General features: G+C 41.1%; 4 protein-coding genes across 7 annotated transcripts in view; 3 read left to right on the top strand and 1 right to left on the bottom strand.

The window, feature by feature from the left end:
• nav1b (neuron navigator 1b) overlaps window positions 1-19,943 on the bottom strand; it is a 152,527-nt gene extending 132,584 nt beyond the window's left edge. The window contains exons 1-3 of the mRNA XM_061885320.1: window positions 19,824-19,943; window positions 426-1,096; window positions 264-349 (exon numbers count right to left, since the gene is read on the bottom strand). Of these exons, the coding sequence (XP_061741304.1) occupies window positions 264-349; window positions 426-1,033 (694 nt within the window). The 5' untranslated portion in view covers window positions 1,034-1,096; window positions 19,824-19,943. The remainder of the gene's footprint in view (window positions 1-263; window positions 350-425; window positions 1,097-19,823) is intronic.
• Window positions 19,944-40,037: 20,094 nt separating this feature from the next.
• LOC133541743 (cysteine and glycine-rich protein 1-like) lies at window positions 40,038-53,738 on the top strand. The gene is made up of 6 exons (XM_061885313.1): window positions 40,038-40,187; window positions 40,424-40,533; window positions 43,244-43,412; window positions 47,889-48,018; window positions 48,095-48,188; window positions 52,948-53,738. The coding sequence occupies exons 2-6, from the start codon at window positions 40,425-40,427 to the stop codon at window positions 53,022-53,024; spliced, it is 579 nt and encodes a 192-aa protein (XP_061741297.1). The 5' UTR covers window positions 40,038-40,187; window position 40,424; the 3' UTR covers window positions 53,025-53,738.
• A 9,793-nt stretch (window positions 53,739-63,531) lies between these two features.
• LOC133541725 (troponin I, slow skeletal muscle-like) lies at window positions 63,532-111,113 on the top strand. Of its 3 annotated transcripts, none has more exons than XM_061885288.1 (7): window positions 63,532-63,789; window positions 96,999-97,031; window positions 105,039-105,080; window positions 105,144-105,275; window positions 105,345-105,434; window positions 110,593-110,769; window positions 110,828-111,113. In XM_061885288.1, the coding sequence occupies exons 1-7, from the start codon at window positions 63,634-63,636 to the stop codon at window positions 110,930-110,932; spliced, it is 735 nt and encodes a 244-aa protein (XP_061741272.1). In that variant the 5' UTR covers window positions 63,532-63,633; the 3' UTR covers window positions 110,933-111,113. The 3 variants fall into 3 exon arrangements, with proteins under 3 accessions (XP_061741272.1, XP_061741279.1, XP_061741283.1); XM_061885295.1 differs by lacking the exon at window positions 63,532-63,789 and adding an exon at window positions 94,019-94,129; XM_061885299.1 differs by lacking the exons at window positions 63,532-63,789; window positions 96,999-97,031 and adding an exon at window positions 100,954-101,003 and having other exon boundaries at window positions 105,040-105,080.
• Window positions 111,114-120,072: 8,959 nt separating this feature from the next.
• tnnt2b (troponin T type 2b (cardiac)) lies at window positions 120,073-141,484 on the top strand. Of its 2 annotated transcripts, XM_061885272.1 has the most exons (12): window positions 120,073-120,116; window positions 120,191-120,198; window positions 127,112-127,135; window positions 127,219-127,240; window positions 127,303-127,366; window positions 127,592-127,708; window positions 127,783-127,860; window positions 132,320-132,421; window positions 133,042-133,151; window positions 133,984-134,074; window positions 137,645-137,685; window positions 141,296-141,484. In XM_061885272.1, exons 1-12 carry the CDS (start codon window positions 120,088-120,090, stop codon window positions 141,333-141,335), a joined length of 726 nt encoding a protein of 241 aa, XP_061741256.1. In that variant the 5' UTR covers window positions 120,073-120,087; the 3' UTR covers window positions 141,336-141,484. The 2 variants fall into 2 exon arrangements, with proteins under 2 accessions (XP_061741256.1, XP_061741261.1); XM_061885277.1 differs by lacking the exons at window positions 120,073-120,116; window positions 120,191-120,198 and adding an exon at window positions 124,412-124,430.
• Window positions 141,485-144,179: the final 2,695 nt, after the last annotated feature.

Genomic DNA, 144,179 nt, shown 5'->3' with positions numbered 1-144,179 from the left:
CTATTATGTTAGATCCACTATGGACTGGACTTTCACACTTTTATGTTAGATCCACTATGGACTGGACTCTCACAGTATTATGTTAGATGCACTATGGACTTGACTCTCGCGCTATTATGTTAGATCCACTATGGACTCGACTCCCACACTATTATATTAGATACACTATGGACTGGATCCACTTTGAGACACATGATTTAGGGCTATATAATTAAATATTGATTTATTGATTCCAATTTGTGCGTTACATGCTAAGGACTCACCGAGATCATCGCAGCAGACCTCCATGGAGTCTGAGGAACAGTCGCTAAGATCTTCTAAGGTCTCTTGGTCCCCCTGAGTCTTACAGCTGGAATCAAACAGCAGAGGAAGAAAGGTATGATTCAATACTCAGTGAGTCGTAGCTTACCTTACCTGGTCCTTACCTGAACCCAAAGAGAGCGACCACTGCCATGTCCACCCTTTCTGACTTGCTAACATTTGTTTTGGAAGCACCACGGTCCTGGTTGGAGATGCTCCTCACTCTCATTCCATCCAAAGACACCACATTCCTGTTCGGCCCTCGGGTGAAATCATGTCCTCTTCCCGACTGTTGTCGGGACAGGGCTGCTTTTTCAGAGCTGTCAGGGTTATCCACATTCCTCTGGCGATATTTCCCGAAGGTCCAGTTCTTGTTGGTGTTTCTTCTTAGCTGGAGATCCCGAAGGGCCCGCTGGGTCAGAGAGTCTGTGCGCAGATCCAGCGTATCTTTGGAGCGGGGGGCTTCTCTCTTGGGAATACGAGGACTGCTGTACGTCGAACTGGTCCCATCGGTCCGTCCCGTCACCGCCGGGCCCCTATGGGAATACGCGCTGGAACTTTGGTGGAGAAGGTTCTTCAGGGCTGGCCCTCCCAGGAGCAACTCTGCAGTACCTGATGACCCGGAGGTTGAGGAACAGGAAGGAAGTCGTCTGGTGGAATGCTGGTACCGCACACTGGGATTCGTGAGGCTGTTGTATTGCAGTTTGGGGTCGGTTTTGGAGAGGGGCATCATGCTTTGGTGGAGATGCTAAGGACGAGCCACCCTTGGTGTGGCGTGTCACGCATCATCTCTTGACTGCAGAGAGGAAACATGGACAATATTATCACTTAGTGACGCCGAGAAGCCAAAGGATGTTGAAGTATATCTCAACCAGGACGCTTCAAAGACCTCCACACCTGGTTAGACGTTAACAGTCCACCAGTTTAAGGTCAAATCTTGGACTTTTCTCAGGAAATCTTGTACCAGTTAATATAGCTGCAGTAGTAGTGAATATAATGTAGGGCTGGACGATATATCGATATAGTCGATATATCGCAGGTTTGTCTATGTGCGATATAGAAGATGACTATATCATAATATTCGATTATATGTTCTCCCACAGTTACTTTTAGCTGCAGGTATTACATTACTGGCGTTTCTCACTCCTTCTCGTCTCTCCTTCTCACAGAGACGTAATACAAGCCCGCCTTCTTACATACGTCACATACTGTCGCGCGTCTAGCGTCACACGCTCTCGCCGAGCAGAGAGGTAGCAGCATGGCTAGCGTTAGCTGAGGCAGGTCGAGCGGAGGGGAGCTTGTGACATTACAAGAGAGAGATGGTGTGAAACTGATCACAAATGAAGGAAGAACAATAAATGCCCGAAATAAAGAGCAGGGGGTCCATCATCTGGCGGTGGTTTGACAAGCATTCCGCAACTTTCTCACTCTTTTTTGCCACTTGTGCCAGCTTTTTTGGAAACATGTCGCAGGCATCAAATTCCGAATGAGCTAATATTTGCAAAAAAACAACAACAAATTTTTCCAGTGCGAACATGAAATATCTTGTCTTTGCAGTCTATTCAATTGAATATAAGTTGAAAAGGATTTAAAAATCATCATATTCTCTTTTTATTTACCATTTACACAATGTGACAACTTCACTGCTTTTGGGGTTTGTATTATTATTATTATTATTACAGAAATGACGTGTCCAATAATGGCAGCTGTGGCGTCTGAGCCACAGGCTGAATGCTTCTGACCGCAGACTTGCTGACTGAAGGACAATAAAAAAAAGACGGGGAAGTGGAAGAGACAGTTTGGAGTCCCCACGATGTCTGCAGTCCAGACTGTTCCAGCTCATGTCAGTGATCAGAGAAGCTGAGGAAAGTTCCTCAAATTGAGGTGTGAGATGTGATAGACGGACACCTGGGCCGGATTTAACCAAGCTTTGCGTGTACTAAAAGACATGCAAACTTGACAGCACACAACGCTGATCCATTAAGCGTGTGCAAAGTGCATTGTGTCTGTGAAGTGAGCAGAATAAGGAGTGCATGAATATGCAAAATGTATGCTGATTGTCAAAACACAGTACTGGGAGGAAAAAACATAAAAAATATAAAATATCTACCTATTTAGCGTACTTACCAAACTAGAGAGTAACTGCAGCACTTCAGTTAGCGCGTCACAAAAGTAGGTGCAAACGGACGACAAGATCAATGAGTGTGTGTGTGTGACATATTTGGGCTGGCATAGACAATATTGCACATAATGTCTATGCCAGTGTTTGTCAACCACTGAACCGCAGCACACTAGTGTGCTGTGAGATACAGTCTGGTGTGCCGTGGGAGATTATCTAATTTCACCTATTAGGGGTAAAAATATTTTTTGCAAACCAGTAATTATAGTCTGCAAATGATGTGTTGTTGTTGAGTGTCGGTGCTGTCTAGAGCACCATGTAATACTCTTCCATATCAGTAGGTGGCAGCAGGTAGCTAATTGATTTGTAGATGTCGGAAACAGCGGGAGGCAGGGTGCAGGTAAAAAGGTATCTAATGCTTAAACCAAAAATACACAAAAGGTGACTGCCCCTAAGAAAAGGCATTGAAGCTTAGGGAATGCGATGCAGAACCAAACTAAAACTGAACTGGCTACAAAGTAATCAAAAACAGAATGCTGGACGACAGCAAAGATTTACTGTAGAGCAAAGACGACATCCACAAAGTACATCCGGACATGACATGACAATCGACTATGTCCACACAAAGGACAAAAACAACTGACATATTCTCAATGGCTAAAACAAAGTACATGCGGGAAATAATGCATGAAACTGCAACAGGAAAATACCAAAAAAAAAGAGAAAAAGCCACCAAAATAGGAGCGCAAGACAAGAAGTAAAAGACTACACACAGGAAAACAGCAAAAAAGTCCAAATAAGTCAGGGTGTGATGTGACAGGTGGTGACAGTACACCTACTTTGAGACAAGAACTATAGTCATGCATGCTTGGTTATGCATTAAAGTCATATCCAACAATTGCGACAACAACTTTTTAACATCAACTGAGTTTCGTTTTTTTATTTTATTTCTGCTGGTGGTGTACCACCGCATTTTTTTAACGCAAAACATGTGCTTCAGCTCAAAAAAGGTTGCAAAACACTAATCTGTTCAGCAACATCTTTTTATAATTGTATACTGTAAGCAGGGGGACTTAAGGGGCTGAACAGTTTTTTTCCCCCTCGGCCATCAGGCACATGAACAATAACAAGATCCAGCCCACGTTATTACCTATTCTGTGTTCTGTATTCTGATAAATTCCAAACAATAAGCCTCTACTTTTTTTGCTAAACTTCAAATGTTTGGATTTTTTTTTGTTAACAGCACTAATAAAACTAATTTTAAAACAACCATCTGACAGTATAATGCATATTTTCTTCCTTTGAGTTTACATGTACTGTAAATGTATGATGTGTTTCTATTATTCACATGTGAATAATGCTGTATAATAGACCGCATTTATGTTATTCACATGTGAATAATGCTGTATAATAGACTATATTCATGTTATTCACATGTGAATAATGCTGTATAATAGACTGCATTTATGTTATTCACATGTGAATAATGCTGTATAATAGACTATATTCATGTTATTCACATGTGAATAATGCTGTATAATAGACTGTATTTATGTTATTCACATGTGAATAATGCTGTATAATAGACTGTATTTATGTTATTCACAAGTGAATAACACTGTATAATAGACTGTAATTGTTATTCACGAGTGAATAATGCTGTATAAAACACTGTATTTATGTTATTCACAAGTGAATAATGCTGTATAATAGACTGTATTTATGTTATTCACAAGTGAATAATGCTGTATAATAGACTGTATTTATATTATTCACATGTGAATAATGCTGTATAATAGACCGTATTTATATTATTTACATGTATATAATACTGTACAATAGACTGTATTTATATTATTTACATGTGAATAATGCTGTATAATAGACTGTATTTATATTATTCACATGTGAATAATGCTGTACAATAGACTGTATTTATATTATTTACATGTGAATAATGCTGTATAATAGACTGTATTTATATAATTCACATGTGAATAATGATGTATAGTAGACTGTTTTTATATTATTCACATGTGAATAATGCTCTATAATAGATTGTATTTATGTTATTCACATGTGAATAATGCTGTATAAAAGACTGTATTTATGTTATTCACATGTGAATAATGCTGTATAATAAACTGTATTTATATTATTCACATGTAAAAAAATACTTAAGTGTTTATTGTTTATTGTGAGCAAACTGTGGTGCTGAATTTCCCCCAGTGATCAATAAAATACTTTCTATTGTATTCTAAAAATAGAAAACACAGAGGGTGCTTGATTGTTTGTAGTTAGGCGCCATCATTTGGATGAATTCGCTCAGTGCAGCTCCTTCCATTTGGAGGGAGTGTTTGTTTTTTTCTCAACTGGCATGCCATCTAGTCTTAGCCGTCCATAGCGTTTTTACTTCTACATTCATCATTGATGTCTGCAGGAGTGTCTTCATGCATATTTGTATGTGCCATCGTACTGCTAGCGTTGTTAGCATTAGCTGACATGCTAACACAATTACGAGTGTCTGTGTTAGTATTACTAACTTACAACTAAATTATTTTTGTGTTGTTTCACTTTCACAGATTCCTCAGTAAATTCACAGAAACATCAGCGTGGAGTTATTGAGTCTGTTTAGCTGATTGGAGAGCTAGCTTGTGCAGCTCATGGGTCCATGACCATGACTTCTGTTTTGTTTGATCAGCTGTTTTACTGCCCTGTTACAGACACCATTTGGAAACAATTAAGGTTTGGAAATAAACATCACATTTGTGAATGTATGGAGGTGTATTAGTGGCCAAGGCATGGGTAACTTACACATCTGTGAAGGCACCATTTATGCCGAAAGGTAAATACAGCTTTTGGAGCAACATATGTTGTTATCATGGACGCCCCTGCTTATTTCGGCAAGACAATGCCAAGCCAGGTGTTACAACAGCGTGGCTTCATATTAAAAGAGTGCGGGTACTAGACTGGCCTGCCTGCAGTCCAAACATTGAAAAAGTGTGAAGGCTAAAATATGAGAAGGGAGACTGTTGAACAACTTAACCTGTGCATCAAGCAAGAATGGGAAAGAATTCTACTTCAAAAATGTGTCTCCTCAGTTCCCAAACCTTTACTGAGTGTTGTTAAAAGGAAAGGCCATGTAACACACTGGTAAAAATGCCTTTTTTGCAATGTGTTGCTGCCATGACCATCTAAGTTCATGATTATTTACCCAAAAAAATAATAAATATCTTGTCTTAGCAGTCTATGCAATTGAATATAAGTTGAAAAGGATTTGCAAGTCATTGTTGTGACGGTTGGCTGGCATCGAGGTGCGGGTTTGTTCTCTCAAGGATGCAGTGGGATATGGACACAGCGTGAAGGTAGGAAATGAAGATTTATTTACACTAACAAAACAAACTAAGAACAGAAACACTTGCACAAGGCACTAAAGACAAAACAAACAGAACTAGCATGGGAGCTAGAAGGAACTAAAGGCGCTAGCATGTGAGCTAGGGAATAAACAAAGGAATAGCGTGGAAGCTAACTAGTACAAAAATAGTCTTTTACTACTATCTGGAATCAGCGTCGTCACCCGTTGCATGGAACAGAAACTAGAATGCGAGACCGAGTAAACGAAAAAGGCAGGTTTGAATACGGACAGTATTTAGGAGGCAGGTGGGCGTCAAAAACAAAAGGCAGGTGACACAAATGTGTAGTTATGACAACAGAACAAAACAGGAAGTGCCACCAGGAACTACGGAAGACAAACGCTGACAAGATGTGATATAAAACAGAACCAAAACCAGAATAAGACATGATCCGAGCAGCGGATCATGACAATTGTATTCTCTTTTATTTTACCATTTACACAGCGTGATAACTTCACTGCTTTTGTAGTTTGAAGGACTTCAAAGAGTGTTATTCTCCTTTTAGAGGAGTGTGTGGCCAACACTGAAGTAAAATGTCCTCCTATGAAATGTGGATGATGTCCTGCTGCTCCACTTAGAGAGAAGACTTTCATTTAAACACGATCCCATCTTCTCAGGACTTGATCCACTTTTTATATTTAGCAGCTCACTTTGCTCATTTCCTTCCCCGCTGGCATTAAGCTTTGTGGCACAGGAAGTCTGCAACACACGTGGAGGGTCTGACACACACACACACACACACACACACGCACACACACACACACACACACACACACACACATACACACACACTCACGCACACACTCACGCACACACACACTCACACGCGTGCACACACACACGTATGCACACACACACACACACATATATATATGTATATTAGGGCTGGGCAACGATTAAAAATTTTAATCGAAGTTAATCACACTTTTTCTCTGATTAATCGCGATTAACTGCATTGTATACGCAAAGCCCAATAATGAATTCAAAAGTAGTGTGTAGTGCACCTTTATTGGAATATTCTCCCACATAAACAAAAGCGCCAAAACATCTGTGTGCAAACACAATTAAAATCAGTACTTGTTAAACAGTAGCAGTTAAATAGTATATTTTATGAAAATCAACTCAAAAAATGTAAATACAAACATTTAAGCTTATTTCCACTGCGAGGGTATTTAAGTTATCCTGTTTGTTATGGAAAATAAATATAATCTACATACAAATCTCTGAGCCACAATCATAACATCCGAACAGGCAATTTCTGAGGTAACAGCAGGAACATTTTTTTTATCAGGGATCTTATGTTTAAAAAACCTATATTATAGGTAGTGGGCTGTTTTAGGGAATTTTTGATCTAATTATCCGTAGTAGCAGTATTAATAATGTTGTGTTTATTTTGCGTAGTGCACTTAAAATAATTATGACCATATCTAGAAATTGATATGTTGGGAATTTTCCGATTGTTTGCTTGGTGCTTTGATAAACTGAACGCATACACATGGTACTATATTGTGATGTTATGAGCCAGGGAAAAAAATAACTACCCTACCCAGCATGCAACAGGAGTGACGAGCATGCGCGGTAGCCCGGTAAAGGTTGTGAGTCGCCATGACGGCATCTTGTATGTTGTGATATGCACGCTCTGAAAGTAAACGTTAAGAACTCAGCCAACATTCCTCGTCTGCATTATTCATGAATAGACAGACAACACATATACTCCGCTGCTTCACAGGCCGCTGGATGTAGCCGGCAAAGTATTCCCATGCTAGCTAGCCGGTCTAGCAAGCACGCATCATTCAGTCCAAAACGGCCCGATCTATCCACAACCAGAATTGTCTGGCGTCGTAAGTGATCCCGGAGTGACCACGCTGCAAGCCAGCCATGAAATTTTCAGAATTGTCCGGTATTTTTTCCAAATGTTCCATCTTTACCAAGAGCCCCTCCACGCCGAAGCCCGTCCGGGCGCCGCCATCTTTATAAGAAAAGGCGTTAACAAAATAAAAGCATGTAAACAACATAAACAAATGCGGGATAAAATAATTGTCGGCGTTAATAGATTGATGAGTTAACTCGTAATTAACGCATTAATTTGCCCACCCCTAATGTATATATATACATTTATATATATATATATATATATGTACACACACATCCACACACACACAAACAGACAACACACGCACTCACTTATACACACACTTATACACACACACATATATCCACACACACGCACTTATACACACAAATATATATATATACACACACACTTATAAACATTCATACACACACGCGCACTTATACACAATTATACACACACTTATACATAATATACACACACACACGTTTATATATATATACATAAACACATACACACACACACACTTATACACGTTATTACACACGCTAACACACTTTTATACATATATATATATATATATATATATATACACACACACACATATTAATACATATTATTACACACACTTATATACAAACACACTTATACACACACACTCACACACACTTTTATGTATATACACACTTATACACATTATTATACACACACTTATACACACAGCACTTATACATGTTATTACACACACACACACATATACACTCACTCACACACACTTATACACTCACTCACACACACATACGCACACATACACACACACTTCTACACATTATTACACACACGCACTTATACACACACACACTTTTATATACATACACACACACTTTCACTTATACACACTATTACACTCACACACACACTTATACACACACACACACTTTTATATACATACACACACATTTGCACTTATACACATTATTACACTAACACACACACTTATACACACACATACTTTTATATCTATACATACACACGCACTTATACACATTATTACACACACACACACACACACACACACACTTATACACACAGTTCAGTTCACTTAGTTCAGTGGAGAACCACTGAACTTAGGTGACCACATGATAGCAGGCTGAGTGTGTCGCGTCTCGCTCCTTCATGCCTAATTAACCTTAAATCTGTCGATTTAACATGCTGGCGGAAGTCTTCAGCAACATCCTGGACTCCCCACCAGAATGCGAGCGCGCCCACAGGTCCCTCGCCCCCAAACCTCCAGCAGGCCGGCGATCAAGACCGGTTATCATCAAGCTCCTCAGGTTCCAGGAAAAGGACGTGATTATCCGGTAAGCCCGGTCCAAGAGAGGAAAGCTGAAGTTCCGTGGTCACTCTATCTTGGTCTTTGAGGATTATCCACTCGAAGTTGTCGACCAGCGAAAGCAGTACAGCGATGTCATGTCGAAGCTCTTCAAGCTAGGTCTCAGACCTGCTCTGCGCTACCCGGCCAAACTTTCTATCATGGTGGAGACAGGCAGGAGATTCCTGTCCTTGGTTGACGAGGCCAAGGCATTCATCGCAACCCGGGCCGCGAGCTACAACTTGGGTGTTGAGCCAGCTACTGAGGCGGCAAACGGCTAACGTAACTTGCTACATGGAAAGGCTAATGTTAGCTAGCTAGCTAACAAACCTTAACTTTCTTGGAGCAGAGTAAATTTACATACATCTCTCCTAACTGATCTACCAGCCCACCCCTTCACGTTGCGCTTTAAAGTTATTATGTACAATCGCATGCGTTGATGTTCCTCATATTGTTTACAGTGTTTGTTGCTGTTTTGGTTTTCTCTGAAGTGAGATTAGCGCATGCTACACCTGGCTCTGATACCCACTGTCACACCTATGGATCATGTTTTGTTTTGGTCATGTTCGGTTTGATTTTTTGGACATTTGTTTCTGTCTTGGCACTGGTTTGTTTTCGTCTCCATGCTAACTCATTAGTTTTCACCTGTCATGTCACGTCCCTGTTCTCAGCCTCACACCTGTCTTCACTAATGATCACGGCTACTTAAGTCACTCTTTTTCTTGTCTTCTTTCTGGGATCTGCACACACGCACACACGCTACCCATGCTGCACTTCCTTCATGCTCTCGTCCATAGTTCCATGCCGTGTAAGTTTTTGTATTTATGCCGTTGTGCTAGTTCTGTTTATAGTTCATTATTATCATGCCAATCGAGCAAGTGTTTTTGTTTCATGTTTGTAGTTTGCAGCATTTATGCTAGTCTTTTGTTTGTTCATGGCCAAGTGTCTGTACTTCCTTGTGAGCGCCCTTAGTTTGTTTATTTTTTATTATAGTGCTTAAATAAACAACGATGTACTCACAGTCACGTCTCGCCCGTGCAAATCATTCTCTGCATCGAAGAAACGACTTTAATCCAAGCCAAATTGTGAAAGAAGATCCCAGCAGAAGTTTCTTCGCAGGAGATCTGCACGAGGAATCTCTCCAGTCACGAGAAACAGGAGATGTTCCTTCGGCTCGTCGCGGACGGTCAGCCATGGGCATATGAGGACGACGATGAAGTAGAGTTGAGTGACGAGGATCTTCCTACCGGCGCGGTGATAGCATGTAGTCAACTTCTGGCGAAAGTGGCGGATGCAGAGGACCGCTTCCGCCCCCACTCGCCGGCCACCCGGATGTCCTCCCCAGCACCTGGCTCATCGCGGTGACGACACACCACCTGGGACGCGAGCGCCCCGACAGGGGCCCGGAGCAGCGCACAAGCACGCGCAGAAGAAAGGCAGGACTTGCCCCGCAACGCTGACGGACAGGCTCGTCCCGTGCGACTTTTTCTCCCCTCCCAAGGCACAATTTTTTTTTTCTGCAGATAATCAAAATAAATCCAAAGTTCATGCCACGCCCCCCAGGACTCAAACCCCCCCAAGCCACAAGAATTTTTTAAAAAAAATCAAACCAAGACAAATACAAAGAAAATACAAAATGGACAATTTGGAGGGGAGTATTCTGCCCTCCTCCTCACCGCCCTCCGCCCAACCCAAGAGACTGTTCCATGTCACGGTGGGAGTGTCTGGGAGCCACTCCTTAAGGGGGGGGGCTGGGGATGGGAGCTTGTGGGTTGGTTCTGCCATGTGCGGTTCCAAGCCACAGCGACGAGCCCGTCCCCCACCTCCAGTTTTTCGGCCGGTTAAGCAACAGCTTCCAGCAAGGCCACCTCGTCCAGCTCCAAGATTAAGTCCACGTCAAAGTCCACGTCCAGCTCCAAGATCAAGTCCACGTCCAGCTCCAAGATCAAGTCCACGTCAAAGTCCACGTCCAGCTCCAAGTCAAAGTTCACGTCCAGCTCCAGCTCCAAGTTAAAGTCAACGTCCAGCTCCAAGTCAAATTCCACGTCCAGCTCCAAGTCAAAGTCCACGTCCAGCTCCAGGTCAAAGTCCACGTCCAGCTCCAGGTCAAAGTCCACGTCCAGCTCCATGATCAAATCCACGTCCAGCTCCACAATGCCAGTGGCAGCTCCATGACGCCAAGCGCCGCCAGTGCCAGCTCCACGACCGCCATACAATGAAAGTGTATCGGAACAACCAACAGTAATGATCAAAAAGGGACCCAAAAGAAATGACCACGACAACAACATCAGTTGCACCCTGCTGCATGTCAAGGTTATTCAGCATTACTAGGTCGGGAGACATCCAAATCTCCAAAGACCACACCAAAAGACAAAGAAAATGATCAGAGTGATCATAAGGACATACTAAGTTATGAGAACTTAAGTAAACAAACAGCAAGTAAACCAGAAATAATTATAAAGGACAAAGAAATCAAATTTCTGTGTGAAACTGGAGCATGTAGAATTACATGTAGAGAATAACTAAATTGAAACTAAATTTCTTCAAGATCAGCAGTCTATCCAGTACATTTACAAGGACGAGACGTGATGACATGTGCTATGATTAGCGATAGCATCAGATTATGAAAGAGGAATGACTGCTAAAAGATAAAGAAAGACGCATGACATATGGTTTAAGCTAAGTTCTTTAAAAGTCAAATAACACTGAAACATCAAGGCCCAAATCTAGTGTTAACCATATCACTCCCTGATGGACAAAATAGAGCGCCCAGTGCCACACTTGTCAACACATCCAGATGGGGTTTCCAATTATGGGCATGGTCAAGTGGACTACACCCATATTTCCCGGTGATTGTTTGCATAAATCAAACCATGCGCAACACCGAACAACCCAGAGTGAACACCTATGCTAAACGTGCTGGAGTCACGTTTGTAAGCGTACCATTTGATGATGTGTATAAATGGTTCAAAGTTACAATTGGTGTGTAATAATTGGTTCCTTCTTTGGCTGTTAATTGGTTACTCATGACAAAAAAGTTAATTTGAAGTAATCAGCAAAACAACTCCTGAATGGGATTGCACTACATGGGACAAAATCTACCCTGTAACCAAAGAAACAAAGCAGAAAGCAATATTTGATAAACATGTGACAAAAGCAAATTACACCTGCATAAACATGCTAGGCTCTGGACAACAGTTAGGAAACTTATCACCAGACAGCTGCTTACACATACCAAATGTATCAATATTTGTACCAGGTGATGTGTGGTGGTGGGGAGGTGAGGAAAGAACCTATGACCAATTACCGAAAAAAGGTCACAGGACTTTGTGCTCTGATCGCACTCCTCATGCCTACTTCCATATACCCCATAACGGCACGAGAATTGTTAACACGCCTGAACAGTTTGATACCTGAACATTGGAAAAGAAGCAGACGTCATGTAACATGGCAAAGTGTTGGAGATCCAACTTATATCGATGTGATAGGTGTCCCCAGAGGTGTACCTGACGAGTACAAAATGGTAAATCAAGTTGCAGCTGGATTCGAATTATCCCTCTGCTGGTGGTGTACAATTAAAAAGAATGTTGACAGAATAAACTACGTCCACTACAGGAAATTGGACAAAGGCCGGACTTGAAGTCATCGCTGATCAACTCGCCGCAACCTCCCTTATGGCCTTTCAAAACCGTATGGCGCCAGACATGTGGTTAGCGGAAAAAGGAGATGTGTCCGCAATATAGGGTGAACAGTGTTGCACGTCATACCAAACTACATTGATGCGGAAGATAGCCAGACCAGAGCACTGGAAGGCCTTCGCACCAGACCAGAGCACTGGAAGGCCTTCGCACCTTCAAACGGTAAAAATGATAGAGCACTCATCTATGTGGGATCGATGGTTGGATGTATTCGGCAAATACAAGTCGTTGGTATCATCAATTCTAGCATTTATGGCTGTATTTGCAGCAATACTGACGTTGTGTGGATGTTGTTGTATTCCCTGTCTGCGTTCTCTGCTTAACCGTCTGATCACCACAGCGATTGGCCCAGCAGATGATAGAATTGTTCGGATGCACCTTCTGGCGGACGACAAAAAAGATGAATCTGATGACGAGGATACATACCTGGACGGTGTTGTTGATCTGTTTCCAGACCCTGTTGGAGAAAATGATGTTGAACTCTGAGTCTAAACATAACTTGGCCCTAGGGACATTAACTAAAAACTGAAAAACGCAAGAAGAACTTATTAGGGATAAGAAGAATCTGGGGAAGTTATATGATAAACAGGAGAGAAATGTTAGAATAATTATCTATATATTATCACACTAACTTTAGAATGCTTAAAGTCTGTTGCTTTAGTTATTAGCTATTGTGCTCAAGTTAGACTTTTTTCTAATCTATGCAAGGACAAAACTTCTTGTCTGACGGGTGGCCTTAGCCACATGATGTTATCATATTGATCTGTTTAGACTGGATGGATACAATTTACATGTAAAAAATAGTTCCTGTGGAAGAGGTGAACAATCTTCATGCCAAAATATGCAACATTACCCTAGAATATGATCTCTGTGAATCCTTGTACATGGAGATCAACGACAAAGGGAAATAGTTAATTGTTGGAGTACTCTATCGTCCTCCTGACTCACCTCTTGACACTTTTCTTTCCAAATTGGATGAACTATTACTCAGTCTAAATAAACTAAACAAAAACTGCAACTTTCTTGGATACTTTAATATTGATATCGCCAAGGACGATGGAGCAAAACTGAACTTTATCAACACGTTACATTCCTCTTCCTTCTTCCCCACCTTTAATAGGTTCACTCGAGTCACAGATGCCTCAAAAACAATAATGGATAACATTATTACTAACATCCGGAATACAAAGCTCGTGACAGGGGTAGTGCAATCTGATATCACAGACCACTTTCCCATAATACTCTTCTTTGACTTTGGCAAAACTCCTCCACCCCCACCTCCGAAAGGTAAAACCAAAATACTCAACAATACAACTCTACAACACCTAAATAATAATCTGCTTGCCAGGCAATGGGACTCTGTGTTTAATTTCACCTGTCCCGATGCTGCATATGAAAATCTGATTAAAATAATTCAGGATGCTACTCAGGAAACAATCCCTTAAAAAACTATCAAAAATCATACTCAGAAAAAAATCCCTGGATTAAAGGGGGATCTTAAAGTCCATCAGACAAAAGAATAAACTCTACAAATGTTATATCTCGAACCATACCACTGTCAACAAAGAAACATACACAAATTAGAGAAATAAATTAACTCATATCAGGAAAAGTAAGCTCAACTATTATTCTGAACTATTACAAGCATCGCAGAGGGATTGTAGGAGAACATGGAACGTGTTGAATACTGTTCTCAACAAGGGATATAAGGCCACTGTTGTTCCAGATACAGGGTCAATTAGGGCTGATCTTGCCTTCTTTGCTTCTATTGGGGAAAACCTATCTAGTAAAATAAGTCAACCTCCAGGGTCTTCCTTTAAATAATTTTTATCCGGCAGCCACCCTAGCTCCTTTTTCATGCAGCCAACCGACAACCATTAGCTTGATACGATCATTATGGACCTAAAGTCGTCACATAAATGTGATCACAAATCCTCTTCGTCACTGTATAAACCTATCACTTAGTGCTGGCATTGTACCCAAAATGTCCAAAGTGGCAAAAGTAATCCCAATTTTTAAATCAGGTGATAAAAATAATATGAACAATTATAGGCCAATTTCAATTTTACCAACATTTTCAAAAATGTTTGAGAAAGTGGTCTATAACCGACTGAATGGCTTTCTAGAAAGCCACAAAATTGCTGGGGGTCATCATTGACGAATATCTCAATTTCAAATGTCACATTAGCCATCTGTTAAACAAATTATCCAAATATGTTGGCCTGTTCTTTCACCTTCGTCATTATATTCCTCTTTATTATCTACTTATCAATCAATCAATCAATGTTTATTTATATAGCCCTAAATCACAAATGTCTCAAAGGACTGTACAAACCATTACGACTACGACATCCTCGGAAGAACCCACATAAGGGCAAGGAAAACTCACACCCAGTGGGCTGGGAGAAATCACACCCAGTGAGACGCCAGTGACAATGATGACTATGAGAAACCTTGGAGAGGACCTCAAATGTGGGCAACCCCCCCCCCCCTCTAGGGGACCGAAAGCAATGGATGTCGAGCGGGTCTAACAAGATACTGTGAAAGTTCAATCCATAGTGGCTTACCCTATATAAAACTCTCTTTGAACCATATCTAAACTATCAATCAATGTTTACTTATATAGCCCTAAATCACTAGTGTCTCAAAGGGCTGCACAAACCACTACGACATCCTCGGTAGGCCCACATAAGGGCAAGGAAAACTCACACCCAGTGGGACGTCGGTGACAATGACCCAGTGGGACGTCGGTGACAATGATGACTATGAGAACCTTGGAGAGGAGGAAAGCAATGGATGTCGAGCGGGTCTAACATGATACTGTGAGAGTTCAATCCATAATGGATCCAACACAGTCGCGAGAGTCCAGTCCAAAGCGGATCTAACACAGCAGCGAAAGTCCCGTTCACAGCGGAGCCAGCAGGAAACCATCCCAAGCGGAGGCGGATCAGCAGCGCAGAGATGTCCCCAGCCGATACACAGGCAAGCAGTACATGGCCACCGGATCGGACCGGACCCCCTCCACAAGGGAGAGTGGGATATAGGAGAAAAAGAAAAGAAACGGCAGATCAACTGGTCTAAAAAGGGAGTCTATTTAAATGCTAGAGTATACAAATGAGTTTTAAGGTGAGACTTAAATGCTTCTACTGTGGTGGCATCTCAAACTTTTACCGGGAGGGCATTCCAGAGTACTGGAGCCCAAAATGAAAAAGCTCTATAGCCCGCAGACTTTTTTTGGGCTTTGGGAATCAAACTACTGTAATATCATCTGGTGTAACAGCTTCCCTAGCTACCTTCACAAATTAGAATCCAGGCAAGAAAAAAAATCATACGGGCCCTGTGATGGTCCAAATATAATGCCCCTACTCGACATCTATTCCATAAATATCATCTCTTAAGACTGACAGAGATCAATACTTATCAAAATGCTTGTTTAACCTATCAAGTCATTTACAGGCTGAATCTTAGGCTCTGTAGCTTGATCTACCATCCCCAGCATGCCCACAACACTCGTAACTTAGATCTGATAACAGGTAAACGTGGCGCAGGGACGGCGTGGCGCAGTGGCAGAGTGGCCGTGCCCAACCCGAGGGTCCCTGGTTCAATACCCACCTAGTATCAACATCGTCACGTCCGTTGTGTCCTGAGCAAGACACTTCACCCTTGCTCCTGATGTGTGCTGGTTGGCGCCTTGCATGGCAGCTCCCTCTATCAGTGTGTGAATGGGTAAATGTGGAAGTAGTGTCAAAGCGCTTTGAGTACCTTGAAGGTAGAAAAGCGTCATACAAGTACAACCCATTTATCATTTAAACACTGTCTACTGGCTTATTCCGCTCGAAGTGTTGTATGCAGGGGACCAAAGATTTGGAACCAGCTTAATGAGAGCTCAAGATGCTGTATCCATTCTCCAACTTCAAAAAGAAACTGACAATTTATCAATTAACCACCTATTTTTAATGCCTCATGTGGGGTAGACTACAGTTGGGTTTTGCATGGTTGAATGAATGTATGTATGTATGTGTATGCTTGCTTTAGTACTATTATCTTGTGTTTATCACATAGCGTTGTTGTTGTTTTGTTTTTTGTTTTTGTTGTTGTTGTGCTTGCTACCATGTTTCATCATTCCATGTATATACTGTCCTCTGGACCCCCTGTCAAAAGCTTCTTCTAGCTTATTTGGGGGACCCTTTCACGTACCAACATCTTCAATTGATGATATTCACTACTATCGAAATAGTTATATTGTATTGTGAATAAAACTTGAACACACTTTTATATCTGTACACACAAACACGCACGCACGCATGCACGCAAACACACACACACACACACACACACACACACACACACACACACACACACACACACACACACACACACACACACACACATGACCTCTGCTGACCCACAAATATAACTGCATTCCCAACATGTCCAGCACAACCACTCTGTATTCTTTAAAAATAAAATACATTTTATTTATTTATGTATTAGAAAATAGCAAAGACAATAAAAAAAGTGTTGGCCCTGCGATGAGGTGGCGACTTGTCCAGGGTGTACCCCGCCTTCCGCCCAATTGTAGCTGAGATAGGCGCCAGCGCCCCCCGCGACCCCGAAAGGGAATAAGCGGTAGAAAATGGATGGATGGATGTTATTGTCTGTGCTATGGCGCCATCTGTTGGACGAGTTTATTCACTGCAGGTGCTGCAGTGTTTAGTTCCTTCAACCATAAATACAAGTGCTGGTTTGTCCTCTAGCCGTCCAGCGTTTCGAAGCGTATGTATTCTTCATACATCACTCTAAGCAATGTTTGTAAGTATATAACTAAAACTATTCTTACTTACTAAAGTGTCCCAAGTGTGATGTCTGTAGAAGTGTTTTCAGGCATATTTGTACTTGCTAGCGTAATGTAATAAAGCTAGCCTTTTTAGCATTAGCTAATATGCTAATACATTTACAAGTGTCTGTGTTAGTATTATTAACTTACATTCTTTTTGTATTGTTTCGCTTTCACAAAGTCCTCAATATATTCGCCAAAACGTTAGCGTGGAGTTATTGGGTCTGTTTAGCTTATTGGAGAGCTAGCTTGCGCAGCTAGTGGGTCCATGACCATGACTTCTGTTTTGGTTCATCAGCCATTTTACTGCCTTGTTTGGAAACAATAAAGTTACGTTAATAAACATTTACCGAATATTTATATGTAAATAATGAATTTTACAACGTATATATGCCACTTATTGTTTGGTGTGAAAAATATATATAGATTTTTGTTTTATTTAGTGGGTGTGGCTAATATATTGGTGCGCTTTATAGTGCGGAAAATCTGGTAAAATAATGCCAAATATAAACAAACTGTATCACAAGATGGTAGAAAAAGTGCATAACAATTAAAGACTATAAACCGGTACTTTTTTCCTACGCTCTGAACCCTGTGGCCTATAAAATGGAGCGGCTAATTAATGGATTTTTCTTTGCTCAGGGCTATTATGAAAAATGTTTAAGAACAAACAACCAAGCAAAGACACTAAAAAGGTGTGTTATTATTAGTTCTATGGCGCAATCTTTTTGCTAACTGCACATGTTGCATTGCCTTTTGGTTCAGACTTAGCTTTCAACCATAAGAATCAAGTGATGCTCCATCTTTTAGCCATCCGTAACGGTTCTACCCGTATGTATTCTTCATTCATCACTCCAGTTTTACAATTTATCTAAAACTATTCTTACTTACTAAAGCGTCCCATGTGTGATGTCTGTAGGAGTGTTTTCATGCCTATTTGTACCTGTTATTGCGCCGTTGGCTTTAGCTAATATGCTAACAACGGCATTCTTTTTGTGTTGTTTCTCTTTCCGAAATTCTTCAGTAAATTCACCAAAACGTCAGCGTGGAGTTATTGAGTCTGTTTAGCTGATTGGAGAGCTAGCTTGCGCAGCAAGCGGGTCCATAACCATGACTTTCGTTATGTTTGACCAGCTGTTTTACTGCCCTGTTACAGACACCGTTTGGAAACAATTAAGGTACGTAAATAAAGATTTACAGAATATTTCGGTGCAAATAATTCATTTCACAACATATATATCTGCCACTTATAGTCCGGTGCGGCTAATTTATGGGAAAAATATTTTTAGTGGGTGCGGCTTATATATATATATATATATATATATATATATATATATATATATATATATATATATATGTAGATGTATATATATATATATATATATACATATATATATATACATATATATGTATATATATATATATATATATATATATATATATATACATATATATATATATATATATATATGTATATGTATATATATATATATATATATATATATATATATATATATATATAAATATATATATATGTGTGTGTGCTTGGGGGAAAAAACATCTTATTTTGTAGACTAACAGATATCTATGGCTATATAAATAAACATTGATTGATTGACTACATTGCTTCATTTGAAAACAATTAGGTACGTAAATAACCATTTACAAAATATTTGCATATAAATACATAATTTCACAACCTATATATCTGACACTTATAGTCCGGTGTGACTAATTTTGTGAGGATATATATATATATATATATATATATATATATATATATATATATATATATATATATATATATATATATATATATATATATATATATATATATATATATTGTAGACAAACAGATACTACACTGCTTCATTTGAAAACAATTAAGGTACGTAAATAAACATTTAGAGAATACTTATGTGTAAATAACTCATTTCACAACTTATATATATCTGCCACTTATGGGTTGTTATTTTTTCTAGAATGTAGTGGGTGTGGCTTACACAGCAATGCATCTACAGTCTACAAATAGAGTTGATATTGCAAGAAAAAGAGGGAGTCAGTGCAGCAAAGCACCATGCGTACATCAGATGCCAAGCTGAATCATTGCAGCCTTCAAGAAGACATTTAGCTCTTAAACCGGTAAAGATTTCCAAAGTCTACGGAGACCATGTGACCAGATCCACTACAAACATGCTGATGTCACTGAGCTAACAGTCACAAGACACTCACCTCCTGACACACCTGCAGGGATCTGGCAGACCATCTTCCTGCCATAGATGAAGCCTGTCCTGGTTCTCCCGGTCAGCAGCCCTGACGCTCGGTCCACAGGAGAGGGCGGGTGGTGTTGGCTATAAATAGACCTGTCCAGTCCATCCTGGTCCTCCGCGTGATGCTGCAAGACTACATCTCTCCTGCACACTCTGCTGGAGGAAGCACACGCATCTATCCTCAGATTCTCAGCCACCACACGCATCTGTCCTCAGACTCTACACGCATCTGTCCTCAGACTCTACACGCATCTGTCCTCAGACTCTCAGCCAGCGCACCCTTTTTTTCTTCAGTTGGAGACTTCTCATACAACTACACTAGTATAAGTACAACATGTAGTATAAGTACAACATGTAGTATAAAGTACAACATATAGTATAAATACAGCAAGTAGTATAGGTACAACATATAGTATAAGTACAACATGTAGTATAAAGTACAACATATAGTATAAGTACAACAAGTAGTATAGGTACAACATGTAGTATAAAGTACAACATATAGTATAAATACAGCAAGTAGTATAGGTACAACATATAGTATAAGTACAACATGTAGTATAAGTACAACATGTAGTATAAAGTACAACATATAGTATAAATACAGCAAGTAGTATAGGTACAACATATAGTATAAGTACAACATGTAGTATAAAGTACAACATATAGTATAAATACAGCAAGTAGTATAGGTACAACATGTAGTATAAGTACAACATGTAGTATAAAGTACAACATATAGTATAAGTACAACAAGTAGTATAGGTACAACATGTAGCATAGGTACAACATGTAGTGTAAGTACAACATGTAGTATAAACTACAACATGTAGTATAAAGTACAACATATAGTATAAGTACAACAAGTAGTACAAGTACAACTTGTAGTATAAGTACAACATGTAATATAAATAAAATATGTAGTATAGTACAAAGTGTAGTATAAGTACAACATGTAGTATAAAGTACAACATGTAGTATAAAGTACAACATATAGTATAAGTACAACAAGTAGTACAAGTACAACTTGTAGTATAAGTACAACATGAAATATAAATAAAATATGTAGTATAGTACAAAGTGTAGTATAAGTACAACATGTATTATAAGTACAACATTTAGTATAATGTACAACATGTAGTATAAGTACAACATGTAATATGAATAAAATATGTAGTATAAGTACAAAGTGTAGTATAAGTACAACATGTATTATAAGTACAACATTTAGTATAAAGTACAACATGTAGTATAAAGTACAACATGTAGTATAAGTACAACATGTAGTATAAATGCTACATGTAGTATAGGTACAACATGTAGTATAAAGTACAACATGTATTATAAGTACAATATGTAGTATAAGTACAACATGTAGTATAAATTACAACATGTAGTATAAAGTACAACATGTAGTATAAGTACAACATGTAGTATAAAGTCCAACATGTAGTATAAGTACAATATGTACTATAAGTACAACATGTAATATAAGTAAAATATGTAGTATAAGTACAACATGTAGTATAAGAACAACATGTATTATAAGTACAACATGTAGTATAAAGTACAACATGTAGTATAAAGTACAACATGTAGTATAAAGTACAACATGTAGTATAAGTACAACATGTAGTATAAAGTACAACATGTAGTATAAAGTACAACATGTAGTATAATTACAATATGTACTATAAGTACAACATGTAATATAAGTAAAATATGTAGTATAAGTACAACATGTACTATAAGAACAACATGTATTATAAGTACAACATGTAGTATAAGTACAACATGTAGTATAAAGTACAACATGTAGTATAAAGTACAACATGTAGTATAAGTACAACATGTAGTATAAAGTACAACATGTAGTATAAGTACATGTAGTATAAGTACAACATGTAATATAAGTAAAATATGTAGTATAAGTACAACGTGTAGTATAAGTACAACATGTGTTATAAGTACAACATGTAGTATAAAGTACAACATGTAGTATTAAGTACAACATGTAGTATAAAGTACAACATGTAGTATTAAGTACAACATGTAGTATAAAGTACAACATATAGTATTAAGTACAACATGTAGTATAAAGTACAACATATAGTATAAGTACAACATGTAGTATTAATTACAACATATAGTATAAGTACAATATGTAGTATGAGTACAACATGTAGTATAAAGTACAATATATAGTATAAGTACAAGTAGTATAAGTACAACATGTACTATAAGTACAAGTAGTAAAAGTACAACATGTAGTATAAGTACATGTAGTATAAATACAAGTAATATAAGTACAATATGTAGTATAAGTGCAATATGTAATATAATTACAACATGTAGTATAGGTACAAGAAGTAGTATAAGTATAATAAGGAATATAAGTACAATATGTTGTATAGGTACAATATTGATTGATTGATTGATTGAAACTTGTATTAGTAGATTGCACAGTACAGTACATATTCCGTACAATAAGTACAATATGTAGTATAGGTACAATATTGATTGATTGATTGATTGATTGATTGATTAATTGATTGAAACTTGTATTAGTAGTTTGCACAGTACAGTACATATTCCGTACAATTGACCACTAAATGGTAACACCCGAATACGTTTTTTAACTTGTTCAAATCGTGGTCCACGTTAGACAATTCATGGTACAACATGTAGTATACGTATGATATGTACAAACCCTGTTTCCATATGAGTTGGGAAATTGGGTTAGATGTAAATATAAACGGAATACAATGATTTGCAAATCCTTTTCAACCTACATTCAGTTGAATATGCTACAAAGACAACATATTTGATGTTCAAACTCATAAACTTTATATTTTTTTTGCAAATAATAATTATCAATCAATCAATGTTTACTTATATAGCTCTAAATCACTAGTGTCTCAAAGGGCTGCACAAACCACCACGACATCCTCGGTAGGCCCACATAAGGGCAAGGAAAACTCACACCCAGTGGGACGTCGGTGACAATGATGACTATGAGAACCTTAGAGAGGAGGAAAGCAATGGATGTCGAGCGGGTCTAACATGATACTGTGAAAGTTCAATCCACAATGGATCCAACACAGTCGCGAGAGTCCAGTCCAAAGCGGATCCAACACAGCAGCGAGAGTCCCGTTCACAGCGGAGCCAGCAGGAAACCATCCCAAGCGGAGGCGGATCAGCAGCGCAGAGATGTCCCCAGCCGATACACAGGCGAGCAGTACATGGCCACCGGATCGGACCGGACCCCCTCCACAAGGGAGAGTGGGACATAGAAGAAAAAGAAAAGAAACGGCAGATCAACTGGTCTAAAAAGGGAGTCTATTTAAAGGCTAGAGTATACAAATGAGTTTTAAGGTGAGACTTAAATGCTTCTACTGAGGTGGCATCTCGAACTGTTACCGGGAAGGCATTCCAGAGTACTGGAGCCCGAACGGAAAACGCTCTATAGCCCGCAGACTTTTTTTGGGCTTTGGGAATCACTAACAAGCCGGAGTCCTTTGAACGCAGATTTCTTGCCGGGACATATGGTACAATACAATCGGCAAGATAGGATGGAGCTAGACCGTGTAGTATTTTATACGTAAGTAGTAAAACCTTAAAGTCACATCTTAAGTGCACAGGAAGCCAGTGCAGGTGAGCCAGTACAGGCGTAATGTGATCAAACTTTCTTGTTCTTGTCAAAAGTCTAGCAGCCGCATTTTGTACCAACTGTAATCTTTTAATGCTAGACATGGGGAGACCCGAAAATAATACGTTACAGTAATCGAGGCGAGACGTAACAAACGCATGGATAATGATCTCAGCGTCTTTAGTGGACAGAATGGAGCGAATTTTAGCGATATTACGGAGATGAAAGAAGGCCGTTTTAGTAACGCTTTTAATGTGTGCCTCAAAGGAGAGAGTTGGGTCAAAGATAATACCCAGATTCTTTACCGTGTCGCCTTGTTTAATTGTTTGGTTGTCAAATGTTAGAGTTGTATTATGAAATAGAGTTCGGTGTCTAGCAGGACCGATAATGAGCATTTCCGTTTTTTTGGCGTTGAGTTGCAAAAAGTTAGCGGACATCCATTGTTTAATTTCATTAAGACACGCCTCCAGCTGACTACAATCCGGCGTGTTGGTCAGCTTTAGGGGCATGTAGAGTTGGGTGTCATCAGCATAACAGTGAAAGCTAACACCGTATTTGCGTATGATGTCACCTAGCGGCAGCATGTAGATGCTGAAGAGTGCAGGGCCAAGGACCGAACCCTGGGGAACTCCACACGTTACCTTAACGTAGTCCGAGGTCATACTGTTATGGGAGACGCACTGCACCCTGTCAGTAAGATAAGAGTTAAACCAAGACAGGGCTAAGTCTGACATACCAATTCGTGTTTTGATACGTTCTAATAAAATATTATGATCGACAGTATCGAAAGCAGCGCTAAGATCGAGGAGCAGCAACATAGATGACGCATCAGAATCCATCGTTAGCAATAGATCATTAATCATTTTTGCGAGGGCTGTCTCCGTGGAGTGATTTGCCCTGAAACCGGATTGAAAGGTTTCACATAGATTGTTAGACGCTAAGTGTTCATTTAACTGCTCCGCAACAATTTTTTCGAGGATTTTTGAAATAAAGGGAAGGTGAGACACCGGTCGGTAGTTTACCATGAGGTCAGGATCGAGGTTAGGTCTTTTAAGAAGAGGATGAATAACCGCTTTTTTGAATGCTAGGGGAACAATGCCCGAGGAAAGTGATACGTTTATAATATTTAGCACTGATGGACCTAATAATACAAAGAGCTACATGTTTCACTTATACTACGTATACTTATACTACATGTTGTACTTATCCTACATATTGTACTTATAGTACTTGTTGTACTTATACTACATGTTGTATTTATACCAAATATCATACTTATACTACATATTGTACTTATACTACATATGATTTGCAATATAATATGCAACCCATATTCAGTTGAATATGCTACAAAGACAAAATATTTGATGTTCAAACTGATAAACATTTTTTTTTTTTTTTTTTGCAAATAATCATAACTTTAAAATTTGATGCCAGCAACACGTGACAAAGAAGTTGGGAATGGTGGCAATAAATACTGATGAAGTTGAGGAATGATCATCAAACACATATTTCGAACATCCCACAGGTGTGCAGGCTAATTGGGAACAGTTGGGTGCCATGATTGGGTATAAAAACAGCTTCCATGAAATGCTAAGTAATTCACAAACAAGTATGGAGCGAGGGTCACCAATTTGTAAGCATATTGTCGAACAGTTTTAGAACAAAATTTCTCAACAAAGTATTGAAAGGAATTTAGGGATTTTACCATCTGTGGTCCGTAAAATCATCAAAAGGTTCAGAGAATCTGGAGAAATCACTGCACGTAAGCGATGATATTCTGGACTTTTGATCCCTCAGGCGGTACTGCATCAAAAACGGACATCAGTGTGTAAAGGAAATCACCTCATGGGCTCAGGAACACTTCATAAAACCACTGTCAGTAACTACAGTTGGTCGCTACATCTGTAAGTGCAAGTTAAAACTCTACTATGCAAAGCCAAACCCATTTACCAACAACACCCTGAAACGCCACCGGCTTGGCTGGGCCCGTGCTCATCTAAGATGGACTGATGCAAAGTGGAAAAGTGTTCTGTGGTCTGACGAGTCCACATTTCAAATTATATTTGGAAACAGAGGACGTGGTGCCCTCCACAAAAAAGAGGAAAATAACCATTTGGATTGTTATAGGCGCAAAGTTCAAAAGCCAGCATCTGTGATAGTATGAGGGTGCATTAGTGCCCAAAGCATGGGTAACTTACACATCTCTGAAGGCACCATTAATGCTGAAAGGTCCATACAGGTTTTGGAGCAACATATGTTGTCATCCAAGCAACGTTGTAATGGACGCCCCTGCTTATTTCAGCAAAACAATGCTAAGCCACATGTTACAATAGCGTAGCTCAGTAGTAAAAGAGTGCGGGTACTTTCATGGTCCGCCTGCAGTCCAGACCTGTCTCCTATCAAAAATGTGTGGAGCATTATGAAGCGTAAAATTCGACAGCGGACACCCCGGACTGTTGAACGACTGAAGCTCTACATAAAACAAGAATGAGAAAGAATTCCACTTTCAAAGCTTCAACAATTAGTTTCCTCAGTTCCCAAACGTTTATTAAGTGTTGTTAATAGAAAAGGTGATGTAACACAGTAGTGAACATGCCCTTTCCCAACTACTCTGGCACGTGTTGCAGCCATGAAATTCTAAGTTAATTTCTAATTCTAAGTTAATTCTAAGTTAACCTTCTTCCAAGATGGCGGCGCCCGTACGGGCTGCAACATTGCGGAGCTGCTGCTAAAGATGGAACATTTGGCAGAAATACCGGACAATTCTACAAACTTTATGGCTGGCTCACATCGTGGTCACTCCGTGATCACGTACGACCGCCAGACACTTCTGGATGTGGACATATCGGGCCGTTTTGGACTGATAGACGCTTGCGTGCTAGACTTGCTAACTAGCATGGGAATACGTCGGCGGCTACATCCAGCGGCCTGTGAAACAGGGGAGTCTAGTAGCAGCGGGGGCCGTCTACGGAGCAGACGCCAGCGGTGTGATCGGAAACGCGGATGCCGAGCGGGGCTAAAAACAAAGCAGAAGGCTAATCCCCACATAACACCACTTCCCTCCATCCTGAAGACGGATTTAAATGAAAGATGCGAGACTACTGGTCTGGGTAAGGAGTCAGTTAAATTAGAAAACGTTTTTTCTGCTTTGAGTGTTTCAGAGTTGGACATGTGTTTTACCGAGGTGGCTAACTATGATGCGTGCAGTTTATCAAAGCAACAAACAAACAATCGGAAAATCCCCGTTACTGAGGTGGCTAACCATGATGCGTGCAGTTTATCAAAGCAACAAACAAGCAATCGGAAAATCCCCGTTACTGAGGTGGCTAACCATGATGCGTGCAGTTTATCAAAACAACAATCAAACAATCGGAAAATTCCTGTCGTATCAATTCCTAGATATGGTCGTAACTATACTAAATGCACTGGGCATAATAAACACAACATTATTAATATTGCTACTACGGATAATTTGATCAAAAATTCCCTGAAACAGCCCACTACCTATAATATAGGTTTTTTAAACATAAGATCATTGTCTCCCAAAACGTTGTTAGTTAATGATATTATCAGAGACAACAATCTTAACGTCATCGGTCTCAGCGAAACCTGGCTTAAACCAAATGACTTTTTTGCGCTAAATGAGGCATGTCCTCCTAACTTTACACATGCGCATATTGCCCGTCCGCTTAAAAGGGGTGGGGGGGTCGCACTAATATACAACGAAAACTTTAACCTTAGTCCTAACATAAATAATAAATATTAATCGTTTGAGGTGCTTACTATGAGGTCTGTCACACCGCTGCCTCTACACCTGGCTGTTATCTACCGCCCCCCAGGGCCCTATTCGGACTTTATCAATGAATTCTCAGAGTTCGTTGCTGATCTAGTGACACACGCCGATAATATAATCATAATGGGGGACTTTAATATCCATATGAATACCCCATTGGACCCACCGTGCGTAGCGCTCCAGACTGTAATTGATAGCTGTGGTCTCACACAAATAATAAATTAACCCACGCATCGCAACGGTAATACGATAGACCTAGTGCTTGTCAGGGGTATCACCGTTTCCAAAGTTACGATACTCCCGTATTCTAAAGTATTGTACGATCATTACCTTATAAAATTCGAGGTTCAGACGCATGTTCGTCAAACTAATAATAACAATAACTGCTATAGCAGCCGTAACATTAATACAGCCACAACGACAACTCTTGCTGACCTACTGCCCTCGGTAATGGCACCATTCCCAAAGTATGTGGGCTCTATTGATAACCTCACTAACAACTTTAACGACACCCTGCGCGAAACCATTGATAACATAGCACCGCTAAAGTTAAAAAAGGCTCCAAAAAAGCGCACCCCGTGGTTTACAGAAGAAACTAGAGCTCAGAAATGATTATGTAGAAAGCTGGAACGCAAATGGCGCACGACTAAACTTGAGGTGCACCATCAAGCATGGAGTGATGGTTTAATAACTTATAAACGCATGCTTACCTTAGCTAAAGCTAAATATTACTCAAATCTCATCCACCGTAATAAAAACGATCCTAAATTTTTGTTTAGTACGGTAGCATCGCTAACCCAACAAGGGACCCCTTCCAGTAGCTCAAGCCACTCAGCTGATGACTTTATGCAATTCTTTAGTAAGAAAATTGAAGTCATTAGAAAGGAGATTAAAGACAATGCGTCCCAACTACAACGGGGTTCTATTAACACTGATACGATGGTATATACGGCGGATACTGCCCTCCAAAATGGTTTCTCTCGTTTTGAGCAAATAACATTAGAGGAATTGTTACAACGTGTAAATGGAATAAAACAGACAACATGTTTACTTGACCCTCTTCCTGGGAAACTGATCAAGGAGCTCTTTGTATTATTAGGTCCATCAGTGCTAAATATTATAAACTTATCACTCTCCTCGGGCACTGTTCCCCTAGCATTCAAAAAAGCGGTTATTCATCCTCTTCTTAAAAGACCTAACCTCGATCCTGACCTCATGGTAAACTACCGACCGGTGTCTCACCTTCCCTTTATTTCAAAAATCCTTGAAAAAATTGTTGCGGAGCAGTTAAATGAACACTTAGCGTCTAACAATCTATGTGAAACCTTTCAATCCGGTTTCAGGGCAAATCACTCCACGGAGACAGCCCTCGCAAAAATGACTAATGATCTATTGCTAACGATGGATTCTGATGCGTCATCTATGTTGCTGCTCCTCGATCTTAGCGCTGCTTTCGATACCGTCGATCATAATATTTTATTAGAACGTATCAAAACACGAATTGGTATGTCAGACTTAGCCCTGTCTTGGTTTAACTCTTATCTTACTGATAGGATGCAGTGTGTCTCCCATAACAATGTGACCTCGGACTACGTTAAGGTAACGTGTGGAGTTCCCCAGGGTTCGGTCCTTGGCCCTGCACTCTTCAGCATCTACATGCTGCCGCTAGGTGACATCATACGCAAATACGGTGTTAGCTTTCACTGTTATGCTGATGACACCCAACTCTACATGCCCCTAAAGCTGACCAACACGCCGGATTGTAGTCAGCTGGAGGCGTGTCTTAATGAAATCAAACAATGGATGTCCGCTAACTTTTTGCAACTCAACGCCAAAAAAACGGAAATGCTGATTATCGGTCCTGCTAGACACCGAACTCTATTTAATAATACAACTCTAACATTTGACAACCAAACAATTAAACAAGGCGACACGGTAAAGAATCTGGGTATTATCTTCGACCCAACTCTCTCCTTTGAGGCACACATTAAAAGCGTTACTAAAACGGCCTTCTTTCATCTCCGTAATATCGCTAAAATTCGCTCCATTCTGTCCACTAAAGACGCTGAGATCATTATCCATGCGTTTGTTACGTCTCGCCTCGATTACTGTAACGTATTATTTTCGGGTCTCCCCATGTCTAGCATTAAAAGATTACAGTTGGTACAAAATGCGGCTGCTAGACTTTTGACAAGAACAAGAAAGTTTGATCACATTACGCCTGTACTGGCTCACCTGCACTGGCTTCCTGTGCACTTAAGATGTGACTTTAAGGTTTTACTACTTACGTATAAAATACTACACGGTCTAGCTCCATCCTATCTTGCCGATTGTATTGTACCATATGTCCCGGCAAGAAATCTGCGTTCAAAGGACTCCGGCTTATTAGTGATTCCCAAAGCCCAAAAAAAGTCTGCGGGCTGTAGAGCTTTTTCATTTCGGGCTCCAGTACTCTGGAATGCCCTCCCGGTAACAGTTCGAGATGCCACCTCAGTAGAAGCATTTAAGTCTCACCTTAAAACTCATTTGTATACTCTAGCCTTTAAATAGACTCCCTTTTTAGACCAGTTGATCTACCGTTTCTTTTCTTTTTCTTCTATGTCCCACTCTCCTTTGTGGAGGGAGTCCGGTCCGATCCGGTGGCCATGTACTGCTCGCCTGTGTATCGGCTGGGGACATCTCTGCGCTGCTGATCCGCCTCTGCTTGGGATGGTTTCCTGCTGGCTCCGCTGTGAACAGGACTCTCGCTGCTGTGTTGGATCCGCTTTGGACTGGATTCTCGCGACTGTGTTGGATCCATTATGGATTGAACTTTCACAGTATCATGTTAGACCCGCTCGACATCCATTGCTTTCCTCCTCTCCAAGGTTCTCATAGTCATCATTGTCACCGACGTCCCACTGGGTCATTATTGTCACCGATGTCCCACTGGGTGTGAGTTTTCCTTGCCCTTAAGTGGGCCTACCGAGGATGTCGTGGTGGTTTGTGCAGCCCTTTGAGACACTAGTGATTTAGGGCTATATAAGTAAACATTGATTGATGATTGATTGATTGAATTACAATATGTAGTATAAGTACACTATGTAATATACGTACAACATGTAGTATAGGTACAATATGTAGTATAAGTATGATATGTAGGATTAGTACATGTAATATAAGTACAACATGTAGTATAAGTACATGTAATATAAGTACAACATGTAGTATAAGTAAAATAATTAGTGTAAGTACAACATGTAGTATAAGTAAAATATGTACTATAAGTACAATATGTAGTATAAGTACAACATGTAGCATAAGTACAACATGAAGTATAAGTACAAAGTGTAGTATAAGTACAATATGTAGTATTATCAATCAATCAATCAATGTTTACTTCTATAGCCCTAAATCACTAGTGTCTCAAAGGGCTGCACAAACCACAACACAAACCACTACGACATCCTCGGTAGGCCCACAAAAGGGCAAGGAAAACTCACACACAGTGGGATGTCGGTGACAATTATGACTATAAGAACCTTGGAGAGGACGAAAGCAATGGATGTCGAGCGGGTCTAACATGATACTGTGAAAGTTCAATCCATAGTGGATCCAACACAGCAGCGAGAGTCCCGTCCACAGTGGAGCCAGCAGGAAACCATCCCAAGCGGAGGCGGATCTGCAGCGCCGGGATGTCCCCAGCCGATACACAGGCAAGCGGTCCATCCTGAGTCCCGACTCTGGACGAGCGGTCCATCCTGGGTCCCGACTCTGGACAGCCAGTACGTCATCCATGGCCATCGGACCGGACCCCCTCCACAAGGGAGAGTCGGACATAGGAGAAAAAGAAAAGAAACGGCAGATCAACTGGTCTAAAAAGGGAGTCTATTTAAAGGCTAGAGTATACAAATGAGTTTTAAGGTGAGACTTAAATGCTTCTACTGAGGTGGCATCTCGAACTGTTACCGGGAGGGCATTCCAGAGTACTGGGGTAGAACATGTAGTATAAGTACAACATGTAGTATAAAGTACAACATGTAGTATGAATACATGTAGTATATGCACAACATGTAGTGTAAGTAAAAGATGTAGTATAAGTACAACATGTAGTAAAATATGTAATATAAGTGCAACATGTAATATGAGTACAATATGTAGTATGAGTACAACATGTAGTATGAGTACAACATGTAGTATGAGTACAATATGTTGGATAAGTACAGCAGGTGATATACGTACAGCATGTAATATAAGTACAACATTTAGTATGAGAACATGTAGTTTAAGTAAAACGTAGTATAAAGTACAATTTGTAGTATAAGTACAACATGTGGTATAAGTACAACATGTGGTATAAGTACAACATGTAGTATAAAGTACAACATGTAGTATAAGTACAACATATAGTAGTATAAGTGAAACATGTAGTATAAGTACAGCATGTAGTAAAAGTACAACATGTAGTGTAAGTACAACATGTAGTGTAAGTACAGCATGTAATTTAAGTGCAATATGTAGTAAAAGTACAACATGTAGTATAAGTATAATATGTAGTATAAGTACAACATGTAGTATAACTACAACATTTAATATACTACATATACTTATACTAAATATTATAATTATAAGTACAACATGTAGTATAAGTATAATATGGAGTGTAAGTACAACATGTAATATAAATACAATATGTAGTATAAGTACAACATGTCATATAAGTACAACATGTAGTATAAGTACAACATATAGTAGTATAAGTGAAACATGTAGTATAAGTACAGCATGTAGTAAAAGTACAACATGTAGTGTAAGTACAGCATGTAATTTAAGTGCAATATGTAGTAAAAGTACAACATGTAGCATAAGTATAATATGTAGTATAAATACAACATGTAGTATAAGTACAACATGTAGTATAATTACAATATGTAGTATAAAGTACAACATGTAGTATAAGTACAACATGTAGTATAAGTACAACATGTAGAATAAGTACAGCATGTAGTAAAAGTACAACATGTAGTGTAAGTACAACATGTAGTGTAAGTACAGCATGTAGTATAAGTGCAATATGCAGTAAAAGTACAACATGTAGTATAAGTATAATATGTAGTATAAGTACAACACGTAGTATAACTACAACATGTAATATAATTATAATATTTAGTATAAGTATATGTAGTATAGGTACAACATGTAGTTTATGTACAACATGGAGTGTAAGTACAACATGTAATATAAATACAAAATGTAGTATAAGTACAACATGTCATATAAGTACATCATGTAGTATAATCAATATGTAGCATAAGTATAATATGTAGTATAAGTACAACATGTAGTATAAGTACAACATGTAGTATAAGTACAATATGTAGTATAAAGTACAACATGTAGTATAAGTACAAAATGTAGTATAAGTACAATATGTAGTATAAGTGAAACATGTAGTATTAGTATAATATATAGTATAAGTGAAAAATGTACTATAAGTACATCATGTAGTATAAGTATAATATGTAATATAAGTATAAGATGGAGTATAAGTGAAACATGTAGTATAAGTATAATATGTAGAATAAGTGAAACATGTAGTATAAGTACAACATGTGGTATAAGTATAATATGTGGTATCAGTGAAACATGTAGTATAAGTACAACATGTAGTATAAGTACAACATGTAGTATAAGTACAATATGTAGTAGAAGTACAACATGTAGTATAAGTATAATATGTAGTATAAGTATAAGATGGAGTATAAGTGAAACATGTAGTATAAGTATAATAAGTAGTTTACGTGAAACATGTAGTATAAGTACAACATGTAGTATAAGTATAATATGTGGTATCAGTGAAACATGTAGTATAATAAGTATAATATGTAGTATAAGTATAATATAAAGTATAAGTACAATATTTAGTATAAGTACAACATGTATTATAAGTTAATTATATACTATAAGTACAATATGTATTATAAGTACAACATGTAGTATAAGTACAAGATGTAGTGTAAGTACAATATGTAATATAAGTACAACATGTTGTATAAGAACAATGTGTAGTATAAGTACAAATTGTAGTATATATATGAAGTATGTGTAATTTTGGCGCTGGATCGTCGGCTGCATTGCTCCAGCCTCATCTGACCAAGGTGCGCCGATTGCATATTGCCCGCAGCCATGTAGGCGCATGGCCCCGGTCTGAGCGGGGCGCGCAGGGGCCAAGACCTGTCGTCTGGTCCATACCCCTCCAAATCGACCAGGTTTACCAGTCCCCTACCCTGCCGATGGACCCTGACGATCTCCTTCATGGATCACACCGGGTCTCCGTTATCCAGGATTCTAGGAGGGGCAGGGGAAGAGAGGGCGCTGACAGAGACTGGTTTGATTTGTGACACATGGACCACAGGCTGTCGCTTCATGGAATTGGGAAGAGACAGTTTCACTGCAGAAGGGTGCCACTTTACGACAGGGTATCTGCAGGCGAAGGTCTTTGGCCCGTAACCAGACTTGTTGACCGGGAGTGTATGATAGTGCGGGGATGCGCCGCCGGTTGGCACTACGGCGCATTCTTTCCGAAGCTCTTGAAAGGACAGCACGGGCAGTCCTCGAAACTTGGTGACAGTGTCTGATGTGTTTGCGGGAGGCTGGGACTGCTGCTCTTGTCTCCTGATGGGGAAACATAGGGGATTGATACCCGAGAGACCACTCGAAAGGAGAGATACCAGTAGCTGAGCTCTTCATTGAGTTGTAGGCGTATTCGATCCAGGGTAGAAACTTGCTCCAAGATGTGGGCTGGTGGGCAGCAACACAGCGCAACATGGTCTCCAAACCTTGGTTAGCTCTCTCTGCCTGCCCGTTAGTCTGGGGATGGTAACCCGACGTAAGGCTGACTGTGTCCCCAATCCCTCTGCAGAAGGTCTGCCACACCCGGGAAGGCAACTGGGGACCGCGGTCAGAGACGATGTCCATCGGGATCCCATGCTGCTTGACAACATGTGCTGTAAGTAGGTCAGTGGTCTCCGAAGAAGATGAGAGTTTAGGAAATGGAACTAAATGTGCGGTTTTGGAGAAGCAGTCAATAACAGTAAGAATTGTGGTGTTACCTCGGGACAAGGGGATCCAATGATGAGGTCTAATGCGATGTGAGACCAGGGGCAACCAGGGACATGTAGGGGGCACAAGAAGCCCGCCAGCGGACTGTGGGAAGACTTGTTGCGTGAGCAAGTAGTGCAAGCAGCGATAAACTCACGTTTGTCCACTGCCATTGACGGCCACCAGAACCGCCGACGGATGAAGGAGAGTGTGCGGTGGAATCCTGGATGGCAGGAAAAAATTCTGGAGTTCCCCCAGTCCTACATTCTAGGTCATAGCTCCTGGGGCACAAATAGATTGTTGGGTGTTCTCCCCCTAGTCCAGGGTTGGAGCACAGGGGGATCCGAATCTGGTCCTCCACTTCCCAGGTGACCATGCCAATTATCCTGGCTGGAGGAAGGATGGGTTCTGCTGTGGAGGTGCAGGCGGGCTCCTCAATGAACTACCGGGATAGGGCATCAGCCTTAGTGTTGTGGGAGCTCGGCCTGAAAAAGAGGGTAAAATCAAAAACGGCAGAAACATTTTGCCCAATGAGCCTGCCAGCAGTGCAGTAGGTTATGGTGATCCGTGAGGAACTGGAACTGGTGCTTGGCTCCCTCTAGCCAGTGTCTCCATTCTGATAGGGCATCATGGACCTCCAGGAGCTCCCTATTTCCGGCATCATAATTCTGTTTTGCCGGTGAGAGTCGTCTGGAAGAAGTATGCGCAATGGTGGATACAGTTATCTACCTTGGTGCGCTGGGACAGTACAGCGCCAATCCCAGCATCTGAAGCGTCTACTTCGACGATAAAAGAACATTTAGGCTCCGGTTGAATGAGGACCGGAGCGGAAACAAAACTCTTCTTGAGGCTCTTGAAAGTCATACCGGCCTCTCTGGTCCACTGGAAATGAATATTGGTAGACATAAGAGTGGGGCATCCTAGATGAAGGGTCGGTAGAAGCCCGCGAATCCCAAGAAGCGTCTCAAGGGCTGGGGCCACACTAACACCGCCTACACCTTCTTGGGGTCTGCCTTGATGGGCACCTTCCCGATAATGAAGCCCAAAAAATCCACGGATGGTGCGTGAAACCCACATTTCTCGGCTTTGACAAAGAAGCGGTTTTCCAGGAGTCGTTGAAGAAAGAGACGGACATGTTTCTGGTGTTCCTGCAGCGTTTGGGAAAAAATAAGAATGTCATCCAAGTATACGACAACAAAGCGGTCAAGCATTTCCCACAGGACGTCATTGACAAGGCCCTGGAAGACGGCTGGGGCCTTTGAAGGCTGTTTTCCACTCATCCACCTCAGTGATGCACACCAGGGGGTAGACTTTGCATAGGTCCAACTTGGTGAAAATGGTGTCTGGGGAAAGGGGCTCAAAGGAGGAGTTCAGAAGATTGTAGCAGACACTTGTTCTTAATAGTTATGCAGTTTAGTTGTCGGCTTCAACGATCCGTCCTTCTTGCCCACAAAAAAATCCCCGCTGCAACCGGGGACTTAGAAGGAATGATGATTCCAAAGGCGAGAGATTCCGAGATGTAATCCCTCATGGCTTGTTTTTCTGGAAGGGACAGGTTATATAGCCGGCTGGAGGGAAAGACCACGTTGGGGAGCAGGTCGATCGCGCAGTCGTAGGGTCTGTGCAGTGGAAGAGAAAGAGCATGTTCTTCATGGAAAACGGCCGCAAGGTCATGATAAGCCACGGGAACTTGAAAGAGATCGGAGGAAGGTGAGGTGTAGCAGATAATGTCCATGCAAGGTCCTTGCCAGTGGACCAAGAGATGTGGGGATATTGTTGGTGGAGCAACGAGTGCCCAAGGACAAGTGGGGCGACTGGAGCGTCCAGCACCCAGAGGCTGAAGGTCTCCGTATGGGTCCCCGTTAGCAACAGGGGTACCTTACGATGCATGATTGGACCCAAAGAGTGTCCGTCCATGGCTTGTGCAGGAAGAAATGTGTCGAGGGGAACTAGGGAAATCCCGGATTGTTGGGCAAACTCACAATTAATGAAACGCTTGTCGGCTCCGGATTACAAGTAAGCCCCCACTGTCAGCGTCCTAGAGTTTCAGGCCTGGGTCACTGTAAAGAGTATTCCTTGATCCCTCTTCATAGCGGGGACAGCGGTATGGCTCACCAGGATCTCCCTTGCTGGTGAGTCTTATCTTTTGGCTTCGACGGACAGCTACAGATTGTGTGACCTACGATGCCGCAGTCGAGGCAGAGGCCCTGCCTGAATCTCTTCTCCCGCTCCTCGGCTGCCATGCGGGACCTGCCCAGCTGCACAGGCTCCACGACTGATACTGTCGATGTAGGCGGGGGAAATGCCTGTACTGTGGCACCTCTGCCGGCAGCTTGGGGCTGTGGTGCCAGAGAGATGGTGGCGGAGGTTGGAGCTCTCTTCGCTGCGCATTCCGAAAGTATTTTATCAAACAGCAGTGCCAGTTCAATGATCACGCGGCAAGAAAAGGATCGGTCCTGGAGCAAGCCATCCTTAATGGCCTCGCTTTAGCCTCTCTTGTGGGCGCTCTAAAAGCGCTTTGTCTCCCCATTTGCTGTCAGCTGCCAGACTGCAGAACTCAGGGGTGCAGGCGTCCGCGAAACGGACGCACTGCCGGATGGTGTGCCGTCCTGCAGAGGCGTCCCCTCCGTTGGTTGGGTGATCGAAGACTGCTCGAAACTCAGCTCGAAAAGCAGTATAATTGGAGTCTAGCCCAAACGTCTTATCCACGGGTGTAATGGCCCATCTCAAAGCCAGAAAAAATGAATGCTATCTTGGCCCCATCCGCTGTATAATAAGAAAGTTGTCAAAAAATCAGCTCGAACTGCATCAGGAAGCCTCGGCAAAGTTCAAAATCTCCCTCATAGGGTTTGGGGCTGGCGATCTTGGGTTCCAGGAGGTGAGACAGACCCCGAATGGAGGATGCTGCTGGGATTATTACAGTGGATGTCAGGTGTAGATCCACCCATGGCATTTGTTTACATTGTGACAGCGGTGAGCTATTGTATCCTCCTATGGTGTGTAGTGAAGTAATGTTTAGATATTCCTCGTCCTGCAGTGATAAGGGTACTTGTAAGAAACTTACTTTATTTGTCACCATGGAGGCCAGGATTAGTGGTTTAGAAGTGGCTAAATCACTGTGGATGGATGTTAGCCGCTAGCTAGCTAGCCATGTCTTAAAGCAGCTCTTCCTGAGGGTGTTTCAGTGTTCTAACTTCATCTATATCTTTACTTTTTACACCAAAATGCGTCCATTCTCCGTTTTCTGTCTACACACTGTGTCTGCTTGTAAGTACTATGTGTGTGTGCACTGCCCAAGATGCTCCACTGCAAACCAGCGATGTTACCACGTGACGACACCCCGTCATGCCCGTTAAAAAATCCAAGAAACTGTTCTTTTCGGAGGCGGTATAGTACAGAATATTATTCATTATCACTATGGTACTATATTTGTACCGGTATACTGTACAATCCTAATTAGTAGAGACATATACGGGGAGAGGAAAAACATTCGACACAATTGTGAAATGACAAAAATAAACATTTGTTGTTCCTTTTTCTAGAAAAGTCTACTTCAGATATTATACAATGTATTCAACCTTAAACTTATTTCCAACCTCACCTTGAACTAATTAGGTAGAAAGTAGGAGCGCTGCAGCATAAAGTGAGATAATAAACAAAAGTGTGATAACAAGCAAGGCGGGAAGTCACGTTATGGCCGGGTCCATGTGACCTTTGACCTTTTCCTTTGCACGTAATTGAACTGTGCAGCGACACGCATCACTGGTGGAAATGTCAGAGTGGGCGTGTCCTGCAGTTAAATGTCAGAGTGGGCGTGTCCAGCAGTTAAATGCCAGCACTGGTGGACATTCAAGTGATTGTACTCCTACTTGCAAATATCACACACAGTGGATTTTATCATTTACTAACTCAAATATTTAAGTATACACTATACACACTGCAAGTATATATATAATGTAGTAACAGACACTTTCATAACAATATGTAATATGTACAATATACACACTGCAACTATATATATATATATATATATATGGGTACAGTTCTGTAGAGATGAAGTAGTCTTGTGATTTTTCCCACAATTATATATTGCGCTCTACCACGGTATCGAGCACTATTCTCTGGATAATCGAATCAAGACATATATATATATATATATATATATATATATATATATATATATATATACATATATATATATATATATATATATATATATAATGTAGTAACAGACACTTTCATAACAATATGTATGCAATAAGTACAATATACACACAGCAAGTATATATATATATATATATATATATATATATGTATATATAATGTAGTAACAGACACCTTCATAACAATATTTAATATGTACAATATAAACACTGCAAGTATATATATAATGTGGTAAATAAGAATAGTTTTAGTTATATTGTAAAACATACACACGTTGCTTAGCGTGATGAATGAAGGATACATACGAGTAGAAACGCTATGGACATATGCTTTTCAGTTCAAGACATTAAAACAGGAAGTACATGGGACACTTTAGTAAGTAAGAATAGTTTTAGTTATATTGTAAAACTTACAAACGTTCGGAGCAACAAATGAAGAATACATACAAATAGAAAACACGCTATGGACGGCTATACTTTTCAGTTCAAAGCATTAAAACGGAAAGTACATAGGATGCTTTAGTAAGTAAGAATTGTTTTAGTTACATTATATTTAAAACATATAAACGTTGCTTGTAGTGATGAATGAAAAATACATACGAGTAGAAACATTATGGACGGTTATACTTTTCAGTTCAAGGCATTATAACAGGAAGTACAAGAGATGCTTTAGTAAGTAAGAATAGTTTTAGTTATATTGTAAAACTTACAAACATTGTTTGGAGTGATAAATGAAGCACAAACCACAACTCAACATTTAAGTGTCCTTGCTTAATTTTAATAAAAACTATTGAACACAATATATCATGAATCAATGAATTAGCCGCGCTATTTTTTAAGCTGCAGGGTTCAAAGCGTATGAAAAAAGCAGGAAATGAAGGTACTTAAATATGACATTTAATTATCATGACATAAACAGTTACAGCGTGTATTTCAAAGGTTTTTGGATGTTTTCCAAACAGGTTATAGGCGTAATAGAGTGCCTCCATCCATCCATTTTCTACTGTTTGTCCATTTTAGGGGTTGTCTTCATTTTATTCAGGAGCTAGTGTGCATTAAAAGAAGAAAACCTGTCTTCTTGCCTTGCAACAGGATTGTGAATAATAGGCACAACTCCAAATAAAATAATGCTGGCGGTATAACTCGGTTGGTAGAGTGGCCGTGCCAGCAACTCGAAGGTTCCAGGTTCGATCCCCGCTTCCGCCATCCTAGTCGGTGCTGTTGTGTCCTTGGGCAAGACACTTTATCCACCTGTTCCCAGTGCCACCCACACTGCTTTAAATGGAACTTATTGGCTTTCACTATGTAAAGAGCTTTGAGTCACTAGAGAAAAGCGCTATATAATACTCATATTATATGTTACTTATACTATTTAATACTTTTCAAAGCTCCCGGCCGTCCTTTGAGGAGACATCATCAGCATGTCACAGGGTTGTGTTCCATGATGTGGCCTTTTTGTGGAAAACAAGCCCAGTCATAGGGGAAAAAAAACAAAAACGCCAAACCCTCAATGTCACGTGACCCTGCCTGACTCCTCCCACTCATCAGCTCCGGGTCCTTCAAGCCTCCCTCGGTCTTGGCTGCTGCCAGTGGACGTCTCTCCTGCGAACTGACCAGCAGACCTCAGCATCAGTACAGGTAGGAGCTTGCTTTGTTCCTTAGACTTTGAAGGGAATCCCTTTCAAAGTATCTCATGTTAGAAACCTGTTGTGGTTTTTGGTCTTGGACTTAATATTGACCTGAGATCAGAGCCCAGGAACGTCCTGTTTGTGGAGATTACAACATTCCAAGTATATTATGGCTCAGTGTTCAGGTCTAGACGGGCCAAGTCTGCTTTGAAAGGACTAAGGTGTGCCTCCATCCTGTGCCCACAGAATGCCACTCGGCGGAGGCAACAAGTGCGGCTGCTGCCAGAAAACGGTCTACTTTGCAGAGGAAGTGCAGTGTGAAGGGCAGAGCTGGCACAAGTCCTGCTTTCGCTGCAGTAAGTCTGTCTTCTCCACTCCCAAAAAGCCAGGGAGGTTCTGGCACTGAAGCCGGGAGGGAGGGCCGGGTCCACAAACACCAGTCTTCACACGTCTGTGACCTTATATGGGCATGGTGACGAAGGCTCCCACTTCCTTTTATGGGGAAGGAAGGCGCGCTGGCTAACCCTCCAGCCCAGTATTTATCTAAACAAGTCATTGGTTCTCCGGTAAATGTCACACATACTTTGTGGGGACTCAGCCAGCTTCTGTGGAAAATAACTGTCTTCCTCCACCGGGGGTGTCCTAACTTTATCCACTGAGGGCCGCACTGACACATCAAAGCATGCGAGGCCATTTTGATACTTTTCATTTTCAAAACAAATACACACACACACATATATATATATATATATATATATATATATATATATATATATGCATACATATATATATATATATATATATATACGCATATATATATATATATATATATATATATATATACATATACATATAGTGAAGCACGGGGTTAGTGTGTCTGCCTCACAATACGAAGGTCCTGAGTAGTCCTGGGTTCAATCCCGGGCTCGGGATCTTTCAGTGTGGAGTTTGCATGTCCTACCCGTGACTGCATGGGTTCCCTCCAGGTACTCCGGCTTCCTCCCACCTCCAAAGACATGCACCTGGGGACAGGTTGATTGGCAACACTAAATGGTCCCTAGTGTGTGAATGTGAGTGTGAATGTTGTCTTTCTATCTGTGTTGGCCCTGCGATGAGATGGCGACTTGTCTAGGGTGTACACCGCCTTCCGCCCGATTGTAGCAGGTTAAATCCCTTTTGGGTTTACTTTGATTTCTGCATAAATTGGTGATAAAATGTCTTCTGCTCGTCATCATGTATGTATATATATATATATATATATATATATATATATATATATATATATATATATATATATATATGTTTACCGGTTGGCCTGGGAACGCCTCGGGATACCTCGGTAAGAGCTGGACGAAGTAGCTGGGGAGAGGAAAGTCTGGGCTTCCCTGCTTAGGCTGCTGCCCCCGCGACCCGACCTCGGATAAGCGGAAGTAGATGGATGTATGTATATATATATATATATATATATATATATATATATATATATATATATATATATGTATATATATATATATATATATATATGTATATATATATATATATATATATATATGTATATATATATATATATATATATATGTATATATATATATATATATATATATATATATATATATATGTATATATATATATATATATATGTATATATGTATATATATATATATATATATGTATATATATATATATATATATGTATATATATATATATATATATGTATATATATATATATATATATATATATATATATATGTATATATATATATATATATATATATATATATATATATATATATATATATATATATATATGTATATATATATATATATATATATATATATATATATATATATATAGGGGTATCCAAAATTTATATATAGGGGTATTCAAACTTTTCCTGCAGGGTGAAAAATGAAAAGATGCAAGCTGGGCTATTTTGATATTTGACAAAACTAATATAATATTTACTGTAACCCCTCTGGCTTCCCTCGATGTTGGTGAGTGTTATAGGTCCCAAAAGGGTCTCAGTCATTAAAGTGTTAAGAATAAGTCACATATTAATATTTTTAGTTTCAATGCTTAAATATCCGTGGATGAACTTCGGATCTATCCGTTCACATACTTTTTTTTTCATGTTTTATGCCTCTTTTACAGAAGATAATCTTTTTTTTTATGGCAAAAACACAAAACAAGCAAAGTTCTCCCCCCAAAAATGTTCAAAATAAAATATTTGACGTGAAATAAGAGGTGCCTCGACGTTTTTGTCAAAGAAAACCTTGTTTTAGATATATTGCAAACCCACAAAATGTGTGACATTTTCCCCATAAAAGTATAATTTTTGATGCAAAATATTCAAAACATTGAATAGGTAAATACCGTATTTTCCGGATCATAGGGTGCACCGGATTATAAGGCGCACTATCGATGAGCGGGTCTATTTTCGTAAAAATGGCGCACCGCACCATAAGGCGCATTAAGGGGGTCATATCATGATATTTTTCTCCATGTAAAACACTTCCTTGTGGTCTACATAACATGTAATGGTCGTAACTCTCTAATAACTAAAGTTCCTTGGGTGAATTATGTAAACTCACCACACCGGTAGTTTTTAGTGCTTCCATAGAGAGATATAAGTTAGAAGTTCACGCTACTTTATATTAGAAATGGCAACAGTGGGGGATTTATGTCCCATAACAAGAAGATAGCTTGCAACTACGTCGGCATGGACTACAATACTAAATTTTAGGACTTATGGAGATCCCAAATACACATCAGCAGGTACCAGAAAAGTAGTTTTTTCATAATATTGCGAAACAAAACGCCAGATTATATGTCTGCTAATAGAAAGGGTCTCTATACACATACCATACTAATAACATATGTGGAAGCACAGTACGCCTGACTATGGTAGCCGTAATGCTCCCACAATCCATCAAGTTTCATAATTTACAACATTAATTTTGATTCATTATTATTTTTTTGAGCAATGTTGGTCTTAAAGAAAAAAAGGTTTGTGTTACCGGAGTCACTTGTCACCGGGAATTGTTTTCAATGTGTGCTTGTTCAGTGGTGTGCAAGAAGAACCTGGACAGCACCACAGTGGCCGTGCACGTGGACCAAATCTACTGCAAGTCCTGCTACGGCAAGAAGTACGGGCCCAAAGGCTACGGCTACGGAGGTGGAGCAGGAACCCTCAACATGGACACGGGAGAGAGACTGGGTATCCAGCATGAAGCGTAAGACAACATTTGACAGGAAATAGATACTTTGTATCATGTACGACAAAAAAGAGACCATTTTTTTGAAAATAACTACGAAAAGTAAAATTTGACAAGGTTAAATGAATGTCTTTAATTACTTAAATGTGTCATTATTCAATTTGAATTACAATTAAAAACATGCGTTATTTATTTTTAATGTAAAATTATATAATAATCCATTATTGAATTAATTATAACAGGATTTAATTATTTGAACATTTCATGATGTATTTACTTAATGGATAACATTCAATTCATATTGAAATGATTACCTAAATATGTCAATAATGCTAACTGGAATTAAATACATAAATGTGTTATATTTAATAATTGTAATAAATGTTTTATTTTTATATTTTAATACTTATTTTATTATTGAATAACATGATTAATAAAACATTAATTAATTAACTGGAATTAAACACACAAATGTGTTATATTTCATATTTTATTACATTTTTTTATTTTAAAATTTTAATACTTGCTTTCATTATTGAATTACATAATTAAACATTTAAGTCATTACCTAATTAGAATTAAATACATAAATGTGTTATATTTAATAATTTTAATAAATATTTTATATTTTAATACATATTTTATTATTGAATGACATGATTAGTGAAAGATGAATTCATTCATTAATTGGAATCAAACACACAAATGTGTTATATTTAATATTACATTTTAGAATTTATTATTTTAATACTTGCTTTTATTATTGAATGACAAGATTAATCAAACATTTAAGTCATTACTTAATTGGAATTAAATACATAAATGTGCTGCATTTAATAATGAAATACATTTTAAAACAGGGTACAATTTGATAAATAATTTTTTGGTAACTAGAATGAAATACATGCATGAATTACATTTAATCATTTATGATTTTAATGCTGATTGTATTATTTAATGACATGATTAATTACACATTTAGGTCATTATTTAATTGGAATTAAATACAGAAATGCGTTACATTTAGATAATTAATACATGTTGGTGGGCAGCACGGTGGTAGAGGGGATAGTGCGTCTGCCTCACAATACGAAGGTCCTGAGTCGTCCTGGGTTCAATCCCGGGCTCGGGATCTTTCTGTGTGGAGTTTGCATGTCCTGCTGGGGTTCCCTCCGGGTACTCCGGCTTCCTCCCACCTCCAAAGACATGCACTTGGGGATAGGTTGATTGGCAACACTAAATTGGCCCTAGTGTGTGAATGTGGGTGTGAATGTTGTCGGTCTATCTGTGTTGGCCCTGCGATGAGGTTGCGACTTGTCCAGGGTGTACACCGCCTCCCGCCCGATTGTAGCTGAGATAGGCATCAGCGCCCCCGCGACCCCAAAGGGAATAAGCGGTAGGAAATGGATGGATGGATGGAAATACATCCATCCATCCATCCATTTTTTACCGCATACTCCCTTTTGGGGTCACGGGGGCCGCTGGTGCCTATCTCAGCTGAATGTTGGTTATTAGTTCACAATTGAAATATTTAACCATTTAAATAAAGATTTTAATATTTCATGATTAATTATTTAATGACACATTTAAGTCATTATTTAAAGATGTGTTCATTTATTGTGTTTGTCAGCGTGTCATGAATGTTTGTATCTGTCAAACTCATCAAAGTCAGTGGGCGGAGCCCAAAACCTGATTGGTTCCCGGGGCACTTCCGCTCTGGAGGGGTTGAACTAACTACTGTTAGGACCGCCCACTGACTTTGATGGATACTTTCATTATACACTAACGAGGCCAAATGGCACAAAAGTATACTTCATCAGTTCATGACCATAGACTTAGATTGGTCACATCTAGTCTTAGACTTAGACTGGTCACATCTAGTCTTAGACTTAGACTGGTCACATCAAGTTTTAGTCTTAGATAGGTTTTGAAACTTCCCTCAAATGCCTATGCTCTTTGTCTTTGGCCTGTGGGCTTGTAGGAACGTCATCAGCTCTGTGTTGTAGGGTACTGATAACGCCCAGTTTGTGTTCCAGTGGGTGGTGTGAGTCAAAAAGTAGGTATTGATTGGTATGTGTGGGTTTTCAGTAAACCCCAACATGGAGGCCCACGTTTTCTCCAACGTGGACAATACAATCCAAAAAAAGGCAACTTCCTGTCGTTGACATCCTCACGTGTGAAGTTGATGTTTTTGTCCACTGAGTCCAGAACATCCACATCACCAACAAGGACCTGTATGGGCAACTGCCGAGGCTCAGCAAAAAGGTAACAGCTAGGAGGATGAGGCTGGTCGGCCACTGCCACACAACGGGAGCTCCCGGCCAGCAGACTGGTCCTATGGGAACCAACGCACAGGCATCGATCACGAGAATGTCCCGCGCTAACGTACGTTGACATCCTGAAGAAAGATCCTGGAGCTGAAATCTCTACGGAGCTGGCCGGGTGTGTGGAAAAATGGAATGATTGGAGAATCCGATGTACCGATCCGTTGTGGTGAAGAAGGAGCTGAGCCGGAAGGCAAAGCTCTCAATTTACCGGTAGATCTACGTTCCCATCCTCACCTATGGTCATGAGCTTTGGGTCATGACCGAAAGGATAAGATCACGGGTACAAGCGGCCGAAATGAGTTTCCTCCGCCGTGTGGCGGGGCTCTCCCTTAGAGATAGGGTGAGAAGCTCTGTCATCCGGGAGGAGCTCAAAGTAAAGCCGCTGCTCCTCCACATCGAGAGGAGCCAGATGAGGTGGTTCGGGCATCTGGTCAGGATGCCACCCGAACGCCTCCCTAGGGAGGTGTTTATGGCACGTCCAACCGGTAGGAGGCCACGGGGAAGACCCAGGACACGTTGGGAAGACTATGTCTCTCGGCTGGCCTGGGAACGCCACGGGATCCCCCGGGAAGAGCTAGGCGAAGTGGCTGGGGAAAGGGAAGTCTGGGTTTCCCTGCTTGGGCTGTTGCCCCCACGACCCGACCTCGGATAAGCGGAAGAAGATGGATGGATGGAGAATCCGATGGAAGCTCGTCTTAGGACAACAGAGAGAGAGAGACTGAGTCCATGTGCTCGGTGAAGTCTTGCAGTTTTTGGTTTCTGATTTTCACCCATTTGTCATCCACATATCTGTACAAAGGATTTGGTGCTGTTTCCTTAATAAAGCTCACAGCTCTCTTTTCCATGTCCTCCATGTAAAGGGTAGCTACTATTGGGGATACAGGTGAACCCATGGCACAACCATGTTTTTGTGGGTAAAAGGTTGCCATGGATTGAAAGTATGTAGTGTTAAGGCAAAGTTCCAGCAAAAGCCAAATCTGTTCTGGGTTTAGTGTGGATCTATCCTGTAAAGTGTGATCACATAGTAGATGTCGCCTCACTGTCTCTACTGCATCTTGGGTTGGACTATAGGTGAACAGGAAGGTGACGTCGAATGAAAGTAGTTTAATTTTTGTCCAGTTTTAGATCTTTGAGTTTCGCTACAAAGTCCATATAGAGTTTTGGATATGATGTGGAGTTTTGCCAAATAGAGGTGCGAAGATGTTGGCCACATACTTAGCAATATTGTATGTGACAGAGTTAAAGACAATGGGTCTGAGGGGAGCCCCATCTTTGTGTATTTTTGGAAGGCCTTAAATATCAGGGATGGTTTCTTGTGGGAATAAGCTGTAATACAATGTTTGGAAGATGGCTTCTGACTTTCGTAAAGTTTGTAAGCACACAATGATTCTTCTCATGGACCCACTTGTGGGGTCCCTTTTGAGTATTTCATGTGTTGGAGTCTTTGAGGAGTGTAAGCAACTGGTTTTGGTAGTCACTTGTGTTGAGGATGTCTGTGCAGCTCCTGTTGTCGACTGGCAGGATCGTAATGTTTTCATCCTTGCTCAGTGATCTTACTGCCTTCCTCTCCTCCAAGGAGAGGTTGTGGGCTTGGCATTAGAAAGAGCTGCTGTCACTTTCAGCTGTATTTGCTCACCTTCGGTTTCTGTTAGGTTGTTTTTCCTAATGGCTGATTCTGTCGCTGTAAACAAATCAACCGTAGGAACCTGATGTGGCGGCATGGCAAAGTTCAACCCTTTAGCCAATACATCTTTTTCTGGTTGGGTAAGATTTCTATCTATTGTGTGATTAATTATCCATTGAGTTCTCAGTTATTTGCCTTCAAATGAGGGCTTGCAGTGTAGAGGTGTTCTAACTAAGTTATACTTTTTGAAACTTGTTTTTTTGTCTTGCTTTGGTTCTGTTGTGCTGTCCAAGTAAGGCTTTGATTGTGATATGTGTCACCATTTCCCAGACCTCTTCAGGCAAGACGTTTTGCAATTGGAAGATTAACTGATCAAGTTTTACTCTGAGGCTCCGCTGGACTTGATCCGACCCATCTAAGTCTATGAGCCCGAACTGATAAAGTTTACTCTGACGAGCGGCGAAACGTCTTCCAAGACAAACCAAACAGTCCAGTTGCCAACGAATGAACACCCTGAAATGACAACCTGGATGTTTTTGACAGAGAATCTCCACACCGTCCTACCAATAACCCCAACACCTCCAAGTTCGCCATGAAAGCCAGCAGCTCTGACGCGTGCCCACGATGCGAAAAAAACGTGTATGCGGCTGAGAAGGTCATTGGCGCCGGCAAAGTAAGGAAGATTAGTACGATTCTTAATGTGAACACGAAAATTTGCACGAATATGTTCTTTTGCTTCCTCTTTATAGTCATGGCACAAAGGTTGCTTCCGTTGTGCCAACTGCGGAAAAGGACTGGAGTCTACCACGCTGGCTGACAGGGATGGTGACATCTACTGTAAAGGTACGTATTGTACTAAACTGTACTACCACAAATACACTACCAAATATCTTCACATTCAACTTAAGGTCAACTTGTTCACTTCCCGTACCACACCGGTGTTGGGGCCTGGAGTATGTGTCCATTAACTTGATGAATCTTACTTTATGTTGGAGAGTGGAATGTTACAATTTTAAGCCAAGTACTCAGAGAATATTGATAGGTATGAAAATTACTCTCACCACACATTTGTGTTTTTTTGTACAAGCTGATAGCTTTTTTTGTTATTGTTGATATCTCCTTTCTGAGCCGCAACCTTATCGTAGTGGAGGAATGTGAGCGTCCCAATTATCCGAGGCTTCTATACCCCCTGGTAGGGAATTCCAAGACAAAAGGGTCCTAGATAAGGGATCAAACAAAGAGCAGCTTGAAAACCATTATGGAAATGAAAAAACAAGGACATAGATTTCCCTCGCCCGGATGCATGTCACCGATGCCCCCCTTCTGGAGGCAGGCCCGGAGGTGGGGCAAGATGGCGAGCGGCTGGTGTCCAGGCCTGTCCCCAAGGATCCTGGCCGGCTCAGCCCAAAGAGGCAACGTGGGCTCACCACTCATAGGTGGGGCCATAAAGGTCGGGTGCTATGTGAGCTGAGCGGAAGCCAAAGGCTGGGCACTTGGCGGTCAAATCCTTGGCTACATAAGTTAGCTCTCGGGACGTGGAACGACACCTCGCTAAGGGGAAGGAGCTTGAGCTGGCGTGCGAGGTGGAGAAGTTACGGCTAAATCGGACTCACTTTGACGCACAGCAAGGGCTCTGGAACCAGTTCTCTAGAGGAAGGTGGGGGAGCAATTTCTGTTGCCCTCCGGCTCAAAGCCTGCACATTGGAGTTTAATCCAGTAGACGACAGGGCAGCTTCCCTCCGCCTTCGGGGGACTGTTGTTTGTGTTTACGCACAAAAAGCAGCTCAGAGTACTCACTCTTTTTGGATTCCCTCGAAGGAATACTAGATAGTGCTCGCTCAGGTGATTTTCTTTATCTGCTGGGTGACTTTATATTGCTCATAATGGCAATGACAGTGAAACCTGGAGAAGCGTGATTGGGAACAATGGCCGACCGGATTTTAAACCGAGTGATGTTTTGTTTCTGGACTTTTGTGCTCGTCACAGACTGTCCATACTAAACAAAATGTTCAAAAATAAGGGTGTTCATATGTGCACTTGGCACCAGGACACCCTAGCTAGCAGTTCCATGATGGACTTAATAGTTGTGTCATCGGATTTGCATTCTCATGTCTTGGACACACGGGTGAAGAAAGGGGCGGAGCTTTTTACCCACCACCACCAAGAGGTGAGTTGGCTCCGATGGTGGGGGAGGATGCCGGACAGACCCGGAAGGCCAAAACGCATTTTGAGAGTCTGCTTGGAACGGCTAGCAGTCTCCTGTCAGAGAGAGTTTCAATTCCAGCCTCTGGAAGCACAAACCTGTTTCCATATGAGTTGGGGAATTGTATTTGCTGTAAATATAAACGGAATACAATGATTTGCAAATCCTTTTCAACCCATATTCAATTGAATGCACTACAAAGACAAGATATGTGATGTTCAAACTCATAAACTTTCTTTTTTGCAAATAATAATTAACTTAAAATTCAATGGCTGCAACATGTGCCAAATTAGTTGGGAAGGGCATGTGCACCACTGTGTTACATCACCTTTTCTTTTAACAACACTCAATAAATGTTTAGGAACTGAGGAAACTAATTGTTGAAGCTTTAAAGGTGTAATTCTTTTCCATTCTTGTTTTATGTAGAGCTTAAGTCGTTCAACAGTCCAGGGTCTCCGCTGGCGTATTTTAGGCTTCATAATGGACCACACATTTTCGATGGGAGACAGGTCTGGACTGCAGGCGGGCCAGGAAAGTACCTGCACTTTTTTTTACGAAGCCACGCTGTTGTAACACGAGCTGAATGTGGCTTGGCATTGTCTTGGTGAAATAAACAGGAGCGTCCATGAAAAAGACGGTGCTTAGATGGCAGTATATGTTGTTCCAAAACCTGTATACCTTTCAGCATTAATGGTGCCTTCACAGATGTGTAAGTTACCCATGCCTTGGGCACTAATGCACCCCCATACCATCACAAATGCTGGCTTTTGAACTTTGCGTCGATAACAGTCTGGATGGTTCATTTCCCCTTTGGTCCGGATGACACAATGTCGAATATTTCCAAAAACAATTTGAAATGTGGACTCGTCAGACCACAGAACACTTTTCCACTTTGCATTAGTCCATCTTAGATGATCTCGGGCTCAGAGAAGCCGGCGGCGTTTCTGAATGTTGTTGATAAATGGCTTTTGCTTTGCACAGTAGAGCTTTAACTTGCACTTACAGATGTAGCGACGAACTGTATTTAGTGACAGTGGTTTTCTGAAGTGTTCCTGAGCCCATGTGGTGACATCCTTTAGAGATTGATGTCGGTTTCTGATACAGTACTGTCTGAGGGATCGAAGGTCACGGTCATTCAATGTTGGTTTACGGCTATGTCGCTTACGTGGAGTGATTTCTCCAGATTCTCTGAATCTTTTGATAATATTATGGATAAATTTCTTGCAATTGCACTTTGAGAAACGTTGTTCTTAAACTCTTTGACTATTTGCTCACGCCGTTGTGGACAAAGGGGTGTACCTCGCTCCATCCTTTCTTGTGAAAAACTGAGCATTTTTTGGGAAGCTGTTTTTATACCCAATCTTGGCACCCACCTGTTCCAAAATATCCTGCACACCTGTGGGATGTTCCAAATAAGTGTTTGATGAGCATTCCTCAACTTCATCAGTATTTATTGCCACCTTTACCAACTTCTTTGTCACGTGTCGCTGGCATCAAATTATATAGTTAATGATTATTTGCACGAAAAAAGTAAAGTTTATCAGTTTGAACATCAAATATGTCTTTGTAGCATATTCAACTGAATATGGGTTGAAAATTATTTGCAAATCATTGTATTCCATTTATATTTACATCCATCACAATTTCCCAATCCATATGGAAACGGGGTTTGTACTTTGAACATGTTTGAGTGGACCATGTTCCGTGCCTCTATTGTTAAGGAGGCCCAATGGAGCTGTGGCCGCAAGGTGGTTGGTGCCTGTCGTGGCGGTAATCCTAGAACCCACTGGTGGATACAAGTGGTGAGGGATGCCGTCAAGCTGAAGAAAGAGTCCTATCGGGTCCTTTTGGTTCCTGGGACTGACAGACCAAGTGGTGTGAGGCGTTTGTGGAGGCAAAAACTCAGACATAGGAGGAGTGTGGGGAAGCCATGGAAAATGACTTCCGGACGGTTTCGAAGTGATTCCGGACCACCATCCGCCGCCTCAGGAAGGGGAAGCAGTGCACTGTCAACACCGTGTATGGTGAGGAGGGTGTGCTGCTGACCTGGACTGCGGATGTTGTGGATCGGTGGAGGGAATACTTTGAAGATCTCCTCAATGCCACCTAAACATCTTCCTATGAGGAAGCAGCGCCTGTAGAATCTGTGGTGGGCTCTCCTATTTCTGTGGCTGGGGTTGCCGAGGTATTTAAAATCGGTGGCAAGGCCCCCGGAGATGGATGAGATCTGGCCGGAGTTTCTTAAGGCTCAGGATGCTTTGGGGCTGTCTTGGTTAACAAGACTCTGCAACATTGCGTAGATATCTGGGGCGGTACCTCTGGATTGACAGACCGGGGTGGTGGTTACGCTCTTTAAGAAGGGGAACCGGAGGGTGTGTTCCAACTATCGTGGGGATCACACTCCTCAGCCTTTCTGGTAAGGTCTATTCAGGTGTTCTAGAGAGGAGACTACGCCGGATAGTCGAACCTCGGATACAGGAGGAGCAGTGTGGGTTTTCGTCCTGGTGGTGGAACTGTGGGTCTTTGAGGGAGCATGGGAGTTTGCCCAACCACTTTACATGTGCTTTGTGAAATTGGAAAAGGCATTTGACCGTGTCCCTCGGGAATTCCTCTGGGGAGTGCTCAGAGAGTATGAGTGGTTAACGGAATGTCTGATTATGGCGGTCCGCTCCTTGTATGATCAGTACGGATTAGTGTGGTTTCTTCAGTAATGCGGACTTGATGAACAGAAATACATTTACCGGTCGATCTACGTTTCCATCCTCACCGATGGTCATGAGCTTTAGGTTATGATCACGGGTACCAGCGGCCGAAATTAGTTTCCTCCATCGGGTGGCGGGTCTCTCCCTTAGAGATAGGGTGAGAAGCGCTGCCATCCCGTAGCTGCTCAAAGTAAAGCCGCTGTTCCTACGCATCGAAAGGAGCCAGATGAGGCTGGTCAGGATGCCACCCGGACGCCTCCCCGGGGAGGTGTTTAGGGCAAGTCTGACCGTTAGGAGGCCACAGGGAAGACCCAGGACCCATTGGGAAGACTGTTTCCCGGCTGGCCTGGAAACATCTCGGGATCCTCGGATAAGCGGAAGAAAAATTGATGGATGGATGGATGGATATCGGACTAATACTCAATACCAATATCAGAAGAGACATAAATTCACTGTAGCAGAGTCAAGTCCAGCCATCTGAAGTCTTAGAGTAACATATCAATATAGTCTAAAGATGTTCCTAGGTTTGGAAAGACACACACAAGCTAACCTTGCTAGCCTTAAGAATCTTACTCTATGCAGCTCCTGCTTGTCGTATAGTTACATTAGGCCAACTTTCATAATCCTGCTTCAAACTTGACTTATGTTTGTATTTTATGTCAGCCCGTTTTGTTATTGACTGTGTGTGGATTTGCAGGTTGCTATGCCAAGAACTTTGGTCCCAAAGGGTTTGGTTTTGGTCAAGGTGCTGGAGCCCTGGCTCACTCCCAGTAAAGCCAGGACCCACTCCACGTCTCCGGGTTGTTGGACTGAGCTTCTTCTCCTCCACGTGCGAAACGTCCTACTTGTGTGTATCCATGTTCACTTCCATTGCACCTTCTCTCAGACCACTTTCCTCGGCACTAGACGATAAAAAGTATTAACATTACACTGATTCTACTCTTGGTATCATTAGTGTCGATTGATACTGTTTAGACTCAAAAGCTTAGTGGTTAGCGATGCTTCTTGGTATCCTACTGTGGTGTGTAGTGTAGCATGTTTAACTACTCTCTGTCCTGATAATGTTACGTACAAAAAGTGTTAATTTCCCCCATGGAGACGAGGATTAGTTACTTAGAAGCTGCACTGTTGAAATGTATTCATGAGCTCGCTCGCAAGATGCTACTTTGCTATTTGCAGGACTAGAATGTGTCGTCAACTTGCATGATAAGCAATATTACATGATATTATATTTTATTACACAACCCTTCTGTAAAGTTCAAATGTAGTTCTAGAAATATTCCTTAAAAACTCAATTGATTTTTTAATCACATCGGAAGAGAACGTCAGCGTGTTTGTAAGGTTTAGTCCGGACCACCGCTTCACTGATCCCGACATTCCTGCCTCGTCGTCTTCATCTGGAAGCTGCTCTGCTTTAGTGCGTCACATGTCAGATGACATCTTGGTGACACTAAATAAATATCCTGTGTCAGCACTCTTTCATTCCAAGGTTTTGTCCCTTTGTGCTCTTTGGTCTTCCTGTGTGAAATGATGCAGCAGATGGAAAATACACCACATGAAACCCGGGGCAGAACGATGTTCCTTTACGGCAGGGGTTGGCAACCTTTACCACTCAAAGAGCCATTTTGACCCGTTTCACAAATTAAAGAAGACAAAGGTAGTCGCATTCATTCTCGCGAATATCTGCTGGTGGTCACCCATATAACAGCAATAAGGGCGCGCCATGAAGCCATTGCATTTCACGCCTTCTACAACATGTACAAACAGCTTGCCAGTACAGCAACATGTTCTATTTTGCTTCCGCAGATACACGTACACGACTGCAAGGCATACTGGGTGACACAGAGTACACGGAAGGTTGTGATATAAACAATTTTAACACTCTTACTTATATGCACCACACTGTGAACCCACACCAAACAAGAATGACAAATACATTTCTGGAGAACATCCGCACTGTAACACATTATAAACGCAAAATAACAATTACCCAGAATGCTATGCATGACTTTTTCAGGCTATATTATACAACACGTTAGCACCAAAACCCGCTCCCGCCCCCCCTTCCGTGCGTTGGTTGAGGTGGCCGGGGGGAGTATAATTTAGTCAGGAATAGTCTTGGATGCAAAGGATTCTGGGTATTTGTTGTGTTGTGTTTGTTGTGTTACTGTGAGGATGTTCTCCCGAAATGTGTTTGTCGTTCTTCTTTGGTGTGGGTTCACAGTGTGGTGCATATTAGTAAGAGTGTTAAAGTTATTTATATCACAACTTTTAGTGTACTCTGTGTCACCCAGTATGCCTTGCAGTCGTGTACGTGTATCTGCGGAAGCCACATACAACATGTTACTGGACTGGCAAGATGTATGTTCATGTTGTAGAAGGTGTTAAAGGCAATGGCCTCATGGCACGCCCTTATTACTGTTATCTGGGTGACCACCAGCGGTTATTTGCGAGAATGGTTGCGGCTCCCTTTGTCTTATTATTATTGTGAAACGTGTCAAAATGCAGCGGGCGCTAAAAGTAAAGCCATCACGGCATGCCCTCAATATTTTTGTCCGAGTGAAAATCGAAGAATGTTGACCCCAGGTGATGTCCAGAAGAGGCTCCGAGAACCAGAATCCCCCCCTGACAATCGGGGGGGTCGGCGATTGTGCAGCTGAGCCACATCAGAGTGGCCAAAGAGCCGCGAGTTGCCGACCCCTGCTTTACGGCAAATTATGTTCCTTTATGTCATGTTCCTTGACGTCAAATAGACTGAGACTAACTTTATTGATCTACGAGGGAAATTGTATCACAAAACAGCTCAGGTACAAAGGATGGAAAGGATAATGCACACAAGGGCACGGGAAGAGGGCGAAAACAAAACGTATAAAGTCGACTAAAGCTGTACAATAGTAGCAATATAAAATATAACATATATGTAATATTTACATGAATTTTATATTTTTATCTCCAGGTTGGGGAGGAGATCTTGCCCCAAGTGGAGGAGTTCAAGTACCTAAGAGTCTTGATCACGAGTGAGGGAAGAGTGGATTGTGAGGTCGACATGCAGATCGGTCATCAGGACGCTGTATCGATCCGTTTTGGTGAAGAAGGAGCTGAGCCGGAAGGCAAAGCTCTCAATTTACCGCAGGGGCGCCGCTAAGGATTTTGGGCCCCATAAAAAAAATATTTACGGGACCCTCAACACATAATTTCATCATTAGGGGCCTCTCTGGGCCCCCCTCCATCATGGGCCCCTAGAATCCGTCTCCTTTACCCCCCCCCTTTTCGGCGCCCCTGATTTACCGGTCGATCTACGTTCCCATCCAAACCTATGGTCATGAGCTTTGGGTTATGACCAAAAAGACAAGATCACGGGTGCAAGCGGCCGAAATGAGCTTCCTCCACCGGGTGGCGGGTCTCTCCCTTAGAGATAGGGTGAGAAGCTCTGTCATCCGGGAGGAATTCAGAGTAAAATAGCTGCTCCTCCACATTGAGAGGAGCCAGATGCGGTGGTTTGGGCATCTGGTCAGGATGCCACCCGAACGCCTCCAACTGGCAGAAGGCCATGGGGAACACCCAAGACATGTTGGGAAGACTGTCTACCGGCTGACCTGGGAAGGCCCTGGGATTCCCAGGGAGGAGCTGGACGAAGTGGCTGGGGAGAGGAAAGTCTGGGCTTCTGTGCTTAAGCTGCTGCCCCCGTGACCCGACCTTGGGTAAGCAGAAGAAAATGGATGGATGGATGTAACATTTACATATTTATACATAGTATATTAAAATATACTGTATATTATATTTGGATATAATATACACAATATATGACTAATCCCAATTACCATATACAATATTAAAATATATTAGACTTAGACTTCCTTTTATTGTCATTCAAATTTTAAATTTACGGTACAGATAAGAATGAAATTTTGTTGCATCATAGTGCAGGATAGAAGATCAATAAGGTGCAGATATAAATAAATACATTACTTTACAGATAACTATGCATATGCACTTTTGCATATGCATCCACATTTATGGAAGTAGGTTATGTTGTCTTTATATTCCAGCCACTTAATCCGTTTTTGGGGGTGGGGGGGATTGAGGGGATTATTATGATCCGTTTAAGCGTCTGAGTGGTAAAGAACCTAGAGGTTCTGCTACGGAGGCTGCGGAACCTCTTTCTAGAGTCCAGCAGTGAAAACTGCTGGACTCATGACTTGTTGATGACTCATGACTGCTGCGAGAGAATAGTAAAAACTTTTGATCGATGAGGTCAAAGGTCAAGGGGCGGGACTTAAATCGGAAGTGGGCAGGACTTAACCCGGAAGAGGGCAGAGTTAAACCCAGAAGGGGTGTGGTTAAGACCTGAAAAGGGAGTGGTTAAGACCGGATGAGGGCGTGGTTAAGACCTGAAGAGGGTGTGGTTAAGACCGGAAGTGGGTGGAGCTTTAAACAGACAGAGGGAGTGGTTAAGACCGGAAGTGGGTGGGGTTTAACCAGGAAGTGGGTGGGGTTTAACCAGGACCTAAGACTGGAAGAGGGAGTGGTTAAGAGGGAACAAAGGAGGGTTTAGTGTGACAGCCATCCGATTGACCTGGGGTAAATTTCGTGGAATGGTGTATTTATTGATGGATGGGAATGATACGTGTGGTAAAATGTGGGAAAAATGCGGAGGGGGCTATGATGAAGGGTGTGAGTTACAAAGTGAGTCGGGATTTGGAAAATGAATATGCCATCTGAGCGCCATCGGTCCTTTGAGTCAACCAACGCACACGCAGGCACCCACACACGCACACACACACGCGCACACACACACGCATGCGTACACATGGCTTACAAAGGGAGGTTTAAGGGTTAGTCATTATTTGTAACTTTATACGTTAGAGTAAAGACTTTGTTTGATTCGGCTATGATTAGCGAAACGCCTGTTTCCATCTATAAAAATCTGGGGGTCGGGATATCTGATTTTCAGGTACAAAAAAACTTCACAATCACACAAAATAAACACAACAGTTAAACCTCACACTAAAAACAAGTCATTTACTTGTACATTCAAAAGACAGAATAGAACAAGACAAGAAATGCAATGTCATCTATGAAATTCCATGTAAATGTTAGTCATTACACATGTGGCTATGGTTATGATTTATTTGTTACAGACATGTTTACGTCAAGTAACATCACATGGTTTCATTTGCACCTTTCAACAAATGTGAATAGCAATATTAAGAAGTAAAACTTATATTTAATCCTACCTCTTCTCCGAGCACATGGTGACTAAATATACTGTACATACTGGTCAAAAAATGTTGACCTAATTGTACACGTCACACTTCAAATGGCAAACTGATAATATAAATGCTTTTCCCTGGACACTGATAACATGATGACGCAGCTTGAAAGTACAATATTGTATTGAAAATCTTAAAAGTCTTGTACATGATCATGTTCTGGCGGTTCATTTGCAAAATAAACCAGAGAGCACCACTCAGCTTTGATACAAAATGAAAGTAAAAAGTCATTTTGGAATATTTAAAAAAACTCACCTCAGATTAATTGTTGTTCTCTTGGGAGTGGAGAGGGGGTGGGGGTAAAGGCAAAGGTGGTCTCTGATCCATCTTTGACACGGCAGAGAAAGGGCTGGGAGAGGTTAGCGACCAAGGAAGCGTGGTTATTTTTTTTCGCTACAGCGCAACGAGGCGCATATGTTTTTCATATTAGCCTGTGTCGTATTTTTGAAGAATCAAACAAACATTACAAAGCGGATTTAGGGCCAGACAATCCATAGGATTTCATATGATTAGCTTATTCTGGAATTACATTTTATTTTGAAAAAGTTATCAGTAATCTGGAAATACGTGTTTATTTATAGGAATTGTTGATTGAAAAATAAATAATCAAAAGCCATACATCATGAAACAGTCAACAGAAGTACAACAAATCACAGTTGAAAGAAATATTACATACGTAGAGGCAGTTAAAGTAAGACATCAAGAAAGTGCAGAACAGGACAGAAGTGAGAATAGTTCAAGAAATAAAAAAAACAAGAGGCAACAGATACAGGAATTTCCATGGACAAACTAGTTGTATTCCTGGCTTATGTAATAAACTGTAGAGAACAGGTTAGAAATAAGACTGAGAAGATCAAAATAATTGTCAAAGCAGCAGCAAAGTTGTTAAATTTAAAAGAATTATCCTGGGAACAGGTGCAAGGTGAGCTACAGAGAGCAGACGAGACGGAGTCATGTTCCCACAATCCAACGCCATGTTAATTGTTCAGTGGAATGCCAGACGTTTGATAAGAACCGGACAGGAATTAAAGAGATATATTAATAATATGAAAACTAAACCACATATAATTTGGATTCAAGAAACATGGCTGAAGCCTAAATTAAACTTTATAATAAAAGGATATATATCGATATGTAAAGATAGGAATGATGGGCAAGGAGGAGGATGTGCCATATTTATTAAAGAAGACATGCATTATACAATATTAAATGTAAAACAGGAACGTGAAATAATAGGAGTAGAAGGATGGAATAATAAAGAAAGATACAAAGTGATAAACTTCTATAATCCCTGCAAGAAATGTAAAATGCATCAACTAGAAATAATCGAGCACTAGAGTGGCAATATTATTTGGTGTGGTGACTTTAGTGCACATAGCACAATGTGGGGTGAAAGGGATGACTGGAATGGGGAACATTGGAAGCATTTTTGGAGGAAAAAGAAGTGGTGTGTGTGAATGATGGGTGGGGAACAAAGTTAGATGTAGTCACAGGTAAAGAAACAGCAATAGATTTAACACTAGTGTCACAAGGGTTAGCAGGAAAGGTGGAGTGGGAAGTAAATAAATACAGCACTATTGGAAGTGATCACTAGCCAATCTTCATTCTCATAAACATAAATCAAAGAACAGAAAGCACCAGGATAGAAGGAAGATGGAAGTATAGTCATGGTGACTGGGGACAATTTAGGGAAATTACTGACATAACATTAAAAGAAGTGGATATAAATCAAGATATTGAACAATTAAATACAGATATTACAAAGTGCATTATGGAAATAGCCGAACAGAGCATACCAAGGCGTAGAATAGGGAGAAGAAGGAAGATACAAGCGTGCACGGATGCAATACAAGAACAGAATAGAGCATTTAGAATATTGAGAAGAACACATAATTTCCAAGATATGATACAATATAAAAGGCACCAAGCTAGAGTAAGGTATGTTTTTAGATGAAAATAGCACTTTAGATCCATTTCAGTCTGGATACAAAGCTTTGCACAGTACTGAATCTGCACTTTTAAAGGTTTTTAATGACTTGCTTTTAATGTCTGATTCTGGCAGCTCTGCCATTTTAGTGCTTTTAGATCTTACAGCTGCCTTTGACACAGTCGACCACACAATTCTTTTAGACCGCCTGAGAGACTGTGTGGGTGTCAGGGGGACTGCGTTAGAGTGGTTCAGATCTTACCTGTCTGAGAGGTCTTTCTCTGTCAGGCTGGGGGACGCCACCTCCTCTTCTGCCCCGCTTTACTGTGGTGTCCCCCAAGGATCTATTTTAGGCCCCATCCTGTTCGCTCTTTGTCTCCTCCCTCTTGGAGATATTTTTAAGAAACATGGAGTGTTTTATCACTTTTATGCAGATGACTGCCAAATTTATATGCCGATTTCAAAAAGCCACGGCCCCCTTACACCCTTTCTTAACTGTCTATGTGACGTCAAGGCTTGGTTAGCCCAGAATTTTTTAATAATGAATGGGGGAAAAACGGAAATTTTAGTTTTTGGTCCGGCCCTTACTGACTTGGGACCATTGCAAAATTATGTGCGTCCCAAAGTCACCAGCCTTGGCGTCACAATAGACAGCGATTTTAAACTAGACAAACAAGTCAATGGCGTTTTAAAATCGTGTTTTTATCACCTTCGTCTTTTAGTAAAGGTTAAACCGTTTTTATCTTTTAACCTTTTTGAACGAGTCGTGCATGCTTTTATTTCAAGTCGCCTGGACTACTGCAATGCACTTTATGCTGGCATTAGCCAAAAAGCTCTCTCCCGGTTGCAGTTAGTCCAGAACGCGGCAGCACGACTTTTAACAGGGGCCAGGAAACGCCAGCATATAACCCCAATTCTTCAGTTTGCACTGGCTCCCTGTTCATTTTAGAATTGAATTTAAAACATTGCTGTTTGTTTTTAAATCTTTACATGGACTGGCACCTCAATATATCTCGGACCTCATCCAAATTTACATCCCTGCGCGCGCGCTGAGGTCCAAAAGCCAGCTCCAGCTCGTGGTGCCCAAGACCAGACTTAAGACCAGGGGAGACAGGGCCTTCTCTGTGGTCGGCCCTAAGCTCTGGAACACTCTTCCGCTCCATGTTCAAACTGCTTCCACAGTGGAGTGTTTTAAGTCTCGTCTTAAGACCCACTTTTATTCTTTGGCTTTCAACACTACGTGAGTTGTGTGGTCCTCTGTCCTCTGTTGTCCTCTGTGTTTTTTATACACTTTGATTTTTATTTTACTGTTTTAATTGATTTTACCCTTTAAAATAGTTTTTAATCATATTTGTTTTTATATTGTTTTTATTGGTTTTATTTTTATTAATTTTTTATTTTATTCAGTCATTGGTGGAGCATAATATTGTTTTTAACATGGCTGTGCAGCACTTTGGAAACGTTATTGTTGTTTAAATGTGCTATATAAATAAAGTGGATTGGATTGGATTGGATTGGATTGGATTGGATTAAAAAACAAGAAAACACTATTGGAAAACTTTTTGTGAAACACTAGAACTACTCCTTTAGGTCAAGTGTGGGGAATGATCAAGAGAATGTCAGGGGTCAGAAAAGAACATAAAAATCATGTGATGCAAGATGGAACATGGTGTGTGGTAGAAAATAAAGAAAAAGCAGAATCTTTAGCAAAAACATTTGATAAAGTGCACAGTATTGATAACTTGAGAAATGTAGAAAAACAAAAGAGAGAAGAAACAATTAGTTTAAATATTGGGGAAATGATGAAGACCACAATAATAGCTTTACCAACACTATGGTTATGACATTTTCTTTGGAAGAAATGGTTCGAATTTTGAAAAAGGTTAAAAATACGACGCCAGGGAAAGACCTTGTGAGTTATTAAATGATCAAAAACTTGGGTAGCATCGGCAAAAAAGTGGTCTTGAAATGATAAAAAAGGATATATGAAGAAGGAAAATTACCAGCCGAGTGGAAAACAGCTGTAATAATTCCAATATGCAAGTCAGGGTAAGACCCGGAAGAGGCAGGAAATTATAGGCCGATAACATTGACCTCAAATTTGGGAAATGTAATGGAAAAAATTATTAATGAAAGACTAGTATATTATTTAGAGTCAGAATAAATAATAAAAAACTACCAAAGTGGTAAATAATGTTCCAGACAGGGGAAAGGCTTGGGGTTTAAGATTCTCTGTTGGAAAGACAAAAGTCATACATTTTACAAAGAGGAAAGTACAAAACAAGCTCTAAATAAAAACTCTATGGAGAAAATATAGAAGAGGTACAAGTATTTCAATATTTAGGAATATGGATTGATAAAAACATTAACTGGTCAACCCACATCAGCAAAATAGATTAGATTAGATTAGATTAGATTAGATTAGATTAGATTAGATCAGATTAGATTAGATTAGATAGTACTTTATTTATTCCTTCAGGAGAGTTCCTTCAGGAAAATTAAAAATAGTGGAGAAAAGTAAAAGGGTTTTAAATATAATGAAGGTTTTGAGGGGTAAAGATTGGGGGGCTGATAGGTTGACGTTGAAAACAATATATATCATTTTAATTCCATCTGTTATTGATTACGGATGCATTATTTACCAATCTTCTTCAAAAACATGACTTACGAAAATAGACAGAATCCAGTCACAGGCTTTAAGGTTATGTTGTGGAACTACTACATCAATCCCAGTGGCAGCATTACAAATAGAAATGAGCGAAAAACCTTTGGACATGAGGAAAGATTAACTCTCAGCACTTTATTGGGCAAACTTAAAAGGATCCAAGCAAGGACATCCAACTTGTCAAGTGCTATTAAACTGCCAAGAAAAAGAGAAGAAGAAAAAATGAATAGTTTTGGGTGGATTATAGGCGACATATGCAAAAAGGTTCAAATTGACAATATTAAAGTTAGCCCTACAGTACCAATTCCTGCAATACCACCATGGATGTATGACAACCCAAAGGTAAACATGCAATTACAAAAGAATAGAAATTTAAATAGTTACCAGATTAAAAAACGGATTGAGATTTGATATATACGGATGCATAAAAAACTATAAAAAGTAAGGTAGGAGCTGCAGCAGTTATCCCACAATGAAACATAGTATTAAATAAAATAATCAGTGATAAACTGTTTTTACGGGGGAATTGGTAGCAATTTATACGGCAGTTAACTGGATAGAGGAAAACAAAGCAAGGAAAGTAGTTGTGTGCTCGGACTCCAGCAACACATTGATGAGCATAAAAAACATAGCAACAGAAACAAAGACAAGATTTAGTTTATGAAATAGTTCAGGCAATCTACAGAATAAATAAAGCGGGAGGTGTGGTAACATTCTTTGGGGTTCCTGCTCATGTAGGAGTTGTGGGGGAATGTATTAGCTAATAGATATGCAAAACAAGCAACCACTAAAACAAAAGTAAACATGGAGTTTAAGCACAGTAAAGAAGAATTAAAGAACATAATTAAGATAGAACACAATAAAAAGTGGCAGGATAATTGGAATAAGGAAACAAAAGGTAGAGAGTGTTACAAAGTCCAGAGGAGAGTAGGTGTATTGAGTGGAGGGGGTAGAAATAGGAAGGAAGAAGACAATATTACTAGAATGAGATTAGGACATACATCTCTAAATAGTTCATTGAAATTGATAGGGAAACATACTACGGGACTGTGTGATTTTTGCCATCGGATAGAAAGTGTTGGCCATGTTTTAATGAATTGTAGGAAATACAATAGAGAAAGGGAAATACTGGAAAGTAAGTTGGCGAAAGAAAATATTAGTTTTGGTAGTGGAAGATATATTAGGATTGAATTCAGAACACATAGGATATAAAGCAATATACACATATTTAAAAAAACACTGGGTTAAATAAAAGAATATAGAGTTGGGATCCATCTCGGTCCACACTCCATTACAGTAGGTGGCGGTAATGCACACCAGAAGGTTGCTTGCCGGAAACAACCCCCCACCTCCGGAATCAGTCCCTGCCTACTCCCCTTGAGTTGAGCGCGAAATTCATTTGAGCGGAAGACATACAAGTGAGAGGAGCTCTCCAAAGCCCCGGAGAATCTTAAAAAGCTTACGTAAAACAAGAAAAACTTACAGCAGGTGCATGTTGGACATTCGCCGTCGTTTTCGATGATATTGTCCCGGACCAAGGATTCAATGTCTGGACTCTTTGGCGGAAGCAAACCTTCCGCTTCAGACCGGAATGGAAGACTCTCTCCGGCTGCAGTTGACGGCGCCGGCTCGGTTAGGGGACTCCAGCGAGCCGGAGGTGTAAAGGGAAAATCTGTAAGTAAATATATATATACATATATATATATATATATTGTATATCGCATGTTTTTTTTCTTGTAAAATGAGAATGACTTAACTCACCGAACCGCAATTGTGATAAAGCGATCGCTTTAGGATATTCCAACATTCCCTCTATAAAACAAAATAATTAATACACATAATATGAAACAATTCAATAGTTTAAACTCACCCCGAGAGTCATTTTCCAACATTGTAAGATCAATCAGGCGTAGTTCTTCATCTCTTACTACAGCGTCAGTTAGTTAAAAAAAAAGCATTACATCGGCTTACACATGTGCAAAGATTTTAACGTTTTAATGCTTAAAGGCCTACTAAAATGAGATTTTCTTATTTAAACGGGGATAGCAGGTCCATTCTATGTGTCATACTTGATCATTTTGCAATATTGCCATATTTTTGCTGAAAGGATTTAGTAGAGAACATCGACGATAAGGTTTGCAACTTTTGGTCGCTAATAAAGCCTTGCCTGTACCGGAAGTAGCAGACGATGTGCGCGTGACGTCACGGGTTGTGGAGCTCCTCACATCCTCACATTGTTTACAATCATGGCCACCAGCAGCGAGAGCGATTCGGACCGAGAAAGTGACGATTTCCCCATTAATTTGAGCGAGGATGAAATATTCCTAGTTGAGGAAAGTGAGAGTGAAGGACTAGAAAAAAAAAAGATGAGGGCAGTGGGAGCGATTCAGATGTTATTAGACACATTTACTAGGATAATTATGGAAAATCCCTTATCTGCTTATTATGTTACTTGTGTTTTAGTGAGATTATATGGTCGTACCTGAAAGTCGGAGGGGGGTGGCCACGGGTGTGGTGACCGCCAGTGTCTCTGAGGGAAGCCAGAGTTTCTCGATGAGGCGAAGCGAAGGCAACCGTTAGGGACCGGGCTGAGATTCAGCAACACAGATGTCCAGAATACTTTGTAATTATGCGATTAAAGCAGATGATTTATAGCTGGGATCGGGGCTGGACCAAAATGTCCTCTACAATCCGTGATGTCACACGCACGCGTCATCATACCACGACGTTTTCAACAGGATACTGTGAGCGAAATTTAAAATTGCAATTTAGTAAACTAAATTGGCATCTGTTGCAATGTTATGATTTGAAGGTAGAAAATCGCTATACAAGTACAACCCATTTATCATTTATTTCATCATTGATATATAATCTATATTATATATAACTACATCGATATATAAACTATCAGACTGCGTGGTTGGTAGTAGTGGGTTTCAGTAGGCCTTTAAATGGGGTGAAGCCATCATCTAACAACATATACCAATAACGTAAAACGGAGGTAATGTGTGTGTGTGTGTGTGTGTGTGTGTGTGTGTGTGTATGTGTGTTTGTGTGTGTGTGTGTGTGTGTGTGTGTGTTTGTGTGTGTGTGTGTCGTGGGGGGAGCCGGTGCTCAGGGAAATGGCACTAGAGGAGTTGTCGCAGAAATAACGACTAACCCTTAAACCTCACTTTGTAACCCATGTGTGTGTGTGTGTGTGTGTGTGTGTGTGTGTGCGTGTGCGCGTTGTTTGACTCAAAGGACCGATGGCGCTCAGATGGCATATTCATTTTTCAAATCCCGACTCACTTTGTAACTCACACCCCTCATCATAGCCCCCTCTGCCTTTTTCCCACATTTTATAGCACGCATCATTCCCATCCATCAATATACCATTGAACCCAGGTCAAACAGATGGCTGACCTCATCCATTCAATCCACATTTTTCCACATTTTACCACACGTATCATTCGCATCCATCAATACACAATTCCATGAAATTAAGATAAAAAATTTAAATTAAGTTCCCTCTTAACCATTCCCTCTTCCGGTCTTAAGTCCTTACTGGTTAAACTGCACCCACTTCCTGGTTAAACTCCACCCACTTACTGGCTTAACCACTCCCTCTTCTCGTTTAAATCCCGACCCACTTCCTGGCTAAACCCCACCAACTTCCGGTTTTAACCGCTCCCTATTCCGGTCTTAACCACACCCCTTCCGGGTTAAACCCAGCCCATTTCCGGGCTAAACCTTGTCCACTGCCGGTTTAAGCGCCACTCTCTTCCGGTTTAAGCCACGCCCACTTACGAGTTAAGCCCCACTCCTTGACCTTTGACCTCATCAATCAAACATTTTGACAGGAGCTATCCCCTTCTATTCTCTGCTGCACCATGTCCTCTTCTAACCACATTGTGAAGTATGCGGACGACACGACAGTGGTGGGCCTCATCCGTGGCAACAATGACATGGACTACAGGGAGGAGGTGAAACAAGGGGTTGACTGGTGCAGAACCAACAACCTGGTCCTGAATGTCAACAAGACCAAGGAGATCATCGTGGAATTCAGGAAGCACCAGTCCAGCCACGCTCCACTCTACATCAACGGCACAGCGGTGGAGATGGTAAGAAACACCAAGTTCCTGGGGGTGCAGATAACCGACAATATAACCTGGTCCCTACACACCGGTGCTCTTGTAAAAAGAGCTCAGCAGCACATGCACTTTTTGCGTCGGATGAAAAGAGCACAGCTCCCTACCCCCATTGTCACCACATTCTACAGAGGCACTATAGAGAGCCTGCTGACCAAAAGCATCTCTGTCTGGACTGGACCCTGCAATGCCTCAGACTGGAAATCTCTCCAGAGAGTGGTGAGGACGGCGGAAAAGATCATCAGGACTCCTCTTCCTCCTATCCAGGAGATCCCAAAAAGCCGCTCCCTGACCAGGGCACAGAAAATCTGCAAAGACTCCTCTCACCCCAACCAAGGACTGTTTTCACTGCTGGACTCTAGAAAGAGGTTCTGCAGCATCCAAAGCAGAACCTCCAGGTTCTGTAACAGCTTCTTCCCTCAGGCCGTAAGACTCTTGAACGAATCATAATTAAATTATCCCCTCAACTCCCCCCAAAATGGATTAACTCGCTGGAATAAAAAAGAGAATATATCTTACATCCATAACATAGACGCATGTGAAAAGTGCAATATATTTATCTGTACAGTAATCTATTTATTTATTTATATATATTTATATATATTTATTTATTTTATATATTTATATATATATACATATATATATATTTATTTATTTATAAATGCACCTTATTGCTTTTTTTTATCCTGCACTACCATGAGCTTATGTAATGAAATTTCGTTCTTATCTGTGCTGTAAAGTTCAAATTTGAATGACAATAAAAAGGAAGTCTAAGTCTAAGTCTATAAGTCTAAAACAGTTCTTGGTGGGGTTGGGAGGAGCATATACAGATTTTATGAGCCCTGGTCAGACAGCGGCTTTTTGTGATTTCCCGGATGGGAGGGAGAGGAGTCCTGATATTTTCCACTGTCCTCACCACTCTCTGCAGAGACTTCCAGTCTGAGGCACTGCAGGCTCCAGTCCAGACAGTGGACTGGATGCTGTTGGTCAGCAGGCTTTCTATAGTGCCTCTGTAGAATGTGCTAAGAATGGTGGGGTGGGGGCTGTGCTCTTTATATCCCACGGAAAACGTGCATGTGCTGCTGAGCTCTTTTTACAACAGCTCCGGTGTGTGGGGACTAGGTCGTACTGTCAATGATCTGCACCCCCAGGATTTTTGTGCTTCTTACCATCTTACTGCTGTGCCGTTGGTGAAGAGTGAAGCGTGGCTGAACTGGTGCCTCCTGAAGTTGACGATGATCTCCTTGGTCTTGTTCACGTTCAGGACCAGGTTGTTGATTCTGCACCAGTCAACCAGATTTTTCACCTCCTTGTAGTTCATGTCATTGTCACGGATGAGGCCCACTACTGTTGTGTTGTGCGCATAGTGGACCTAGCGCAGCACTCATGGGTCATCAACGTGAACAGCAGCGGACTCAGGACAAAGGCCTGGGGGGAGCCGGTGCTCAGGGAGATGGCACTGGAGGAGTTGTCGCCCAATCTCACAGACCGGGGTCTGTCTGTGAGGAAGTCAAGCAGCCAGTTGCATAGGGGGGTACTGAATCCAAGGGGGGCCAGTATGCTCACCAAAGGCTGCGGGATGATGGTGTTGAACGCCGAGCTGAAGTCCAGAAACAACATCCACACGTGTGTTTCCTTCCCTTCCAGATGTTCTAAGCCCAGGTGGAGTGCAAAGGAGATGGCGTCCTCTGTCGAGCGGTTAGGGCGATAAGCAAACTGGTATGGGTCGAATGTGGGGAGAAGTCTAGAGTCAATGTGTTCCTTTAACAGCCTCTCGAAGCACTTCATTATGATGGGGGTGAGTGTCACGGGGCGTTAATCATTGAGGGAGGAGCTGGTGGGTTTTATATATGTGACAGCTGCAGCAAAAAAAGGCAGCCTAAAAAAAGTAGATCCAGCAGAAAATATACATCATGAACAAAGAGGTAGCTAACATAGAAGCGGTCAGGCAATAGACATATATCATCTATTGCTGTATGGCGAGTAGTTATACAAGTGGATGGAGTGCAGAATGAATTTCTTGAATCAAACACTGTGGGAACGAATCTGAAGGAGCCTGTTGGAGTATCAGCTACGCTGTCCCTCAATTGTCTGCTTGAGTGAGCGGGCAGGATTGTCCATGATGGCCAGCAGTTTGTCCACTGTCCTCCTGTCCATCACTGACAAAAACGCCTCCAACTGCATGCCAATAGTTTGGCCGGCTTTCTGGATCAGTTTGTCAATCTAGTTTAAGTCTCTTTTGCTGGTCCTGCTGCCCCAACAAGCCACTGCAAAGTACAGGGCACTGGTCACAACAGACTGATACAAGATCTCCAACATTGTTCCTTTATGTCAAATGATGTTCCTTTATGTTAAAATGATGTCCCTTTATGTTCCTGAATGTCAAATGGTGTTCCTTTATTTTCCTTTATGTCCAATGATATCTCTTCATGTTAAATACATGGTGTTCCTTTATGTCAAATAGTGTTCCTCTATGTCAAATGATGTTCCTTTTCGTCAAATGATGTTCCTTTACGTCAAAAGGTGTTACTTTATGTCAAATCATGTTCCTTTATGTCAAATGGTGTTCCTTTATATAAAATGATGTTCCTTTATGTCAAATGATGTTTCTTTATGTCAAATGATGTCCTTTTTTATCAAAATGGTGTTCCTTTATGTCAAATGGGGTTGCTTTCTGTCAAATGGTGTTATTTTATGTTCGTTTTATGTCAAAGGATGTTCCTTTATGTCAAATGGTGTTCCTTTATGTTCCTTTTACATCAAATTATGTTCCTTTACGTCAACGTTTGTTCCTTTATGTCAAATCATGTTCTTTTTATGTGAAAGGGTGTTCTTTTACATCAAATGATGTTCCTTTATGTCAAATGGTGTTCCTTTATACACTGAGTGCACGCATGTGTAGTAATGAAGGTAAACTAACAATGTTTGGTTAAAACTAACAAATCAACATTACAAGCCTACAGGACAAAAGTCCACTAGCATAATGCTAACATACAATGGACAAACCCATTGACACGATAACGAAAATTAGCATTGTGATGGTTTCATACTTGTACAAACAATTACAAAGGAGATTTTAAGGGATCTAAACAGGAATAAAACAAATTCATTTCTACGTAAAGGCACATAGACTCTTTGGGAAGGAATATTGAGGACTGGAATAGAATATTGAGGACTGGAATAGAATATTGAGGAGTGACTTTGTGCTGCTGGGCCAGTGGGCTGCTCTCTGTGTGTGTGTGAGTGTGTGTGTGTGTGTGTGTGTGTGCGTGTGTGTGTGTGTTGCCTAGCAACAAAGCATGTTGCCGAAATGTCACTCTGATTTTAAAACATAAGACAGTTTCTGTAACATGATTAGCATTAACAATGTTTTATTTCACTAAATTATACTTTCTAAATGTTTCACACATGGCAGGCTTCCACAAGTACATAGTAGGATATAATAGTAATATTTGATTAAGTAGATAGAATAATTATTATCAAATAAAAGTATGTATGAGCAGCATCAATATTTTGTGTTTTTGTTTTCATACTTGTTGTTTAATAATAAGAGACAGTCAGGAACACCTCAGCCTTCTGGAGGTTTTTATCTCATGTTTTGGAACCATTGTACTTACTATTGTGTTTCGACTGAAGAACCCAATTAGATCTTTGTTATTTCTTCTATATCCACTAGAGGGCAGCTTTCCTTTAAGTAACAGCACTAGCTAATAATTATAAAATCATGCAATAGTACAGAAAATCATGCAATAGTACAGTTCGCTTTAGTTTTATTTTTTCCATTTGTCGCACTCTTTATTGCTATGATTTTTATTTAGCAAATGTTCGACGCCTTTTACCGTATTGCTTTTTGCACTATTTTGTTCAGCTCATTCTTTGTTTATGTGCTTTGTTTGTTTTCTGTTTCTGTTGCTCTATGCTTTTTTTTAACCTGTTAAGCACTTTGATTCAATTTAAAAGTTGTTGTAAATGTGCTATATAAATAAAATTGACTTGACTATATATTAATTTTTTTTTTAATAACATAATATTGTTGATGTAGATGATCCATATCTGCTGTACAGATTTACTTTAAAAAAGAAAAGTGTAAGGTGTTTGGTGCAGCCGGACCGGATTATCCAGAGAATAGTGCTCGATACCGTGGTAGAGCGCAATTTGTAAGTGTGGGAAAAAATGTGATTGTGATTTTCCCCACTGGAAAATCATATATATATATATATATATATGTAGGTGTGGGAAAAAATCACAAGACTACTTCATCTCTACAGATCTGTTTCATGAGGGGTTCCCTCAATCATCAGGAGATTTTAATGGAAGCATTCACATACAATGGTTTATATAGAGCACAGAGTGGGTGGGTACAAGCAGGCGTAGGGTGTGGTGATTGGCTCATGTGTTACCTAGGAGGTGTTTCCGCCTGTGGCGGCATGTTGAAATGATTTCACTGCGCTTGTTGAGGGATGATAGCTCTGGATGATATATAATAAACAGTTTCTCTTTCAAGCATAAGTTGCATCTTTTATTACCACTGTTGTAAGGTGTGCTGGATGCAAGAATTTGCCATGTTATTGAATATTCAACATTATTGTCTTTGAGGTTCCAAATGTGTTTGCTGAGTTCGGTAGAATTCTGCAAAGTCTGGTTTCTAAAGGAGGCGTTGTGATTATTCCATCTTGTTTTGAACGCTCCTTCGGTTAATCCTACATACGTGTCGGATGTGTTAATGTCCTTGCGTATTACCTTTGCTTGGTAAACGACTGATGTCTGTAGGCACCTTCCGTTGAGAGGGCAATCAGGTTTCTTGCGACAGTTACATTCATTATTGGTTTCAGAGTCGTTTAGTCTGGGGGTAGGCAGTCCTTTTGCAATTGCTTTGTTGTGGTTTGAAATGATTTGTTGCATGTTATTCATACAGCTGTAGCTCAATTTAATGTTGTTCTTGTTGAATATTTTTCTTAGGGTGTTGCCTTTGGGGAAGTGTTTGTCGATCAGAGTGAGGAACTTGCGGCCGATGTTGGTTGAGACGTCTTTGCTGAATGGCGGATTGTACCAGATGATGTTGTTTCGTTTTCTGCTCTTTTTTGGTTGGTTTCCTGGGGTGGGTTCATAGGTGAGGGTGAAGTTGTATCCGCTTTCATCAAGTGCTTTCTGGTACGGGGGGGTTGCTTGGTCGAATTCAGCTTTGCTGGATGACAGCATCGATAGCCTTTTATTAATTCCGGTAGGTATTCTTTTCGTGGTGGTGGGTGGGTGGTTGCTGTCGTGGTGCACGTATTGGAGTGTTGTGTTGGGTTTCGTGAATGGTTGGTAGCTGTTATTTCTCAGGTTGAAAGTGACGTCGAGGAAGTTGACGGTTTGCTTGTTGGCTTCAATCGTGATCCGTAGGCCGTTTTCTTTGAAGATTTGGCATATGCGCTTCTTGGTGTTCTCGCTGCTCCTTGGCGAGGCGCGGCACACTGCCAGTCCATCATCACGGTAAATACCAAGGTTCAGGTTGAGGCTAGCAAGCTGGGAGAGGAGGAAACTCTCAACGAGTTCGCACGTTTCTGCTCCGTCAAAACTCCCCATAGTAACGTCAAATGTTGAATTGTTCTTTTTTTGCCATGGTGTACTGTTGTGGATGAGTATGGAGTTCTTTGCGTGGATGATGATGTTTCTTTCGTTGCCTGTGATTGAGTCGTAGTCCGAGGCGAAGTTTAGTGCTTGGGTCAGTAGGTCTTGCGTGATGGAAGGGTAAAATTCTTCGATGTCGAAGGAGATAAAGTTGTGTTGTTGTTTGTCTTGGATGTTGTTGAATCATTTGATTACTGCTGCTGTATTTCTCCATTGGTTGAGTGGTGTTTTGTCCTTGATTTTTGCGTTGATTCTGTCCAGGATTATTTTGCTGATTTTTCCTATTTCGGATTTAGTTGGGTTTATTAGTCGGCATGTTGGGTTATTTGCGAAGTTGGGTTTGTGGTCCTTCAGTGTGATGAAGGCTTCTTTGTTGGCTGTGGCGTCCAACTTCACCCTCACCTATGAACCCACCCCAGGAAACCAACCAAAAAAGAGCAGAAAACGAAACAACATCATCTGGTACAATCCGCCATTCAGCAAAGACGTCTCAACCAACATCGGCCGCAAGTTCCTCACTCTGATCGACAAACACTTCCCCAAAGGCAACACCCTAAGAAAAATATTCAACAAGAACAACATTAAATTGAGCTACAGCTGTATGAATAACATGCAACAAATCATTTCAAACCACAACAAAGCAATTGCAAAAGGACTGCCTACCCCCAGACTAAACGACTCTGAAACCAATAATGAATGTAACTATCGCAAGAAACCTGATTGCCCTCTCAACGGAAGGTGCCTACAGACATCAGTCGTTTACCAAGCAAAGGTAATACGCAAGGACATTAACACATCCGACACGTACGTAGGATTAACCGAAGGAGCGTTCAAAACAAGATGGAATAATCACAACGCCTCCTTTAGAAACCAGACTTTGCAGAATTCTACCGAACTCAGCAAACACATTTGGAACCTCAAAGACAATAATGTTGAATATTCAATAACATGGCAAATTCTTGCATCCAGCACACCTTACAACAGTGGTAATAAAAGATGCAACTTATGCTTAAAAGAGAAACTGTTTGTTATATATCATCCAGAGCTATCATCCCTCAACAAGCGCAGTGAAATCATTTCAACATGCCGCCACAGGCGGAAACACCTCCTAGGTAACACATGAGCCAATCACCACACCCTACGCCTGCTTGTACCCACCCACTCTGTGCTCTATATAAACCATTGTATGTGAATGCTTCCATTAAAATCTCCTGATGATTGAGGGAACCCCTCATGAAACAGATCTGTAGAGATGAAGTAGTCTTGTGATTTTTTCCCACACCTACATATTGCGCTCTACCACGGTATCGAGCACTATTCTCCGGATAATCCAATCAAGATATATATATATATATATATATATATATATATATATATATATATATATGTCGTGGTGGTCTGTGCAGCCCTTTGAGACACTAGTGATTTAGGGCTATATAAGTAAACATTGATTGATATACATATATATATATATATATATATATATATATGTATATATATATATATATGTGTATATATATATATATATATATATATGTGTATATATATATATATATATATATATATACATATACTGTATATATATATATATATATATATATATATATATATATATATATATATATATATATATATATATATATATATATATATATATATATATATAGGCTCGGGATCTTTCTGTGTGGAGTTTGCATGTTCTCCCCGTGAATGCGTGGGTTCCCTCCGGGTACTCCGGCTTCCTCCCACTTCCAGACATGCACCTGGGGATAGGTTGATTGCCAACACTAAATTGGCCCTAGTGTGTGAATGTGAGTGTGAATGTTGTCTGTCTATCTGTGTTGGCCCTACGATGAGGTGGCGACTTGTCCAGGGTGTACCCTGCCTTCCGCCCGATTGTAGCTGAGATAGGCACCAGCGCCCCCCGCGACCCCGAAAGGGAATAAGCGGTAGAAAATGGATGGATGGATGGATATATGTATATATATATATATATATGTATATATATGTATATATATATATGTATATATATAAATATATATATATGTATATATATATATGTATATATATATATATATATGTATATATATGTATGTATATATATATATATATATATATATACATATATATATATATATATATATATATATATATATATATATATATATATATATATATATATATATATATATATATATATATATATATATATATATTAGGCGTGTAACGGTACGTGTATTTGTATTGAACCGTTTTGGTACGGGGCTTTCGGTCCGGTTTAGAGGTGTATCGAACGAGTTTGTAAGCTAAAGTCTTAACAAGCTGCTCTGCTTTCTGCCTCTGTCTGAGCACCCAGATTTGTCTCACCCACACGACCATCTGATTGGTTACATACAAAGCCAATCACCAGTGCATTTTCAGAGTGATGTAACAGCCAATCAGCAGTGCGTAGTCAGAGTGATGTAACAGCCAATCAGCAGTGCGTATTCAGAGCGCATGTAGTCAATGCTTCAGCGTAGAGCGGATATGTGTTTAGCATGTGAGCAGCGGACAGCGTACTCTCCCCAAATTATAAAAATCACCTCCCAGTCACAACTACTACTAGCATCACTATGAGCCCGTTGACCTTCTAAAAAGTTAAACTGCTCACTCGCAGTTCTGGCTTGAGGTGAAGGCCAATTAGCTTTTAACATAACGTTAACTCATTTTGCTAAGTGTGTGCATGGGTGAGTGTGCGTGTGTTAGGGGCAGCCTGTATGTCTGTTATTTCAAATTAACTCCATGGTGTGCAGGGATGAATAGTCTCTCCTATTGCTATTGTACTATTTTTTCAGCTATAGTTACATTAATAATTTAGCAGCCTAGTTTGAATGGCAGGGTCCCTGCTATCACATGTTGACAAAAATAAAACATTTACATAATAAAAGTCAACTGCAGGCTTCCCAAATGCTTTAATAAATTAAGCATGATGAGTTGATTTAAAACTGTTTAATGTTGCACTTTTTATATGTAGTAGAAATGTTTTGCCATTTTAATTAATCAAAGCAACAACTTGAGGCTGTTTAATGTGGATTAACGTGGGTAGAATTATTATAGTGTTCCCAATGTTAAAAGGATAAAGCCATTGTTTACAAATTTGGTAAATAAAAAACCAAAAAATGGATATTTTGTTGTTTTCTTACTGTACCGAAAATGAACCAAGCCATGACCTCTAAACCGAAGTACGTACGGAACGAAATGTGTGTGTACCGTTACACCCTATATATACATATATATATATATATATATATATATATATATATATATATATACATATATATAAAATTAGCCAAAGAAAATACCCCAATATGTAGATAGTATTTAGATTTATCTCATTTTTTGAAACTGTAGTCCTTACTAATGTATTTGGGCTGCTGAAACCAATTATACCTTTGTTATTCCTCATATATCCACTGGAGGGCAGCAGAAGAGACCTTTTCTTTGAATAACACCACTAGCAAAGAAAATGTTCTATATATATATATATATATATATATATATATATATATATATATATATATATATATATATATATATATATATATATATATATATACACACATACATATATATATATATATATATATATATATATATATTAGGGCTGGGCAACGATTACAAATTTTAATTGAAGTTAATCGCACTATTTCTCCGATTAATCGCGATTAACTGCATTGTATACGCAAAGCCCAATAATGAATTCAAAAGTAGTGTGTAGTGCACCTTTATTGGAATATTCTCCCACATGAACAAAAGCGCCAAAACATTTGTTGTGCAAACACAATTTAAATCAGTCCTTGTTAAACAGAAGCAGTTAAATAGCATATTTTATGAAAATCAACTCAAAAAATGTAAATACAAACATTTATGCTTATTGCCACTGCCAGGGTATTTAAGTTATCCTGTTTGTTATGGAAAATAATCTACATACAAATCTCTGAACCACAATCATAACATCTGAACAGGCAATTTCTGAGGTAACAGCAGAAACATTTTTTTTTATCAGGGTCTTATGTTTAAAAAACCTATATTATAGGTAGTGGGCTGTTTTAGGGAATTTTTGAACAAATTATCCGTAGTAGCAATATTAATAATGTTGTGTTTATTCTGCGTAGTGCACTTAAAATAATAATGACCATATCTAGGAATTGATATGATGGGAATTTTCCGATTGTTTGCTTGGTGCTTTGATAAACTGAACGCATATACATGGTACTATTTGTGATGTTATGAGCCAGGGAAAAAAAGAACTACCCTACCCAGCATGCAACAGGAGTGACGAGCATGCGCGGTAGCCCGGTATAGGTTGTGTGTCGCCATGACTGCATCTTGTATGTTGTGATATGCACGCTCTGAAAGCAAACGTTAAGAACTCAGCCAACACTCCTCGTCTGCATTATTCAGAAATAGACAGACAACACATATACTCCGCTGCTTCACAGGCCGCTGGATGTAGCCGGCAAAGTATTCCCATGCTAGCTAGCCGGTTTAGCAAGCACGCGTCATTCAGTCCAAAACGGCCCGATCTATCCACATCCAGAATTTTCTGGCGGTCGTAAGTGATCACGGAGTGACCACGCTGTAAGCCAGCCATGAAATTTGCAGAATTGTCCGGTACTTTTGCTAAATGTTCCATCTTTACCAAGAGCCCCTCGAAGTCGAAGCACGTCCGGGCGTCGCCATCTTGCTAAGAAAAAGCGTTAACAAAATAAAAGCATGTAAACAACATACGCAAATGTGCGATAAAATAATTGTCGGCGTTAATAGATTGATGAGTTAACGCGTAATTAACGCATTAATTTTCCCACCCCTAATATATATATATATATATATATACACATATATGTGCTTCGCGGTGGAAAAGGGGTTAGTGCGTCTGCCTCACAATACGAAAGTCCTGAGTAGTCTGGGGTTCAATCCCGGGCTCTAGATTTTTCTGTGTGGAGTTTGCATGTCCTCCCCGTGAATGCGTGAGTTCCCTCCGGGTACTCCGGCTTCCTCCCACTTCCAAAGACATGCACCTGGGGATAGGTTGAACGGCAACACTAAATTGGCCCTAGTGTGTGAATGTGAGTGTGAATGTTGTCCGTCTATCTGTGTTGGCCCTGTGATGAGGTGGCAATTTGTCCAGGGTGTGTGTATATATATATATATATATATATATATATATATATATATATATATATATATATATATATATATATATATATATATATATATATATATATATATTAATATATATGTATATATATATATATATATATATATATATATATATATATATATATATATATATATTAGATTAGATTAGATAGTACTTTATTCATTCCGTCAGGAGAGTTCCTTCAGGAAAATTACAATTTTCAGCACAATCCCATTCAAGATCAGACAAACATTACAGGGAGACAGAACAGGATCGCTGACGGGTCTGCCGGCTTGCAGCGCCCCTTACAAAAAAAGATGAGATACAGGTAAACAAGGGGGCGTGGGGAAAAATAGAAGATTAAAATGAAATAAATAAAAAAATCGGTCTTAGCCTGGGCCTTGGAGAGGGGGTGCAGACTGAGGCCAAGGGGGAAAAAAACAAAAAAAACCAACAACTCATAGCCATAGTACACATCCCTCTTCCATGTGTGTAAGAGGGAAACATCAAACATTAAAGAACACAGAGGACATTAAAGACATTAAAGCAGCAGATACAAGCAGACACTTCTACATACAGCTATGAATAAAAAGTAAAAGAAACATATCCACTGTGGTGGCCTCTGCGTTGTTCCACGCCATCGTCTGCTGGGGAGGAGGGAGCATGGCCAGAGACAGGAGCAGACCCAACAAAGAAACCAAGACAGCTGACTCCAATCTCGGCCAGTGTCCAGTCCGCATGGATGAGCGAGGATACGTCCAAGGTGACTGAGGTGTCCGACACCTGCTCACCCAGCCAAGACACCGCGAAGCCTCTCCGTCCCAGCGCTCAGTGCTAGCTCCGCAGCCCTGTCCCCTCATCCGCATCTCCTCCAGTCCCTCCAAACGGACTCCGGTGTGGCAGAGACCCAGCAGCTGGTCTCCATGGCCAAAAGGCTCCCGGGAGGCAGATCCAGAAGTCCACAAAAAAAAAAAAGCACCACAGAGGTCACAAAAGTGGCACCCCTTGTCACACAGTCCCAAAGGGTCCTGGACCAAAAGGCAAAAACATATAATAACACATGAAAACAAGAGGGAAACACAAAAGGATGACACAAGAGCACAGAGCTCCTGCCTATAGCAGCCACTACAGCAGCGCCATCTTGGGAAAAAAATATATACATATGCATACATATATGGATATATACATACATACATACATATATGTATATATTCATATATACATATACATACAGACATATATATACATTCACACATATATAGATATATACATAAATATACATACATATACAAATATACATATACTGTACATACATTCATACATACGTCCATATATTTATATATGCACATATATATATACACACATATATATATTTATATACTGTATATATATATATATACATATATATATATATATATATATATATATATATATATATATATATATATATATATATATATATATATATATATATATTTATATATATCTGTGATGAGGGAGTGACTTGTCCAGGGTGTACTCACTGGTGACGGTGGCAGAGAAGAGGACTGATGACAAACTAGTGAGCATCCTGGATGATGCCAGTCACCTTCTGCATAGCGTTATCAGTAGCCAGAGGAGCCTGTTCAGTGCTAGACTGCTTCATCCCAAGTGCAGGACTAATAGACTCAAGAACTCCTTTGTCACACACGCCATTAGACTGTACAACTCCTCTCTGGGACGGGGGGCGGGGGGTACTAGGATGACAGGGGATGCAAAACCATAACAGTGCAATATGTTTTCATAACATGGTCACTACTGCCTACTTTGTCTTGTTATATTCTTATTTTACTGTTATGTTGTTATTCCCATTGTTGCTTTTTATTTTTTTATTCTTATTGTAATATTTCTCTATTTAGTTTCCTTTTAAACCCCCATTATTTAATTTTTCCTTTTTTTAAATTGAACTCAACTCTGTACACTGGTGCTGGAATTTTAATTTTCCTGAAGGAACTCTCCTGAAGGAATCAATAAAGTACTACCTATCTATCTATCTATCTATCTATCTATCTATCTATCTATCTATCTATCTACCCCGCCTACCGCCCAAATGCATAGGATCCAGAGACCCAAACCCCCAAACTCCATGTCAGAAAAGCAACACATTTAGCTGAACTGCACCAATTTTGTGGTCAGGAATTGAAGCAGAAGCTTGTGGATGGCTACCAAAAGCGCCTTATTGCAGTGAAACCTGCCAAGGGACATGTAAGAAAATATTAACTTTGCTGTATGTATACTTTTGACCCAGCAGATTTGCTCACATTTTTAGTAGACCCATAATAAATTCCTAAAAGAAACAATCTTAATGAATGTTTTTTTGTGACCAACAAGTATGTGCTCCAATCACTACATCACAAAAAAAAGAGAGAATATTGGAAACTCAAGACAGCAATGACATTATATTCTTTACAAGTATATGTACACTTTTGACCGCGACTGTCCACGTATACATTGTGACAATGTTGCCGACACATGACCTGCTGCATGTTTCCTCACTTCATTAACTGTCAGTCACAGCATACTTTTAGTGTGAGACAAATGAGTCTTCAGCATTGTCCACACCTGTCTCCATCTCATAACAGCAGTGCGCTCTTCAACACAAACCCAGACTGGGAAATTTTACCCAAGTTTATCATTAAACTATTTACAGTTACATTCCTAAAACATAGACATGTATACATACACACATATGCACACGCATATACTGTATATATATATATATATATATATATATATATATATATATATATATATATATATATATATATATATATATATACAGATCTATACACATTCATGTATACACACATACATTCCGTATATATAAGTAAATAAAAGACAAGAACCTTCACCTTTCTCCTGATGGGTGGTGGTTAGGACCTGGCATGGCAACTCAGCAAGTACAACCCATGTAGCATTTACAAATAGATAGCCCCTGGCCCCCGGCCAAATTCTTTAAAGCCAGTGGGGTTTGGGGCCCCCTGGTGCCGCCTATAAAAGGCTGCTTTCCTGGCAGGAAGTGACATTTACACAGTTAGGTAAGTTCCCAGCACATTCCCACTTGCAATCACCTTAATCCCTCTGCCTGCCATATATATATATAATGTGTGTTTTTAATCAGCCGTAATAACACACCGCAGTGGCAGCATCCAGTCAGCCACTAAATACAACAACCTGGACAACATAGAGGCAAAAAAGTTTGGCAAGGCCACAAAATATTCAAATTGTAGTTCCTGTTTTCATTGAATTGTTTTTCTGTCTGGAACATAACTCGCCTAAAATTAATTCAAATTTACAACATAAAAGTGCAGGAAAATCTTCATCTTATCACTTGGGATTATGCATTACAAAAGCAGTGAAGTTGTCACATTGTGTAAATGGTAAATGAAAATAGAATACAATGAATTGCAAATCCTTTTCAACTTATATTCAATTGAATGGACTGCAAAGACAAGATATTTCAACTTAGTTATTGTTTGCGAATATTAGCTCATTTGGAATTTGATGCCTGCAACATGTTTAAAAAAAGCTTGCACTAGTGGCAAAAAAGAGTGAGAAAGTTGAGGAATGCTCATCAAATACTTATTTGGAACATCCCACAGGTGAACAGACTAATTGGGAACAGGTGGGTGCCATGATTGGGTATAAAAGCAGCTTCCATTAAATGCTCAGTCATTTACAACATAGGCGGTGCAACGGTCACCACTTTGTCAACAAATGCCTGAGCAAATTGTTTAAGGGCGACATTACTCAAACAGCAATTGCAAGGAATTTAGGGATTTCTCCATCTTCCAGGCCTCCGTCAGTCGTAACGACTATGGATACTGCGCCAGTCCAGAGGTCAAGTTTAAACTCAGCGACCACGCCCGCACTGGCTGATGAGTCCGATGTGGGAGAGGCAAACACGGCCGCATTTATTGCAGATGTAGCTGGAAGGCGCAACTGCAGGAGTGCTTGTCTTCCGCTTGGTTCTTTTTTCATTGGCTCTGGCATGGATCTTTTTTTCCTCGCCAGTCTTCAGCTGTTTGTGAAGGACACTGCGCCATTTGCTGCGGTCAGCCGCTACATCTTCCCAATGTTCAGTGTTTTCATGTCCCGCTTGCAGATATCTTTGAAGCGCAGTTTCGGCCGGCCAACAGATCTCTTGCCAGAGGCAAGTACGCCATACAGGATGTCCTTTGGGATACGTCCATCCTCCATACGGCACACGTGGCCGAGCCAACGCAGCCTGCGTTGTCTGAGCAGCGTGAACATGGTAGGAAGACCAGCGCGTTGGAGGACTTGGGCATTCGTCACCTTGTCACTCCAATGGATGCCGAGGATGCGCGAAGGCAGCGCATGTGGAAGGTCTTCAGTTTGCGTTCCTGTTTGGAGTATGTTGTCCATGTTTCGCTGCCGTACAGAAGAGTGCTGACAATGCAGGCGTTGTACACTGCCATCTTGGTAGGAGTTGTTAGCTTCCGGTTCTCCCAGACGCGGGTTGTGAGGCGCCCTAGGGTTGTGGCAGCTTTGCCGATATGTTTGTTGATCTCCCCATCAAGGGACAGATTGTCACTGATGGTGGATCCCAGGTAAGTAAATTGGTGTACTATTTCGAGTTGGTGCTTATCGATTGTGATGGCTGGTGGAGTGTCCACTTCCTGACTCAGCACATTGGTCTTGTTTAGGCTGATTGAAAGCCCAAAGTCTTTGCAGGCCTGGGAGAATCTGTCCATAAGGCACTGGAGTTCTTATTCAGTGTGCAAAATGACGGCGGCATCATCAGCAAAGAGCATATGGTTGTCTCACGGACTTTGGTCCTTGCTTTAAGACGGGCAAGGTTGAAAAGTCGGCCGTCAGATCTTGTACGTAGATATACCCCTTCTGTTGCAGTCCCAAAAGCATGTTTGATGAGCAGGGCAAAGAAGATACCGAAAAGGGTAGGAGCAAGGACGCAACCTTGCTTGACTCCGCTCTTAATGTGAAATGGGTTGGATAGGCTACCCTCATACTGGATGGTTGCCTTCATGTCGTCATGGAAAGATCTAATGAGACTATGGAGATTTGGAGGGCATCCAATCTTGGGTAGGATGCTGAAGAGCCCTTCTCTGCTAACCATGTCGAAGGCCTTGGTCAAGTCAATGAAGGATATGTACAGGGGCTTCTGTTGTTCCCTGCATTTCTCCTGAAGTTGGCGTAGGGAGAATATTATGTCCACTGTAGAGCGCTTGGCGCGAAAGGCGCATTAAGATTCCGGGTAAACGCGCTCAGCAAGAGTCTGAAGGCGCACAATCACGACACGGGCATCGAGTTTTCCTACTATATTCAGGAAGGAGATGCCCCTGTAATTGTTACAGTCGCTCCTGTCGCCCTTATTTTTGTAAAGAGTGACAATCTTGGCATCTCTCATGTCCTGCGGCACGGCTCCCTCTTTCCAGCACTGGCAGAGAACATCATGCAAAGGCTGCAGGAGGGTGTCTTTACAGCACTTGATGAGATCTGGGGGGATTCCATCAGTACCAGGTGCTTTGCCAATCGCTAAGCTGTCGATCGCTTTGTGAAGTTCAGCAGGTGTTGGTTCAGCATCTAATTCCTCAATGATGGGCAGCTGTTCAATGGCATCAAGGGCTGAGGCGACTACAGTGTTCTCTCTGGAGGAGAGTTCTGAATAGTGCTCTACCCATCTGTCCAACTGCTTGACCTTGTTAGTGGTAACATCCCCGCTGGTGGTCTTTAGGAGGGCTGTTTTGCTCTGTATTGGGCCCAGAGCAGCCTTGATGCCCTCGTACATCCCTCTGATGTTACCTGAGGTAGCTGCAGACTGGATGGTTTCACTGAGTTGTTGCCAGTATTCATCATTGGCACAATGTCTTGCAGTCTGTTGCATTTTGCTTCTTGTAATTCTCAGTGCTTGCAGGGACTTCTCATTTGGGGAGCGTTTGTATTCAGTAAGGGCAGCACGCTTTGCTTCAATGACAGGGGTCATCTCGCTGGACTTGGCAACAAACCAGTCGTTGTTTTTGAAGATCTTCCTCCCAAATGTTGCAAGGGCTGTTTTCTGAATGGCCTCCCTGAGGTGGCCCCATTTCTCGGAGGCGGAGTAGTGCTGGTGTTCTTCAGACAGGATGTTGTTGAGGGACTTGGCACACTCTTCTACTTTCTCTGGAAGATGCATGCTGGTGGAATCAATGGGGAGCTTGCCTTTCTGTTTGGAGTTTTGAAACATTTTTGGTTGTAGCTTGATCTTGCAACAGACAAGTGAATTGTCGGTGTCGCAGTCTGCGCTGTTGTAACTACGAGTAACGAGCACAAACTTGAGGTTGGCTTTTTGGATCGGGATCATGTCTAGCTGATGCCAATGCTTTGAGCAGGGATGGCGCCATGTCACCTTGTGCTGTGGTTTCATCTGAAAGTAGGAGTTGGTCACGCAAAGGTTATGGTAGGAACAAAACTCCAGTAGCCGTTGCCCGTTCTCATTGACTTTGCCAGCTCCGAAGTATCCAAGACAGGAAGGCCATGAGTCATGGTTAGCTCCCACTCTCGCATTGAAATCACCGAGGATGATGAGATGTTCCTTCGGGGGGATGTTCTTAATGACGTCATTCAAGTTGGCATAAAATGTATCCTTAAGAGAGATTTGAAAATGGCGGCGCGCATGGACGCGACGTTTCAGGCTCTCCCCTTGGGTGCATTGTTTTTATTGTTTTTATATAGTTTATTACTAGCCCAGTCAGCAACTTGCTGGGCGAAGGTTATGTACAGCCGAAACGATTTGTTGGAGATTGGATTGCGGTCTGAGCAGACTATTTCGGTGGATTTTACAAGCCGACACAACATCCCAGAGGAGTTAGCACGTAGCCCTGGAGCTCCATGGCTACTGTGCCCGGCGAGGAGGAGGCGGAGGCGAAGACGCCGTGGCCGAAGGGGCGGCGTGTTAGCCAGACTAAAAATGAACCCAAACAGACCACCGATACCAAGTCTATTCCTGGCTAATGCGAGGTCGCTCGCTCCTCATGGTGAAGAGGACAAGATGGACGAGGTGAGGCTCCGTGTAGCACAAAACACTGTGATGGACAGCTGCGCCTTATTGTTTACGGAAACCTGGCTAACGTCCTCAATACCCGACGCTAGCATGGAGCTAACCGGTCACACAGCACACAGACAGGACAGAAACGCAGTGTCTTCCGGCAAGCGGCGTGGGAGTGGACTGCTAACCTACCTAAACAACAAGTGGACTTCTGATTCAAAGGTAGTTAACAGCCACTGTTCCCAAGTTCTGGAATATTTTACAGTTAAATGCCGACCCTTCCATCTAGCCAGGGAGCACTCTGCTGTCCTGATCACAAACGTGTATATAGCTCCCGATGCTAACGCTAGCACGGCGCTAGCTCTGTTGCACGATACAATCAGTGCACAACAGAACAAATATCCCGACGGCATCCACATCATAGCGGGGGACTTTAATCATGTCGACCTGAAAAAAGTGCTCCCCAAACTTCACCAGCATGTGAAGTGTGCTACGAGGGGAGCTAACACACTGGACAAAGTCTATTCCAACATAAAAAAAGGATATAGAGCCAAACAACTTCCCCAATTAGGCAAGTCTGACCACATATCCCTGCTCCTTTTGCCAGCTTACACACCAATAAGAAAAAGTGCTCCTATCACAACCAAAACGGTCAAAACATGGCCGGAGGGAGCCATGGAACAGCTGCAGGACTGCTTTGATACAACAGACTGGTCAGTTTTTGAAAACCCTGACTTGGAGCAGTACACAGAAGCAGTCCTGGGGTACATCAAACACTGCATAGACACTGTCACAGTGGACAAGCGCATCCGAGTCCACCCCAACAGGAAGCCCTGGATGACAAAAACAGTCCAGGGCTTACTCAAAGAGAGAGACAGTGCCTTCAAAGCGCAGGACCTGGCACTCTACAGTGCTGCCAGAGCCAATCTGAAGAGAGGCATCAGAGAGGCAAAAGCCGAACATAGGAGGAAAATGGAAGCCCACCTGCAGAGCAACAACACCAAGGAGGTATGGAAAGGAATAAAAGACATGACCAACTTCAGACCCAGTAACCCTTCGGCTGACGGCGACGCCTCTCGAGCGGGGGAGTTAAACAGCTTCTTCGCCCGATTTGAGAGAAAAACACCTGCAGCCGTCACAACAGTTCCACCCAACACCCACAGCAGCTGCACCCTTATACTGGAGGAGCATGAGGTGAGACGCACGCTGAAGGCAGTGAACCCGAGGAAGGCTACGGGCCCAGATGGAGTCCCGGGACAGGTACTAAGAGACTGTGCAGACCAGCTGGCCGGAGTATTTACGAAGATCTTCACCCAGTCCCTCTCCCAGGCCGTCATCCCATCATGCCTGAAGACTTCCACAATAATCCCGGTGCCGAAGAAGAACTCTGTCAGATGTCTGAATGACTACCGTCCAGTTGCACTTACACCTATAGCTATGAAGTGCTTCGAGAAGCTGGTATGGACCCATATCACCTCAGTCCTCCCTCCCGAGCTCGACCCACACCAGTTTGCCTACAGAGCCAACAGGTCCACAGAGGACGCCATCGCCACAGCCCTACACTCCTCCCTGGGTCACCTGGAGACGGGGGGAAGCTACGTGCGGCTGCTTTTTGTGGATTATAGCTCGGCATTTAACACCATTATTCCTGATAGACTGGTGTCCAAACTGTCAGACCTGGGTCTCTCGAACTCCATCTGCATGTGGATTAAGGACTTCTTATCCAACCGCCCCCAGAGGGTGCAGTTGGGTCGCCACATGTCATCAAGCCTGCACCTCAGTACCGGCTCTCCACAAGGCTGCGTGCTGAGCCCCCTTCTCTACTCCATCTACACATACGACTGCACACCTGCCCACTCCAGCAACTCCATCATCAAATTTGCGGATGACACCACCGTAGTGGGGCTCATCTCGGAGGGAGACGAGGCTGCATATCGGGATGAGGTGGAGAAGCTGTCGGATTGGTGCAAAGTCAACAACCTGGCCCTGAACACCTCCAAGACCAAGGAGCTGGTCATAGACTTCAGGAGGAAAAAAACGGACATCCTGCCCCTGATCATCAGTGGTGACTGTGTGGAGAGGGTCTCCGACTTCCGCTCCCTGGGAGTCCACCTGGCCAACGACCTATCCTGGAGCACCAACACCACGGCTACCATCAAGAAGGCACACCAGAGACTGCACTTCCTGAGAATACTCAGGAACAACCACCTCTCACAGGAACTGCTGGTGTCCTTCTACCGGTGCTCCATTGAGAGCATCCTGACCTACTGCATCTGCGTGTGGTTCAGCAGCTGCACGGCCGCAGAGAGAACGGCGCTCCAGAGAGTCATAAAGACCGCCCAGAAGTTAATCGGATGCCCCCTCCCCTCCCTGGCTGACCTGTACAGCTCCCGCTGTCTCAGGAAAGCACAGAGCATCCTGAAAGACCCATTCCACCCCGGGCACAGCCACCTGGAACTGCTACCCTCAGGCAGACGCTACAGGGTGCTAAAAGCGAGCACCAATAGACTAAAAAATAGCTTTTACCCAAGAGCCATAGTAGCACTAAACAGGCACTGAGTGTCCATATGTCCATCATGTCCTCATGTGTAATGTTTAAATGTTTTTCTATTTTTTTGGACTACAATGTGAAATAATGTTTTATGTATGTATACATAGATACATCTGTCATCTCTATCTTTTTTTTTTTTAATTTATTTTTTATTTATTTATTTATTTTATTTATTTTTTTAAATTTATACTACCATATTGTATATGCACCTTAGGAGGAGCTGCTCCAATTTCGTTGTTCTTTGAACCTGTTCATTGCAATAATGACAATAAAACTCTATTCTATTATTCTATTCTAACTTCTGCTGTAGACGTTAGAGTGGGGGCATATGCGCAGACTAGGGTCACTGGGACATCAGAGGTGTGGAGATGGAGTGTCATCAAGCGTTCGGATCCTTTGTCTCCTGGTTCAACCATCTTTAACAAGGTGTTCCTGACAGCGAATCCAACTCCATGCTCTCTGCGGTCTCCGGCACTCTTTCCTTGCCAGAAGAAGGTAAAGTCTTTCTCCTTGAGGGTTACCGAGTCGGCTAGGCGGGTGTCTTGCAATGCAGCTATGTCTACCTGGAGTCTCAGTAGCTCATTGTTAATGACAGCCGTTTTTCTTGCATCACTGATGTCTTGGAGATCATTTGAATGTCCGGGTGTCATAGTCCAGACATTCCAGCTTCCCAGTTTTAGGACTGGGCACCTGTTTTTCATACTTTGTTTCTTGCTTGGTGCAGGTCTTACAGTCTGCTTGTCGGTTTTACCTAATCCCCATGCACCCAATGAGGAAGGCACCTAATTGGCTGGGGGCTGCCCAGCTAAAGGCGGGCAGTAGCTGTCCAATGAAATTCAAGGATCTCTCCCACCGTCGGAAGCAACCCCTGGCGCTATGCTCTACGCCAATCGAGCATTGTATCTTATAACAGGTAGACTGTTGCTTCCCGTTTGTTGTTTCCACGCTATGACACGAGGCTGGAGTGACCTCTCCAGGGCGCAAGCCAGGGCAGAGTAGTATGGAGGACAAGCTGTTGCCCATGCAGCAGGACACCTTCTTCACACTGATGATGGATCCAAAGGAGCAGCAAGAGCTGGTACAATTTGGCACCAACAGTGTCGCAGGAGTTGCCAGTGCACCGCTGTAGCCAGCAGTGGACCACCTTAGGGACTCCGTCTCCTGATTTTTTCCTCAGGGTTTACTCCCGAAGCCTTTCCCAAGAAAGGTATGCCACAAGGCAGGGGCGGTTTTGGATTGGTGTTTACCTTCTCCTAGATGGGTCACCTTACTGGGCTAACGGGTCCCATCTACCCATGCGGCAGGTTGTACTGGGTTACATTTTACCAGTAGCAGGGATAAGACCTGACCTGACCACAATTTCTCCATCTACGCTCCATAATATCATCAAAAAGTTCAGAGAATTGGGAGAAATCACTGCACGCAAGCCATGATATTACGCACCTTGGATCCCTCAGGCGCTACTGCATCAAAAAGTGACATCAGTGTGTAAAGGATATCACCACATGGGCTCAGGAACACTTAGATAACCACTGTCAGTAACTACAGTTGGTTGCTACATCTGTAAGTGCACTAAAACTCTACTATACAAAGCCAAAGCCAATTATCAACAACACCGAGAAACGCTTTGCTGGGCCTTGAGCTCATCAAAGATGGACTGATGCCAAGTAGAAAAGTGTTCTGTGGTCTGGTGAGTCCACATTTCAAATTGTTTTAGGAAACTGCCATCCGGACTGTTCTAAAATGGTAAATGGGTTGTACTTGTATAGCACTTTTCTACCCTTTTTTTTTTTAAGGAGCCCAAAGCGCTTTGACAGTATTTCCACATTCGCCCATTAATACACACATTCACACACTGACGGGTCAAAGTGTAAAAGGCAGCATGTGTGATGGTATGGGGGTGTATTAGTGTCCAAGGCATGGGTAACTTAAATATCTGTGAATGCACCATTAATGCTGAAAGGTACAGACAGCTTTTGAAGCAACATATGTTGCTATCCAAGAATGGACGCCCCACTTATTTCAGCGAGACAATACCAAACCAAGTGTTACAACAGCGTGGCTTAATAGTAAAAAAGAGTGCGGGTACTAGACTGGCCTGCTTGTAGTCTAGACATTAAAAATGTGTGGTCCAATATGAAGGATAAAATATGAGAAGGGACACTGTTGAACAACTTAAGCTGTACATCAAGCAAGAATGGGAAATAATTCCACTTCAAAAATGTGTCTCCTCAGTTCCGAAACCTTTACTGAGTGTTGTTCAAAGGAAAGGCCATGTAACACACTGGTAAAAATGTCTTACATGCAAAAAAGAAAAAAGTTTTTCAGTCTGAAAATGAAATATCTTGTCTTTGCAGTCTAATCAAATGAATATAAGTTGAAAAGGATTTACAAATCATTGAGCTGCCACCTTATCGTGGTAGAGGAGTTTGTGTGTCCTAATGATCTTTGGAGCTATGATGTCCGGGGGCTGTATGCCCCCTGGTAGGGTCTCCCAAGACAAACAGGGATCAGACAAAGAGTAGCTCGAAGACCTTAATGAAGAAGTCAAATCAAGGACCCAGATGTCCCTTGCCCGGACGCGTGTCAATGGGGCCCCCATCTGGAGCCAGGCCCGCAAGTGGGGCACGATGGCGAGCGCCTAGTGGCCGGGCCTGTTCCCATGGGGCCCGGCCGGGCACAACCCAAAGTGGCAACGTGGGTCCCACCTCCAATGGGCTCACCACCCATAGCAGGGGCCATACAGGTTGGGTGCAATTTGAGCTGGGCGGCAGCCGAAGGCAGGGCACTTGGCGGTGCGATCCTTGGCTAAATAAGCTAGCTCTTGGGACATGGAACGTCACCTCGCTGGGGGGAAGCAGCCTTAGCTAGTGCGCGACGTGGAGAAGTTCTGGCTGGATAAAGTCGGACTCACTTCGACGCACAGCAAGTGCTCTGGAACTAGTTGTCTTGAGAGGGGCTGGGCTCTCTTCCACTCTGGCGTTACCGGCAGTGAGAGGCGACAAGCTGGTGTGGAAATCCTTGTTTCTCCCTGGCTCAAAGCCTGCACGTTGGAGTTCAACCCAGTGGACGAGAGGGTAGCCTCCCTCCGCGTTCCGGTGGGGGGACGGGTCCTGACTCTTGTTTGTGCTTACGCACCAAACAGCCGTTCAGAGTACCCATCCTTTTTGGATACACTCGAGGGAGTACTGGAAAGTGCTCCCCTGGGTGATTCCCTTGTTCTATTGGGGGACTTCCACGTTCATGTTGGCAACGACAGTGAAACCTGGAGAGGCGGGATTGGGAAGAATGGCCGCCCGGATCTGAACCCGAGTGGTGTTTTGTTATTGAACTTTTGTGCTAGTCACAGATTGTCCATAACAAACACCATGTTCAAACATAAGAGTATCCATATCTGACACCAGGACACCCTAGGCTGCAGTTCCATGATCGACTTTGTAGTTGTGTCATCGGATTTGCGGCCTCATGTTTTGGACACTTGGGTGAAGGGAGGGGCGGCGCTTTCTACCGATCACCACCTGGTGGTGAGTTGGCTGCAATGGTGGGGGAGGATGCTGGACAGACCTTGCAGGCCCAAACGCATTGTGAGCGTTTGCTGGGAACGCCGAGCAGAGTCTCCTGTCAGAGAGAGTTTCAATACCCATCTCCGGAAGAACTTTGAACATTTCACGAGGGAGGTGCGGGACATTGAGTCCAAGTGGACCATGTTCCGCACCTCTATTGTCGAGGGGGCTGATTGGCCAAAAGGTAGTTGGTGCCTATCGTGGCGATAATCCTAGAACCTGTTGGTGGACACCAGTGGTGAGGGATTCCGTCAAGCTGAAGAAAGAGTCCTATCGGGTTCTTTTGGCTCATAGTGGACAGGCACCGACAAGCCAAGTGCTGTGCGGCTTCAGCGGTCGCGGAGGCAAAAACTCAGACATGGGAGGCGTGCGGGGAAGCCATGGAAAACAACTTCCGGACGTCTTCGAAGCGATTCTGGATCACCATCCGCCGCCTCAGGAAGGGGAAGCAGTGTCAACACCGTGTATGGTGAGGAGGGTGTTCTGCTGACTTCGACTGTGGATGTTGTGGGTCGGTGGTGGGAAAACTTCAAAGACCTTCTCAATCCCACAACACGTTTTTCTATGAGGAAGCGGTGCCTGGGGAATCTGTGGTGGGCTCTCTTATTTCTGGGGATGAGGTTGCTGAGGTAGTTAAAAAACTCCTCGGTGGATAAGATCAGACTGGAGTTCCTTAAGGCTCTGGATGCTGTGGGGCTGTCTTGGTTGACAAGACTCTGCAGCATTGCGTGAAAACCGGGGGTGGTGCCTCTGGATTGGCAGACCGGGGTAGTGGTTCCTCTCTTTAAGAAGGGGAACCGGAAGGTGTGTTCCCACTATCTTGGGTTTACACTCCTCAGCCTTCCCGGTAGGGTCTATTCAGGTGTACTGGAGGGGAGGCTACGACGGATAGTCAAACCTCAGATTCATATCAAACTTGTGGTTTTTGTCCTGGTCGTGGAACTGTTGACCAGCTCTGTACTCTCGGCAGGCTCCTTGAGGGTGAATGGGAGTTTGCCCAACCAGTCTACATGTGCTTTGTGGACTTGGAGAAGGCATTTGACCGTGTCCCTCGGAAAGTCCTGTGGGAAGTGGTCAGAGAGTATGGGGTATCGGACTGTCTGATTGTGGTGGTCCGCTCCCTGTATGATCAATGTCAGAGCTTGGTCCGCATTGTCGGCAGTAAATTGGACACGTTTCCAGTGAGGGTTGGACTCCGCCAAGGCTGGATTTTGTCACTGATTCTGTTCATAACTTTAATGGACAGAATATCTAGGTGCAATCAAGGCGTTGAGGGGATCCCGTTTGGTGGCTGCAGGATTAGGTCTCTGCTTTTTGCAGATGATGTGATTCTGATGGCTTCATTCGGCCAGGGTCTTCTGCTCTGACTGGATCGGTTTGCAGCCGAGTGTGAAGCGACTGGGATGAGAATCAGCACCTCCAAGTCCGAGTCCATGGTTCTCGTCCGGTAAAGGGTGGAGTGCCGTCTCCAAGTTTTGGAGGAGACCCTGCCCAACTGGAGGATTTCAAGTACATCGGGGTCTTGTTCACAAGTGAGGGAAGAGTGGATCGTAAAATCGACATGCGGGTCGGTGCAGCGTCTTCGGTAATGCAGACGCTGTATAGATCCGTTGTGGTGATGAAGAAGCTGAGCCGTAAGGTAAAGCTTTCAATTCACCGGTCGATCTACGTTCCCATCCTCACCTATGGTCATGAGCTCTGAGTTATGACCAAAAGGACAAGATCACAGGTACAAGTGGCCAAAATGAGTTTCCTCCGCTGGGTGGCAGGGCTCTCACTTAGAGATAGGGTGAGAAGCTCTGCCATTCAAGAGGAGCTCAAAGTAAAGCCGCTGCTCCTCCATATTGAGAGGAGCCAGATGAGGTGGTTCGGGCATCTGGTCAGGATGCCACACGAAAGCCTCCCTAGGGGGGTGTTTCAGGCACGTTCGACCGGTAGGAGGCCACGGGGAAGACCCAGGACACGTTGGGAAGACTATGTCTCCCGGCTGGCCTGGGAACGCCTCGGGATTCCCCAGGAAGAGCTGGACGAAGTGGCTGGGAAGAGGAGAGTCAGGGCTTCCTTGCTTAGGCTGCTGCCTCCGCGACCCGACCTCAGGATAAGTGGAAGAAAATGAATGGATGGATAGATTCTCTTTTTGTTTACCATTTACACAGTGTGACAACTTCACTGCTTTTGGCTTTTATTTGGTTGCACTACAGCAGGACATTTTTGGCAGTTCTCATCACGTCATGGGTGTAATAAAGGTGTTGATGTAGCGGCTTTACTTCAGATACAGTTAGGAGTTGTTTGTTCAACTTCTTAACAACGGTGAGTCTGCCATAGGATGGGAGGTGGAGCATCTGGTGTCTGGTGCAACAACCTGCAACTAAATGCCCAGAAACTCGTGGATATGATGGTGGACTTCAGGAAAACCACAGCCCCGCCGTAAATGTTCCCTTAAAGGTGTGCGCCTGTGCAATTGTGCACTGCTCACACGTGCTCTGTGCACGGCAAATCTAACCAACGCACAAAATCTAATAAAAAAATAAGCCCATAACAATGTTCAATGTACCTGACGACCACAACAGAGAAAACAGTTTTCACAATTAATGTAACGTCTGTCTGAAAGCTGTGTGTCGGTTTTAAAAGTGCTCCCCCTCTGGTCAACATATGTAATAACAAGTGTATGTAAGAAATTGTAATGCGCCCCCCTTGCCCAAAATTATATATATATATATATATATATATATATATATATATATATATATATATATATATCCTTCCATCCATTTCTACCGCTTATTCCCTTTGGGGTCCTCTGGTGCCTATCTCAGCTACAATCGGGCGCAAGGCGGCGTACACCCTGGACAAGTCGCTACCTCATCGCAGGGCCAACACAGATAGACAGACAACATTCACACTCACATTCACACACTCGGGACCATTTAGTGTTGCCAACCAACCTATCCCCAGGCGCATGTCTTTGGAGGTGGGAGGAAGCTGGAGTACCCGGAAGGAACCCACGCAGTCACGGGGAGGACATGCAAACTCAACTCCACACAGAAAGATCCCGAGCCCGGGATTGAACCCAGGACTACTCAGGACCTTTGTATTGTGAGGCAGACGCACTAACCCCTCTTCCATTGTGCTGCCCTATATATATATATATATATATATATATATATATATATATATATATATATATATATATATATATATATATATAGATAGATAGATAGATAGATAGATAGATAGATAGATATATATATATATATATATATATACATATATTGGCAACACTAAATTTGCCCTAGTGTTTGAATGTGAGTGTGAATGTTGTCTGTCTATCTGTGTTGGCCCTGCGATGAGGTGGCGACTTGTCCAGGGTGTACCCTGCCTTCCGCCCGATTGTAGCTGAGATAGGCGCCAGCGCCCCCCGCGACCCCGAAAGGGAATAAGCGGTAGATAATGGATGGAATGGATGGATACATATATATGAGGTAGCGACTTGTCCAGGGTGTACGCCGCCTTCCGTCCGATTGTAGCTGAGATAAGTACCAGCGCCCCCCGTGACCCCAAAGGGAATAAGCGGTAGAAAATGGTTGGCTGGATGGATGTATATAAACAATGACAAACAGCTTACCTTTGTATATTTGCATATATTATAAATGTATCTCTGAAGGGTGGTCCTAAAGAGGCAGGCATTTTGCGCAGGTCTCAAGAAAGTAAGAAATACATGAATGTGTGTGTGTGTGTGTGTGTGTGTGTGTGTGCGTGTTTGTGTGCGTGCGTGTGTGCGTGCGTGTGTGTGTGTTTGTGTGTGTGTGTGTGTGTTCGTGTGTGAATATTAAAATGTGCCAAGGGAGGCGGGACAAAGGGAGGGTGAGAGATAAATATTCGTCTTTCTCTTCCCTCCATCACTTTCAGTGCGTGTGTGTTTGTGCAGAGGTAAGATGACTGACATGATGGTTTGTAAACAACTTCACCTTTTCTATTTAGGTCATGACATCAGCAGCATTGTGTTTAGCACCTGTATGACTGTTAGCATATTTGTTGAACTAGCCATAAAGTTTGAATCGCTTCTTAGAGTTTAGCTTGATGTTGGCGACTGTCAGATAGTCATTCTTGCAGGTTGTGATCATTTGAACACAAGTTAGCATGTTAGTCTCATGTTTGTGAAGTTAGCATGTTATTCTCATGTTTGTGAAGTTAGCATGTGTGTCTTATATTTGTGAAGTTAGCATGTTAGTCTCATGTTTGTGAAGTTGGCATGTTAGTCTCATGTCTGTGAAGTTAGCATGTTAGTCTTATATTTGTGAAGTTAGCATGTTTGTGAAGTTAGCATGTTAGTCTCATGTTTGTGAAGTTAGCATGTTAGTCTCATGTTTGTGAAGTTAGCATGTGTGTCTTATATTTGTGAAGTTAGCATTTTAGTCTCATGTTTGTGAAGTTAGCATGTGTGTCTTATATTTGTGAAGTTAGCATGATTGTGAAGTTAGCATGTTAGTCTCATGTTTGTGAAGTTAGCATGTTCGTCTCATGTTTGTGTAATGGTTGTGAAGTAAGCATTGTTAGTCTCATGTTTGTGAAGTCAGCGTGTGTCTTATATTTGTGAAGTTAGCATGTTTGTGAAGTTAGTATGTTACTCTCATGTTTGCGAAGTTAGCATGTTCGTCTCATGTTTGTGTAATGATTGTGAAGTAAGCATTGTTAGTCTTATGTTTGTGAAGTTAGCATGTTCGTTTCATGTTTGTGAAGTTAGCATGTTAGTCTCATGTTTGTGAAGTTAGCATGTGTGTCTTATATTTGTGAAGTTAGCATGTTTGTAAAGTTAGCATGTAAGTCTCATGTTTGGGAAGTTAGCATGTGTGTCTTATATGTGTGAAATTAGCATGTTTGTAAAGATAGCATGTTAGTCTCATGTTTGTGAAGGTAGCATGTGTGTCTTGTACTTGTGATGTTAGCATGTTTGTAAGTTGGCATGTTAGTCTGATGTTTTTAAAGTTAGCATGTTAGTCTCATGTTTGTGAAGTTAGCATGTGTGTGAAGTTAGTATGTTACTCTCATGTTTGCGAAGTTAGCATGTCCGTCTCATGTTTGTGTAATGATTGTGAAGTAAGCATTGTTAGTCTTATGTTTGTGAAGTTAGCATGTTCGTTTCATGTTTGTGAAGTTAGCATGTTCGTTTCATGTTTGTGAAGTTAGCATGTTTGTAAAGTTAGCATGTAAGTCTCATGTTTGTGAAGTTAGCATGTGTGTCTTATATGTGTGGAGTTAGCATGTTTGTAAAGTTAGCATGTTAGTCTCATGTTTGTGAAGTTAGCATGTGTGTCTTGTACTTGTGAAGTTAGCATGTTTGTAAGTTGGCATGTTAGTCTCATGTTTGTGAAGTTAGCATGGTGTCTTATATTTGTGAAGTTAGCATGTTTGTTAAGTTAGCATGTTAGTCTCATGTTTGTGAAGTTAGCATGTGTGTCTTATATTTGTGAAGTTAGCATGTTAGTCTCATGTTTGTGGAGTTAGCATGTGTGTCTTATATTTGTGAAGTTAGCATGTTTGTGAAGTTAGCATGTTAGTCTCATGTTTGTGAAGTTAGCATGTTCTTCTCATGTTTGTGAATTTAGCATGTTTGTGTCATGTTTGTGAAGTTAGCACATTTGAAAACCTTTCTTTTTAGTAAAGCTTTTAGTTAAGGCACCTTTTAATGATCATTTTAATCCACTTTGTATCCTTTTTATGATGTTGTTGTTTTCATGGAATTGTTGTTTTACTTCACCTATATTTTGTACAGCGCTTAGTGATTTTATCTGTGAAAAGTGATTTTTAAATAACATTGACTGTTGGAGCCTATTTATATTATATATTTATTAGATGTTTGGACAATCTAATCCAAAAATTCCACTGATGATGTTGATTAATTATTGGATGTTTTAGATGGATGGATGATTGATTGATTGTGTTCAGCTGCTCACGCTCCTCCTGGTGAGCCACTTCCTCCTCCTATAATTAAGAAAACAGGACAGCTGGGCCCTGCCTTTGTCTGTCTGTCATACTGAAGGAGTGAGGAGTGAAATAGTTTGTTTACCACTAAATAAGTTTATTTTTTATTATATAGAAAGTCTAACAAGGTGAATATTTTTTGTTTGTAAAAATAAATTAACATTTTGAATCTAGAAATATCTCTGCGAGTGCTTATTCAAAAATTTAGTGCGTCATAAAACCTCCTCCTCAAGGCTCTACAATCTTTTCTTTTATTTTTTCGAAACTTGTTGGAACGACAGAGTAGCCGTTACATTGACTTACTGTCTGGGTAGCAGTATGTCAATAGTACCAAGTCAATGTAAACATTGATTTATGCACACATTTTTTCCATAATTTTTTATAGAAAATGTATTTTTGAAATGAATTTGATCAACAATAAATGAGAAATACAAAACAAAAACATTGGAAATCTCTGGACTGAGTTTGTAAAACATGAATTTCTATAAAAAGACTGTGGTGACTTATCTATAACATAAACATAACTTACATATATGACATTATATATATATATATACATATATATATATATATATATATATATATATATATATATATATAAAGGAGAATATTTATGCATGGATGTGTGTATATATATATGTATATATATATATATATATATATATATATATACACATCCATGCATAAATATTCTCCTCCTGGGACCAGCAGACAGTTGTCAATGTTCTGGAATGTTCCAACTAAAATGGAAAGTGTACCAAGACCCTCTGGGAGTCCACAAGTCCAAAGCTAAAAGGTGTTTATTTTTGTCTTTCAGGGTCACTTAGACAGCCAACATGCCGGAGAAAGTGTAAGTTTGTGGCCAGTCATCACTTCTGTTCCAGCCTCATTAGCAACTTGTACTACTTTATTATTATTTTTAATTATTATTTTGCCTTTTTCTGTCTCATGTGTCCTACAGGCCTGAGGTAAGACACTTTTCATCATATTTAAAATAAAAGCCCTTTATTCTTATATATATATATATATATATATATATATATATATATATATATATATATATATATATATATATATATATATATATATATACAGTATATATATATGTATATATATATATACACACACATTCAAATACATATATACATATATGTATTTATGTATGTATATATGTATGTATGTATGAATATGTGTAAGTGTATACGGTATACATACATATATATATATATATATATATATATATATATATATATATATATATATATATATATATATATATATATACAGGGGCGCCAAAAAGGGGGGATAAAAAAGACGGATTCTAGGGGCCCATGATGGAGGGGGGCCCAGAGAGGCCCCTAATGATGATGAAATTATATGAAATGATGTGTTGGGGGCCCTGTAAAGATTCTTTTCATGGGTCCCAAAATCCCTAGCGGTGCCCCTGTATATATACACACAGATATATATATATATATATCCATCCATCCATCCATCATCTTCCGCTTATCCGAGGTCGGGTCGCGGGGGCAACAGCCTAAGCAGGGAAACCCAGACTTCCCTCTCCCCAGCCACTTCGTCTAGCTCTTCCCGGGGGATCCCGAGGCGTTCCCAGGCCAGCCGGGAGACATAGTCTTCCCAACGTGTCCTGGGTCTTCCCCGTGGCCTCCTACCGGTTGGACGTGCCCTAAACACCTCCCTAGGGAGGCGTTCGGGTGGCATCCTGACCAGATGCCCGAACCACCTCATCTGGCTCCTCTCGATGTGGAGGAGCAGCGGCTTTACTTTGAGTTCCTCCCGGATGGCAGAGCTTCTCACCCTATCTCTAAGGGAGAGCCCCGCCACCCGGCGGAGGAAACTCATTTCGGCCGCTTGTACCCGTGATCTTATCCTTTCGGTCATGACCCAAAGCTCATGACCATAGGTGAGGATGGGAACGTAGATCGACCGGTAAATTGAGAGCTTTGCCTTCCGGCTCAGCTCCTTCTTCACCACAACGGATCGGTACAACGTCCGCATTACTGAAGACGCCGCACCGATCCGCCTGTCGATCTCACGATCCATTCTTCCCTCACTCGTGAACAAGACTCCTAGGTACTTGAACTCCTCCACTTGGGGCAGGGTCTCCTCCCCAACCCGGAGATGGCACTCCACCCTTTTCCGGGCGAGAACCATGGACTCGGACTTGGAGGTGCTGATTCTCATTCCGGTCGCTTCACACTCGGCTGCGAACCGATCCAGCGAGAGCTGAAGATCCCGGTCAGATGAAGCCATCAGGACCACATCATCTGCAAAAAGCAGAGACCTAATCCTGCGGTTACCAAACCGGAACCCCTCAACGCCTTGACTGCGCCTAGAAATTCTGTCCATAAAAGTTATGAACAGAATCGGTGACAAAGGACAGCCTTGGCGGAGTCCAACCCTCACTGGAAATGTGTTCGACTTACTGCCGGCAATGCGAACCAAGCTCTGGCACTGATCGTACAGGGAACGGACCGCCACAATAAGACAGTCCGATACCCCATACTCTCTGAGCACTCCCCACAGGACTTCCCGAGGGACACGGTCGAATGCCTTCTCCAAGTCCACAAAGCACATGTAGACTGGTTGGGCAAACTCCCATGCACCCTCAAGAACCCTGCCGAGAGTATAGAGCTGGTCCACAGTTCCACGACCAGGACGAAAACCACACTGTTCCTCCTGAATCCGAGGTTCGACTATCCGACGTAGCCTCCTCTCCAGTACACCTGAATAAACCTTACCGGGAAGGCTGAGGAGTGTGATCCCACGATAGTTGGAACACACCCTCCGGTCCCCCTTCTTAAAGAGAGGAACCACCACCCCGGTCTGCCAATCCATAGGTACCGCCCCCGATGTCCACGCGATGCTGCAAAGTCTTGTCAACCAAGACAGCCCCACAGCATCCAGAGCCTTAAGGAACTCCGGGCGGATCTCGTCCACCCCTGGGGCCTTGCCACCGAGGAGCTTTTTAACTACCTCAGCGACCTCAGCCCCAGAAATAGGAGAGTCCACCACAGATTCCCCAGGCACTGCTTCCTCATAGGAAGACGTGTTGGTGGGATTGAGGAGGTCTTCGAAGTATTCCTTCCACCTATCCACAACATCCGCAGTCGAGGTCAGCAGAACACCATCCGCACCATACACGGTGTTGATGGTGCACTGCTTCCCCTTCCTGAGGCGGCGGACGGTGGTCCAGAATCGCTTCGAAGCCGTCCGGAAGTCGTTTTCCATGGCTTCCCCGAACTCTTCCCATATCCGAGTTTTTGCCTCCGCGACCGCTGAAGCTGCACACCGCTTGGCCTGTCGGTACCTGTCCACTGCCTCCGGAGTCCTATGAGCCAAAAGGACCCGATAGGACTCCTTCTTCAGCTTGACGGCATCCCTCACCGCTGGTGTCCACCAAGGGGTTTTAGGATTGCCGCCCCGACAGGCACCAACTACCTTGCGGCCACAGCTCCGATCTGCCGCCTCGACAATAGAGGTGCGGAACATGGTCCACTCGGACTCAATGTCCAGCACCTCCCTCGTGACATGTTCAAAGTTCTTCCGGAGGTGGGAATTGAAACTTTGTCTGACAGGAGACTCTGCCAGACGTTCCCAGCAGACCCTCACAATGCGTTTGGGCCTCCCAGGTCTGTCCGGCATCCTCCCCCACCATCGCAGCCAACTCACCACCAGGTGGTGATCGGTAGAAAGCCCCGCCCCTCTCTTCACCCGAGTGTCCAAAACATGAGGCCGCAAATCCGATGACACAACTACAAAGTCGATCATGGAACTGCGGCCTAGGGTGTCCTGGTGCCAAGTGCACATATGGACACCCTTATGTTTGAACATGGTGTTTGTTATCGACAAACTGTGACGAGCACAAAAGTCCAATAACAAAACACCACTCGGGTTCAGATGCGGGCGGCCATTCTTCCCAATCACGCCTCTCCAGGTTTCACTGTCGTTGCCAACGTGAGCGTTGAAGTCTCCCAGTAGGACAAGGGAATCACCCGGGGGAGCACTTTCCAGTACTCCCTCGAGTGTTCCCAAAAAGGGTGGGTACTCTGAACTGCTGTTTGGTGCATAAGCACAAATAACAGTCAGGACCCGTCCCCCCACCCGAAAGCGGAGGGAGGCTACCCTTTCGTCCACCGGGTTGAACTCCAACGTACAGGCTTTGAGCCGGGGGGAAACAAGAATTGCCACCCCGGCCCGTCGCCTCTCACTGCCGGCAACGCCAGAGTGGAAGAGGGTCCAATCCCTCTCGAGAGAAGTGGTTCCAGAGCCCTTGCTGTGCGTCGAAGTGAGTCCGACTATATCCAGCCGGAATTTCTCGACTTCGCGCACTAGCTCAGGCTCTTTCCCCCCCAGGGACGTGACGTTCCACGTCCCAAGAGCTAGCTTCTGTAGCCGAGGATCGTACCGCCAAGTGCCCTGCCTTCGGCTGTCGCCCAGCTCACAATGCACCCGACCTCTATGGCCCCTGCTATGGGTGGTGAGACCATTGGAGGGGTGACCCACGTTGCCTCTTCGGGCTGTGCCCGGCCGGGCCCCATGGGAACAGGCCCGGCCACCAGGCGCTCGCCATCGTGCCCCACCTCCGGGCCTGGCTCCAGATGGGGGCCCCGGTGACCCGCGTCCGGGCGAGGGAAATCTGGGTCCATGGTTTTTCATCTTCATAAAGGTCTTCGAGCTGCTCTTTGTCTGACCCCTCACCTAGAACCTGTTTGCCTTGGGAGACCCTACCAGGGGGCTTTATGCCCCCGGACAACATAGCTCCTAGGATCATTGGGACACGCAAACTCCTCTACCACGATAAGGTTGCAGCATAATATATATATATATATATATATATCCATCCATCCATCCATTTTCTACCGCTTATTCCCTTTTCGATATATATATATGTATATATATATATATATATTATATATATATATATATATATATATATATATATATAAAGACATGCACCTGGGGATAGGTTGATTGGCAACACTAAATTGGCCCTAGTGTGTGAATGTGAGTGTGAATGTTGTCTGTCTATCTGTGTTGGCCCTGTGATGAGGTGGCGACTTGTCCAGGGTGTACCCCGCCTTCCGCCCGATTGTAGCTGAGATAGGCGCCAGCGCCCCCCGCGACCCCGAAAGGGAATAAGCGGTAGAAAATGGATGGATGGATATATATATATATATATATATATATATATACAAACCCCATTTCCATATGAGTTGGGAAATTGTGTTAGATGTAAATATAAATGGAATACAATAATTTGTAAATCCTTTTCAACCCAAATTCAATTGAATGTACTACAAAGACAAGATATTTGATGTTCCAACTCATAAACTTTTTTTTTTTTGCAAATAATTATTAACTTAGAATTTCATGACTGCAACACGTGCCAAAGTAGTTGGGAAAGGGCATGTTCACCACTGCGTTACATCACCTTTTCTTTTAACAACACTCAATAAACGTTTGGGATCTGAAGAAAATAATTGTTGAAGCTTTGAAAGTGGAATTATTTCCCTTTCTTGTTTTATGTAGAGTTTCATGTAGAGTTTCAGTCGTTTAACAGTTCGGGGTCTCCGCTGTCGTATTTTACGCTTCATAATGCGCTACACATTTTCGATGGGAGACAGGTCTGGACTGCAGGCAGGCCAGGAAAGTACCCGCACTCTTTTTTTACAAAGCCACGCTGTTGTAACCTTTGTCTTGCTGAAATAAGCAGGGGTGTCCATGATAACGTTGCTCGGATGACAACATATGTTGCTCCAAAACCTGTATGGACCATTCAGCATTAATGGTGCCTTCATAAATGTGTAAGTTACCCATGCCTTGGGCACTAATACGCCCCCATACCATCACAGATGCTGGTTTTTGAACTTTGCGCCAATAACAATCCGAATGTTTATTTTCCTTTTTGTTCTGGAGGACACCACGTCCTCTGTTTCCAAATATAATTTGAAATGTGGACTCGTCAGACCACAGAACACCTTTCCACTTTGCATCAGTCTGTCTTGGATGAGCTCGGGCCCAGCCAAGCCGGCGGCGTTTCAGGATATTGTTAATAATTGGGTTTGGCTTTGCATAGTCGAGTTTTAACTTGCACTTACAGATGTAGCGACCAACTGTAGTTACTGACAGTGGTTTTATGAAGTGTTCCTGAGCCCATGAGTCCGTAATATCGTCGCTTACGTGCAGGGATTTCTCCAGATTCTCTGAACTTTTTGATGATTTTACGGACCGTGGATGGTAAAATCCCTAAACTCCTTGCAATAGCTCGTTGAGAAATGTTGTTCTAAAACTATTCGACAATTTGCTTCCAAATTGGTGACCCTCACCCCATCCTTGTTTGTGAATTACTTTGCATTTCATGGAAGCTGCTTTTATACCCAAACATGGCACCCAACTGTTCCCAATTAGCCTGCACACCTGTGGGATGTTCCATATAAGTGTTTGATGAGCATTTCTCAACTTTAGCAGTATTTATTGCCACCTTTCCCAATTCTTTGTCACGTGTTGGTGGCATCAAATTCTAAAGTTAATGATTATTTGCAAAAACAAAAATGTTTATCAGTTTGAACATCAAATATGTTGTCTTTGTAGCATATTCAACTGAATATGGGTTGAAAATGATTTGCAAATCATTGTATTCCGTTTATATTTACATCTAACACAATTTCCCAACTCATGTGGAAACGGGGTTTGCATATATATATATATATATATATATATATATATATATATATATATATATATATATATATATATATATATATATATATATATATATATATATATATATATATATATGTCTTGATTGGATTATCCAGAGAATAGTGCTGAAAAAAATCACAAGACTACTTCATCTCTACAGAACTGTTTCATGAGGGGTTCCCTCAATCATCAGGAGATTGAGGGAACCCCTCATGAAACAGTTCTGTAGAGATGAAGTAGTCTTGTGATTTTTTCCCACACCTACATATATATATATATATATATATATATATATATAAAATATAAATATATACTGTATAGGCATTGTGATGAGGTGGCGACTTGTCCAGGGTGTATTCCGCCTTCCGCCCGATTGTAGCTGAGATAGACACCAGCGCCCCCTGCGACCCTAAAGGGAATAAGCGGTAGAAAATGGATGGATGGCTATAAATATGCCACCCGAACGCCTCCCTAGGGAGGTGTTTAGGGCACGTCCAACCGGTAGGAGGCCACGGGGAAGACCCAGGACACGTTGGGAAGACTATGTCTCCCGGCTGGCCTGGGAACGCCTCGGGATCCCCCGGGAAGAGCTAGACGAAGTGGCTGGGGAGAGGGAAGTCTGGGTTTCCCTGCTTAGGCTGTTGCCCCCGCGACCCGACCTCGGATAAGCGGAAGATGATGGATGGATGGGCTATAACTATATATGTATGTATATATATATATATATATATATATATATATATATATATATATATATATATATATATATATATATATATATATATATATATATATATATATATGTATATATATATATATATATATATAAATATATATATATATATATATATATATATATATATATATATATATATATATATATATATATATATATATATATGTATGTATACCGTATTACCTTGAATTGCCGCCGGGCATGTAATATGCGCCTGCCTTGAATTACTGCTGGGTCTAACTCGCTTCCCAAAATTATTAGCGCATGCTTACTATTACCGCCGGGTACAATTTGTGACGTCAGAAGTAATGCTTTTCAAAATGGCTGAGTTTTTTTAACTTGTACTATGTGTAAACCAGGGGTCTTGTTCAACAGCCATACAGATCACACTGAAGGTTGTGATATAAAACAACTTTAACACTCTTACTAATATGCGCCACGTTGTGAACCCTAACCAAACAAGAATAACAAACACATTTCTGGAGAACATCGGCTCTGTAACACATTATAAACGTAACATAACAACCACCCAGAATGCCATGCATCCATGACTCTTACTGGCTGTATTACTGTATACCCCCCCACCCTCCGTGCGTCAGTTGAGGTGGGCGGGGTTGGGGGCGCGGGGTTTGGTGCTAGCGGGGTTTATAATACAGCCAGTAAGAGTCATAGATGCATGGCATGCTGGGTAATTGTTATGTTGCGTTTACAATGTGTTACAGAGCCGATGTTCTCCAGAAATGTGTTTGTTATTCTTGTTTGGTTAGGGTTCACAGTGTGGCGCATATAAGTAAGAGTGTTAAAGTTGTTTATATCACAACCCTCAGTGTAACCGGTATGGCTGTTGACCAAGTATGCCTTGCAATCTCGTACAAGAAGCAACGAAATGCATGCGTCTGGTCTGCACGCAGATATCATTGGTTTGAAGGCGGGCGCGATGACATGTTGTAGAGCAGAGGTCCCCAACCACCAGTGCTGAAAATGATAACCATAATAACGTTAATTTTATTAAATGTGCTTTTCATGATGGTATCCTTACATCACACGCAAGTTTTTACTGCATGCCATTGGTAAGCGCAGGGGTGAGAAGAGGTTTTCAAATTATTAGTGCTGGCTTACTTTTACCGCATGCCTTGAATAAGCGCAGGAGTGAGAAGAGGTTTTAAATTAGTTAGCGCCCCGACGGCTATTCAAGGAATGCACCATTTTAAGCGCCAGGCGAGAGTGAAGCCCTTTGAGTGACTTGTGATTAAGGGCTTTACAAATAAACTTTGATTGATTGATTGATTGATTGATTAATTGATTGATTGATTGATTGTACATATTACGGGTACAACACCAATAGAATTTTTTCAAAACTCCAATTCTCATCGACGTTTTTGATTGTTGTTGCAGAGGAAATCTAAAATCTCGGCTTCTCGCAAGCTCATGCTGAAGGTGAGTGTTCAGGTGGAAGTGTTCAGGGGCCCAGGAACAGGAAGTAAAGCAGCTGTGTCCCAGAGCTTGATGGTGGCCAGGGCCAAAGAGCATCTGGAGCAGGAGATGGTGGACAAGGAGGAGCAGAAGAAAAGCTACTTGGATGAAAAGGCTCCTGTGTTGGAGATCAACTCCATGAACTTAGAGGAGCTGCAGGTTCTTTATCTCCTCACTTGTTTGCAGTGCTCATGGCAGCTCCTTCATGTCTGCTCATGTCCACTCTAGAGACTCTGTGAGGACCTGCACTCCAAGATCCACTTGGTGGACGAGGAGCGCTACGACATTGAAGCCAAAGTCCAGCACAACACCAGAGAGGTACACAACAACGGAGAGGTACACAATACCAGAAAGGTACACAACACCAGAGAAGTACACAACACCAAAGAGGTCGTCGGCGATCACTGGAAACGAGTATGATTGTCCTCCTGTTGGTGGGATGGCCTTCAGGGGAACGCCTGTGCGTGGAATCTTTTAAAGTGGGGAGACTGGTGCACAGACAGCCAGCACACTGTCCTTGGCAAAGAGAAGGCCAGGGTCTAATTGTATTGAGATTAAGACAATTGGGGGCCCATCTTTGCTGCAGCCTTCTACCGCCTTTGTAAACTTTGTGGAGCTTCTATGCAACCATCATCCGCCCACTCCGCCGTTGAGGTCTTTGACAGAGGTACACCAGAGAGGTACACAACACCAGAGAGGTACACAATACCAGAGAGGTACACAAACACCAGACAGGTACACAACACCAGAGAGGTACACAACACCAGAGAGGTACATAAACACCAGAGAGGTAGACAGCACCAGAGAGGTACACAAACACCAGACAGGTACACAACACCAGAAAGGTACACAAACACCAGAGAGGTACACAACACCAGAGATGTACACAACACAAAAGAGGTACACAAACACCAGAGAGGTACACAAACACTAGAGAGGTACACAACACCAGACGTCAGTGTTTCATAACCAAGCGCTCCCTAGAGGCCCACCAACACACGTCAGTTGTGTAATAGACTTTTCCACCACTTGTGGCAGTAATGACATCATTATACAAACAGAGGAAGTCTGCAGCTAAAGCCAGACAAGTTTTTTCAGCACAAAAACTATGACTAAAGTGGTGAAACTTTATTTTGATTAGCATTTGAATTTTATTGACAGTTTAATTAACGAGCATTTATTGTTATTGTTATGGATACATAACTTAGTTACAATGCATACATGTTATTATACCCTAATCGGACAGTATGTAAAGTCATTAATATTTATAGTGTTATGGTTTGTTAGGGCCGATACAGATTGTTAGTAGTTAAGAAGGCCGATAACCGATATTTGGAGCTGATAATCATTTGCGGTAAGAGTGATTTAAACATGAATATTTACATAACGCCAAAAACAGTAAAGTTGTCACGTTGTGTAAATGGTAAATAAAAAGAGAATACAATGATTTGCAAATCCTATTCAACTTATATTCAATTGAATAGACTGCAAAGACAAGATGAGAAACTGAGAAACTTTGTTCTTTTTTTGCAAATATTAGCTCATTTGGAATTTGATGCCTGTGACAAGTTTCAAAAAAGCTAGCACAACTGGCCAAAAGAGTGAGAAAGTTGAGGAATGCTCATCAAAGACTTATTTGGAACATCCCACAGGTGAACAGACTAATTGGGAACAGGTGGGTGCCATGATTGGGTATAAAAGCAGCTTCCATGAAATGCTCACTCATTCACAAACAAGGACGGGGCGAGGCTCACCACTTTGTCAACAAATGCCTGAGCAAATTGTTTAATAACAACATTTCTTAATCAGCTATTGCAAGGAATATAGGGATTTCACCATCTACGCTCCGTAATATCATCAAAAGGTTCAGAGAATCTTGAGAAATCACTACACGTAGCCCATTTTATTACGCACTTTGGACCCCTCAGGCGGTACGGCACGTGTAAAGGATATCCCCACATGGGCTCAGGAACACTTCAGAAAACCACTGTCAGTAACTACAGTTGGTCGCTAGATCTGTCAGTGCAAGTTAAAACTCTACTATGCAAAGCCAAAGCCATTTATCAACAACAGCCAGAAACGTTTCGCTGGGCCGGAGCTTATCTAAGATGGACTGATGCAAAGTGGAAAAGTGTTTTGTGGTCTGACAAGTCCACAATTCAAATTGTTTTTGGAAACTGTGGACCAACGAGGAAAAGAATCAGGTTCAAAGTGTATAAGGCAGCATGTGTGATGGTATGGGGGTGTATTAGTGGCCAAGGCGGAGGTCATTAGCGCTGCCCTAGTGGCTCTCTGGTGCTTTTTTCAAAAATGTATGAAAAATTGAAAAAGATGAGAGGAAAAAAATATAAAACATATATTTTTTGTTTTGAATAGTTTCTGTAGGAGGACAAACATGACACAAACTTCCCTAATTGTTATAAAGCACACTGTTTTTATTAAACATTCAAATAAATGTGTTGTACTTGTATAGCGCTTTTCTACCTTCAAGGTACTCAAAGCGCTTTGACACTACTTCCACATTCACCCATTCACACACACATTCACACACTGATGGAGGGAGCTGCCATGCAAGGCGCTCACCAGCACCCATCAGGAGCAAGGGTGAAGTGTCTTCCTCAGTACACAACGGACGTGACGAGGTTGGTACTAGGTGGGAATTGAACCAGGAACCCTCGGGTTGCGCACGGTCACTCTGCCACTGCGCCACGACGTCCCTACTTCACTGATTCGAGTATTTGGCGAGCGCCGTTTTGTCCTAATAATTCTGGCGGTCCATGAACTCACCATAGTTTGTTTACATGTATAACTTTCTCCGACTTTCTTAGACATGTTTTATGCCACTTCTTTTGCAGTCTTATTTTGTCCACCAAACTTTTAATGTTGTGCATGAATGCACAAAGGTGAGTTTTGTTAATGTCATGAACTTGTGTGGAGTGATAATCAGACATTGAAAATGTGTGGTGCAATACGAAGGCTAAAATAGCAGACAGGAGAATGGTTGCAGCCTTAGTAATTATTATTATCAGCTTCAATAAGAAGGCTGTTGAATACTAAACACTGCCATCATATGTGTACAGTAGGGTTGTACGGTGTACTCATATAGTATGGTGGTACTAATGAATCCAATACAGTACTATACTCTGTTTGAAAAGTACCAGGTCCCCATTTAATTTTTAAACAAGCATGACGGCGCGTCGTCACATGGTGACATTGCTGGTTTTAGGAGCAGAGGATCAGGCAGACACAGGCAGGAGAATGGACCCATTTTGGTGTAAAAAGTAAAGATAAAGGTGAAACACCCTCAGGAAGAGCTGCTTTAAGACATGGCTAACATCCATCCACAGTCTTTTAGCTACTTCTAAATCACTAATCCTGGCCTCCATGCCAACAAAAAAAAAAAATGTTTCTTACGAGTACTATTATCACTGGAGGAGGAGGAATAGTTAAAGATGCATCACCACACACCGTAGGAGGATACAATAGCTCACTGCCATCCCAATGTAAACAAATGCCATGGGTGTATCTACACCTGACATTCACTATAATGATACCAAGTACAAGAGTCTAGTTGATACTACTATTGATATTTTTTTATTGTCACAAAATCTTTTTCCCTTTTTTTAAAATTCATATTATGTTTATAAAGTCAGTAAATACGTCCCTGGACACTTGAGAACTGAATATGACCAATGTATGATCCTGTAACTACTTGGTATCAAATCCATACCTTAATGTGTGGTATCATCCAAAACTAATGTCATGTATCAAAGAAGAGAAGAATAAGTGATTATTACATTTTAACAGAAGTGTAGATAGAACATGTTTAAACGGAAAACAGCGCAACGCCTACCCTTTACATCAGTATTTTATGTAGTGTGTCAATGGTACTTTAACTTTAACTTTAATTTTATTAGGTATTACCGTATTTCCTTGAATTGCCGCCGAGGCGCTAATTAATTTAAAACCTCTTCTCACTCCTACGCTTACCAAAGGCATGCGATAAAGGTAAGCATGCGCTAATTATTTTAAAACCTATTCTCACTCCGGCACTTACCAAAGGCATGCAGTAAACATTTGAGTGTGATGTAAGCTTGGACCTTAAATCCCACTGAATAGCTCTTAATCTTCTTCCTTTATGCGATTTCAAATTACCGGTATTGAAATCAGCCTCCTCCATTTTGAAAATGATGACAGAGACGTGTCACTCGTGACGTCACGAGTTTGACCAGGCGGTAATACTAAGCATGCGCTAATTATTTTGCGATGCGAGTTTGACCCGTCAGTAATTCAAGGCAGGCCCATACTATATGCCCTGCGGCAATTCAAGGAAATACGGTATATTTTAATGTATGATCCTGCAACTACTTGATATTGGATCCATACCTAAATGTGTGGTAACGTCCAAAACAAATGTAAAGTATCAAAGAAGAGAAGAATAAGTTATTATTACATTTTAACAGAAGTTTAGATAGAACATGTTAAAACAGAAAATGAGCAGATATTAACAGTAAATGAACAAGTAGATTAATAATCCACTTTTTACAGTTTGTCCCTCAAAATAATAGGTGTCTAAATGACACAATATGTTACTGCATACGTCAGCAGACTAATTAGGAGCCGTTGTTTGTTTACTTACTACTAAAAGACAAGTTGTCTAGTATGTTCAACATTTTATTTAAGGACTAAATGACAATGATAAACATATGTTTCATGTACACTAACATTTTTTGTTACAAAAGAGACAATAATGAAATTTTTTGTGGTCTCCTCTATTTGGAAAATTATCAAAAAACATTTTGGTACCGGTACCAAAATATTGGTATGGGGACAACACTAGTGTACAGTATATGTTGTATCTACTAATTTACTTATAAATAAATATAATAAATGGCGTTTTTCTACCTTCAATGTACTCAAAGCGCTTTGACACTACTTCCACATTTACCCATTCACACACACATTCACACACTGATGGAGGGAGCTGCCATGCAAGGCGCTAACCAGCACCCATCAGGAGCAAGGGTGAAGTGTCTTGCTCAGGACACAACGGACGTGACGAGGTTGGTACTAGGTGGGGATTTAACCAGGAACCCACTCTTCCACTGCGCCACACCGTTATGTTGTAGTTGTACACATTGTAATTAATGTAAATAAAAAGGCAGCTGCAGATCTGGATCAACATGTCCAGTTGTTTGAGAGGATATTTGATTCGTATTAATGTTCTAATCCGCCTGACCTAAGCCTTGATGATGATCTTTGTGATGAACATGTTTTCATATCTTTGACAAGGTTGTAAACTAAGTATGATTATTAAATATGATTACTATCAGGAGCAATATGACTCATCCAGTGTTAATATTGGAGTAGACCGGGTGCTTACTGTAGTGCAAAGTCTGGCCCCAAAATCAAACAGGTTAAGAACCTTTAATCCCATGCGGTGATATGAATATGTGTGGACTGATGTGGTCCTCAGATCCAAGACCTGAACATCAAGGTGCTGGACTTACGAGGCAAGTTTAAGAGACCCAGCCTTCGACGGGTGAGGGTCTCTGCAGACGCCATCCTCCACTCCCTGCTGGGTTCCAAGCACAAGGTGTCCTTGGACCTGCGAGCCAACCTCAAGTCGGTGAAGAAGGAAGATGTGGAGAAGGTCTGTGGAAAGATGGATGCCAATCACAGGTGGTCTTCTCACCCTCTGTGCTCCTCAGGAAAAAACAGTGGAGGTGGGCGACTGGAGGAAGAACGTGGAGGCCATGTCAGGGATGGAGGGCCGCAAAAAGATGTTTGACGCAGCCAAGGGCCCCGCCCAGTGATACCCCGCCTAGTGAAGATGCACTAAACTCCTGACTCAGCATGTCTGCATTGCATGTCATATTTTATTTACCACACTGCCCTTGTAATTTGTACCACCTGATGATTCTCCCTCATATAACTGAGTGTTATTCCACCATATATTTGTATGCCAAGGAACTAAAATGTACAAATGCTGTCGAATTCATTGTATTCTCTTTTTTATTTATTTTTTTACCAAAAAAGTGTCCAACACATGGATCTGCAGGCCTCCAATTTGGACTTTTTCCGGTCAAGGAAAGAGTTGCCTTAAAGGTTAGGACACAAAGGCAAACATTATTTTATTTCAATTTAGAGTCGGACACGTTTCCAGTGAGGATTGGACTCCGCCAAGGCTCACCTTTGTCGCTGATTCTGTTCATAACTTTTATGGACAGAATTTCTAGGTTGCAGTCAGGGCGTTTAGGGGTTTCGGTTTGGTGGCTGCAAGATTAGGTCTCTGCTTTTTGCAGATGATTTGGTCCTGATGGTTTCATCTGGCCAAGGTCTTCAGCTCACACTGGATCGGTTCGCAGTGTGAAGCAACTGCGACGGGAATCAGCACCTACAACTCCGAGTCCATGGTTCTCGCCCAGGAAAGGGGGGAGTGCCATCTCCAAGTTGGGGAGGAGATCTTGCCCCAAGTAGAGGAGTTCATGTACCTCTGAGTCTTGTTCGTGAGTGGGAGGAGAATGGATCGTGAGATCGACAGGCAGATCGGTGCGGCGTCTTCAGTAACACGGACGCTGTATCGATCCGTTGTGGTGAAGAAGGAGCTGAGCCGGAAGGCAAAGCTCTCAATTTGCCGGTCGATCTACATTCCCAAACTCACCTATGGTCATGAGCTTTAGGTCATGACTGAAGAGACAAGATCACGGGTACAAGCGGACATAAAAAGTTTCTTCTGGCGGGTGGTGTGTCTCTCCCTTAGAGATAGGGTGAGAAGCTGTGTCATCCAGGGGGAGCTCAAAGTAAAGCCGCTGCTCCTCCACATGGAGAGGAGCCAGATGAGGTGATTCAGGCATCTGGTCAGGATGCCACCTTAATGCCTCCCTAGCGAGGTATTTCGGGCACGTCCGACCAGTAGGAGGCCATGGGGAAGACCCAGGACGCGTTGGGAAGAGTATGTCTCCCGCCTGGCCTGGGAAGGCCCGGGGATCCCTCGGGAGGAGCTGGACGAAGTGGCTGGGGAGAGGAAAGGCTGGGCCTCGCTGCTTAGGCTGGTGCCCCCGCTACCCCAACTCGGATAAGTGGAGGAAAATGGATGGCTGTGTTCTGTAATTTGAAGTGAAATTGTTGTAGGCTGAAATGATTTAAATGTTCTTTTTGACTTTGAAACTCAATCATTGAAGATTTGTGCTACGTTGTCTGACGTTGTTATTGTTAACACTCAGTACATTTCTGTGTACTAAATGAGTCGAATTTGTCAAATAATTGACTTTCTTCTATTTTCCCAGCCACATGTGAAGTTCTAGTTTCCATGTTCCTATCTCTAATGTGACTGATACGTCGGGTGCCACCTGTACACTAGAGGGGTGACGGTGGTCATTTCAGCTATGTTAGATGTTAATACAGTCGAAGAAAAAAATTACTATATACTGATAAACGAGTGTTAGATATGGAGCATGAAAGTTAGTAACAGATAAATTTAACAAAATCTCTGTTTTGTTGAACTGTTTGACTATCCATCCATTTACTACCGCTTGCCCCTTTTGGGGCCGCGTCCGGTTGAGGACGAGGCACAGGGGAAGAAAGAGACAACCAGCCCCAACAGGTGAGAGACTACACCCCATACAGGCAGAAAAAAGACAGGATGCCACACCCCGAGGGGCCCAAAGACCTCCCCGGACATTTACCGTATTCTTACGGTAAATGTTTTTTTCCTTTAAAAGGGTCGTCCAATTAAGTTAGATTTACCATGTATTCTAGACTATAGAGCACACCTGTATAAAAGCCACATCTATACATTTTACAAGAATAAAATAAGTCACAGATATATACCTTTTTTATATATAAAAATAAATGTATATATATATACATATATATATATATGTATACATATATATATATATGTATACATATATATATATATATATATGTGTGTAAATATAAACGGAATACAATGATTTGCAAATCCCTTTCATCCCATATTCAATTGAATGCACTACAAAGACAAGATATTTGATGTTCAAACTCATAAACTTAATTTTTTAGCAAATAATAATTGACTTAGAATTTCATGGCTGCAACACGTGCCAAAGTAGTTGGGAAAGGGCATGTTCACCACTCTGTTACATCACCTTTTCTTTTAGCAACACTATAAAAAACTATATATACAAAAAATGTGGGGGAGGGGGGGTGTATACACTATGTAGATGACACTAAATATATACACACTATAACCAAATATAAATATATATACGCTTTAACTGTGACGACCGGGTCGCATCGTGATGCGGGGTTTGTTCTCCCAGGAATGCAGATCGGGCTTCTGACACAGCGTGCAGGTAAGAAATAATTTATTTAAGAAATTAATTATTATACGGGAACAAACAAAAACGTGCTCATAGCACGGAAGGCAAAACTAAAGGGATTAGTGTGGGAGCTAGCAAGTAAAAAGCCTAGCGTGAAAGCTAGCAGGTACAGAACAGGAAACAATGTCATCATCTGTTGTATGAAAACACACTAGGAAGCCAGAACCAAGTGAGGCCAGGGCAAGGACTAAATAGCCCTCTGATTAGTGCCCGGGCAACAGGTGCGCGTCCCGAACACTAACCAGAGGCAGGTGAATGTAATTTTCCGTCATGGCAACTGAGACACACAAACTCAAAAGGTGCGGAAAACACAAGTAAACGTAAATAAACTATGATCTGGGCAGCGGATCATAACAATAACCCAGCCAGCCATCCATTTCCTACCGCTTATCCCCTTTTGGGGTAGCGGGGGGCGCTGGCGCCTATCTCAGCTACAATCGGGCGAAAGGTGGGGTACACCCTGGACAAGTCGCCACCTCATCTCAGGGCCAACACAGATAGACAGACAACATTCACACTCACATTCACACACTAGGGCCACATACAAATATATATACATTATAATCACATATAAATATATATACATTATAACCACATATAAATATATATAAACCACATATAAATAAATATAAACTATAACCACATATAAATATGTATACACTATAACTACATATAAATATATATAAACCACATAAGAATATATATAAACTATAACCACATATAAATATATATATACACTATAACCACATATAAATATATATAGACCAAATATAAATATATATATATACACTATAACCACATATAAATATATATAAACCACATCTAAAAATATATAAACCACATCTAAAAATATATACAATATAACCACATATAAATATATACAAACCACATGTAAATATATACAGACTATAACCACATATAAATATATATAGACTATAACTACATATAAATATATATAAACCAAATATAAATATATATATATACACTATAACCACATATAAATATATATAAACCACATGTAAAAATATATAAACCACATATAAAAATATATACAATATAACCACATTTAAATACATACAAACCACATATAAATATATACAGACTATAACCACATATGAATATATAAAGACTATAACCACATATAAATATATATAGACTATAACTACATATAAATATATATAAACCACATATAAATATATATATATTGATCAGCTAGCCAGCGGCAGTTCCTGGAAACGAGAAGCAGCAAGCAACAGGCATGCAAGAAAAGCAAGCAGCAGACAGGCATGCAATTATGCTATCCAAGGATGGCTGCACTAGACACATTACATCACCCTGCGGTTCATACCCGCTAGCCCCATAAATATATATATATATATATATATATATATATATACACACACTATAACCACATATAAATATATATACACCACATATTAATATATATAGACTTTAACTACATCTAAATATATATAGACTAGAACCACATATAAATATATACAGTATACACTATAACCACGTATGAATACAGTGTATATATACACTAAAACCTAGGGCTGGGCGATACATCGATATACTGAATGTATCGCAGGTTTGTATACAGAAAATGACTATATGGTGATATTGGAGTATACATTCTCACGCAGTTGCTTTTAGCTGCGGGCATTACACTACAAGATCTCCTCGCTCTTTCTTGTCTCTCTTTCTCACAGATAGCAAGCGCACCTTCTTACATACGTCACATACTTTCACGTCATACGTTACATACGTATACGCCCTCGCGGAGTAGAGAGGTAGCAGTATGGGTAACGTTAGCTGTGGTGCGAGTGGTAATACGAGAGAAAGAAGTTGCAAATCTGGTAACAAATAGAGGAAGAATTAGTTCCCAAGAAAATCAGCAGGGTGTCCATCGTCTGGCGGTGGTTTGGCTTCAAGTGGGAATATGTCGAAAAGACAACCGTAACTTGTCAAGTGTTCGGCAAAAGCGTTGCTACAAAAAGTAGCAGCACTGCTAATATGTAGCATTATTTGAAAAGTCACCAGCTATAGAATGAAGAGTTCTTGAAACTCTGCATGTCAACATCTTCATTTGGTGCCACACCGACAAAATGCCCAGGCAACCGTTTCCACATCAACAACGTATGAACAAAATAGTCAACAACAGAAGGAGATAACGTCCGCAGTAACCTACCACATAGAGAATTGATTTCCTATTCTTGTATGCCGTGGCCTGCTGGGACAGCGGGCTAAGAGCGAGGGACGCTAACAGAATAGAATAGAGTTTTTTATTGTCATTATTGCAATGAACAGGTTCAAAGAACAACGAAATTGGAGCAGCTCCTCCTAAGGTGCATATACAATATGGTAGTATAAATTTAAAAAAATAAATAAAATAAATAAATAAATTAAAAAAAAATTAAAAAAAAAAGATAGAGATGACAGATGTATCTATGTATACATACATAAAACATTATTTCACATTGTAGTCCAAAAAAATAGAAAAACATTTAAACATTACACATGAGGACATGATGGACATATGGACACTCAGTGCCTGTTTCGTGCTATATGGCCTTTTCTAAATATCTCGATATTTTTAGTCCATGTCACGATACACCATATATATGTGAATATTTTGCCTTACACCAGACTGGACAAGCTGGTAGAGAAGGCTAGTAACATGGTTGGCATGGAGCTGGACTCTCTGGCGGTGGCGTCAGAGAGGAGAAGTCTAGCAAAACTCCAAGCCATTAGGGACAACACCTCCCACCCACTACACTCGGACCTCGCGGAGAGAATGAGCACGTTCAGTGGAAGGCTCAGACTCCCAAAATGCAACACGGAACGACACAGGAGGTCCTTCATACCGACAGCCATCAGACTGTATAATGCATATGTTCCTTCTTTACTGCACTTAAATGTAGAATATATGTAGAGAATATATTTATCATATTCATATTATATATATAATATATGTCATATATTATTTATTATGATTATTGTTTATTGTGAGTGAACTGTGGTGCTGAATTTCCCCCAGGGATCAATAAAGTACTTTCTACTCTATTCTATCTATTATGCAGCTCATTTTTATTTGACAGTTATTGAAATATCTCGTGTGACATCATACACAAAAGTGCACTTTATTTGTTTTAAACTATTGTAGTGGCGTTCTGTACAAAAATTGTACTTTAATTTAGTGTTGTTTTGATATGTCATCTTAGTGACATCATGCACACAAATGCACTCATACCTTGTTTTAAAATGTCTCTGACGATCTTGCACTGTCTGTTTTGAAATGACATGAATGTTTGTGCCACTGCTTAATAACTGTTTAATAAATACACTTTCGCTAAATTGACTTAGTTGTGATTTCCAAGTAGCATATATTAATGCAGTATGAAGAAGAATGTTTTAATGTAGACACAAAGAAACATCATACTGCTGTGATTATATGCATCAAGTGTTCATTCAAGTGTAAGGCAAAATATTCACATATATATGGTGTATCGTGACATGGCCTAAAAATATCGAGATATTTAGAAAAGGCCATATCGCCCAGCCCTAACTATAACCAAACATAATTATATATCGTATTTCCTTGTATTTCCGCAGGGCATAAAGTATGTGCTTGCCTTGAATTACTACCGGGTCAAACTCGCTTCGCAAAATAATTAGCGCATGCTTAGTATTACCGCCTGGTCAAACTCATGACGTCACGAGTGACACTTCCCCTGTCATCATTTTCAAAATGGAGGAGGCTGATTTCAATACCGGTAATTTGAAATCACATAAAAAGAAGAAGATTAAAAGCTATTCAGTAAGATTTAAGGTCCAAGCTTACATAATACTAACATTTTTACTGCATGCCTTTGGTAAGTGCCAGAGTGAGAAGAGGTTTTAAAATAATTAGCGCATGCTTACTTTTACTTTTACCGCATGCCTTTGGTAAGCGCAGGAGTGAGAAGAGGTTTTAAACTAATTAGCGCCCCGGCGGCTATTCAAGGAAATACAGTATACACTAAAACCACATATAAATATATACACACTATAAGCACATATAAATACATACAAACTATAACCACATATACACACTATAACCACACATATGTATATACAGTATGTATGTATATCAAGGGTATAACGGTACGTGTATCTGTATTGAACCGTTTCGGTACAGGGGTTTCGGTTTGGTTCGAAGGTGTACCGAACGACACGGACATATTAAGTAGCGCACTGCACGTTGTGTAAACAGTGCACACCGAGGCACCATGAATAAATTTACGTGGACCCCGATATAAACAAGTTGAAAAACTTATTAGGGTGTTACCATTTAATGGTCAATTGTACGGAATATGTACTGTACTGTGCAATCTACAAATAAAAGTTTCAATCAATCTAAAAAGCAACAACATACGGCATGCTAGCAACGACTGGGCTATGATAGACTGACCACACCTCCTCTTTTCACGGATATGTCCTCTTTGCGGAGCTGTCCAGGTGGAGTTTCTTATATGCCTCGAATGTCCAGCATTTTGAATTAGGGTGGCGTGTATTTTCAATGTACGTTCAGGGTTAAGAAGGGGTTAAAAACAAACAAAAAAGTGGTGCACGCAGTGTAACATTCGTGAGGGCGGGGCAGAGACAGAGAGAGCGAGAGAGTTATGATAAACGCGCATGCGTTGCCAGGCTCTGCTTTTTATCCATTGATTAATCAGATTACATTTTTTATTATCTATAGCAGGGGTCAATCAATCAATCAATCAATGTTTATTTATATAGCCCTAAATCACAAATGTCTCAAAGGACTGTACAAACCATTACGACTACGACATCCTTGGAAGAACCCACAAAAGGGCAAGGAAAACTCACATCCAGTTGGCAGGGAGAATTCACATCCAGTGGGACGCCAGTGACAATGCTGACTATGAGAAACCTTGGAGAGGACCTCAGATGTAGGCAACCCCCCCCCCCCCCCTCTAGGGGTTGTCAAAAGTTTGCCCCGTAGGCCATTTGCGGCCCACAGCTAATGTTTTAAAGGCCCACGGCACATTCAAAAAATAATATTAAAATAAACAAAAACATAAACAAAAGGGAAATAAAAAAGTGTTAAGGCAAAATGTAATTTAGAAAAAGTTGCAACATTGACTAATAAAACAAAGCTGTTTTTTTTTTCTTTCAAACTGTCATTGCTCAAAACATAATATTGAATCAAAATCAATGTTATTATGAAATATTGATTACTTCTCATCAAATATTTTACTGAGAAAAATGTTTTTGGTGGAAGATTTAGCAAATTTGTTAAATAATCAAAAAATGTAAATTCAGTTTTTTCTTAGTGTACCGAAAATGAACCAAACTGTGACCTCTGAACCGAAGTACGTACCGAACCAAACTTTTTGTGTACTGTTACACGCCTAATATATATATATATATATATATATATATATACATATATATATATATACATATATATATATACATATATATATATATATATATATATATATATATATACTGTATATATATATATATATATATATATATATACTGTATATATATATATATATATATATATATATATATAAAAAGTTATATTCTGGTTTCATCTGACCACATGACATTCTCCCAATCCTCTGCTGTATCATCCATGTATCCATTTTGGTATAAACTCAACTCGTCATGTTTGGAGGAAGAAAAATATGTCACGCCTATGGTACATGTTTTGTTTTGGTCATGTTCGGTTTAGTTTTTTGGACATTTAGTTCTGTTCTACATTTCCTTGTTTGTCTTGTTACCATGCCAACTCATTAGTTTTCATCTGTCATGTCAGATCATAAGTTTGAATGGCCATACTACCCTGAGCATCCCCAATCTCGTTTGCTCTCAAAGCTAAGCAGTATCTAGCCTGGTTAGTACTTGGATGGCAGAATGCCTAGGTATATCAGGGGCTGTTTGACCTTTGGACTCTTTAAGTTTTGTTGTCAGTTCTTGCTGTGGCCAAAAGGGGGCTATGTCCGCTTAGTCTGTTGATGGAGACAGTGATCAGACTTCATAATTATTAGTCAGTAGGAATTAATAAAACACATTATTAGTTCAAGTCCGGTGTTTTAAAGCAGACCTGATAGAATCATCTAGAAGATAGTGCGGTGTGTCTTTGCTCTGACAACAACTGCTAATTCCGTGCATGTGACATCAGGGTGGCCCTCATTTAGCTCTGAAGGCCACAATAAATGTCTCCTTGCAAGTCAGGAGTAGGTTTACATGGATGACTTGTGTTCGCCTAATCCCTCTGTGGCTGCAGCCAGCTTTTTGCCGTGTAAAAATAGTGAAGAAGTCCGCAGAGAATGCTGCTTTTAATGCCCGCTCGCCATCTGTTTGCAGGTATTTGCCAGCCGCCATTGTAGCCCGGGCCAGCTCGCCGCCATCCGATCCACCGCCAGCTTAAAAAGCTTACCAGGGGTCCTCCCACACTGCGAGGACAGTGGACTATTCCCACTTCTCACTGGTGAGTCCGCACGCTCGTGTTTTCACCGCCGACATTTTAAAAACGCCACCTTTTTTTCCTGAGCAGGTGAACTTTCACAGGTGCGTCGTCGTCGGACATGTCGGACAGCGAGGAAGCCGCCTACGGGTGAGTGTGACCACGCTGGAAAGATGGCGGCATGAAGGACAAACACCTTTTTCCCTCTGCTTGTTGTCTTTCAGGCAGCAGCGTAAGTCCTCACTCCACCCCACCACCACGCTGAAAATATACTGCATGTTATCTGAACATGCAGCACAAACTAACACGCTATATGCAATGCAACCTCTAACATACATTCTGATGAGGAAAGGAGAAATGATTTTAACTGGGACTGTTAACCCAAAAAAAAAAAAGGAAGAAAAAAAAATTACTAATCAAAAATATACTGGTTTGCAATTTTTATTGTATTTTTATTTCATTAAATGTAATGTTATTTAGGGATTTACCAAACACACATAAAAACATACATTTATATACAGTACACACACACACACACACATTTATACACACACATTGGTAAATGTGTATACACATACATAAAGATACACAAGTTTAAACACACACATATATATATACACACACATATATATACAGTATATACATATACACACATACATACATATATATAAATATATATATATATATACACACACACATATAATGTGTGTGTGTATATATATATTTCTATATACACACACACACATATATGTATGTATATATACACACACACACAAACATATATATATGCATACATATACAAATATATACACTTATATATAAATATATGTACTGTATATACACACAAACACATTTATATAATGTACATATATATACACACACGCACGCACACACACACACACATATATATATATACACAACACACACACACAAATATATATACACACACACATGTATATAATGTACATATATATAATATATATATGTATATATATATATATATATATATATATATACATATATATATATATATATGTAGGTGTGGGAAAAAATCACAAGACTACTTCATCTCTACAGATCTGTTTCATGAGGGGTTCCCTCAATCATCAGGAGATTTTAATGGAAGCATTCACATACAATGGTTTATATAGAGCACTGAGTGGGTGGGTACAAGCAGGCGTAGGGTGTGGTGATTGGCTCATGTGTTACCAAGGAGGTGTTTCCGCCTGTGGCGGCATGTTGAAATGATTTCACTGCGCTTGTTGAGGGATGATAGCTCTGGATGATATATAATAAACAGTTTCTCTTTTAAGCATAGGTTGCATCTTTTATTACCACTGTTGTAAGGTGTGCTGGATGCAAGAATTTGCCATGTTATTGAATATTCAACATTATTGTCTTTGAGGTTCCAAATGTGTTTGCTGAGTTCGGTAGAATTCTGCAAAGTCTGGTTTCTAAAGGAGGCGTTGTGATTATTCCATCTTGTTTTGAACGCTCCTTCGGTTAATCCTACGTACGTGTCGGATGTGTTAATGTCCTTGCGTATTACCTTTGCTTGGTAAACGACTGATGTCTGTAAGCACCTTCCGTTGAGAGGGCAATCAGGTTTCTTGCGACAGTTACATTCATTATTGGTTTCAGAGTCGTTTAGTCTGGGGGTAGGCAGTCCTTTTGCAATTGCTTTGTTGTGGTTTGAAATGATTTGTTGCATGTTATTCATACAGCTGTAGCTCAATTTAATGTTGTTCTTGTTGAATATTTTTCTTAGGGTGTTGCCTTTGGGGAAGTGTTTGTCGATCAGAGTGAGGAACTTGCGGCCGATGTTGGTTGAGACGTCTTTGCTGAATGGCGGATTGTACCAGATGATGTTGTTTCGTTTTCTGCTCTTTTTTGGTTGGTTTCCTGGGGTGGGTTCATAGGTGAGGGTGAAGTTGTATCCGCTTTCATCAAGTGCTTTCTGGTACGGGGGGGTTGCTTGGTCGAATTCAGCTTTGCTGGATGACAGCATCGATAGCCTTTTATTAATTCCGGTAGGTATTCTTTTCGTGGTGGTGGGTGGGTGGTTGCTGTCGTGGTGCACGTATTGGAGTGTTGTGTTGGGTTTCGTGACACACAACACTCCAATACGTGCACCACGACAGCAACCACCCACCATATATATATATATATATATATATATATATATATATATATATATATATATATATATATATATATATATATATATATATATATATACACATCCATCCATCCATTTCCTACCGCTTATTCCCTTTGGGGTCGAGGGGGGGGGGGGGGGGCGGGGTGCTGGTTCCTATCTCAGCTACAATTGGGCAGAAGGCGTGTACACCCTGGACAAGCCGCCATATATATATATATATATATATATATACACAATTTGTGTATTTCTATATTAGGGGTGTAACGGTACGTGTATTTGTATTGTATCGTTTTGGTAAGGGGGTTTCGGTTCAGAGGTTTCGGTTCGGTGCGGAGGTGTACGGAACGAGTTTCCACAGGACAAATTAAGTAGCGTAAACAATACTCAAAATGCGGGACATTTGAGGCATTTAAGAAACTCTGCCCTGACAGCCCAGCAAAAGAGGACATGTCCAGTGAAAAGAGGACGTATGGTCAGTCTATCCAAGCCCGATCACTGCTAGCATGCTAGCAGCAACCGGGCTAGGATAGACTGATTAAAGGTGCCTTCACAGATATGTAAGTTACCCATCCCTTCAGAGATGTGTAAGTTACCCATGCCTTGGGCACTAATACACCCCCATACCATCACAGATGCTGGCTTTTGAACTTTGCGCCTATAACAATCTGAATTGTTATTTTCCTCTTTGTTCTGGAGGTCACCACATCCTCTGTTTCCAATTATAATTTGAAATGTGGATTCGTCAGACTACAGAACACCTTTCCACTTTGCATCAGTTCGTCTTAGGTGAGCTCGGGCCCAGCCAAACCGGCGGCGTTTCAGGATATTGTTAATAAATGGGTTTGGCTTTGCATAGTAGAGTTTTAACTTGCACTTACAGATGTAGCGACCAACTGTAGTTACTGACAGTGGTTTTATGAAGTGTTCCTGAGCCCATGTGGTGATATCCTTTACACACTGATGTCGGTTTTTAATGCAGCACTGCCTGAGGGATCAAAAGTCTGTAATATCATTGCTTACGTGCAGGGATTTCTCCAGATTCTCTGAACTTTTTGATGATTTTAAAGACTGTAGATGGTAAAATCCCTAAATTCCTTGCAATAGCTCGTTGAGAAATGTTGTTCTAAAACTGTTCGACAATTTGCTTTCAAAGTGGTGACCCTCACCCCATCCTTGTTTGTGAATTACTTAGCATTTCATGGAAGCTGCTTTTATACCCAATCATGGCACCCAACTGTTCCCAATTAGCCTGCACACCTGTGGTATGTTCCATATAAGTGTTTGATGAGCATTCCTCAACGTTATCAGGTTTTATTGCCACCTTTCCCAACTTCTTTGTCACATGTTGCTGGCATCAAATTCTAAAGTTAATGATTGTATGCAAAAAAAAAAAAAAGTATCACTTTGAACATTAAATATGTTGTCTTTGTAGCGTATTCAATTGAATATGGGTTGAAAATGATTTGCAAATCATTGTATTCCGTTTATATTTACTTATAACACAATTTCCCAACTCATATGGAAATGGGGTTTGTATGTATGTATCCACATATATACATACATACACATATACATAAATATATATGAATACATACATAATATATATTGTTTTATCATTTCAAAACATTGTTACACTATCCATTTTATTAACTTATGTTAACATTTAAGTAAAAAACAACCCATTAAAAATTTTATATATATTTTGTTTATGTTTTAAATTACAGTTTTTTTTTTTGTTTTTTTTTTAGGTGCAGCTAATTTTTTTATACCCATTTCTTCAGTAATATTGGAACATTTTGACATCTTGTCAAATAAGTGTAATGATAAGTTAACCATTCCTAACATAGAGTTAAAATAATCTCAATAAATTGTTTTTAATGACCGGAAGTGTTTATAGCTTACAAATTTGCCAAAGCATTTTTTTTTTCTCCCATTGTCGTCATCCTTCGGCAATCACAATATTCCCCCCAAAAAACAAATTAATTTCATGGTCCCAATGTATGAAGTAAGTAAGTCCGCTTTAGAAGGCTGCTTGTGTTTTCTCCACCATGTTGCACACTTCATCCTGACACTTAACACGCTCTTCACCAAGCTGATTGCTTCCCTTTGGATTCTGGGCGTGCTGGCGCCACTGGAGAGGCCACCTTGACTTTGGTGGAATTTTATTTTGGAAAGCAGCGGCGCAGTGGAGACGCTGCGATGCTTTTGTGGACGTTTGCCTGCTAACTCTTCATGCTTGCTTTGCACAGAAGAGGAGGAGGTTGCAGAGGAGGAAGAGGAGTTAGAGGAGGAAGAGGTGGAAGGTAGTTTCTTCCGCTTCTGTCCAAACCTTTACTTGCAACTTGAAGCATGTGCATGGCTAACACCTTCAGCTCCTGACACAGGAAGTAACTTTCCTTTTTACCTGCTAAGTGTTAGCATGTTAGCATTAGCATTAACTTTACTCGGGTTTAGGCTAATAACTACACAAATGGCCTTAACAAGCTACTTTTAAGGTATGTAACAAAATGAAATGAATATTTGATTACAAGTACGATTATCACTGGAGGACAAGGAAAAGCTAAACATGCTTCGCTATACACTGTAGGAGGATACAATAGCGCACCGCCGTCACAATGTAAACAAATACCATGGGTGGATCTACACCGGACATCCACTGTAATGATACCAAGTACAAGAGCGTATCTAGTCGATACAACCATCAATATTTTTTAATGCTACAAAATCTTTTTTCGTTTTTAAAAAATTCAAATTACGTTTGTAAAGTCAGTAAATACGTCCCTGGACACATGAGGACTTTGAATATGACCAATGTATGATCCTGTAACTACTTGGTATCAGATTGATATCTAAATGTTTGGTATCATCCAAAACTAATGTAAAGTATCAAAGCAGAGAAGAATAAATTATTATTAAAATTTAACAGAATCGTACATTGAACCTGCTAAAACAGAAAACAGTGTGACACCTACCCTTTATATCAGTATTTTTTAACCATATTATTATTGGTGTATTAGGTATTATATTTTCTTGTATCAATCAATCAATCAATGATTATTTATATAACCCTAAATCACAAGTGTCTCAAAGGGCTGCACAAGCCACAACGACATCCTTGGTTCAGATCCCACATATGGGCAAGGAAAACTCACAACCCGGTGGGAAGTGAATGTGAATGAATATGAGAAACCTTGGAGAGCACCGCAGATAGAAAGGGGGGACTGCAGCATTCAAATAAATATCTATATCTATCTATGTCCATCCATCCATCCATTTTCTTCCGCTTATTTGAGGTTGGGTCGTGGGGGCAGCAGCCTAAGCAGAGAAGCCCAGATTTTCCTCTCCCCAGCCACTTTTTCCAGCTCCTCACGGGGGATCCCGAGGCGTTCCCAAGCCAGCCGGGAGACATAGTCTTTCCAACGTATCCTGGGTCTTTCCCTTGGCCTCCTGACAGTTGGACGTGCCCTAAACACCACCCTAGGGAGGCCTTCGTGTAGCATCCTGAGCAGATGCCCGAACCACCTCATCAGACTCCTTTTGATGTGAAGGAGCAGCGGCTTTACTTTGAGCTTCTCCCGGATGACAGAGTTTCTCACCCTATCTCTATGGGAGAGCCTCGCCACCGGGCGGAGAAAACACATTTCGGCCGCTTGTACCGGTGATTTTGTCGTTTCTGTCATAACCCAAAGCTCATGACCATAGGTGAGGATGGGAACGTAGATCGACCGGTAAATTGAGAGCTTTGCCTTCCGTCTCAGCTCCTTCTTCACCACAACGGATCAATACAGCGTCCGCATTACTGAAGACACCGCACCTATCCGCCTATCAATCTCACGATCCAGTCTTCCCTCACTCGTGATCAAGACTCTGAGGTACTTGAACTCCTCCACTTGGGGCAGGGTTTCCTCCCCAACCCGGAGATGGCACTCCACCCTTTTACGGGCGAGAACCATGGACTCGGACTTGGAGGTGCTGATTCTCATCCCAGTTGTTTCACACTCGGCTGCGAACCGATCCAGTGAGAGCTGAAGATCTTGGCCAGATGAAACCATCAGGACCACATCCTCTGCAAAAAGCAGAGACCTAATCCTGCATCCCCTCAACGACCTGACTGTGCCTAGAAATTCTGTCTGGAAAAGTTATGAACAGAATGGGTGACAAAGGGCTGCCTTGGCGGAGTCCAACCCTCACTGGGTCCGACATACTGCTGGCAATGCGGACCAAGCTCTGACACTGATCATAAAGGGAGCGGACTGCCACAATCAGACAGTCCGATACCCCATAGTCTCTGAGCACTCCCCATGGACGCAGTCGAATGCCTTCTCCAAATCCACAAAGCACATAGACTGGTTGGGCAAACTCCCATGAACCCTCAAGGACCCTGCCGAGAGTATAGAGCAGGTCTACCGTTCCACGACCAGGACTATCTATATGTATCGATATATCTATCCATCTTTCTATATGTCTATCTATGATATGAATGCAAGATTAGACAATTGAAGTAAGGGAACTTGTCCCACCTAAGAACAAATGGGCCACCCCACGAGTCCTGATTTTGTTCTTACCTAGGAACAAATCCCAGCTAAGAAAACATTGGTAAATACAAAAAGCTCCTTAAAAACTTTGTAAGTGGGCCTAAGAACAAAATGTGTTCTTAAGAACTGTTGCTGACTGAGGCCCAATAATGACATTTTTTGTGGACCCCTTTATTTAGAAAAGTATCTAAACACATTGTGGTATCAGGACAGCACTAATTCATTGCGACACCAAATGAATATTTCAGGGTTTTAAATGGTCAGTGTTAATATTCAACATCCTTCAATTACTGCCTTTTGACTTGATCAAGTGAAAACACCTTTGTTTGGAAGTAAGGTTTCTATCTGCTGACCACAATGTATCCCACCCGGCATTCTGCATGTGTACCTCATGCTGTGGTGTCCATGAGCATATGGGACATGTTTCATTAGTGTTTACCTCTCACCAGGCGCTGAGGAAGGCAATGATGAAGGTATGGACGACTTATACAGTGGTCATGATCGTGTATGAAAAATGTTTACTGACGCCATGTTTGTTTTGTTTTATGACATGGAGACGAGGCCACGAGGAACTCAAAGTAAGCGCTAAATCTACTTCACATGAAGCCAGCGCTGAGTCAGGGTTTATGTCCCCTTCCAGGCCTGGTTTTGCTCCTGTCATGGTGGCCCCCAAAATCCCAGATGGAGAAAGAGTTGACTTTGACGTGAGTTGAAGATGTAAAGGTCGCGACTTTGACGCCAGTTGAAGACCTCAAGGTCGCGGCTGACGCCAGTTGATGACGTCAAGGTTGCGACTTTGACGCCAGTTGAAGACGTCAAGGGTGCAACTTTGACGCCAGTTGAAAATGTCAAGGTCGTGACTTTGATGCGAGTTGAAGATGTCAAGGTCGCAACTTTGAAATTTGACTGTGTGTGTTTTGGCTCTTGAGGACATCCACCGGAAGCGCATGGAGAAGGACCTGACGGAGCTCCAGACGCTGATCGAGGACCACTTTGAGAAGCGCAAGAAGGAGGAAGAGGAACTCCTGGGCCTCACCGACCGCATTGTGCGTTCCACCACAGGAGGAAGTCATCCAACGCCACATTTATTCTTCATTCTTTCTTGTGTCCCTGGTGCCAGGAGAAGCGAAGGGCCGACCGGGCAGAGCAGATGAAGATCCGAGCCGAGAGGGAAAAAGAACGGCAGAACAAACTGGCGGTAATCACATGACATCACCACCTTAAATATCTTCTTCTCTCCATTGAATTGTTTTTGACCTTCACACTTCCTGCTGGGATGTACAACATAAATCCATATTTTGGTGTAAAAGTTGCTGCACCATTCATCTCCTTCGCACATTCAAACATGCGGCCTCAAACACTGGAGCCTCTTGAACAACGTGAGAATTCTGCCGAACTTCTTAAATGCGTCAAATGTCCGGCATTTTAAGATAGGGTTGCGTGTATTTTCAATGTACGTTCAGGGTTAAGAAGGGATAAAAAACAAAACAAATTGTGCACGCAGAAGCATTCATGAGAGACAGAGAGAGCGAGAGAGTTATGATAAACGCACATGCGTCGCCAGGCTCTGCTTTTTACCCAAATATTTAACAGATTTTATTTTCATTATCTAAAGCAGGGGTGTCAAAAGTGTGCCCCGGAAGCCATTTGCGGCCCACAGCTAATGTTTTAAAGGCCCACAGCACATTCTTAAAACTCTAATAAAATCTTAAAGGCTAAATGTAATTTAGAAAAATTTGCAATGTTGACTAATAAAACAAAGCTGTTTTTTTTCTTTTAAACTGTCATTCCTCAAAACAAAATATTGAATCAAAATCAATGTTATTATGAATTATTGACCTATCCAAGGTTCCGATTACTTCACATCAAATATTCCACTAAGAAAAATATTTTTGGTGGAAGATTTTGCAAATTTGGTAATTAAATAACCCCAAAAATGATATGTTGTTGTTTTCTTACTGTACCGAAAATGAACCGAACCGTGACCTCTGAACCGAGGTACGTGCAGAACCGAAATTTTTGTGTACCGTTACACCACGAGACGATACAGGGACAAAGTGGAGTTTCAATTTCAGCAGGCTGACCCCAGAGCTGTATGGCAAGGACTCAGAACCATGGCAGAATACAAAGGCAGCCCTCCCACGGTGAATGCTGATGTCTCCCTGGCAAATGAGCTAATTACCTTTTATGAACGGTTTGAGGCTGCAAGTTCAAACAGCAGCCTTCGTGCCGCCGCAATGCGGACTCAGCATTCAGGATAACAGAACACGACGTGAGGATAACCTATAAGGGGCTGAATACCAGAAAAGCCACAGAGCCAGACAGCATCCCCAGTTGCGTCTTAAAAATCTGTGCTGACCAATTGGCACCACTATTTACAAACATATTCAATCTGTCCCTTGAACAGTCCGTCATCCCCACCTGTCTGAAAAAATCCATCATTGTCCCTGTTCCAAAGAAATCTGCTTGACTACCGCCCCCCCCACTATACACCTCCCTGCAACTTGCATACCGGCCAAACAGGTCAACCGACGATGCAATTGCACATGTATTGCATGGTTTGTCGTGCCGGTAGGAAACTATGTGAGAAGGCTGTTCATAGACAAGAGTTCAGCATTCAACCATAGTCCCCTCCAAACTCGTCATCAACCTCAAGGACCTGGGCTTGTACTAAACCCTCTGTCAGTGGGTTCTGGACTTCCTGACAGGCAGATCACAAGTGGTGAGAGCAGGGAACTGCACCTCATCACCCATCACCCTCAACACCGGTGCCCCTCAGGGCTGTGTTCTGAGCCCGCTCCTCTGTTCACTCTATACACATGACTGTGTGGCTAAAAAAAACCCACCAACTTCATTCTGAAATTTGCTGATGACACAGCTGGGGTGGGCCAGATTTCCGGAAACAATGAGACGGCCTACCTGAGTGAAGTGGAGAACCTGGTATTGTGGTGTCAGGAGAACCACCTCGACCTGAACGTCAGCAAGACCAAGGATATCATAGTGGATTTTAGGAGACGGGGGGGAAGGAACTACAGTCCCCTCAGCATAGACGGGACGCTGGTCGAGAGAGTGACCAACTTCAAATACCTTGGAGTGACAATATCAGAAGACCTGTCACATAGGACAACGAGGTGAAAAAGGCACGACAGCGTCTCTACTTCCTCAGGAGATTAAGGAGGTTCAAGCAATCCCACAAGATCCTCAGAAACTTCGACTCAAGTTCAACAGAGAGTGACATGACTGGAAACATCACCTCCTGGTTTGGGAATAGCACCGCACACGACCGCAACAGACTGCAGAGAGTGGCCGGATCAGCCGAGCGCACCATCGCAGGTGTGCTCCCGACCATCTGCGACATCTACACCAGGTGGTGTAGATCCAAGGCCAAGAGGATAGTGTGGGACTCTAGCCACCCGAGCAACTGCCTCTTCTCAGGCAAGCGCTAGCGGAGTCTCACGGCCAACACGGAGAGACTCAGCAGGAGCTTCTATACCCAAGCCATCAGACTGCTCAGCTGAATAACTCTTTATCACAATTGCACAAAACCGCACGCACAATAATTATTTTTTTTACCACTGTAATTACCGTACTACAATACTGTTCATTCAATGGCTGTAAATAATGTAAACACAAGAGTGTAAGGGGCCCTGTGATGTGGTGGCGACTTGTCCAGGGTGTACGATGCCTTCCGCCCGATTGCAGCTGAGATAGGCTCCAGCACACAATTAATTAGCACTACATACAATTAAGCAGTGCTAAAAAATATGTCTAAATAAATTAATCACAAACAGTAACAATATATCTCAGATAAACTGTCAATAAACTTTAATTAAATTACTTAAAACTAGGGCTGGGCAATATTGCCTTTTTTTAATACCGCGATATTTTAGGCCATATCGCCATATACGATATATTTCTCGGTATTTTGCCTTAGCCTTGAATGAACACTGGATACATATAATCACAGCGGTATGGGGATTCTATGTGTCTACATTAAAACATTCTTGTTCATACTGCACTAATATATGCTACTTTTAAACCTTCATGCAGAGAAGGAAATCACAACTAAGTCAATTTACCAAAATTGCATTTATTAAAGTTATTAGCAGGTGACTTTTCAAATGATGCTACATATTAGCAGTAATGCTACTTTTGGTAGCAACGCTTGTGCGCCACACTTGACAAATTAAAGTTGTCTATTCGACATATTCACATATTCCAGCTTGAAGCCGAACCACCGCCAGACGATGGGCCCTGTGCTGTTTTTCTTGGGATGTAATTCTTTCTTCATTTGTTACGAGATTCGCACCTTCTTTCTCTCGCAACAACCCGCTAGCATCACAGCTAACTTTAGCCACGCCGCTACCTCTCTGATGGACGAGGGCGTGTACGTATGTAACGTATGACGTGACACTATGTGACGTATGTAAGAATGTGCGCCTGCTTGTCTGTCAGAAGGAGACACAGGAAAGAGCGAGGAGAGCCTGTAGTGTAATGCTCGCAGCCAAAAACAACTGCGTGAGAACGTCTACTCAAATATTAGGATATAGTAATTTTCTATATCGCACAGAGACAAATCCGTGATTAATATTGTATATCGAAATATCACCCAGCCCTACTTAAAACTATTAAAAAAAGTTCTCTATGACATTATCTCCCGACTTCTTTGGTTTGTTTGAGAAGGACAAGCGTTAAAAATAGGCTGGATGGATGGATAGTATCATTACTGTCACAAGTGGTGGAAAAATATTTTACAACTGAACTTGCGGCCCAACAATGGGCCTCGGTCCTATGGTAAAGAAACTGACTTATTCTGCCTAAAAAGCCTCCTAAAAACATCTGATAATACTCCACTTATTGTGAGATGCATATATCCAGATATTAGCAACATTGTTATTATAAGAGCTAACGCAGAGTGCTAATTAGCAAATGCAGCTAACGACATAGTGAGCTGCTGCATCGCCTCGGAGTTGGTCAAAGTTTGTGCTCGCTCAGGGCCTCCTTGTTGTAGCACCCTCTGATTTTTAGTCAGGGTAGAGGGAAAGGTGAATGCAGCAATGTACAGAGACACCCTGGATGAAAAACTAAGCACACAGCCAGGATATCAAAGGAAGGTCTTCATGACAACTCTGTAAATGTCCTTGAGTGGCCCGACCAGAGCCCAGACCTTTCGGCCAGAGCCAAGACCTGAATACTCTTAAACATCTCTGGAGGGATCTGAAAATAACTGTCGTAACTGTCCAAAGATAGGTGTGCCAAGCTTGTGGCATCGTATTCAAAAAGACTTGAGGCTGGAATCATCTAAGTGTTGGTCAAAGGTTGTGAATATTTATGTACATGTCATTTCTTACTTTTTGTATTTAATACATTTGAAAAAATCTCTAAATAAAACATTTTTTTGCCTTGTCTTTATGGGATATTGTGTGTAGAATTATAAGGACAAAAAGGTAGAGGTGTAGCATAACCAAATGTGGAACAAGTGAAGTGCTGTGAATAGTTTACCAGATGAAAGACGACCAAATAAGTACATCCTCTGATAAGATGAACCTTAGAATCTGAGGTTTAACGGAAGTATCCAACATTGTACCAACATTTAGCACTCACGAAAGAGGAACATGGTCACATTTAAGAAAATGAAGGATGTATTTTCCCGGTAGGAGGACAAGAGCAGGAAAGAAGAGGAGGAGGCCAAGAAGAAGGCGGTGGATGACGCCAGGAAGAAGATGATCCTCAACAACTTGAGTTTCACCGGTTACAAGGTGAAGGAACACTGGGTCTTCTCATTAGGTAGCACTCGTGCTCATCGTTAGGCAGCACTCATGCTCATTGTTAGGCACCACTCATGCTCATCACTAGGCAGCACTCATGTTCATTGTTAGGCAGCACTCATGCTCATCATTAGGCAGCACTCATGCTCATCACTAGGCAGCACTCATGTTCATTGTTAGGCAGCACTCATGCTCATCATTAGGCAGCACTCATGCTCATCGTTAGGCAGCACTCATGTTCATTGTTAGGCAGCACTCATGCTCATCATTAGGCAGCACTCATGCTCATCGTTAGGCAGCACTCATGTTCATTGTTAGGCAGCACTCATGTTCATTGTTAGGCAGCACTCATGTTCATCGTTAGGCAGCACTCATGCTCATCATTAGGCAGCACTCATGCTCATCGTTAGGCAGCACTCATGCTCATCGTTAGGCAGCACTCATGTTCATTGTTAGGCAGCACTCATGCTCATCATTAGGCAGCATTAATGCTCATCGCTAGGCAGCACTCATGCTCATCGTTAGGCAGCACTCATGTTCATTGTTAGGAAGCACTCATGCTCATCATTAGGCAGCACTCATGCTCACAAGCAGTGTTACTCCTGGAACAGCAGACACAGCCGGGCATGAAGAAACAAACAGAGCGAGAGAAGAAGAAGAAGATCCTCAACGATCGTCGCAAAGAGCTGGACATTGATCATCTGAGGGAGGAGCAACTGAGGTGACTGCTTTATGGCTCCACCTGTTCATTCATCCATCCATCCATCCATGTCCTTCATCCTTCCATTCATCCATCCATGTCATTCATCTTTCCATCCAGGTCCTTCATCCATGTCTTTCTTCCATCCATTCATGTCCTTCATCCATGTCTTTCTTCCATCCATTCATGTCTTTCATCCATCCATCCATGTCCTTCATCCATCCTTGTCCTTTATCCTTCCATCCATGTCCTTCATCCATCCATCCATGTCCTTCATCCATCCATGCATGTCCGTCATCCTTCCATCCATGTCCGTCATCCATCCATCCATGTCCTTCATCCATCCGTCATCCATGTCCTTCATCCATCCATGTCATTCATCCATCCATCCATGTCCTTCAGCCATCTATTCATGTCCTTCATCCTTCCATCCATGTTTTTATCCATCCATCAATTCACCCATCCATTCGTTTCCTTCATCCTTCCATCCATCCTTCATCCATGTCCTTCATCCATCCATCCATGTCGTTCATCCATTCATGTCCTTCATCCATCCATCCATGTTCTTTATCCTTCCATCCATGTCCTTCATCCATCCATCCATGTATTTCTTTCTTCCATCCATCCATGTCCTTCATCCATCCACCCAGGTCCTTCATTCATCCATCTATGTCCTTCATGCTTTCATCCATGACCTTCATCCTTCTATCCATCAATCCATCCATGTCCTTCATCCATCCATCCATGTGTTTCTTCCACCCATCCATGTCCTTCATCCATCTATCCATGTCCTTCATCCATCCATCCATCCATGTCATTCATCCTTCCATCCCTGTCCTTCATGTGTCCACAGGCAAAAGGTGGAAGAGCTGTCAGACTGGATGCGGCAGCTGGAGGCGGAGAAGTTTGACCTTCAGTACAAGTACATCAAGCAGAAGTATGAGGTCAGTTCCATACAGAATGTCCCGGTCACCTTTCAAAACTAGCAGCAAGTTCTAAAAGGCTCAGAGATTGACCTCAATTGAGTCAGTGCTGGTTGCTTGGGTATTTTGTGGTTGTGGCACCGCCCGAGATGTTGACATGCGGCGTATCAAGCAATCCTCATTCTCTAGCGGGTGACTTTTCAAATGATGCTGCAAATTTGCAGTAATGCTACTATGTTTGAATCTCAGTAAAACTAAAACAATGATAGCTAGTACCTTTATTTTAAAAAAGATGGAGTGGATTTTTACACTCTTAAGAAAAATATATATTTGTTTAATTTAAACAATCTATTATCACCAAGAGGTGACACTTAAGGTATTTATAGAAGAAAAGATTAGAGGCATGTAAATGTGAGGGGTCCACAAATGTAAATGTGAGGGGTCCACAAATGAAACATTAATAGGTGAAAGACAAAGTCAGACTTATTGGTGCTTGGCTAAGTAACGTATTTGATTGACATAACAAGTGCTGCTGTGATCGTGATGCTAATGAGAAAGAGTATATGTTTGTTTGCAGTTGATTTCCTGCTACAAATATTAGTCACATCTACAATATACGTCTGCCGTTGTTTTTATGTGTCAAGTTGATATTTAGTCTCATTATTTAGCTGTAGATGTCCCTGTTGTTCAATAATGTTTGCTGACAATATCAACATTAAGTGTATAGTGTTGAGATGTATTCATCTACTTTATTAATATTATGAAGGATTTTTTCTTCATTCTAACAAATATCACCATGGATGCTACAGTGTGGTCATCCGTGTCCAATAAAGCAGTGGTCCCCAACCACCGGGCCACGGATCGTGTACATGCCTTCCCCCGGTTGTAGCTGAGATAGGCTCCAGCGCCTCCCGTGACCCCAAACGCAATAAGCGGTAGGAAATGTATGGGATGGATATATATATACATGGATATATATATATATATATATATATATATATAACACAATTTCCCAAATCATATGGAAACAGGGTTTGTATATATATATATATATATATATATATATATATATATATATATATATATATATATATATATATATATATATATATATATATATATATATATATATATATATATATATATATATATATATATATATATATGTATATATATATATATATATATATATATATATATATACAAACCCTGTTTCCATATGAGTTGGGAAATTGTGTTGGATGTAAATATAAATGGAATACAATGATTTGCAAATCCTTTTCGACCCATATTCAATTGAATGCACTACAAAGACAAGATATTTGATGTTCAAACTCATTAACTTTTTTTTTTTTTCAAATAATAATTAACTTACAATTTCATGGCTGCAACACGTGCCAAAGTAGTTGGGAAAGGACATGTTCACCTTTTCTTTTAACAACACTCAATAAACGTTTGGGAACTGAGGAAACTAATTGTTGAAGCTTTGAAAGTGGAATTCTTTCCCATTCTTGTTTTATGAAGAGCTTCAGTCGTTCAACAGTCCGGGGTCTCCGCTGTCGTATTTTACGCTTCATAATGCGCCACACATTTTCGATGGGAGACAGGTCTGGACTACAGGCGGGCCAGGAAAGTACCCGCACTTTTTTTTTTATGAAGCCACACTGTTGTAACACTTGTCTTGCTGAAATAAGCAGGGGCGTCCATGATAACTTTGCTTGGATGACAACATAATTTGCTCCATAACCTGTATGGACCTTTCAGCCTTAATTGTACCTTCACAGATGTGTAAGTTACACATGCCTTGGGCACTAATACACCCCCATACCATCACAGATACTGGCTTTTGAACTTTGCGCCTAAAACAATCCGAATGTTTATTTTCCTTTTTGTTTTGGAGGACACCACGTCCTCTGTATCCAAATATAACTCGTCAGACCACAGAACACTTTTCCACTTTGCATCAGTCCATCTTAGTTGAACTCGGGCCCAGCCAAGCCGGCGGTGTTTCAGGATATTGTTGATGGGTTTGGCTTTGCATAGTAGAGTTTTAACTTGCATTTACAGATGTAGCGGCCAACTGTAGTTACTGACAGTGGTTTTATGAAGTGTTCCTGAGCCCATGTGGTGATATCTTTTACACACTGATGTCGGTTTTTGATGCAGTACCGCCTGAGGGATTAAAAGTTTGTAATATCATCGCTTACGTGCAGTGATTTCTCCAAATTCTCTGAACTTTTTGATGGTATTACGGACGATAGATGGTAAAATCCCTAAATTCCTTGCAATAGCTCGTTGAGAAATGTTGTTCTAAAACTATTCGACAATTTGCTTACCTTGACCTTCGCCCCATCCTTGTTTGTGAATTACTTAGCATTTCATGGAAGCCACTTTTATACCCAATCATGGCACCCACCTGTTCCCAATTAGCCTGCACACCTGTGGGATGTTCCATGTAAGCGTTTGATGAGCATTCCTCAACTTTATCCGTATTTATTTCCACTTTTACCAACTTCTTTGTCACGTGTTGCTGGCATCAAATTCTAAAATTAAAGATTATTTGCACACAAAAAAAAAGTTTATGATGATATATGTCTTCTTTGTAGCACATTCAACTGAATATGGGTTGAACATTTTTTGAAAATCATCGTATTCCGTTTATATTTACATCTAACACAATTTCCCAACTCATATGGAAACGGGTTTCGTACATACATACAAATACATATATGTATAGAGGGATACGTATATACATATATCCACACAAATATATATATATACATACATACATACATATATAAACATTTATACATATACATACATATATAAACATACATACATACATATAAACATATACATATATATGTAACTATATAAACATATACATACATACATATAAACGTATGCATTAATATGTAACTATACAAACATATACATACATAAATATAAACATAGGCATAATATGTATATATATACATACATACATACATATATACATTTATACATACATATATACATTTTGAAAAAGTTGTATTATAATTATCATACTAAATAATACATCACAAAAATCATTTTGAATCGTGTTGAAGCGAGAATCCATTCTGAATGGAATCAGCAGCCCCGGACTGGGATTAAATCATTAAGTATTCAAAGACTCACACCTCTAATAAAATGACGTGCTGAGCAAGTTTCGTGTTTGACACATGTTCGCTTGACAAGTGTACTTAATAAAATGTCCAGTGTATGACTAGGATTAGTGTACTTAAGTGTTTGACATGACAGGGATAGGTGTACTTAAGTGTCTGACATGACTAGGATAAGTGTACTTAAGTTCTTGACACAGACTGTGATAAGTGTACTTAAGTGCTTGACATATCTGTGATAAGTGTACTTAAGGGCTTGACATGAGTGGGAGGAGTGTACTTAAGTGCCTGACACGACTGGGATGAGTGTACCTAAGTGCTTGACATGACTGGTATTAGTGTACTTTAGTGCGTGACATGACTGGGACAGGTGCACTTAAGTGCTTGACATGACTGGGATAAGTGTACTTAAGTGCTTGACATGACTGGTATGTGTGTGCACTTACAGGTGACTGTGCTGAGGAACCGTGTCAGCGATCATCAGAAAATGTGAGTACTGTAAGAACTGTAAGTACAGTAAGTACTGTAAGTACTATAAGAACTGTAAGTACAGTAAGTACTGTAAATAATGTAAGTACTTAAGTACTGTAAGTACAGTAAGTCCTCTGTACGCAAACTGCAGATGTTGTTGGCCAACATGGCCACCTTTTAAGTGTGCTTAGGTGGGACTACAAGGTCCTTTAAAAAGGCCAGACTAAGTGTGCTTAAAAGGGATAACAAAGTGCTTGTAACAAAATAACATTTCATCATAATAATATACCCTTTTTACATCAAATGTACTTGTATTTCTTATATATTGAATATTGTAAGTGGAATGCTAACTTTTAAATATAGAAGTATATACATACATACTTGGGCACATACAGTATATGGGCAACACGGTGGGAGAGGGGTTGGTGCATGTGCCTCACAATACGAAGGTCCTGAGTTGTCCTGGGTTCAATCCCCGGGCTCAGGATCTTTCTGTGTGGAGTTTGCATGTTCTCCCCGTGACTGCGTGGGTTCCCTCCGGGTACTCCGGCTTCCTACCACTTCCAAAGACATGCACCTGGGGATAGGTTGATTGGCAACACTAAATGGTCCCTAGTGTGTGAATGTGAGTGTGAATGTTGTCTGTCTATTTGTGTTGTCCCTGTGATGAGGTGGTGACTTGTCCAGGTGTACCCCGCCTTTCGCCCAAATGCAGCTCAGATAGGCTCCAGCGACGCCGAACGGGACAAGCGGTAAAAAATGGATGGATGGCATATACACACACACATATATCCATCCATCCATTTTTTACCGCTTATTCCCTTTGGGGTCGCGGGGCGCTGGTGCATGTATATGTATGTATATATATATATATATATATATATATATATATATATATATATATGTATTTTTTTTTTTTTTTTTTAACATACGCTGTAACAAAAACAATTGTTGATTTTACAGTAAAAACTCAGAATGTTTCTGTAAAATCTACAATGTTTTTGACAACAAATTAGAGTCAATGGAAAAACTGTACAAGTATTGTTTTCATTCTGGCTACTGAGCTGGCAGTTTGTGTGTTACCTTCAAAGAATGTGGTAGTGTTGTTGTTGTTTTTTTCATTTACAGTAATACACCGTAAACACAACAATCATAGATTTAACTGTAAAAAAAAACAAAAAACTGAGTGAAGTTGACAAACTGGCACTTGAAAAAAGAGTTTCAATGTACAGTAACATGCTGTAAAATACTGTAACTAGCATCTATTTTCACATAGTTCTTGCCGCCTGATGTGTTAAAGTACAATTTCATGGATAACTTGCTTTGACATCCTAAGTCAAGCAGATATTTAAGTACTTATCTTTAGTGTAACTCAACATTTTGTTGCAATATTAACAATGAAAAAGAATGCAATTGCATGCAGTACATATATTTTGCATCAAAATGTAAAGAATAACTACACTTAGTAAGAAAAGATGAACTACTTTATTGAAGAATTATTTCCATGTGTTCGTGGGCCACTTGAAATGATGTGGGGAGACAGATCTGGTCTTTGCCTTTGACACCTGTGCCTCAGACTTGGGTCAGGCTGATTAGAAAAACAAATACTGTAAGGGAGTCAAACATAACTGTTTTACATGCAACTAACATATGTAAATTGAATTAATATTTTCCCTAAAAATACTGTCAAAAAAAGTAAATTAAATAAAACTAATTAATTAATCAATTTATTAATCAAAACATTAATTAAATTAAATTTTACTTCGGTCAGGTTGATTAAAAAAAACTGTAAGAGAGTCAAACATAACTGTTTTACATGCAACTAAAATATGTAAATTAAAATAATATTTTCCCTAAATAAACTGTCAATAAAGCCATCCATCAATCCATTTTCTACCGCTTATTCCCTTTTGGGGTCGCGGGGGGCGCTGTTGCCTATCTCAGCTAAAATCTGGTGGAAGGCGGCATAGACCCTGGACAAGTCGCCACCTCATCGCAGGGCCAACACAGATAGACAGACAACATTCACACCCACATTCACACACTAGGGACCATTTAGTGTTGCCATTCAACCTATCCCCAGGTGCATGTCTTTGGAAGTGGGAGGAAGCCGGAGTACCCGGAGGGAACCCATGCAGTCACGAGTAGAACATGCAAACTCCACACAGAAAGATCCCTAGCCCAGGATTGAACCCAGGACTACTCAGGACCTTCGTATTGTGAGGTACACGCACTAACCCCTCTTCCACCGAGCTGCCCAAAAGTCAATAAAATAAAATAAATTAAAACTAAATTATTAATTAATTAGTTAATTAAAACATCAATAAAATTAAATTAGACTTAGGTCAGGTTGATTAGAAAAATAAATACTGTAAGGGAGTCAAACATAACTGTTTTACACGCACCTAAAATATGTATATTGAATTCATTTTTCCCCTAAATAAACTGTCAATAAGATAAAATAAAATAAATAATTTAATTAATTAATTAATTATTATACTTAGGTCAAGCTGATTAGACAAATAAATACTGTAAGGGAGTCAAACATAACTGTTTTACATGCAACTGAAATATGTAAATTAAATTAATATTTTCCCTATGTGAACCGTCAGTTGGATTAAATTAAATAATTAATTAAATAATTAATTAATTACATTAGACTTAGGTCAGGCTGATTAGAAAAATAAATACTGTAAGGGAGTCAAACAACTGTTTTACATGCAACTTAAATATGTAAATTAAATTAATAGTTTCCCTAGATAAACCTTCAACAAAATAAAATAAAAATATTGATAAATTAATAAATTAATAATTAATTAATTAATTACTACTTAGGTCAAGCTGATTAGACAAATAAATACTCTAAGGGAGTCAAACATATTGTTTTACATGCAACTATAATATGTAAACTAAATATTTTCCCAAAATAAACTTTCAATAAAATAAAATTTAAAAAAAAATAAATAGATAAATTTAATTATTTTACTTTATTTAATTAATAATTAACTAAATTATACTTAGGTCAGGCTGATTAGACAAATAAATACTATAAGAGAGTCAAACATATTGTTTTACATGCAACTATAATATATAAACTAAATTAATATTTTCCCAAAATAAATTTTCAATAAAATAAAATAAATAAATGATTAATCCAATTAATTTAATGAATCTAATTAATAATTAACTAAATTATACTTAGGTCAGGCTGATTAGACAAATAAATACTGTAAGGGAGTCAAACATAACTGTTTTACATGCAACTATAATATGTAAATTAAATTAATATTTCCCCTAAATAAACTGTCAATAAAATTCAAGTGCAAATGAAAATACAGTGTCACAACTTTAGTCATCATTTTTGCGCTTTAAGAAACTTCTCTACGACTTCTCCTGTTTGATAGTCACTACTGCCACAAGTGGTGTAAAAGTGTACTACAAGTGAGTAGCGCTGCATGTCCTCCAGGGGGCGCTGGGGGCCAACAATGTTACAAGTTACACCTCCAGGGGGCAATGGTGCACAACAATGTTACAAGTTACACCAATATTACCGGATTTACTTGATACATGTTCAGCTTTTTGGCAGCTTTGACAACCCATTTCCTGACTTTCTGACTTTCCCTCCCAGCACAAAGGGAAGCAGGAGCAAGCGCGGCCTGAGGAAGTAACCAGTTGCCCCGCATTCTTGCACCCTGACCTCAAGAGTCCAAGTCACCCGGGCAAAAACTGTACGCAGGACCTCAGAGTCCAAGTCACCTGGTCAAAAACTGTTTGTGAAATAAAGATCAAGCACCTTTCAAAGTGTGCAATGTAAGAATGTCATGTGTGTGTGTGTGTGTGTGTGTGTGCGTGTGTGTGTGTGTGTGTGTGACCTTGATTGCAACAAAGTGTGTGTGCCAACTGTAACACTCCCTAATGACACCTTATTAATTACACAAGCCACTCCCACTTTCAAACTGTCCAATCCGGTTTGTCCACTGAAAATTATTTGTGACTTGCCAAGATTCAACATTTTATTTCTAGAAATCTCCACAGTTTTAAAAAGATTTTTACTATCATTTTTAGTTATTAGCTTTATATCATAATCTTAATTTTAGCATATTTTTATATTCTAGTTAAGATATTTTGGTTTTCTTCCACATGGAAAATCTGGTTTAAAATTCCTCCAACATCCTGAGGATGTTTCATGTTAAGAACTTAAGTTGAATAATGCGTGTTTTCAAAATAATATTCTTCTTTAGATCTTAAAAGGCCCGCCAACTTCCAGATGTACAAAGTTAGTTCAATAAAAATTCTAAGTAGCACTTGACAGAGAAGTGAGTCATTTCCAGATGTACAGACTTCATTTAGGAAGTATGAGAAATTCATTTCAATAGTATTTATCTTTGTCCTACAATCCAAACAAAATGATACATTTTAGGGTCCTTCTCAACTTTGGTCCTTTTTATAAAACATGTAAACAAGTTTTAAATTTTGTTTTTTATTTACTGCTTAAATCTCTAGAGCAACTTCACATTTATCTGTCGATATTGACTTCATTTTTTTTTTCAAGCAAAAACCCAGAACCTGCAAAATCGTTCCCAAAATGACTTTCAAAGTGAAATATTTGATGTGAAATACTTGAACATGTCAATCATTCACAACATTACTTCTTCATCATCAATGAGCTTTAAAAAAAAAAAAAAAAAAATCCCATAAAAGTGTTAAAGTTTGTATTTTACTCAACGCTTACGTCTGTAGATCACTTTGTAATATTATTGTTGTCCTTTTTGTCAAAGAAAACACAATTTTTTTGTTTAGCAAACACAAAATAGGCCCAAGATAAAAGGATTTACAAAGTGTAATATTTGATGTGTCAATATTTCAGAACAACATTGACTTTGATTCATTATTATTTGGTGGGCAAAGTTATGTTTATTAACAAGGAGACTCCACCCCCCTGCCGTCTGTGGGAAAAGGGTGGAGATGCCTGACAAGGGTGGAGATGATGGTGGGGACGCCTGAAGGCTGAAGGTGAAAGAGTCAAGAATGAAAAGAGGAGGGCGAGGTGGAAAGACAAGTTAGTTCCTGCTCTGCACTTCCTGTTCATCATTTGACACACTCCTACTACTTCTACTACTTTATTGACCTGGGACAACACTCATGTGAAAAGGAGTCGACAGAACATCATTTGAAGTGCACTGAAGTGAAAAGGAGGAGCTAGAACATAATTTGAAATACATTGAAGTGAAAAATTGAAGTAGATTGAAGTGAAAAGGAGTAGATAGAACACATTTTGAAGTAGATTGAAGAGTAAAGGAGTAGACAGAACATATTTTAAAGTACATAGAAGTGAAAAGGAGTAGACGTGACATTGAAGTAGATTGAAGTGAAAAGGAGTAAATAGAACATCATTTGAAGTGCACTGAAGAGCACAAGGAGTAGATAGAACATCATTTGAAGTGCACTGAAGAGCATAAGTAGATAGAACATCATTTGAAGTACATTGAAGTGAAAAGGAGTAGATAAAACATCATTTGAAGGAGATTGAACAGTCAAGGAATAGACAAAACATAATTTAAAGTACGTAGAAGCAAAAATGAGTAGACGTGACATTGTTTGAAGTACATTGAAGTGAAAATGAGTAGATGTGACATCCTTTGAAGTAGATTAGATCAGATTAGATTAGATTACATTAGATAGTACTTTATTTATTCCTTCAGGAGAGTTCCTTCAGGAAAATTAAAATTTTCAGCACAATCCCATTCAAGATCGGACAAACATTACAGGGAGACAGAACAGGATCACTGACGGGTCTGCCGGCTTCCAGCACCCCTTACAAAAAAAGGTGAGATACAGGTAAACAAGTGGGGGGGGGGAATGGAAGAAAAAAATAGAAAATTAAAATAAAATGAAATAAAATTTAAAAATCGGTCTAAGCCTGGGCCCTGGATAGGGGGTCCAGACTGAGGCCAAGGGAAAAAAACAACAACTCATAGCCATGGTACACATCCTTCTCACATGTGTGTAAGAGGGAAACATCAAACATCAAAGAAGACAAAGGACATTAAAGACATTAAAGCAGCGGATACAACTAGCCACTTCTACATACAGCTATGAATAAAAAGTAAAAGAAACATATACACTGTGGTGGCCTCTGCAGTGTTCCACGCCATCGTCTGCTGGGGTGGAGGGATCATGGCCAGAGACAAAGCAACCAACTCTCGGCCAGTGTCCAGTCCGCATGGATGAGCGAGGATACGTCCAAGGAGACTTAGGTGTCCGACACCTGCTCACCCAGCCAAGACAATGCGAACCCTCTCCCTCCCAGCGCTCAGTGCAAGCTCCGCAGCCCTGTCCCCTCATCCGCATCTCCTCCAGTCACTCCAAACCGACTCCGGTGTGGCAGAGACCCAGCAGCTGGTCTCCATGGCCAAAAGGTAGGCAGATCCAGAAATCCACAAAAAAAGCACCGCAGAGGTCACGAAAGTGCCAACCCTTGTCAGACAGTTTCAAAGGGTCCCGGACCAAAA

The sequence above is a fragment of the Nerophis ophidion genome, linkage group LG02 (assembly GCF_033978795.1).
Source record: "Nerophis ophidion isolate RoL-2023_Sa linkage group LG02, RoL_Noph_v1.0, whole genome shotgun sequence".
Taxonomy (NCBI): Eukaryota; Metazoa; Chordata; class Actinopteri; order Syngnathiformes; family Syngnathidae; genus Nerophis; species Nerophis ophidion.
This window is presented reverse-complemented; position numbering and strand designations above follow the sequence as displayed.

Coding starts and splice junctions, on each gene's coding strand:
- tnnt2b (XM_061885272.1), top strand. CDS start 120,088: ATGTCGGACAGCGAGGAAGCCGCCTACGG. Junction 127,136..127,218: donor TGAGGAAGGCAATGATGAAG/GTATGGACGACT, acceptor TATGACATGGAG/ACGAGGCCACGAGGAACTCA. Junction 127,709..127,782: donor TGGGCCTCACCGACCGCATT/GTGCGTTCCACC, acceptor CCCTGGTGCCAG/GAGAAGCGAAGGGCCGACCG.
- LOC133541743 (XM_061885313.1), top strand. CDS start 40,425: ATGCCACTCGGCGGAGGCAACAAGTGCGGCTGCTGCCAGAAAACGGTC. Junction 43,413..47,888: donor CTGGGTATCCAGCATGAAGC/GTAAGACAACAT, acceptor TGTTTTTGACAG/AGAATCTCCACACCGTCCTA. Junction 48,019..48,094: donor AGGTCATTGGCGCCGGCAAA/GTAAGGAAGATT, acceptor TCCTCTTTATAG/TCATGGCACAAAGGTTGCTT.
- LOC133541725 (XM_061885288.1), top strand. CDS start 63,634: ATGATATTGTCCCGGACCAAGGATTCAATGTCTGGACTCTTTGGCGGA. Junction 97,032..105,038: donor GCCAACATGCCGGAGAAAGT/GTAAGTTTGTGG, acceptor TTGTTGTTGCAG/AGGAAATCTAAAATCTCGGC. Junction 105,081..105,143: donor CTCGCAAGCTCATGCTGAAG/GTGAGTGTTCAG, acceptor GCTGTGTCCCAG/AGCTTGATGGTGGCCAGGGC.